Source organism: Molothrus ater, chromosome Z, assembly GCF_012460135.2.
Source record: "Molothrus ater isolate BHLD 08-10-18 breed brown headed cowbird chromosome Z, BPBGC_Mater_1.1, whole genome shotgun sequence".
Taxonomy (NCBI): Eukaryota; Metazoa; Chordata; class Aves; order Passeriformes; family Icteridae; genus Molothrus; species Molothrus ater.
In genome coordinates this window covers 66,088,728-66,220,465 of record NC_050511.2, presented here as the reverse complement: position 1 = coordinate 66,220,465, position 131,738 = coordinate 66,088,728, and the positions used below count along the sequence as shown (strand labels likewise).

General features: G+C 41.8%; 4 protein-coding genes across 6 annotated transcripts in view; 2 read left to right on the top strand and 2 right to left on the bottom strand.

Moving 5' to 3' along the window:
* Positions 1-10,104: 10,104 nt before the first annotated feature.
* Positions 10,105-21,225, top strand: CZH5orf63 (chromosome Z C5orf63 homolog). The gene is made up of 5 exons (XM_036403807.1): positions 10,105-10,162; positions 12,629-12,753; positions 15,454-15,574; positions 18,307-18,363; positions 19,104-21,225. The coding sequence occupies exons 3-5, from the start codon at positions 15,455-15,457 to the stop codon at positions 19,281-19,283; spliced, it is 357 nt and encodes a 118-aa protein (XP_036259700.1). The 5' UTR covers positions 10,105-10,162; positions 12,629-12,753; position 15,454; the 3' UTR covers positions 19,284-21,225.
* A 3,532-nt stretch (positions 21,226-24,757) lies between these two features.
* On the top strand, positions 24,758-87,514 carry MARCHF3 (membrane associated ring-CH-type finger 3). 3 transcript variants are annotated; one of them, XM_036403945.1, is made up of 6 exons: positions 24,758-24,852; positions 26,140-26,289; positions 63,270-63,483; positions 65,591-65,798; positions 78,937-79,146; positions 84,171-87,514. In XM_036403945.1, the coding sequence occupies exons 3-6, from the start codon at positions 63,293-63,295 to the stop codon at positions 84,327-84,329; spliced, it is 768 nt and encodes a 255-aa protein (XP_036259838.1). In that variant the 5' UTR covers positions 24,758-24,852; positions 26,140-26,289; positions 63,270-63,292; the 3' UTR covers positions 84,330-87,514. The 3 variants fall into 3 exon arrangements, with proteins under 3 accessions (XP_036259838.1, XP_054373979.1, XP_036259837.1); XM_054518004.1 differs by having other exon boundaries at positions 63,224-63,483; positions 65,594-65,798; XM_036403944.2 differs by having other exon boundaries at positions 63,224-63,483.
* Positions 87,515-90,860: 3,346 nt separating this feature from the next.
* Positions 90,861-113,478, bottom strand: LMNB1 (lamin B1). The gene is made up of 11 exons (XM_036403830.2): positions 113,022-113,478; positions 104,290-104,446; positions 103,487-103,612; positions 102,318-102,488; positions 100,818-100,943; positions 98,019-98,239; positions 96,277-96,502; positions 94,205-94,309; positions 93,644-93,763; positions 92,835-92,948; positions 90,861-91,650 (listed from the first exon to the last, which is right to left on the bottom strand). Exons 1-11 carry the CDS (start codon positions 113,369-113,371, stop codon positions 91,609-91,611), a joined length of 1,758 nt encoding a protein of 585 aa, XP_036259723.1. The 5' UTR covers positions 113,372-113,478; the 3' UTR covers positions 90,861-91,608.
* Positions 113,479-131,431: 17,953 nt separating this feature from the next.
* Positions 131,432-131,738, bottom strand: part of PHAX (phosphorylated adaptor for RNA export) — a 9,551-nt gene continuing 9,244 nt past the window's right edge. The window contains exon 5 of the mRNA XM_036403589.1: positions 131,432-131,738. This exon is cut by the window's right edge and continues 1,612 nt beyond it. The gene's annotated coding sequence lies outside the window, so the exon portion shown is untranslated.

Here is a 131,738-nt window from a genome sequence, read left to right as displayed (position 1 = left end):
CTATCCTCCCATGCCTTTTACTGAGGTTCTAAAATAGGAATGGAAGCCAGGCCTCAGCACCTCCTCATGGCTTTTTTTTTTATTTTTAAATTTAAAAAAAAATTACATTTCAAGTAACTTTACTATGGGTACAACACTGCCATATTTACTTCCAAAACGTCTGCTAGGAAGAAGTCATGGAGTGCAAGAGAGTGGGATTAGCTGGGCTAAAATATACCAGAACCACCTATGTGGTATTTGGGAGTTAAAACTTGAGGGGTGGCAAACACTAGAATAAGAATTGAAGCATAAACAGATAAAATTACTGTAATTTTGCACTTACTCCTATTTAAATATATAATTATCTTCTTCATGAACTTTTCACCTGTCTGCACAATTAAATATAAATATCATTAAGAAAGATTTTATTTGTTTGTATTTGGTAACATCCAGTATTTCTAGTACAATTACATAAAATTCTGCAAAATTCCCCACCCCTCCAAAACTCATAGGCGAATGTTAGAGCAGTACTACTAAAAATAACGAATGTAGCAATAACAACCCATTATGGATTCTATGGGCACACAATTTCAGCCACTGACAGTAGTCAGAGATGCAAAGACAGTGGGAAAAAAATGTTATTCCACTTAGTTAATTGACCAGTTTTTCAGACAATGCTAATTTAGAACCGAAGAAAATGTCTGCAAGCCTGATGTCATTCTGTACCCATGCTAGAGCACCATGGTTATGATTAAACCTAAGATTCAAGGTACTTAAAACTTCACATGGTCATATGAAAACTCAGCAAATGCAAGGAACATTTGGAGGCTCATTAGACTGAAGATCTGCTAATTAAAATTACATATTACAACTACAGAGTGTGATTCCTTGATGGATTTATGCTGTCTGGCTGAAGAATCCTAGGCACATTTTAAAAGAATTAGACCTGTGCTGGATGTAAACTTTGAATGGTGATTATTGTTCTGCTCTGACAAACCCTAAGTCCTCGAACAGATAATTACACACAATTTTTGAGCCTCACTTTTGCCTCCTGACAAGATTCCACTTAGCTCAAGCCAAAGGGACATCACAGCATCGAAACTGGACTTCCCTGAAATCGAAGGGAAAACTTGTAAAAAGAGACCCCAAACGCTGTATCTCAGCAATGTCAGTTTAATTTTATTCTCCAGTTAAAATAAATAAATTACTGCCAACACTGCACTTTATCATCATCAGCATCAATGCAGATTTATTACCTTATCTGTTATTTTGTTTACAGCAACATTGTATTGATGAAGTGCTTATGCACTTTTCTTAGCACCCAACTCTGAAATTAAAAATCTGTAAAGCAGCATGAACTCTTGACACTGTTTTCCCAAAATACTAGTTTTCTACTAGTTAACAGGGAGACAGTAAGAAATAGGACTGTAGTTCTTCAGCTTTTGCCCAAGAGTGCAGCCTAAGGAATAAGTTTTGCAGCAAGACTGAAGTATTAATAAATCAGCTGAGTCAGGAAAAGAAAATAATTTCTTTACAAGGAAGTCATGATGGGGCTCCTTTTCCATGTAGGCTGACCCACAGAATTCCAGTGAACCCAAAATATGAGTTTTGCATTTCCTTCTAAAACTTCCTGCTTGTATTTCTCAGATAAAAGTTACCTCATCCTTTGCACAGCAGCACTAACCCAGAGTTCAGTGAATATTCTTGCCTACTTAGATACCTTGTTCAGAACAACGGTCTCAGTGTCTTTATCTCACCAAAGAAATAAACCCGTGCATCACACGACGCTGGCATAAAACATTGAAATGTAACTGCAAAAAAGCCTCTGCAGGTGTTGTCAAAATCCATTTTGTTGAGTATCTACTGCATTATTTCAATGCCTGGGCAGCATGCAGTCACATTCCAGATACGCTTCATGAACAAGAACTTCTCTTGAAGCTACAGGCTGCCAGACAGCAGGGTCCTTTTTCTTTTCTTGAATATGAAACAACGGTGGAAGTAGAAGAAAATCACAGAAAATCAGGTGAATATATATATAGTAAACAGTAAAGGTACCAACTGACTACTGTGTTGTGTCCCATTTCAGTTTCTGAATTGCTGAAAATAGCTGTCTCCAACACAAACAGAAAGTAGCAGAAACTCTTTCTAATGAGCTGAAGCATTGCAGACAAGAATCTTAGGTGCATAAGTATATAGTCAACAAATTTATTTGTAAATAAATAAGTGATAAAAAACCATTAAAAATTGTTTAGAAATGTTGTATGACAAGATCTAGGGTAGACCAAAGAAGAAACCAGTGAAAAATGGGGCTGAGTTTGAGGGTTTGCCCAGTTGTCAGCCTGACAAGACAAGCTGTGGTGATATTCCACAATGACAGAATAAAACAAGGTGGCAGTGGAGAACCCAGAGGGAGGCAGATGATGCCTCCTGCTGAACTGGAAACTAAACAAACAGGAGGAAAAAAGAAAAGAAGAAGGAAAAAGGGTACTTAACTAGCTGCATTTTCATTTGGGCAGTAGAGATGCCTAGAATATGGAATTTTCAGCAGCTGAACCTGTGTTTGAGGATTTGCTCACTGGCAGAGGAAGTGCTGAGAAAGAAAAGAGGTGAATATTCTGGAATCCTCCCTCCTTTTAGCTGTTTACAACCCAGTAATCCCCACACCTGCACAAACAGAGAGCTGATCAGGAGATAAAGGAGTCATTAGAAAACAATAAATTCTTTCTGATCTATGCCTACTGAGAGCTACACAGTGTTGTTAAATGTTACTTCTGGATTAAAAATTGACTTTTGGGTAGAAAGGACAAAATGCCTGCACACTGCTTATTTAAATTGTGGGAACTCCAGTGTAACCTCTACAGGAGAGTGTTGAATCTTCAGTGAAGCACTGAATGAAATACCCTGAAATTAAATCAAACAGAAGGAACAGAGAGGCAGTGAGCAGGATGATGTAGCTGCACTGATTAGGAATAAAATGAAGAGTTCATATTTTATAGCACCTGTGCACAAGTTACAACAGGCTTGCTTTAATTGGAAATGCTGCTGCAATAAAGTTGCCATCCTTGCCGGCTGTTTATTTTATGTAGATCTCAGAGCAGTCGATAAAGTATGATGAGAGACTTTATGTCATTGTCTCTTACAGCTTTTCTGCTGTGGGATCATAATTACAGCAGCACCCCAGGCAGGGGTTAGCCCATCATGTCTCTCTGCAGTAAAAACAACATTGTTAGAAACTTAGCTCTGAATAGGGTTTGAGATCAGCCCCACTCTGAGATCCACACAACAGTCCACAATGGATTTTTACTACTGTCAAATGAAGTTCTTGAGATGTTTAGGCAAGGATAATCTATAGCTCAATACTTTTTTTTTTGGTAATTAAAGGTTTTACATAGAAAATCAGAGCTCATCTGTGGAAAAAAAAAAAGTTTTATATAACATCACATTGTGCTCTATCTCATTCTGGGCAGAAAAATAACCCAGGTAAAGGCCTGGCAGCAAGTGAAGATCTTTTTTTCATGACTTTAGGTTGTTGTTTAAGAAAATAACAATAAATCCACAAGGAAGTCATTCCCATGCTTTGGAAAAGTCCTCTTCAGGGAACAGGCTCTGTACGAATTTTGAAGCTGCACCCATTTGCCTTTGTTCATCTTCCATCTCACTGATAAAAAATTTATAATACAAATCACTTGCCACATCCCTAGGCCTGGCAAATCCTCTGCAGCTGAACCACTGTGAGCATGTTTTTTATATCAGAGTCAAATGCGCCTCTCAGTTTTGACTTTTTGAAATAATTTTATAATTGATTTTAAATCAACACAGAACACAACACTGCTGCTGTTATAATTAGCAAAACACAAAACACTTAGCAAAAAATGTCCATGGCATTAAAGGGAATGGGTTATAACAGATTATGCTGCTAGTCAGTCAATTATTTACTTGATAGCAAATGGGGAAGCAGCAGAAAGAAACAGAATATCCCTGAAAAAAAAAAAATTAAAAAGTTCACGTGAACAGAACTTTTGTGCCATGTGCTGATGTTAATCAGATAGCTAAGTTTAAAATAATTGTAATTTCAAATGTAAAGACGCTGCTTTTTTATTCAGGTGGACTTCAAAATACAGGGTTTTAACACTTCTTGTTAGCATTTTAGCAAAGCGGCAGAATATGACTCGTGTTTCTCTGTAAAGTAAACAATTAGGAATAACAGCAAAAATCAACTTTTGCATGATACTTCACATTAATTTTGAAAGAAGTGTTAAGAGTGTAAGGTATTAGAATAAGATCCATTTCCTTTAAAAACTCATATTATGTGAGAGAAAATAAATAATACCCCACATTTTATATTAGTTAGTAGTTCATTACTTAACACCATTGCAAAGCAAATCATTAGCCTGAAAAAGTTCTTCACTAGAAGAAAATAGCAGAGCCTCACACTCAGTCCTTTCCCTCATTTTCTTTCAAACTGTGCATGTTTTTTCAAGTGATGAAACCTGTAGGATATTACACGGAAAAGCTCTTTTTGCCTTGAGAGACAAAGCACAGGAAGATATTTCTAGGAGGAAGTTATGAATATGTAGGAGCAAAATGAAATTTCTGCTGTTCACTTTGTAATGCCAAACAAACGCCGTTTGCTCACGTGTCACTTATGGGCAGCCAAAGGGATAGTGAGCAGGCGATGGGAGAATTTTGGTCAGCAAAGGAACTGCTACAACCCTCACGTAATTTACACGGCCCAAAGTTATACCATTAGTTCACTGTCCTGTTATTCTTCAACTGTATAATCTCAGAGATGAGGGGGGAGTAGGGCGTTGGCTGACACCATCTACCAGAGCAGCCTTGACTTGCTTTAAAATAAGACTTGCTTTATCCCAGATCCCATAAAAACTTCCATCTCCTCCCTCAAATAGTCTCCACTGAGGTGGAATTTATGTACAGTAAATTTCACTATTAAAAAAGCTGCTAAACACAACTCGGTCTTAGCACTCAGAGCAAACATACCACAAATTATTTTCTGTGCTGCATGCAAAAGAATGGCCTGACCTAAGGCTTTTTAAAAGGAAGAGAAAGAACAGCATTGATTTCCAATAGGCTCTGCTTAAGCCTGGAACCCAGTGCTCTCTTGGTGCTCAGTAAATTAATTTTTGGTTACCATGTGTCACCATGGCAATGGTCCAATAGAAAACATAAGATACAAAAATAAACTCAAAATGCTGCTCAAATTGCTGTTACGCAGTGTGTCAATTAAGGTGTTTAGTTTATTTAGTATTTATTCAGTAATTTATAAATTTATTATATATAAATTTAGTAACTTAGTAATTTAGTGTTTAGTTTATTTAGTATTTATTTAGTAATGTTTAGTGCTCAGATGATCCTTGGGCTAGCAGACAGTGAAAAGTTCATGGGCAGGCAGTCCCCTGCCTTCTGCAGGTCATTTAGGCAAATGGAAATGCTCCTCCACTGGCATTCATCATTTAAGGAACACATTATGGGGTTTTTTTAAGCATATTCCTCAAGGTCCTTTTCCTCAGGCTAAGATCACTAAAAGCTGTTCTTTTACAGCAAAAAAAAATTCTCTCATATTAGAATCAAGTTCTCTAATACGTTTTTCTGGTGTTCCTCTGCTCCTTATCGAAGTTACTGAATATGTGATGCTGTGATTATTTTTTTGATTTGTAACCTTTTCCGTGCTCAAGTTATTTGAGCATTAAGAATTTCGCTTTTCACAAAGTGATTCCTTCCCGCAGGCAGCCTCTTCCAATGCTTGATAATCCTTTCAGTGAAGATGTTTTTTTTTAAACTTCATATCCAGAGCTGCCCTGGCCCAGCCTGAGGCCGTTCCCTCTGCTCCTGTCCCTGGTCCCTGGAGCACAGCCCGGCCCCCCCGGCTGTGCCCTCCTGGCAGGAGCCGTGCAGAGCCACAAGGGCCCCCTGAGCCTCCTTTGCTCCAGGCTGAGCCCCTGCCCAGCTCCCTCAGCCTCTCCTGGGGCTCCGTTCCCTTCCCAGCTCCGTTCCCTTCCCTGGCCACGCTCCGGCCCCTCAAGGTCCTCCTTGGAGGGAAGTGCTCAAAGCTGACCCCAGGATTTGAGGTGTGGAATGGCTTTAAGGTGAAAAAGGGTAGATTTAGCCCGGTTATTAGGAACAAATGTTTCCCTGGCAGGGTGGGCAGGCCCTGGCACAGGGTGCCCAGAGCAGCTGGGGCTGCCCCTGCATCCCTGGCACTGCCCAAGGCCAGGCTGGACACTGGGACACTGGGAGGTGTCCCTGCCATGGCAGGGGTGGCACTGGATGGGATTTAAGTTCCCTTCCAACCCAAACCATCCTATGATTCTGTGATTCTAACTCAAAATAACATAGAGAAATAGAATAGAAATCTGGAGGAGAACCAAATTGAATGCAATCCATCAGAGCAGGAGTTCTTTTTAGTTCGGATTGTGAAACCATGTCCACACTTTATTTAAGAGATATAAAGAAAAAATAAAAAGGAAGACTTGTGCATCATAGCATGGTACCTATGCAGCAAACTTAACCATTGAGTCCTAACTGCCCTTGAAATTTAAAGATGTCCTTTGTGCCATAATGAAAAATGGAGTGGAGTTGCACTTCTTTCAGATGTCAGAACACATTTTTAAATACCAAACTTTACAGCAATCCATCTCATTCCTAAGCACAGTGTTAGTGACACATGCTCTAAGTAATAATTCTTTCTGCATCTATCACTATGAAGATTAAGAAGATTCATCTCATAAATACTGGATTAAAACCAAAGCTAATTTTGTGCTGAGATATCTACAGTGGTGTAAAAAAAACCTGCCAAGGCAAAACTGGTTAATTGCAAAGCAGATGTTTGTAGCCTAAGAAAACCTTTTAAAAACAAATAAAATTCTTTTTTCCATCTTTTTTCAACCTTTTTTTTTCTTACTTATCTACTGTATTATAAACAATCTGATCTGAGGGTGAAACCAGTCTATATACCTGAGTGGACAACAATAAAACACATCTGGCAGTGTAAGAAAATTCTGATTTGGCAGAACCAGTCAGTGGTTTGGTTAATTGACCTGTGTTAGGCAACAGAATGACAATCCTGCTGAAACCAGGAAAGGAACACAGCCAGATCACTTCTTGCCTTCAGCAGCAATTTTGTTTAAATAAACTGACCAGTTTGGGCAGCTCTGTCCTCCAGGTTCCTCTGGGAATTTTAGACACATGTCCCACAGAAGGATAGACTTGCTTTGGGAGCAAGAGGGATAAAATTAATCTGAGACCTGAGATGTCAGGAGCATGCTGGTCTCTTTATTTAGACCTGCTGTCCAACCTGCCTCTGCCCTCTCTCTGGGTGTCCTCCCACCCTTTCTTTCTGAGAAAGTAAAATCCAGGTGAGAGCCAGCTCAGCATTTCCCTTGTGTGAGGCTTGTCAGGTCTGTCCTGTAGCAGTGCCAAACACCAAAACCTGACACTGGACTTTATGATGCTGGGAAACAAAAAAAACAAAACAAAACAAAACAAAAAAACCCAAACCAAACCAAACCAAAACCAAACCAAACCAAACCAAACCAAACCAAACCAAAAAAAAAACCAAAAAAAACCCACCAAAAACCAAAAACCAATAACAAAACAAAAGAGCAGCCAGTGTCAGCTTGCCAGCATTCCATCTCCGTTCAGCAGCAGGGATTAAGAGAGGGTCTGGAAAGGAGTCACCAAGATCCCGAGCTGACTCTCCCTCGTGTTAATTTAAATGCTGGTTAATTACACGTGTCACACCAGCAGGGTAGGATTACACCCCTGGAGAGCCTTTCCCCTGAGTGCTGTTGTGCTTCTCAAAGCACAGATGAAGAGGAGAAGCTGACTTGAGCCTCTACCCTAAAGATTTGTCTCCTACTCTAGGCCTAGGGACTGCTAGCTACTGTGAGAGCCTAAGTGAGGGATGCAGGACTCCATGGGGCTCTCCAAAATGCAGTTTGTTCCATCCAAGAGGTTACAGCAGTCCAGGGTGGTGGGTGACAGAGCTGTGCCCACAGCTGTCAGCTCCAGCTGCAGGCAGGCCTGGAGACCCTTTGGTTTTGGTTACAATGCATTATAGACTTTTCTTTGCTGAGCATCTTCATACAGTAGAACCAATCTGTACCTTAACTATTATCTATAGCCTATCATAACTACTGTAATTACCATATTCATGTTACTGTTCTCCAGTCACTAACAGTCAGTACATCACAGTTTAAGCCAGAAGTTGGTTTTCAGTTTTCTTGCAGTGGAAAATTCTGAGACCTTTTTTCTACTTTCTGACTTGTTTGCCTGTGCTCTCTTTCTGCTTGGTAAAAACATCTTCTTGTTTGGGGTGGGTTTATCCTTTGCTCTAAGCCATAAAAACCCCTTCTAACTAACACACCCTTTGCCTCCTTGGTTATGCAGTCAGACTGGCTCAGCAATTCTTTTCTTCCATATCAAAACTTGCTTCCATCTCTATTCCTTTATCAGACTCTACATTTAAAAAACTTTCTGCCAAGCACACACATATCTGTGAGACTTTCTTGTCAAACTTTCATCCTTCCCAACAAGCTACTATGGCAAAACCAAACTCCTGACAGAAATACACTATGTATTTACAGTATGTAAACATGAGCCTGCAGCTTTAGCTGCCCAGCAGTGGATACTTGCTATTTTTTACTTAAAACTTTTTTGGGGAAAGGAAAATGAACACACCTGATGACTGAAACACCTCAAATGGAGAATCAAGGGCATCCTCCTAGCACCTGCCTTGGAGATATTTATATGCACTAATGAGATCCCATCTCAGTCACCTCTAGACTAAACAGGCACAGCTCTTTACCTGTGTTTGGTTGTTGTGACCCTTTGTGCCCCAGTGATACCCTCCAATAATGTGGATTTTTTCCATTATACAGTATACCCACCTGAGTGGGTGCCCAAATTCCATGTTTCAGGTGGATGGAGGAGAAGATTTTGAGGCTGCTGCCCACTTTCTGGTACATAAAGAGTGGAATGAGGGGAATGTGGGAGCTACCAGCCTTCCCTTCCCTTCCCTTCCCTTCCCTTCCCTTCCCTTCCCTTCCCTTCCCTTCCCTTCCCTTCCCTTCCCTTCCCTTCCCTTCCCTTCCCTTCCCTTCCCTTCCCTTCCCTTCCCTTCCCTTCCCTTCCCTTCCCTTCCCTTCCCTTCCCTTTTTGTCCCCTACCTTTCACTCTACCCCTTTTATCCAAACCCAACCTTCATGCACTCACAGCAGTACCTCAGGGACTAACCCACCAATTTTTATGGATGGTCTCCAACTTTTTAACCAAATGTCACAATAGAGTAAATATTACTATTGCTCTTGCTATTTCTATTATTACTATTACATTACTATTATTTCTATTGCATTGCTATTATTGCTTTTGCATTACTGTTGTGAAAAACGCGTATTTTATGATTGGATTTTTCACAAATATTAAAATGAATATTATGTGTGTTATGTTAGAAAGTTATGCTGTGTTAATTTTCTTAAGTAGTGTGTTAAACATAGTTTTAGGTTATAACATAAGGTTAAAATAGAAACTATGTAATGTAAGATACCTTTTTTAAAAAAAAAGAAAGGATTCACACCGAGCTAGCAGGACACCTAAATCTTTCAGAAAAAGAGAATTTATTGCTCTCTTAGCGAGTTCTTCCTGCCTCGCTGAGCGCTGAAGACGCCGTCAGGAATAAGAGGAATAAATTGACACAGACCAGACAGAATCCTGTGTTTGAATGGAATTTATGCATCACGTATGAGGTGTATGAATATGCAACAGGCTGTTTTTAAGGGTTAATCCTCTGTTAACGTGGGTCCTTTTTCGGGTTTATGTTGCCCCGAAAGAGGTACCCGGACGTCCGTAACTCTTTGGGCTTTTTGTCTCGTATTGTCCTAAATCCTAATTATCCAAATTTTAATTACTCTAAACATATTACTATTTTTATAACCATCTTATCACTAATAAGCTTCTAAAATTCTAAAATTAAGCGATTTGCCCCTTCTCCACCCTCCTATCCCCCCATTCCTATTACTCATTCGCATTTTACTTTCTCTTGCGGGCCTCGGCCGCTCCCTTTGTGCCCCGGGAGCGCTTCCCGGGCCGGAGCCGCTTCCTTCCCGTGGCGCGGGCGCGTCACAGCCGGCGCTGCCGCCCCGCCCGCGGCCCGGCCGAGCTCCCGCAGGTGCGTGCGGGACCGCCTTGGCTTCTCGGGCCTTGGCTTCTCGGGCCTTGTTCCCTCGGGATGCGGCTCTTCGGCATGCAGCAGCCCCCGGGATCGGGATGCGGGTGCCCCGGGATGCAGCAGCCCCCGGGATGCGGGTGCCCCGGGATGCGGGTGCCCCGGGATGCGGTGCCCCGGCTCCGTGTCGCCGCGGAGGGTCCGGGCACAGGTTTGCGGGTATCGGCATCAGCGGGCGGGCTGGCTCCTTGCGGGGCAGAGGGAGGAGGGCTCTGGATACACTGTACCCCGTTGGGCTCGCCGGCGGGGCCCGGGGGGACTCGCTCAGAAGTTTCCAAATGGAAATGTTTAAAAGTCTTATTATGTTACATGTCTATAATGAATATAATGCCTACATATACATAATGAATATAATGCCTACATATACATATACATATGCAGATTATATATCACACACACAGAGATATATATGTATGTATATTTGTGTATATATATATGTATATGTATATGTATATATGTGCATGTATATATGTGTATATATATGTGTGTATATATACATATATTTATATGTATATCTACATATATTTATATATATACATATATATTTATATAAATATAAATATACTTATATTTATATATTTTTATATATTTTATATATATACGCATATATATACATATATTTATGTATATGTGTATATATACATATATGTATGTATGCAAATGTATATATGTGTGTATATATATGTGTATATATATACATCTATGTATATGTATATATGTATACATATATGTCTATATATACAAATATGTATCTATGTATATGTAGATATATGTACGTATATGTGTGTATATATACATCTATTTATGTATATGTATGTATATGTATATATGTGTATCTATGTCTATATATACATATATGTATCTATGTATATGTAGATATATATATATATATACATATATATACACATACATATATATGTGTGTATATATATATACCTGCATGTGTATGTAAGCATTATATATATTATAGATATATAACATAATAAAGAGTTTTAAACATTTCTATCTGGAAACTTCGGAGCAAAACCACCCAAACCCTGCCAGATTGTATATATACATACATAAATATACATATACATATATATACACACACATATATATACTTATATATAAATTATAATTTATTTTATAATTTTTATACTTTTTTATATCTATAATATATTTTCTGATTTGTTTTTCACATATACACACACAAAAATATGTATCATATATCTATGTATTGTTATATATATAGGCACACAAATGTGTATCTTATATGTAAACATGATAATATATTTCATATTATTTTTATGTTAATATATGTGTATATTTGTATATACACATACATTAACATAAATCTGTATACATATATATAAATCTGTATACATATATATACTCATGAAAATATTTGTATATTTGTATGAATATATACATATGTATAGGTATATATACGTGTGTATATATATGTATACTTAAATATATATATAATATATATATTTATATTATATATATGTGTATGTGTGTGTATATATGTGTATACTTAAAACACACAAGCTGTACATATAAATAAAATATATACATATCAATATATTGATATGTATCAATATAATATACAGTATCATTATATATATAATTAATATACAATATCATTATATACATATTATATGTAATATACAGTAGCATTAATATAATTATTCATACAATACACCAAAGCAATATTAATTGTGCATTAATGACATATTAATATTACCTTAATATGACCTACATAAATATTGATATGTATTATATCAGCAATATCCTATATTTTAATGTTATTGCTATGTTTGGTAATATGATAACATAATAAGCTGTGTAGCATGTAAGATATTAATATAATTTCATAAGATACATGGTTATATATAAAATATTGTATGCTGTGTTCTATTATATATATGATGCATATCTTATCCTCTATTATGCTATTTTTACTGTTAACTTTTAAGCTCCATTAGAAACTTTACATTATGGTAGTAGTGTGGTTTTTTGTGCAAGTTCTGCACAGTATTCAGAACAGGCCATTACAGCAACCTGTTGGGTGCAATTTAAATTATCTGGGATTTGAAGTGTGGCCCTGGACCAGGTTCTAGGATGCACTCCCATGGCCTCATCCCTCTAATCTGGAGGGGTTGCTGAGCAAAATATGTTGACAAATGTGACACTTCCATCTTTTCTGTGATGGAATGCAGTGTATTTCTGTGGCATTTTCCCCGGGTTACTGTAGGAGAAAATGCATGGAAACATGCACTGATTGATGCATAACATCACCCCACAGACACAGCTGGTATTGCTGATGGTATCTTTGAATTTCGAGCTGCTGCAAGAACCTGGTTCTCCCTGAGGGACTCCTAGAGTTATGAGCACGTGCAGAAAAGATTTTCTTGTGTTTTGCAGGCCTCCTCTGAATGTCTGGTGGGGTAAAAGCTGCGTGGGGATCTCCACAGCTGCAGGGTGTGCTGTCTCCACTCACCTGGGCTCCCTGGTCTGTGTCACCTGTTTTCCTGTTCAGCATCTCCTTGGTAGGTAATCAAATGCAGACTGCCAGGAAATTTAGTTTCCTTGATGGCCATAGCTGGTTTTGAATGAGGGATAACAGGAGATAGGTGTTTAAATTGCCATCAGCATGCATCCTGATATTTGCACCTACTTTATCCCCCCCATTCTCTTTCAGCTGTTACTTAAAAGGTAAATACTTCAAGGAAAATAAATCCATGCTTGTCTTTCCTTGATTGATGCTGAGATTAAGTTTATACAGATGCTTGCCTCATCTAAATAATGGATGGTTTTAGTGTCACAACTTAGTTTTCCTGCAGATGAGGATTTATTGGGTGATGTAAATTCTGTTAATGGGAATTGAGTCCAACTTGGCTTTGCAAAATAGAGCATGGGCCAAGCCCAGACTCAAAAGAATAATTTGTTAAATCTGTAGCTTTGTGGTTTAGGGGAGGGTAAATTCACAAGTTTGCAAGCATCCTTCTTTGCATTTATGTGTTCATTTTTTTCCCTCAAGCAAATCTTTATAATTGGGGGTAGTCTAGAGAGAAATCCAGAATGATGATATGGGAAGTTTTGTGCATTTTAGTGTCTTTGGTATCATTTTGCTTAGGTGAATAAATAGACAGACAGGACTCTGGTTTTTTCAAGTTATTTGTAAAAACAGCCAGTCAGACTCCTGTTAGCCCTGGAAACAGCAGATTCTTCTGGTCAGTGAAGATTTGCTGCTAGATTCTGAAGGTAGAATTTCTTGTAATTACATCAAATTGATGAAGAAGTTAAGGCACTACTGGCTGGTTTTTTTTGGGGGTTTTTTTTGGTTTTTTTTTTTGTGGGGCCTCAAAGTTTAGGTACTGAAACTGTTTTATTCATTCCTCTTCAGCTGATGTTTTGGTAGTTGTTGTTCTCAGGACAGCAGAGTATGGACGGATCAGGAAGGGAACCCTGGACTGAACTGGAGCTGTTTTATGCACATATATGTGTGGAAGGGAAAATGTGATCTATGGAAATCTGTGCTTTTTTCATTCTACTATCCAAAAAAAAAACAATGTGAGAGCATCTTCCTCATTTGGAAGGCTTGCTAGGCTGGGAACAAAAGTGTTCTTAAAAAACTTGTCAGCAAGCAGACCCTTTTTTTTGCCTCCACTTTTTATCTTGCATGTGAACAGGCCAACATGCTGTGAACACTTCATGCCAAAACTGCATCTGTTGTGGTCTTCCATTTGCTGTGGGTTTAAAAATTTTCCATGTCCGACTGAGGCTCTTCCTGCCCTCCAGATCTGCCTTTTTCCAAAAGGTTCCAAGCTTGCCCGCACATCTAACATTCAAAATCCCAGGCAGTTCTGTTTCCACCTTGCTAAGTGAAACAAGTGCAGTAGCTGCCAAGGACTGTGACCTTTGGCAGTGTGTGCTGTGCCAGTCGCTGCTCAGTGACAGGAATTTTACTGCTCTGCCCCTTGCAGCTGACTCTTACTAATAGCTGCTGTCTTTTGGCTGTGCAGGAAGATTGGTGGAGCAGTGCCCTGTCACCCATTTGATTTTTTTTTCTTGTGGTTGTGGCTTAGAAATAGAGCATTTAAAGTTTAGAGTCCGCTGCAGTATTCTTCCTTAGTGGTTATTCTGCATAAACTTTCCTCTTAGAAAAAAGCTTCGGGATATTGGTACTGAGATATCCAGTGAAGCAGAAGAGCACTGGGTTCTGTTTGATTAAACATCCCAAACTGTGCCCAGAAGCTGCAATGAGTTCCTCCTCACTCTTTAGCTGCTAGAAATTGTGACATCACGTTGTGTGTTTAGCTTTAGATAATAGAAGCTACAAGTAAGTCAGGCCTGAAACTGAGCAGAAGCAGTTTGGCTTTGCGTAAAAGGGATTCAGTTTGGTTTTCCCAGTGTAAATTCTGCAATCAGGTGTCATGGCTGCTGATAATGACCATGCAGACTCCCTTTGGCTTCCTTCTTTGTCCCTCAGTCTTGTAGGGGTCACATTAAGACAAAATCTTGGAGGAAGCAGTGTTTTTATCAATGACATTATGAACAGGTGACTTCAAGACTCCAGCATGGTGCCCTTCAATAACACTTAACTTATTCAGATTTTCTCAAAGGAATTACAAACCCATCAATTAATTTGCTGTTGCAGGAAGGACTTGGGGCAGTATGAATGCTTTTAATATTACCAAGTTAAATCATCTTGGCTACAGCTTTTTTTACTCACTGCAGAACGCATTGTATTAATATTCTGATTAGGCACAGATTAGTTTTTTTGATGGAATAATTCGGGTAAGTAGACTATGTCAAACGCTGCAGCAAGATTACAGAGGTTCAAAGCACAGCACTTTGCATTTTTAAATATGTAATTCCAGCTGGCATCTGTGGAGCTGGAACAGCATAGTGCATTTATGTCAGCATTTGTGTTAGGGAATTTAAAAGAGGCATTTCAACAAGGAAACGTAGGTGTTTTGTTGTTCTTTTCTTCTTTTTTTTAAATGGAACTGCTGCTTTTTGAGCTGCACAACGTTTCTGGCCTGCCACATAGTAAACCCACCTCCCTGATGAATGTGTTGATAGTGTGAGGATAAAAACCCTGGGTTGAATGTTTTGGCTGTGTGTGATTTAGAGCCGCCATGGAAGCGTCGCGTTTATCCTGACATTAAATTTCATGAGCTATAACTTGGAACAACTCAGAGGGGTTTTTTTGTTTTTTTGGTTTTTTTTACTGCCTGAAACAGGATGATGGTGCTCTGTTTCCTGAGCAGAGCCCTGCCACGAGCCAGGCATTCACCCAGCCCACTGGGGAGACAACTCTGCTCAGCCAGCACGAATAAACCAACCTTGACTTTATTCACCAAGGTAAGAGCTGTTCACACAATAAAGCTGGGCAAGACTGTGTGTTTGTCAGCTCTGAAACACAGGAATTGCAGGTTAAATGGCTTGTCCTTGCCCTTTATTTTCCCCCATTCAAAGTGGTGTTGGGCGTTTTACTTAGTGGGTTTCTGCACACCAGGCTTTGCTGCACAGTCCCGCTCTCATTGTAAGAATTAGCAATCAACAATTAGCAATCAACAAATATTTCAGGGTAGTTTTGCCTCTGTGACTCTGTGGTTCATTTACCAGCTGAAGATTTGGCCCAGCTGCCAGAGTTTCACCCTGAAAATGGAGAGCAGAGATGAAATGTTACACACAATCTGCCAACCACAAGCATCAGCAGTCAAAGCAGGCTCTTCAAAGTGCTCATGTTTAATTTCAGCACCACCTGTGAGACTGTAAAATGTATCCAATTAGTGCTGGGAGCACGTGAGGGAAAAGTAGATTTTTCTTTTACCCTCTTTTTTGCTTTATTGGCAGCAGAAAAAAATGGGTGTAGAATTCCTAGGCATATTTAGAAAACAGATGAGATGAGCAGGAAGGGTCATTTGTGGACTGTCACATTTCATGAATTGTTTTCAATTATTACCTGCATAATTCTGCACTTTTATAAAGGATGGCACAAGATGGGTTATGCTGAATTTATGTGGTTGTTGCAGCTTTTAAGAGGAGAATAACTACAAATGCAAAGGACTGAGAGTGCTGACATCAGTGTGGTGGTTTTAGATGTGATTAAAATATTTTCCTCCTCCTGCACAGTGTTTTTCATTCCTTCTGTAACCATACAGGAGTGTGGAAACTGTGTGACAATTGAATAGGTTAAAAATAATAGGTCAGCATCCATTTAATAATCAGAACTATACTTTAAAGTTGCAGCTTTCTCTCCCCATGCCCAGTTCAGCCTCAACTAATTCATAATTCAAATGGGGTAAGGTAGGGAATAATGCTCTTACCTTTGGGTTAAAAATTGGAAAAAATTATCTTTTTAAATTTAAAATGTGTCTTAAAACTCCTAACTAGTAAGGCACTGTGTGAAATCAAATTTTCTAGTAGCAGATTTCCAGCACTTCCCTGAAATGGCCTTTTGTTGAAGGTGTTTTTTAACTCTAAATGTTTACTGTTAACTTCAAATGTTCCCTGGCAATTGCAAAGAAAAGTGCAGTCTATTAAAAAAATCTAATCTACACTGTTATCTTATGCTGAATGATCCCTTGTTTGCCTCCTTCTTATTTTTAATAAGGAGAAAAGAGGAGGAGAAAGCAGAAGGGGAGTTATGACTTCTGGATCAAACTGATAGAAACTATCAAATGGGTTTCCCTTTGTAGTCCCCTTTTCTGACCACCCCAGCAACATTTGCTTATATAAATCTACTTCTACAAAAGATTTCACTGTTTGTTAAAATAATTCACTTCTGATTTTAAGCCAGTACCACCTAGTGCTTAAGCTTGCCATGAGAATGAAGCTATATTTTTTCCTAAAAAAAAAAAAAAAAGAAAAATTCAGCCACCTTTACCAAAAGCATTTATGCGCCTGGTATGTTGGGAAGCTCTCCACAGGCCTAGAGGAACCAAGTGTGTCCTGGTTTAACTGCACACACTTGGGGGTTTTTTTGTGGTTTTTGGGGGTTTTTTTGTGTGTTACAAAACTGGTGTGCAGGGTTCTGGGTCAATTCCTTTCAGTCACCAGTATCTGTCAAACCAAAAGCAGCCAGGACTATGAGGAACACAGGACACTTCAGTGTCCTGCGCAGGTTTTCAGAGCACAAGGACTTGTCCATGTGGGAAAGGCAATTTAGGTTGGATCTAAATAAAAGCAGAGTGTTTAATCTGAAGTAATTCACATTACTGGAAAATTCACATTACAGGAAATAAAAAGTAGCTGTTGCAAGTTAACTTCACTTTTAAACAAGCTCAAGGAAGACTTTTCAGAGGGAGAATGAGAAGAAGATCTTTTCCAGCTGCGGGAGGTGTTTTGGGGCAGAGGGACAGAGCAGTCATATTCACCTCCATGTACTTTGCCATGTGAATTTTATGGGCCAAATTCTGCTGTTGCAAACATTGGAGCAGCATGCTTTCATATGAATTAATTCTTCAGTTCCAGCCTTGGTGTCAGCAGAACTCAGATGGGGGAGTTTTCAGAAATGTGAGGGGTTTTTTTGACCTGATCAGGGGTTAAGACACTGAAGGTGTTTGCCAGTTCTCCTTTCTGGAGGATACTTTCCTTCCAGCTCTGCTGTTTGGAGGATCCTGCTTAATTTCTTCCAGTCAAAGCCACCCAGTCTTAAATTGCCTGCTTTTCCCATTTGAGCTGAGCCATGTTTCTTGATCTGAGACAGGCTGGAAGTTACTTGTGGGGCTTTCTCATTCCTGTTTTAGCAGGAGTGGTGCCTGCAGCTGTCTGCATTTGCTGCTGAAAATACTTTCAGATCGTTCCCTTGGATCTGATTTAGAAAACTGTAAAATTTGCCCCATGAGAAATGCAATAGGAAATGTAAAATGATTAAATTCAGTAGCTGGATAGTTTGTTGGGGTTTTGTTTTCATCCATACTGCACTGATAAGTAAAGTTTTAGAAAGCCCCTAAGGCAGGGAGCTTGGTGCAGGGAAGGGAACCTGAATTTACAGTAATGAATGTAATGTCTGTGTGTGTTATTTCACAGTACAAACAACTTCTGTGTTTTACTGCACACTTCAAGGTACTCTGAATGTTTTCATTTAGAAACCATGCCCTCTGTGTGATGAAGCAAAAGAAGTTCTTGAGCCATATAAGAGAAGGGTAATGTATGGAAATTCTGTATATGTTTTCTATATGGAAAGAACAGTTAATCAGGATTCATTCTTTGTAAAAAGAAAATTGCTTGGATTTATTTGCATCTGTTATTCTTTCATGGATGACCTCTTCAAGACAATTTCAGCACTGATTTACATAAAACTCATTATCCAAAAGCATTTTGTGATAATGCTACTCAAATAAGTATTGGCAAACTAAGCCAATATAAACCATATTACAGGAGTTCTTGAAAATACTCCTTTTGCAAATACTGTTGCCTTGTCTGAAGGAAGAGCTTGGAACTTTCATGAGCCAGGATGTAATTTGGGAAAGATGTAACTAAGTGGGGTTTTGAATATTTGAACTATGTGGCTGCAGTTTTCGCCGTTTTTCAACCAGTTTTTGATGTCTCTGTTGAAGGATGAAACTTTTAATGGAAGCATTGAGGCCTGTTGCACTCTGCTGCCTGTTTTGTTCCCGGCTGTGTGTTTGTTGGGGTTGCTGCCCACGGGAGAGTGGAACAGGAATATTCTGGGCTAGGGAGGCAGTCCCTTGTGGGGAGGCAGCCGAGGGTTGTGGCTACATATATTCTGTACTCAAAAAAAAACCAGGCCGCAACACAAAGAATAAACCTGCAAGCTTCAGGAAAACAGCCCTGCACTTGTGAGGAAAGCACTGATCAGAAGACAAGCAGGTTTTGTTTTACAGTGTCCACTGGGAACTGACATATCTCTTCTCTGCCACAGTTCATTCTGCAGGAGGTGGACATCACCCTTCCAGAGAACTCGGCCTGGTACGATAAATACAAGTATGACATACCTGTTTTTCACTTAAATGGGAAGTTCCTGATGAAGCACCGAGTCGACATTCCAAAGTTTGAGGACCGGCTTAGGAAGCTGGAGCTGCAAAATGAGGGAAACCAGTGAAGAAAATGCAGCTGCTCTGAGGCAGGCCTCAAAGGTGAAAAGAACTTTGTGGAAAAAAAACCAAAAAACCAAAACCAACCCATATTCATTCATCTGGTCTTAAATTTCTTAGGACATACGAGTGTGAAAAGCTTGAGTGGCTTGTGTTCTGTTTTGTGCTAATCACTCAGCCCAGCTGCACCAGGAGCCACCTTTTCTGTGCTGTTCATTTGCTGCTCTCCTGGGCTGGTGTTTTTTCTCCGAGAGAATAAAAGCTGCTCCACAGCAGCAGATAAAGTAAACTCTGTCTGTGTGGGGTTGGCATGGCCAGGTTTGGGCAGTGGGGGGTGGCACAGGGGTGTTTTTTCTGAGAAGCTGCTGGAAGCTTCCCCTGTGTCCAGCTGAGCCAGCCAGCTCCAGGATGGATCCTCTGGCCACATCTGAGATCATCAGTGGTGAAGAGGAAGAAGGAGAGAATGCTTAATAAAAAGACCACAAACCCTGTTCTCCATCTCCGTGAACCACTGAGGGGAAGGAGGAAGAGAAAACTGGGAGGGAAGTTAAGCCTTCGTAGAAGGGAAGGGTGGGATAAAGGAGTATTAAAGATTTAGTTTCCTTTGTCTTTATCCTGCTGTGGTTTGATTGGTAATAAACTAATTTCCCTAAGTCTCTTCTCTCTGTGTTCTCATCTCAACCCAGGAACCTTTCATTGTATTTTCCCTCCTCTGCCCAGCTGGTGATGGGGGGGACTTCTGGTGGGTGTGTGGCATCCAGCCAGGATCAGTGTTTAAAAGATGATTAGCACGTGTAGATGGAGATTAGACTGTAGATATGTCAGAGAATTCCTTGAAGAAGTCCAGGAGCCTACCCTAAGTGATAATTCAAAATAGAAAATAGGGCATTCAAGTTAAAAGGGCACTTGATTAAGGACCACACACTCTCGCTGGAATTGTATCTGTAAAATGATCATCACAATTTGATACAGTTATTGCTAACACCTCACACTGAATTGTTTATTTTTCACGTTTCAGTTCTGTCTGCCACGCAGCTGCAAATCCATTTATCCTGTGGCAAGAAAGCCATTTTTTCAAGGATTGCTGCAGTTACATTAGTTACACAGGCAGTGTGGGCCTGTGAAGGAGACAGAATGCCCAAGTTAAACATGTTTTCAGGACGTAGAGAATGACAGATTCAGGAAAAGACAACCATTTTAGGTTAAATAATCTGTAACAGACTGCAGAAAGTTGCTGGTATTTTTGATGTACTTAATAGATTCTTTAACACAGAAACTAATCCCTACCTGCTGCATTTTCGTTCTTATCGTGGTGATATTCAGTCTTTTCTTCTCACTAGGAATTTAAGCAGGTTCACTTGACAGATGTGTCTTCACAGAGGGAAGGATCCAGATGCAATGCCTGGCTGGAACAGCAAATTGAAATACAGCAGGATTCAAGAAAGACTTCAAGAAAAAAAGAAAGAAAGAAAATTCAGAAAGATTCAAGAAAGTTTTGGAGTATGGTTTAATAAGAAGTCAGCTGATCTGCTGTGGTGAAAATGGGCTTTGTGGCCTCTTTCTGCAGTGTCTTTAGCATTTGGCAGATAATTTGCAATCTAGTTTTGATGTATTCCCCAAGGTGAAAAATTTCTGGGGAGGTGGGAGTAAGAAATTAAAACTTTCCTCCAGTTTAGCAGCTTCAGTCCACTCAGGCTGGGGTCTGAAACTATCCAAGGTTTCCCAGGAGGGAGACCGATGCCATTTTTATTGCACAGAACTTGAGGTAAGTTCAGCCAGATCATGGATCCACAGAGTTTTTCATCACCATTAGCAGAAGAACAGGGCTCTAGAGACAAAAAACTTCTATACTTTCTGTAGTTCATGATGCTACAGTCAAAATTCTGACTGTTCCATGGGAAATAAATGATGTTTTCATTTGTTAAATAAAAGATTTGAATTATCTCTGTATCAGCAAGTGCCACTTGCCTTTCTTCTATGACTTGAGATGGTTTCAGAGGGCCCAGGTTTTTTCCTTACTGAGGTTTTTGTGATAAGAGAACTGCATAGAGCACTTGTCAACCATAGCTCAAGTGCTCTTCTAAAATGCAACAGAATTATCTCGAAGATAGGGACAACAGAATTCATGTGGACTCACCCCACTTCCCAAAATACGTAACTGACAGAGACTGGCAGAGCTCTCAGAGATCTTTTTGCCTTTGTTTTATTCTAGTAATTTCTGTTTCGGGAAGGAAAAAAGAAAACAGGAAGTTAAAACCAAACTTCTTAATCATTTTAGAGTTGATGAATCCCTTGTTCCTTTTTCTGTCAGACTGTGGAGAGTTTCCTCTGTAGGCACTGCCAGATACTTTTTCCCCCATTTATTTTGTAAAGTGAATGATAACAGTATTTCCATAATACCTTTTGTCCATTGCATAGCTTTTATGAGTGAGATTGAGCTTTTCCATTAGGGCTGTGCTGCCAAAAACCTTCCAGTGGCTTTACTGCTCTGCACTTTTAAGAGAGTGGGAACCCTCTTTTCATCAGCTTGGACACAGGGATAGGAGGTGGGAATGTGTCAATATGGAGTGTTGGTGGCACAGCCTCACCTTCATTTTCCAAAAGCAAGAAAGGATGCATACTACATAAATTTGAGGGGGGTTTTTTCCCCCTTCTTCTTGAATGTAAAAAAATGGAGCTGTGTCCCAGAACATGCATCTCTCTAATCAAATGTGTTGAAGTATAACACAGGTATTAAAAGGAGAAGGTATTTGCCCCTGCTGAATATATATTTATGGAGCAATGTGCAACTTTGTGAAAACTGGCAATTTACTCTTTTGGCAGGAGTGAGTATTGGCAGGAGTGCAAAACCTTGTAATGCACTATCTCTGTAGTAAAAGGAGAATGAATACAAGATGGATTTATTTTCTATTTCTGGCCAATTAAAAAGCACACAGACAATGTCCCATCTTCTTCCAGTAACTATAAAAAGCCAAACACCCACTGGGCTTACTTTCTTCTATGTTCTGCTTCTCTGACTCTTTCTTTGTGTCTTTAAATTGTACACAAGACATGGAAGAAAATGTCTCATTTTCTTTTAGGCACAGCACTGCAGGCACAGTGTCTTCCTGTCCAAAGTGCCCTGTGGTACATAATCTCATATTCAGCTGTAATCACATGGCCATCTGGGTTAACTACACGTGGAAGTAAACAAAGCCCAGTGTGCAAGTGTTTACAACATCTTTTTTTCTTTTTTCTTTTATTTTCTTTTTTTTTCTTTTTTCTTTTTTTTTTTTCTTTTTTCTTGTTTCTTTTTTCTTTTTTTCTTTTTTTCTTTTTTCTTTTTTTTTTTTCTTCTTTTTTCTTTTTGTTTTTTAATTTCAGTGGCAATATCACTTTCCATGCAGTTTCGCTTTACAGTCTACCAATAACATCCCTCTTCTTTTCCATCGTGCCCTGCTGGCAAGAAGGCTCCATCCCGTTCCTGTGAAACTGCTTTGCCTTGTAGAACCAAACCTGAGTTTTTTTGAAAGTCATGACTGGAACTGTGAGAACAGAACAGTTTCCAGTTAGGAACTCCATCTGAATAATAGCTTGAGCTGCTTTGGCAAAAAAAAAAATCATGGTAAGAACAACAAATTATTTATTTGTTATAAATAAATATATATATTTTTCTCTGTCCTCTATCCTCACCACTTGTAGCATTTGAGATCAAATTCTGGTTCTTGGTCTGGATCTTCCAGAGATAAATGGCATATGAACATCCAAAGGGTAAAATGAGTTCCTGCAGGAGAAAAATCCTCTTTGCTTGTCCATGGAATGAGCTGCAGGGACTGAGGGCACTCCAGACCTTCCTCATTTTCCCTCAGTGCTGCCTTCTGGGGCACATATGGTTGATTACAAGGGTAAAAACTAAACCCCTGCCAGTCATACACAAATCTCACTGAAATGAGACACTCCCTGCATCCACTCCCTTCTGGGGGGAAGGCAAAAGATGTGGATTGTGTGATGTGGATTGCTGGAGCGCCCCTGGACACGAGGTCAGCATGTGCAAAATTCAGGGTCTTGCTGCAGCCCAGGGAGTTTTACCCTGCCACATAAAGAAATGAGACTTAGACCATGTAATCTTCTGTCAGTCTCTTTTTCCCTTCTTTTCTCCCCTTCCTGAGTCCTTCCCGGGAATATTTAACCCAGGGACCGATACAACAAGGTGATACAGCTGGGTTTTTGTCTTGAGGGTTTTGGGTTTTGATGCTGCATTCTTTTGTTCAGTTGGTTTTGGTTTTTTGTGGGTTTTTTGTTTCTTTGTTTGTTAGTTTGGCGGGTTTGTTTGTTTGAGTTTTTTGGTTTTGTTTTGCGGGTTTTTTTTGTTGTTTTTTTAATGCTTGGTTTTGTTGTTTTGGTTTTGGTTTTTGTTTTGTTTTGAATTGGGCTGGGCTGCTTTCTTCAGTATGACATTCCCTGAACATTCCCTGGAGATCAGCTCCCAGAAAGGTGGCACCTTCCTCTCCATCCAGCGTAGAAAAGCACGGTGAATCAAACCGCCAGACCACACGCGGGTCTGATTTGTACACCAGTCACCAATTCAAGCTTCTCCTCCAGCAGGTGAGACATCCATTGCTCCAGGATCTCCGAGGTGCCAGGAGCTGAAGCTGCAGATCCGTTTGCAAGGGTTGGATCCAAGCAACCTCACTGATGTCCCCACTGCACGGAACACCTAAATTTCTACTAAATTTACCTTTCCTGCTAAGATGGGCTGAGTAACTTGGGCATGCCAGTCTCTCCCTTTTTATTTTAACACACACACAAGTATCACCTGTGTGCTGTTTCCATCTCCACCTGGAGGTGTACCTGTGTTGCTGGGGTGGGGCGGGGTGAACATGCAGGTGCAAATATTGGTGGGCATTTTTTTGGGAAAGCCAAGCAAGGGCAGCTCCTCCCTGCCCCTGTGATTTGCCTTCAGGTAAAATTTTAGTGCTGCTTTAACAGCTGCATTCAGGCAGCAATTTCATGAAATACCATCTCAGTCCTTTCATTTCCAAACAAAGCAAGCGTGACAGAGACAGTGGGATGGAGAACTGCGGTTGGGCAAGGAAAAACATTAGCCTGGGGGGTTTATCTTTGGAACTTGGGGCCGCACCGTTTTTGGACGCAGCTCCAACTGAGTCTCAGCAAACTCTCGGAGCTTTCAGCACCGAGGCAGCTCCGGGGAAGCTCCTTCCCTTCTCGGACCGTGGACACGGGGCTCTTGTGAGGTTTTTAACAAAAAAAAAAAAAAAAAAAAAAAAAAAAAAAAAAAGAAAGGAAAAAAAAAAAAAAAAAAGACAAGACAACGATGAAATTCCTTGATTCCTCGCGCTGTTCCAGGCTGGCACGGAGCTGTCGCTACCCGGGCGCTCCTTTGTGTCGCTGCTGCTCCGCGGGTACCGCCAGGGGAGGAGGAGAGGAGGAGGAGGAGGAGGAGGAGAAGGAGGGGTTGATGGAGAGAGGTCCTGTGGCGACAGCCGAGCCGGAGGCTGCTGCTCCTGGCTCTCTCCCGCGGGTCTGGCCGCTCCATCCCTGCTTTTGGAAGGAGAGCTGAGGGTCCGGGAGGAGGAGGTGAGTGTGACGCGGGAAGGAAAATCCGCGGTCCTCGCGTTTTCTGTGCGGCGGTAAATTGCTGCTTTTTTTTTTCCTTCTTCTTGTTGTTGTTGTTCCTCTTCCTAATATTATTGTCATCGTCATCAGCGTTCCCCAGCGGTTCAGCTGGGGTTTGGGGTTTAACTCTTTCATTAATGAAAAGGAGGGAAATCCATGTGGAGAGTGATAATGCCCAGCGTGGAGCTGGAGCTGGCTGGAGGCTCTTTCAGGCAGAATTGCCTTCGGGAACTCCGGGGAGGAAAGAAATGCAGTTTCTGTCTGTTCCAGAGGCTGTGACAAACTGTAGCCATTTCTGGGATTCAGACTAGGAATTATAAATCCTTCTCCCTTTTTATTTTTATTTTTTAAAATTCCTTTTTCCCTTTTAATTGCCGGGTCTCAGAGGGATCTTTGCAGATATAAGGGGTTATGAAACTCCCCAGTAATGTACCTGCCCATGCCAGAGGAGTTTAACTTTCAACGCAATTCAAAGCGAAGTTTAAATTTCAAAGCAATTGTTTGAACTTAAAATTTAACCCTGTGTTGCCCGCTCTGGGTCTGCTGGTGGTGCACGCAGGGTGTTTACCGAGTAGTGTCTCAACTTTGGACTGTGCAGGGCATCCCCGAGCCATCAAACCAGTGAAAGCAGAGCATGTAAATTAATTAATATGTCTATTAGAGATCACTCGTTTTGGCAAGGATGCTTACGGGCCATCCAAGGTCCCTTGGAATAAACAGGAAAACTCGCTGAGGAATGACTCATGTCCGTGGGCTTCGGACCCAGTGCAGGGTGTTGGAAATGTGCTTTGCCGAGTGGAACTCTGTGGGTAACCCTCCCTCAGCCCCCCTGGCTCGTAAAGGGTAGTGGGATGAGGTTTTTAACAAAAAAGGACAAGAATGGCCTTGGTGAGTGGTGTCAGACAAAAAAAAACTTGCGGGCTTGTGGCTTGCTTTAAATACATTTGCTAATTGCACGTGTGTTCCCTGGGGTTTCGCATGCCATTGATCTTTAATTAATTGCTAATGGCTGAGCCTGCTGCTGTTTGTGCGGCTGATGAGGCAAAATGCAGCCTGTCCTTCTGCAGTAATTATTTATTTGTGGTGGCATCTCGGGGCGTGCAGCGTCTGCCCTGAAACTTCCAGGTGTGGCGTGCTCGAGTGTGAGGCACCAGACTCACCTGGGAGCACACAGGGCAGCTGGATGACGGACTTCCCACTCAAAAGGGACTTCTTCTGATACATTTTCTGATCTCTTGCTTGTCACAGGCTGCACAGGATCTCACGGATTAATCCTGCGTCGGGCCCGCGGCTTCTGTGAGGTCTCCACTTGCCCCTATGGACAGGCTCCATCCGCGGCAGGGCTCCGAGCGTGTCTGAGCCGCTGCCTGGGGGCTCGTAGGCTTGAGCTCGGAAAGGGTGAGTGACATCTTCCATTTAAAATGGCTGTAATTGGGCTGAGAGCCGTTTTGATCTGTCAAAATGCGTGGTCTTGCAAGTAATGCCTGTTAAAACACGTCAGGGTAGCTGTGGCTGTTGTGGCACTTGTGTTGGCAGAGCCACTTTCTCCTTGAATTTGTATTTATTATCTTTCTCTGCAGCAGATGCTAAGAGATGCGTGTAGTTTCTGTAGTAGCAGAAACTTCACCCATATTTGAAAACACATCTAGCTAGCATGTTCTTTGCATCCCTGCAGGGTCTCTTGATACAAATTTTAGGGGGGCCTGGCTTCTGAATGATGTTCTGAACGGATTCATCCTCAGACCACCATTGCCCAGATAACAATATTACCCTAAAGATAACTCCAGCTAGTTGGATCAGGCCCAGAAGAACCCCTGTGGGCATCCTTCCCTTAAAATAAAACAGGTTATAGAGCAATGAAAAGTACCTGTGAGCATCACAGAAGTGGTCACGGCAGATTTCTGCTGCCAGGAGGGTGTCCTGCTTTCCTTATGGAACCTGGCAGGAAGAAATTCTGCTGCTGCTGCTGCTTGAAAACCACAGTCTGAAAGGGAGGGAAATTACTTGTGACACGGTGCAGGAAGGCTCGTCACGAAATCAGATTGCTGGAAACCACCAAAGTGATAATGCGGGCACCTGTCAAGGGGCTCCTGCACTGCTCCTGTGCCATCCTGGCTGTGCCAGCCCTCTTGGTGATATGCTGAAGATAATTTTTAGTGTCCTTGCTGTGGTGCACCCCTCCACACAGCAAAGAATCCCATATCTCTCTTTCTGGTGATTACTGAACCTGTTTTCAGAGCAATACAAAGCAACGGGGGGGGGTGGAAAGAGAGTATCTGGCATATCTCTCACTTTGCTCTCATTTAAGCTTCGCGCAAGGCAATGTAGACCAGAATTAATTTACTAATCCTAATTATACTTGTCTTGGAGATATTGATGATATTTTCAATTTCGAATTTATGCATCTGCAGCTTCATATTTTTTTTTCCTCCACTGCAGCAACAAAGCCAGGAAAGCTCTTAAACACATGCCTATTTTAAGCCTGCCAGCAGTCCCTTTGACTTAATTCAGCTGAGTGGCCCAGGGCAATTGTTTGATATAAAATTCTCTCTTTCCTGATGGCAGCTGAAATTGTTGTGCTTTCTTTTCATGGTTTTGAGGGAAGAGGAGAAGGGGGGAGAAGGGAAGAAGTTGTTTATTCCTGAAGCCTTGCACATCTTGGCCAAGATCTTCTGGGTAAACCCTCAAAATGGGGATCCTTGCGTGTTAAAAATTCTGGTGTCTTGGTACTTGCCTTCACCCTGAAAAAAACCTTTGGGTTTTGTGTGACACTCATTCCAGACAGGAATTTAGAAGGCCTTTTTCATTCCCACAACACTTATTAATTATATATTATATATTAATTAATATAATTCTATTAATATAATTAATATAGCGAATCTATTAATATATTATATATTAAAATATATAATATATGAATTATATATTTTATTAATTATAATAAAACTGCTGCTAGATCTACCTCAGACATGTCTGTTTCTAAACTGGAGTGTGTCCATGCCTTGGCACTTTACCATCCTTCCACACTTCCTTGTCTTCACCTTTTTTCTGCATTAAGCTCTTGCACTTTCCCTTTTTTCCCCACAGTTTGCCAGTATTTACCTCACATTTTTTCTTTCCTTGATAGCCTTCCCCTGCTAAAATGCAGCTGGCAGAACCAGTAGATTTGCCAGCATCTTCACTCTGCATTTTATGTTTTCTCTGTTCCCTGTCAGCTTGGACACTCTGAGCAGCTCAGGACAAGGATTTCAGTCAGATTTTGGACGTCAGCGTGGTGATCACAGAGATATTTCTTTGATTATGTCTTGGAGAGGTGTGCCATTGGAAAACTGTTGGGTTTATATGGATTTATATGGGATCAGTTTGGGGGATAACTCATCACCCAGGTCTGGGAGGTACCAGGGGAAAGGAGGATCAGCACCAGGGTTATAAAGGGAATGTAGCAGTGACACTCATGAAATATGACTAATATGGGCTGGATATCACCTCATAAATTCCTCATCTTTGGACCCTCCCTGGCTCTTGAACTGAAAGCTGCACCTTGCCATCCTTATTTTTTTTTAATACATGGATGTTTTAAGGAATTCCCATCCAACAGCAGTGTATTTGTTATGCTCTGGTCTGAGAAATGATGATTACTAGCACACTTCTTTCCTAACAACCAGCTTCCTCTTGGGAGTTGTCACTCAGTTTGATTTTTATGCCACAGATTAGCAATATCAGGCTAATTCCTGCTGGTGAAACCCAGTGCTTGACACCCTGGTATCTGAAAATACACAGAAAGGATGAGGGGGCTATTTATAAAAGAGGCAAAAAGCTTGTAGCCTGTGTGAAGTGATGGAGAAAATGAGGCACTACTTGAAAGAAGTGATAGCAAAAGAGCCTGCAAATTACCTGTCTTTAAATTCAGTATTAAATTGAAGTTATTACAATGTGGTAATATGCATGAATCTGTGTTAATATTTTGTCTCATTTGAAATGCTCTTCTGTTGTTTTTTTTTTTTTTGTAAATTAGCATTTGGTCCCCAGCATTGAAGCTACCTGTGTAAGGTGTCTGTATTAAATTTTAAATATTACCTCCATCAATTTTTACCAGTCTCCACTTATTAAATGTATTACGTATACGGTTTTTAAAATGTCATTTCCTAAGAGTTTCTGAGCCACCTTTAAGCAGGTGTAAAGCTGCTTTCACCTCATTTTGGAGGTTTTGGGCAGCAGTGGCAGGGGAGGTGCAGAGCTGTTACTAATTCACAGAGGATTTCCTTTCTCAGGTCACTTACAGGTCAAAGGTAGCAAAAAACACCAGAGATTTCGAGTGGGCTTTGATAATGATAAATAATAAGTACAACTTAAATATATGTTACATATATATATATAACTTACAAAATATAAGTATTATAAATAATAAGATAAATAATCTGTATAACTCCAGCCAGTCTTCAGACAGGTAATTTTCTTTCAAACAGGTATTTAAAAGGAAGGGAGAGATATTTCTAAATTCTAGTGGCTGTGATTTAAAAGTATTAACACTTAATACAGTATTTTAGTCCTAGTGATTATTCAAAACGAGGTTTTATGTTTTCCTTTTGCTTTCCAGCCTTGCAAGTGACTTTTCCTTGTACTTCTGCCCCTTTTTGGATTGAATTCTGCTGTCTGCACCTCAGTGAGGAAATTTGCTCTCTTGCAGCCACTGCCAATGTAAATTCAAAGGGCAATTTCTTGAGAGTTTTGAACATTATGCCCACAATACTTTTTATCAGAAACACATAAGAACTGCAGTTCTGCTATCTCTGTGAGGATAATATTAGCAGAGTTCTCATCATCTTTGCACTGTCCTTACTGGAGTCTTAGCTTTGTGTTAAGAGCTCTTCTGGAGGCATTCCATAAAATTAAATGGAGATTAAAACTAATTGGTTTCTATGTTTTCTAAGCCACTGTAAAAACTTGAATAATAAGTTGAGGAAATTGTCTTTTTGAAAGGGTTTTTTTTTTTTTTCTGCTGTTGAAAAATTTTATCACCAAGGAGTTATTTTCCTCTCCCATCCTATAAAACTTTTACTAATGGCAAAGAATCATTCATTATATGTCTTAAAAGAAAACTGTAAACAATAAGAGATAAGATTCAATGTGATTTTTGAGCAAAATTTATATCCCCAAAGTCTCAGTGATGCAAAAGCAAATTGCAGGACAACTTCCAGTATCTCGTTTTTTGCATTCTGCTGATGTTAGTCATGGTGAGTTTCTGGCGAGAAAGATGAAAAATGCAGTTTTCATATTTAATACCTGATATTTAAGCTTTGAAAATCCCACCAAAAAATGGAATGAGGAGGTGATTTAGTGGTATAAAATGGGACAGGAAATGTCACAGCCCTTAGAAGCCAAACCAGTGCATTTTGTGACCTTTGCTGCTGTCCTTTGGTGCCCATCTGAAATCCACTATGAATTTCTCTGCTTAGGAAGAACTTTTTCTTCAGTCATTCCCCATTGTCTGCAGAGGGCTCATTTCCATAGTGAGGAAAATTAGGAATGGGCTTTTCTGCTGCTGACCAAATCTTTGCAGCAGGATCTTCACTGGACCTTCTCTGATTTTTGAGTCTCCTCATCTCTGCCTCTGTTTCCTTGTGGAGGGGCTGAGTCTTGGCATTCTCATCTGAAAATACATTTAGGGGGGATTAGCTGAGGCATGGGAGTCAAGACACTTTAGAAATGCATAGCATTATAATCTGAAATAATTCAGTGTCCCTGCTAGGAACAGTTTTTAATTTAATCTACTCATAATGAAAAGGGAGAAATACAGTGTCAAGGGGAAAAACACTTACATATAATCATGTGAAATGTAGGTAGCTACTTTTACTTAAATACCTAGGTTACCTTACATTCTGTTTTACTTAGTTAATCTTGGCTGTTAGGTGTCTGTTGCCCAATCCAAATATTTGGGTCCTGTTTAAATTGAATTTGATTACTTCAAGTAATTTGCCAGTGTTTTGTTTGCTCTCAGTGTTAGTCAGAGAACACACCAGTGGCTATTCAGATCATTTTTTCTCTAAGATTACAATTTTAAACGAATGTTTTATATGAATATTTTAAATGGAAATCATTGCTAAAAGGCATTTGTGTATTTAGTATCAGCAAAGGATTACAAACTGACCTGTGAGCCAGAAGGGGAGAGGCAGAGGTGCTTTCTCAGATCTGTGAGATCCTCAGCATTCTGCAGGAGAACCTTCAAGGCTTTATTGGAAGTGGAAGAAGAAACTGACTCAGTTTATCTTTGAAAATTGCAGCTATTAAAAAAAAAAAAAAAAAGAAAAAGGGGTGGAAAATAAACGTGGTATTAATTTAAACAGAATTTTGAAGCTAAACAGAAATCTTTTCTGCATCCCAGCTGCTTACAGGAATACATTTACTAATGCCAGACTGAGACTGGCTCTGGTTACTGATGGGAACCATCTCCTCATGCTAATTTAGGTGGTTGAATAGATGCCCAGAAGCCTGGGGTTATTTAGCTAAAAGTAGGTTTGTAGTAGAGTTTTGAATGTGAATCTGTTATGAGAGAGACTCATCCTTCGCTTGCTGCAAGTCCTGAGCAGAAATAACCCAAACTCAGGGTACCCCATGCAGGGGACTGCTGCAGAAACCTCTAGAAACTTCTGGGCTCACATTTCCACATAAAATTCTTTGGATTGAGCACTTTCCCACTTCAGGCAATACACTTTAAATCAGCCTCTCAGGCCCTTTTGAAAAGAGCATTCGGGGGGGGGGGGGGGGGGGCATTTTTCTTGTCAGGGGACTTCCAGTGCCGTGGAAGGTTTTAGTGAAGTTTCAGATCCATAAGCTTCACTTTGTTATGGATCTGATCATGAGCTCTGTGGGCACGACCTGGAATTCCCTCCCTTTTCAAGGGAAGGAATGGATTTGGAAGCTATGGGTTTGTGTTCTGAATGTTGGAAGGAGTTTGAGGTCTGACTGTCCAAAATCCTCCTGAGAGGCTGCTGCAAACACATCTGTGGCTGCCCAGCCAGTTTGTGCTGGGTCTGGCTGGGGTGGAGATAATTCCCTTTAGTGGAAGCCCATAAATTGCTGAGATTTTGGGTTTTCCTGGACTGTATTGTCAAGGCTTTTGCTCTCTGTGCATCCCCTGCCCTCTCAGAGAGCAGGTTGTAGGTTTTTGGGGGGTGACCTGTGCTGGCCAAAGGCTTTTCCACAGAATGTGTTGTCATGCCCAGCAATAAAACCTGGGTTAGGGGAAGGTGGATTGGGGGTTCTGCCCCACAGCTGGCTTAAAGCTTTAATTGGCTGTGATATTTATAAACACAAATGAATAAATAAATACTGTTGTGAAGCTGTTACAACCCAGGCAGTCTGAAGCCTTTTAGAATTGATAATTTGTAAAAAGCTAGTATAGACAAAGAGCTGCACCGTATTTCACCCCTGCAATGGGATTTCATCCAACATTTTACTTTTTACCCAGTGATCAGGTTATGGCACCATGCATTTGCTGCCAGTCTCCACTGGGACCATCTCCATCATTCCTTTTGCTCCTCTCTGAAGCCCCTGCTCCAGATTAGCTTCATGTTTCACCTATTAAACTGCTGAGTCCTGTCCACAGAGCTGAGGGTCACCCTGGGAATGTGGGGGCAAAAACAAACCTTTGTTTTTTCTTTGCTGTGAGTGCCACCACTAAAGCTGAAACCTGCTTCTGTTCTGTTGAGTGAGGTAATGGATAACCAGCAGTGAATTTGAACGCTGCCCTACAGGCAATTAACTGCAGATTGCTCCAACCTTGTTTTTCCCACTGGCCACAGCAGTCCTTGACACTGATTTGTCACCTTCTCCCTGGATTCCTCCATGGAACCGAATTAAAATCCTCTCCCAAGTCCCACATAACTCTCTGCCTGCTGGACACCTCTGTTCTGCAGTGTGTTGTGCCCACGTGAATCATCTCTCTGACCACTCAGGCCTGCCTCATTTTGTCCTTTGAGTTCTCTTCTCACCGTCTCTGTGTTTTCATTCGTGCTGCCAAACGTGGGAAGCTGTTCATGGTGCTGTCACCTGAATGTTCTTGCTGGTGGAGTGGAGATGGACAAGGTGGATTCTGGAGGTCCCTTCCAACCAATCAGCCTTTCTGTGATTCCTCTTGGAAGAGCTGTCATCAACCCCTCACCCTGTAGTTTTCAGCATTAGATATATGTATTGGATAGATAGATATGTAATATATTAGCTATTGCATATTAGATATGTATCATTAGAGCTGACAGTCCATTTCAGTTAAGCTCCAGCCCTATCTCATCATTAATTCCTGTAACACTACAAAAGGGGAATTATCTAGATGTGAGCACCATTTGCCTAAATAAGCTGTCACATTTCCCTCTAATTTACACCCTGATGCTTCATTGTGTTTGGATTACAAATGCCCTAGGCTGAGGAATTTACTTATTGTTCCTATTTGGAAAATATTTTGTCTATCAACGCAACCATTAAGAAATTAGCAGAAAATGACTTTTGGGTGCAGTGAAATTATCACTTCATGGCTCTGGCCTTCCACAGGCATGTTGCTGCAAGTCTGCACGTGGTGTCCATCTGTTCATGTGATTCTGGAGAGGCAAAATGAAACTTCAGCCCTAACTGAGGCTGAAGTTCTTCTGCACGTGCACTGCCACCCATCCTGCTGTCACCAAACAAGCTGCCCCAGACCAGGGGGGCATTTTGAGACTCTGCCTTCACCAAGCCCAAGAGGATTTCCAGCGCTGACAAAGGCTGATGTGCACTTTTGCAGGTGGTGGTTTGCTCCTTGCTCTCTGGATATTTGAAAAATTGCTGTGGTAAGGAGGACGTGGTAAATGCGTAAGTCCTACCTTAAAATTTTTGATAGCAAAAGTGGTGTGGTCTCATTTAATCTGAAAAAAAGAGGAATTATTTATCTATCTCAGAACTGCTGATTAGTCCCTCTAGTATTCAAGGTGTTTAAGCAACATAGAACAACAATACAAGCACAACAGTGCTTAGAAATACAGATTTGAAGGCTGTGCTGTTGACCTACCCAGGAGTCTGTGTTCAATAACTCTACTTCAGAAGGGTGGGGATACTTTAAATTTGTTCACCATGAGTCCATGAGGGAATCTACAGACTCATGGTGTCTGTAGGTGATCAGCTGTAATGTGAATATTCTCTATCCTGTGCATATTCTGTAGAATATACAGATTAATCTGTAAATATGTGAACACAACTTTTTTTGGAAATTTATTTTCCTTCCTTTTTGAACTTAACAAGTAAAACAAATTCTGTCTTGGTGCTGCTTGTGACTAAATTAATTTTTTTTAAGGCAATCCTTATGAATAAAATCTTAGTAGTGGTGCTGGGATTTAACACATTTCTCAGTTGCAGGCATAAAGCTAAAGAAAACTTGAATTATTCCTTGGCTCTTGTTCGAACAGTGAATCCCAGACAGCTTCACCTTTGCCAGAGTGCAATCAGTGTTGCCAAGGAGCGTTCAAGGGTTTTCTGGGCATTTGTAAATTGGGCAGAGGAGAGTGATCTTTCATCTCACTTAGGCAGTTTGCAGTGGAGACATATATAAGAATTTCAGGAAAAAAAACCCAACCTTTTCAGCAGCACCCTTGCATCTGTGGAAGGACCAGTTGAAGCCCAGAGTTACAGATAAATTGGATTTATAAACGCAGCAACCACAAACTGCAATGCAAACATACCTCTGTGTCCTACCTCATTAAAGAAAAAAGCAGTTTTTGTCTGTTGTGTGATCCAGTTGGTCTATTAAGCAAAAGCTGAAATTCCTCCCTTTTCATGTTTTTTGGTTTTCTCTGCATCCTGCTGGAGCAGCCAGCAGAGAGTCTAACACCAGAGAAAACGTGGGGGATTAAAGCAGGAGACAAAGTCTTGAATGGAAACAGTCTTTCAGAAAACTGTAAATTATTACAGAAAGAGATCCTGTGAACAAACTGCTGTCTTCTTTAAGGAAAAGTTAAAATTCTGGCTCACTTTGATCATGCCCACGATTTGTTGTGGCTGTATAAATGTTTTCTGGGAATCAGCAGAAGCTTAGTGTTTCTCCAATAACTTGTGGTAAACATAAATATTCTCAACCTCTCTCCCTTCCTCTCTCAGTGGCAAATGAGTTTAACAGGACTGAATATAAATCTTTGCAAATCTCCTCCTTCACAGAGGTGTTTTTCCCTTTCTGTCCCTCCCTCAGCTCTGGAACTGCACCTTCCTTGTAGACGAGAGCTTTGGGTGGTTTCTGATGTTTTCTGGCGTTTCTAATGTCTGAGTGAATCTCTGTGTGGTCACACAGAAAATGAAAACCCCTCAGTTTTCAGGCCAAACCAATAGTTTCATCCCCAAAAAAGGAATCTGAGGGGGCATGCACGGGCAGACAGGAATGGGAACATGGACTGTGCTCAGTGCAAGGTGGAAAACAAGGCTCTGCCTGGAGGTGCTTCGGGTTTGTGTGGCATTTGTTCCACAGCTGACCTTAATGTGCTCGCTTTTGGTTGTGCTGCTCAGAGCACACCTCAGGCTGCGTGGTGCTTTGAGAAAGTGGTGGAAAATTGCCCTACAGAACCCTGCTATTCTGTAAACTCACTGACTTTACACTTCATTTGTAGTGGATACTGCTGCCGTGGCCTCTGGAGAGAGAAAAGGGAAATTTGCCAGCCTATTCCTGCCACTGCAAGTGGGAGAAAGCCAGGCAGTACTTCCTTCCACCTCAGTTTTATTATTTGTAGGATGAATATGACCGCCTGAAAGTGATGGTTTTATATTTTAGTATGGGTCCACTTGGCTTAGAAAGGTTGTAGCAGCCTTGCATGCTACCCATAACTTCAGTAAAATGACAATAGCAGAATTTGTTTATCTGTGATGGTCAAACCCTTCAGGACATCTTCTGAAGCAGCATCAGACATGCTGTCTTCCTTCTGTTTGTAGATTATTACCCCTTTCAGCAGTGCTCATCAATCACTGGGTTTTCCTTAATGGTAGGGAATGAGTGATAGCCAAAGGCAGGAGTGATTTGTCTTTCCTTAGCTTTGCATTTCACTTCCCTGTGCTGAAGAAGTTACATAGTTCATTCTGTTCCAAGGTTGGCTCAGCCTTCTGCATGAAATGATTGTGATCAAAGCTTCACTTCAGAAAGGAGCTTGAAGAGGTCATTTGAAAAGGACAGAATAGCATTTCTTGGCTTTTAAACCTTGCCAGTCCTCAGTTCATTTTTTGTAGCTGCACAGATATATTCCCCCTTCCAGGAAAAGCTTTGAATTTTGTTTATTGGTTGCTTTGGTTTTGTTGTGGTTGGAGTTTTTTGGGTTTTTTTTGCCTGCATTGTGTGTTGTGTTGTGCCATTGATGAGTTACTGCTGGTTGATTACCATTTCCCTGTCTTCATTTTCCCTCTGCCTTGGTTTGTCACCTTTCCCTTCTGCTTCCCCTTATCTCTTTCTTCTCTCCCATCCTTGGTGGCCACCCCATCCACAAACCCTCAGGGCTTCCCAGCAGCAGGAGCCACCAGCACCTCTCCGTTCCAAATCCTGTAATTCCTGTTGTGATTCGTGTTGTGATTTGTGCTGGCAGCGCAATTTCTGGGACAAAAGGCCCTTTGCGCTGCATTTTCCATGCTGACAATGATCTTTTCCAGGTGAACATGGCACTCACCCACAGGGACATTCCAAAGCTGATGACCGAACCTTTTTTGCAGTGTGTGCTAGTGCCTCATCCCACCAGAAACACCAAAATCTATTTCATTAAACACTGGGGGAAATAATTGTCCTCTGCAGATGTCTGCTTCTAATAAACTCCACTTATGGATTTGGGGATCCTTTCCAGATGGATCAGTAGGAAGATAAAGCACATTGTCTACTTCATTTGATGTGGTCCTGGATCCACAAAGAATTCCCTATTCCATGTAAAACTCCAGCCACCTGCAGCTGGTTGGTTCTCTTAAATCCATTACCCAACTGTGAACAGCAAATGGAAATACTGGTTTATTATTTATCGCCTTTTCAAGGGCAGTACTTCCTCACTGCGTTTTGGACACAGATCAATGAAAATATGACTTTTTTAGGCAATGAACCAAGCCCTGGATTTCAACCTTTGTGTGCCCCTTGTCTCGTGCCGCTGTGGTGGAGCTGACTCCAGAACCCTCTGCCCTCACTTTCCTGCCCAAGCGGGTGTGACCAGAAGCCTTTGGGCTCCTACTTTCCTCTGGATTTGTGATTTATGGCCACTCAGCGCAAATTATTGAAGTATTTCGCAGATGACCAAAAGGGGAGGTTAAGAACACTCTTGAATTTCTGCCAGTCATTTGCAGGAGCAAGAATAAAACCCACAAATTCCTGGGCTTTGGGATAACCAGGAGCGTTTATGGGATGGTGGCTGGTTACACCTGATTGTGGATCTCTGGCTGGGAGTTTAATCCTGTTACTTTTGAAAGACATTTTTACACCCCATTAAAGATTTTCAAAGTGTCATGCAACAATATAGGGGTGTTTAAAACCGTGCACAAGCATGTTGTGCTCTTGCCAACAGCGTTTTCCTGGCCAGAATAATTTTTTTTTTCCTTCCCCAGTGTGTCACATTTTATAGCTTGGGTTCACTTTTTAAGGGCTCCTGGCAGGTCCCTAAACTCTGGGCTCCATCCAGGAGAAGCAGCCAAAATTAAGCTGTGCCAAACCACAGCTACTGTGCTGTTGTTTTGTTCATTTTTGCACAAATTACAGTATTTAGCAAGCAGTCATTCCCTGACGTTTGCAGCAGTGGCTGAGTTTCTCAGTGTCTTATTATTAAATAAAAAATAATGAAATTAGTCATAAAAAGTCATGAAAAGCCTGAAGCAGGGTCTTGGGACTTAGTACTACACATAACTTAGATATGATCTGAGCTGGAATCTACTCTGTTAATTTGGGGTTTTTTATGCTTTTTTAAGGGAAAACTTTGGGGTTCTTTTTAATTTTATTTTTTTTAAACTAGTTACCTTTTAACAGCTCATGTTTCTTGTGTTTGTGAAGACTCAGTAGCCCAATTTTCTCCCAGCACTCCAGGATGTCACCACAAACTGTGTGTGTACACATATGGACACACACAACACACAGATATTTATATTTAAGACAGACATTAAAACACTTGAAGCTGATTTACAGGATGTCTTCAGAGTATTGGGGGAAAAAAAAAAAGCCAAACACATAAAAAACCCCACATTTTCAGATTATTGAAAAAGACATTCAGCCTTCTCTGGGGGTTGGGGTGGAGGGTGAGGGAAGCAGCTGGGTGGGAGATAGCAGCAGCTTTTTAGTACATGCTACCAAAAATAAATTAGGATTTTCCTTACACAGAGACACAGTGCTTAAAAGAGAAATAAACCCATGCAATTTTGTGTCTCCTCAAGTTCTCTGCCTGGAAATATTTTGACTAAACCTTTGGGGTGCAGATGTGGTGTTTCAATCTCCTCTTCTGCTTTTTCTTCTTGCTCGAGGGTTCATTGGAATATACATAAATTGGAGTGGGAGTTTGGTCAGGCTCTGCCTGCAAGAAAAGAGCAGAGTCTTTCACAGAGCTCTCTGTGCCCTTTATTTCCTATTAGAAGCCAGTTAGATTTAACAAACCCACACCCAGTGTTTTAAATATTTCATCTCTTACTTGTTTCATCTCTTGCTTTAAAATATTACAGTCAAAATAGAGGTTTTTTTTTTTTTTAGTCTGATGAGGTCTGACAGAGAAGTCAAATCTCTTATATTCCTAAATATTATATCTATTATCTTCCTAAAAGCAGAGAGAAATACTTTCAGGGTGATAAAGCTGTGTCTTTATGTGAAAAGTGAGACTGAGAGCACCAAGACATTTTCCTGTCATTTGTGGATCTTTTTAATGGGCAAAAATCCATATTGGCAGCCTTGTGTGTCAGCCCTAAGCCTGTGTAATTTCAATCTTGCCTGAACTCTGTTTTCCTTGGAAGAATTACCATTTCTCATCACTGTGAAAAGGCACAGAGTCTTTCAGTGCTGTTAAAAAACTTTCTGACTTTCCCAGGCAGCTTCTGAAACAGGAAAGCAGAGGTTGTGTGTGTAATTTAACTTTTCAACACACAAATATTTGCCAGATTATTTGCTTTCTGTGTTTGCAGAGGCTGCTCCTCTTGTGTGATAAGGTCAGGCAGCCTCTGTGCCCAGCTCATTCCTCCCCAGCCCCTCTGTAAGACATTAACTCAGCAACAATGAATGAAGAGGTTTAATTTTTTTTTTTATTTATTTATTTTTTACCCTAGGAAGTGTTTCCTCCTAGCTGGAGGCTCATACGAAAGAGATTTCTGCAGAATAATAATAATAAAAAAAAAAATAATGCATACAGTGAAAATCCAGTGTCCTGCTCTTTTCCCAGAGGGTTGGGAAAGAGACTTAGCTTCACAAACATTTGCAAACCTCTGTTTTCTCATTAGTTTTGTCCTTGGACCTCCCTAATTTTTAGATACCACTAATTGCAGGCCTTCTGTGTACAGCTTGTACAGACGTAGGAGGACAGAGCAGCTGGGTGAAGAGGGGAAAGAGAATTTACCCAGCAAAAAGGAGTTTTAGCACAGGGAAACAAGGCTTAAGGAAGAGAGCACAAAAGGTGTGTACATCTGAAAGAAAAGGATTAAACACAATGAATTCCACTGAGGAAAAGGCACTGCAAACTCAAACAAAATTTAAATTAAAAAAAAAAAAGAGAAAAAAAACCAAAACCAAAAAACCCCAGGAGTCACAGTATAAATTACTTATCTCTTTCTTATTTCGAGGAAGAAGTGATTTGATCTGCATGCTTCCGAAGGAGGTTTTAAACCTGAAATTCTTTCACGGGTTTTTGACTGTTAAATGCAGAGCAGGGCCGGTGCTGATGGGAAGGGCAGCAGGGGCTGCTCCAGCTGAGGTAATTTTACAGCAGGTTGGAACAGGGGTCATGAGCCCACAAGTCATCCACTGGCCCCAGTGCCAGCTAATCCTCAGTGTTTTACTGTTGAGAACAATTTTGGTTGGTTTTAAGTCCTTTCCCCTTACCAGATGCTGGCCTGTCAAAATCAGGGAAGATAAAGCTGTGCCTGCTTAGCATGCTTAAAAATAAAACCACAAACCTTTTTTTACTTCATAGCTGGGATTTTTTCTCCCCTTTTTAAAGAAGGAGAAAGAACAGAGAGACAGAAATGAGGATTATAGCTTGTTTTATGGCATAGCCTTCTCATAAGAAGGTAAAACATCCTGTTCACTTACCTTCTGTACATTTTTTAAAATTAAATAGCCATCTCAGAGAAAGCCATTGCTGGTGAGTAGCTTTTGCAATTCTTGGCAGTGGGTAGGAAATTTATAAGTGTGCTATACCTGCTCTAGTCCTCAAGAGAGACTGTGGCATGTAAAAATTTCTGTCTAAATTACAAATTAAAAATAATATAAAAATTTAAAAACTGCTATTAAGAAAAAGTCTTTGTCCCATACCAGTCACCACTCACTGTTTTGTGTGGTTTTTTTTTTTGTTTGTTTTGTTTTTTTGTTTTTTGTTTTGTTAAGTGACCTGGCAAAGTGACTTTTCTGGTAAAATTGCCATATTTCCCCTCACCATTCACCATATCCTGTGTGTTTGAAAACATAATTCTCTGGATGTTATGCTGCCGTGTGTGTTCAGGTGAACTGCATGCTCCAGGAAGTCTCTCTGTCTGCTGTCATGCATGTTCTGTGGCCTCAGTTAAAAGAATAATAAAATAATTAAAAAATAAAAAAATAATAAAAATAAAATAGAAATAATATTATTGATAATAAGAAGAATAATAAAGGAGCCAAATGGCTTCACATTTCTTTTAATTTCATATCTTGGGCTGACATGCAGCCCTTTGTGCGGCATGCAAATGGCATCAGAGATCCCCTTGCTTGCTGCTTCAGAAACAGAGAGAAGGCAAACATAAACAGGAGGGCATCACAGGTTGTGAGGCTTTGGGGGTGAATTATGGACAGGTAAAAAAACCCAAAACGCTGGGAAACAAAGCAGAGAGGACCAGTTTTAATTTGCTTTTGGACTGTCTAGCATGGCTTGCTCTGTTGGCGTGGTGTGACGCGCGCAGTTCTGGTGTCATATTTTGGGTGTGTGATGACTGTGCAAAACACCCAGTGGTGGAAGGGCGCTTTTTTTTTTTTTTTTGTTGTTGTTTTAATTTTTAATTTATTTTTTTCCTCTTGTTATTCTGTTTCTTGGTAGGAAGGAAACTAACCCATCTCTGCAGAAAGTGCTGTCAGAGATGCACTTAGTCTCTAGGACAGAGAATGCCCCGTTTGCCTTTGGCCTTTTAATAGCACTCCTTCAGGCCATGCAGTTTCCTTAATGGAGCCACGTGCCTGATCCTTTTAGCTGAAAGAAACATTTCAGCATTAATGACTAAGAAAGGGGTTGGAGAGAGGGAGAGAGGACCTCAGGAACACTGTGGGAGGCAGCTGTACATGCAAAGGTGGTTGTGGCTCTGCTGAAAGGATGGGAAGTCTGTAAGGATGGAAAAGGAACACAAGATTTTACAGAATTTAATGAAATGCAATGAGATTGTATTGCATAAAAGGAACTTGTGCTCCTTTTGCCATATGTGTGGGGTCTTATTTGATTTATTTATTTTTAATGCGAGCACAAAGTAGAATAAAGAGGAATGGAAGTGCTCAGCTCTGTCAGTTCTGTCCTTCCATGGTCACCTTTTAAACCATTTTTAACAATTTTTAACCACTTTTAACCATTGAGCTGTTAATGTATCTGTGAGCTAGAAGTGGTAGGAAAAATTTACATAGCAGTCAGCTCTTTCAAAATCTTGAGATTTTTTTTTTGAAGAGTGACGCATTTTACAATTAATTTGTTTTTCTCCAATTGAATACCCCTGTGGAGAAAAGTTTGGATGATGCACATGCAAAATTGGGCATTGTAGAGGTTTCATGGGTGCATTTCCCCAAGTTTTTAAAGGGGTTAATTTACGAAGCATTGTGGAGAAATTTTAAAAATTTTAAAAAAAGTTATCTGTTTGCTTTGGAAGTGCCATCCAAAGGTGCACAGGGAGCTGGAGCACTAGAATTGTCATTCTGGATTTGGAGGAGAGGAAGGAAAATATATCCAGGGAAATGAAGCCTGCTTCTTCAATTTTCTCTGCACACCTTGGTTTTCAGATGTTGATGTTTGTGACTGTGGTTTGGAGAGGAAAGGATTTGTACACAGGGTTTGTATTTTTGTTCTTCTAAAACTTCCCCATATCAAAGAAAATTGCTTTCACACAGTCTGCTAAGATATGTGGGAGAGAACAGGAATATGTTTCTGGGAGTGGAAAATGCTCCTTTTTTAGGCACGCTAAGCTTTGAAATCTTCTTGTGAAGTTTTCCTGCCAGGTGTGACAAAATAACGTGAAAGTAGCTATAGTAGCTTTAAAAGTCAGAAATCACAGTTACTGATAACTGCGCAACATTTCAGATGTGGTTTTGAAACTTGGAGTTGAAGACCAGGTACATAAATCATAGGGGATGGATAACCTGCAGCACATTTGGATATATCATCTAATTATTGTGTTTTGAAGATATTTAATCTAGTTATTGTGTTTTAAAGCTTCCTGAAGCTTTTTTCCCATAAGAAATCGGGAGAAAGGTTAGGAGAAGATGGGTTTGAATTTTGTACAGTGAACAGCTATATGTGTGTTCATGACAGAAATAGAACTCTTTATTTGTCCCCAAAATCTCAAGAAAACAAGACTGGGGGCATGTGGGGCGTCTTCAAAGTTGTAGAAAACTAAATGAAGTGTTTGTGCAGTGCCAGTGTGAATGACTGGCTAAAGATGCAAACTCAGTGGTTCTGAATATGTTTGGGATGGCCATAAAAGTCTCACAAATGCGTTGTACTCGGTTTTGGTAAATAATTAATCGCATGTTGTGGGACTGAAGCACTAAAAGCTCTGTGTGAGTGCTTGGAACTCAACTGGTGGGGGCAGCAGCCCTTGGAAGGCAGCCCCTGTCCACAGGGATTTCTCAAGCAGCTTGGCTATGTTTAGCCAGAAAAATCTCCCTAAACAAATAATCTTTTGATTTTCACTGCCATGAGTTTATAGAGAAGCTGCTTATCGGGGCAAGGAACAATCAAATGGGCTGTGAGCACCTGGTGCTTTCTTTTGCATCAGACACCTGAATGCCCTCCTGCTTCTGCAGAACTGAGTCCTGGTAAAGCAAAACATTCCTAGAGAGGGGCACTGAAAAGCTTAAAGTCATTTCTGCCTTTCTGTGGCTCATTCTGCCCATAGATGCTGATGCTGTTCTGGAGCTGTGTTGTAATTGCCCACCCAGCCTGGATGTAATGGAACTGCATGCCAGCTTTTCTTGTGTGAAAAATGCCAGTCACTTGTTTTTTAAAATTTTAAAAGTTTAATAGTAATAAAATGGTTATAAAAATAGTAATACAATTAGATTAATAATAATTTGGAGAGTTTGGATTAGGACAATATGAGACAATAAAGACAAAGAGTTATGGACGTCCAGGTACCTTTTTCTGGGCAACATAAGCCTGAAAAAGGACCCACGTTAACAGAAGATTAACCCTTAAAAACAACAGCCTGTTGCATGTTCATACACCTCATACATGATGCATAAATTCCATTCAAACACAGGATTCTGTCTGGTCATCATCAATTTCTTCCTCTGAATCCTAAGGTGTCTTCATGGCTGAGTGAGGCAGGAAGAAGTTCGTTTCTTCTGATAAGGGAGCAATAAATTCTCTTTCACTGAAAGATTCAGGTGTCCTGTGGCTGCTGTCTCAGCACGAGCCCTTTCTTTTTTAAAAAAAGTATTTTACATAGCATAGTTTCCATTTTAACATTTTGTTATAACCTGAAACTCTATTTAACACACTACTCCAGAAATTTAACACAGCGTAACTTTCTAACACAACACACATAACATCCATTTTAATATTTGCGAAAAGCCAGTCAGAAAACACGCATTTTTCACATCTTGCATTAAAGCTTTGACAGGAAAAGGGTGTCCAGCTGAGCCAGAGATCTGCCCCCACAGCCTCATGCTGAAGTCACTTTGAGCTTGCCGGGCTGATGCATCTCGTGGAAGCCTCTTTTCCATCTGCTGGTCTGATGGTGCCTGAAGCTACAACAAAAAATTAATTCCCAGAGCCTTGAGATGTTGCCCCTCCTGCCTGGGGCATCGTGAGTGGCTGGGTGAATTTTGGGGCAGCCAGCAGCTGCACGGATTTTACTCACAGCCACTTTTACTTTACCCACAGGCAATTTTGGTCTCAACACACCCCAAATTCCACAGAAGCTCCTTGTACACATTGAAAGCCTCCCAGAATAGGAGGAAGTAAACTCCTTGAAAAGATATAGTACTTCTTAATAAGATGACCACGAAGGTGCAAGTCTTACCACCAGTGGAATAAATCCTATTGCTCCTTATCAGGTATAAAAGGAAAATATGTGATGAGTTATAGCCCAACTGCTTTTTCCGCATTTTTAAGCATGCAGACAGGCATGCAAACCCAAAATGCTTCATGGTTTCATAAAACCTAGCACAAAATAATTCCAGGAAAGTCTTCTAAAATTGAAATCAATTAGAAACTTGGTGAAACAGTCACGTGTCCAACTCTCCAGATTATCCCAATTTTCCCAGAAAAGCCAACCATCTAAAAAAAAAAAATAGCATTAACATAGGCATCACTTCAACGTGACCAAAACTCACAGTTTTGCATCACGTTTTTCCTCACAATTTAACTGTAAGTGCTTTTCAGAAGAACTGAAAGTGAAGCATGACACTCAGTTTGGGAAAACTGGAAAAAAAAAAAAGAAAAATTGAAAAACTGGTTTTCTTGCTCTTCTCCTCATTTAGCTGGAGCACAATGTTAATTTCCACCAAGTGAGGCACAAGGCCCTGGGGGTGGCTGTGTTGTACAGAGAGGTCCAAAAAATCCCCCTGGCCGTGGTGAAGTCCCACCTGCAGCTCATTGCACTCAGCAGCCCTAAAAACGATGGGATAATCAGCTTGGACAGCTTGGACAGTGTGTGCTGGTCCCCAGAAATGAGTAAAAGATTGTGTCAGCTGATGGGCAAATGCTAAATTTCATGGGAGGGACCCAGCCTTTTCCCCCTGTAAATGGTTTTCTCTGTGGTTGCATGGCCAAGGAGCTCCCTGATGATAATGATGAGTGGCTGAGGTGCCCTCTCAGTCTCACTCAGAATAGAGGTTTTTGTTTTTCACAGCAGCATTATCTAAAAAAGCCCCACAATACAGACAATAAGAGGTTTCATGGATCTGGGGTTTATCCTTTGGAGTAATTAACAGCTCGCTGGACTGAGGATTTCATCCTCTGTTCTTTGTGGAAAAATAATAAAATTGGTAATAGTCACCATTCATTTTTATTTAATGGAGTGGTGGGGTTTTTTTTTTTCATTAGCAGAATCAGGAAATTAACAATCTTGTTAATGTGTTCTGCTCTAAGATGCTGGTTGTCTTTGCAACGCTGTTCTGCCAAGGACAAAGGAACGGCAAATAACTTTGGATAATGTAGTCTATAAATTATTTTCACCTGAAGAGTTAGTGTATTCCTGTGCTGAGCAGATCCTGGAAAAATGAATGTTAATTAACGGACTGGTAGACATTTGTTTCAAAGGAAAAAAATTAGGAGTAGGGGAAAAAACGTTATTAAGAGAGAACAGAGATATCATCTTCTTTTAATTATTCAACAGTATTTTGTAGGGATGAATCATTGCTGGCACTGGTAAAGCAGAGACAAAATATTTAGTCTAACACTGTAAAAAAAAAAAAAACCTCTAGAAGCTCAAGAGAGATCTTGGATGCTTTTCCTTTGATTTGTGCAGATCTTTACTGAGTTTTGTTTTGTGGGAATCACACAGAACCACAGAATCAATTAGGATGGAAAAGAGCTCTGAGTCCAACCTGTGAACCAGAGCAGAGCACTGGTGCCAAGTCATTCCTTAAACCCCTGCAGGGACTGAGACTCCACCACCTCCCTTCCAATGACCAATCACCAATCAATTTCCAATCAATTTCACCAATCACCAATCAATTTCCAATCAATTTCACCAGTCATCAACCAACTTCTTCACTTGTGTGAAGAAATTCCTCCTCTAGTCCCACCTCAACCTCCCCTGCTGCAGTTTGGACTAAGAGAAAGTGGAGTGCGATTTTTTTTTTTAACCTCTTTAACTTTTTCTTTTAAATATTGAATGAATCTGGTTCTGCTTGTAACACAAAACTGCTGAATTTTGAGGACGAAATTTCCTTTTCTAACTGTTATGGCTTCACATAGAGAAGCACATTGGCTTGGATACAGCACACTGACTGGGACTCTTTTACTCCCACTCAGTTTTACTGATTTTTTTTTAATGTTGGGTGTTCCGTAGGGGGATGTGGAGACATCTCATGCCCTGGAGGCAGAATCTGCAAGACTGGGGGTTGTTAAAATGAGGGAAAATAGTGAAAGCCATGGAATGAATCTGTGGTTCATGAAGCTTGCCAGAGGACCTTGACAAACTGCTGCTCAAATGTTGGGTGTCTTTTCAGAAGGAATAATTAAAAAAAAGGTAGAAGCCATGCTTTTCTTCCTGGTATAAAGCAGCAGTGGAGATGGCTGCTTGAAATTTAGAGTAAAACCCTGCTAGATAGAGATGTTATTAAATTATTTATTTGTTTATATATTTGTTTATTTATTTATTATATTAGTAAATAAAAATAATATAATAAATATTATACTATATTATATTCTATTCTATTCTATTCTATTCTATTCTATTCTATTCTATTCTATTCTATTATATTATATTATATATATAACAATAATATATATAATTTATTATATATAACATATAATATTATAACAATAATATTATAGATAATTTCTTATACATAATATAAGAAAATTAATAATATTTTATATAATAAATATATTATATATATAATAGATATATATTATATATAGTAATTATATAATAAATTAGTTTTATATATAACAATATATAATAAATACAATAAATAATTTATTTATAATATTATAAAATAAATAACAACAACAACAACAACAAAACAATAATAATAATAATAATAATAATTATTATTATTATTATTATTATTATTATTATTATTATTATTATTATTATTATTATTATTATTATTATTATTAATGTGGCTTTTTATTACTCTGTCACACTTATATTAGGCAGCCTAAACATTACAGCAAGTGTTGTAAGTATATAGTTGTACTAAGCAAGCATTAAAAATTTAACGCAGAAAACTTGCAAAGGCATGTCTGTGCTAAAACACACAGGGAAAAAAAAATAAACCCAAAACAACACTAGCAAAAGAAAACTCACTTTCTGGCTTGATGATGACAGTCATGATGAATAGGCGAATTTGCAGAAGGTTAACCAAAGGATACAGGCAACTGGCATAAAGCTTTTATTGACTGTGATATTTATTGGGATGTGACAGTAAACACAAATTAATAAATACTGTTGTGGAGCTGTTACAACCCAGGCAGTGTGAAGCTTTTTAGAACTGGCGCTTTATAAAAAGCTGGTGTGGAAAGAAATTGGCCATATTTCACCCCCGCAGTGGGATTTCACCCCACGTTTTAACTTTTACCCAATGATCAGGTTGTGGCACAGTGACAGTGGCTGCCTAATTCCATAATTCCCTTTTCCTCTCTCTGAACCCCCTGCTCCAGGTTAGCTTCGTGTTTCCCCTATTGAACTGCTGGGTGAGCAGCTCAGGATCACCCTGGTCACTCCTGGGGGTGAGGCCCAGAGGTTGGTGCTGCTGCAGAGCTGCAGTTGTGCAGCTTTGCTGCATTTCATCATTTTTGTGGGCCTGGGATTCCTGCAGGTTGGTGTGGAATTCAGAGAGGTTTAAGGCTGCGCGCTCAGAATGGTGGCTGCTGCTTTGGGGTGAGGTGCTGACCCCATAACCTGGTGTTTTACTGGTGATTAACCCTTCCATGAAGTCACAAATAGAAGAAGAAATAATCCAAGATGTTTAGATTGCAGGTGAAGTGTAATTTTTTTTGTTTTTTTGGGTTTTTTGGTTTGTTTTTTTTTTTGTTTGTATGTTTGGTTGGTTTTGTTTTGGTTTTTTTTTGGTGTTTTTTTTGGCTTTTTTTGTTTGGTTTGTTTTGGTTTGGGTTTTTTTTGGTTTTTTTGCGGGTTTTTTGTTTATGTTTTTTGTTTTTGTTTTGTTTTTTTTTGTTTGTTTTGGGTTTTTTGGTTGTTGCTTCTGGAGTTTTTTTGTGTGGTTTTATTTTGGTCTGTTTTTTGTTTTTTTTCCTTGCTTGTTTTGTTTTTTTGGGGGTTTTTTTTGTGTGTGTTTTTTTGTTTGTTTGTTTGGTTTGGGTTTTGATTTTGGGGGATTTTTGGGGGGGGTTTTGTGGTGTTTTTGTGTTTATTTTGGGGTTTTTTGTTTTTTTTTTTTGGTTGGTTGGTTGGTATTTTTTGTTTGTTTGTTTGGTGTTTTTTGTTTGTTTTGTTTCTTTTGTTTGGGTTTTTTTTGGGGGGGGCGGGGAGGTTGGGGGTTTTTTGGGGGTTTTTTTGGTCATCAAGTCTGGGCTCTGGTGCCCCAGTTCTCATTGTAATCACTGCTTTACCTCAAAGAGGGAGAGCATGAGAAGCATGAGGCAGGGTCAGGGTCTGCAACCCTTTCTTACCCACCTGTTTTTTCCTACCTCTGTGTGAGCTGGGTGCTTTACAAGCATCACTGGGCCGAGCACTGGGGAGATTATTTTTCTCCAAACTAGCTTATGGTCGAGGTAATTGGTTTTCCGAGGGCTTAAAAAATAAAAATTGTAAATCTGACACGAGGACAGTGTTGGTTCTTTGCTTATCTGCTCTAGGCTGTTTGTGAGAAGCATCAAATGCATTTATCTCTAAAATGCTTGGAAATAAAACCGTGTAGCATTTCATGGCTGTAGCTGGAACATAAAGGCCTTGTTCAAGCCCTTGGTATCTCCACATGAGGACAGGTTTACACCTTCATCTTCTGGGATTTTTTGCCCCCATTTTAGTCCTTAAGGTCTCTATGAAACAGAATGAAATACCTCCTGTGGATGCCACTGGATGCCACTTTATGTTCTGTAACATAAAGTTATGAACTTTATGTTTCAGAAATCCTCAGGCTGCTCCTTCCTGAGGTACCGAACCATGTCTGAGGGGGCTGGTGCAGCAGAGGGAGGAGTGATTAATTCACATGGGAGCATCAATAACACTGTTTAACCTTTGTTTTCAGGGAACAGTCCCTGAAGACCATCAGGAGCAGGAAACTGAATCCCACCTCTCTTTTCTCCTCCTCTCAAATTGCAGCTCCACTTTTTCACAGCTGCTGGAAGTTGTGGTTTCTCTGACTTAGCGCCAGGACCGGCAGGGAGATGAATGTGGGAGCTCTAACCTGCCCATTCCTGCCCTCCTACGTGTGCCAGACCCTTCCAATCCATGCAGCCTAAAAAGGATAGTTTCCCCCTGGGAGCTTATTTTAAATTTAGACATGTTCTGAAGCCCAGGAGATCAAAGTATCCTCACCAGCACGAGAAGAACTCATCCCTGATGGAGCCCTTAAAGCCAGCTCCTTGCCTGTAAGCTGATTTCATTGTGCAGCAGTGGTTGGTGGCTCAGTTTCTGTGACTTCAGGGTTCTGTGACAATCTGGATGTTAAGAACACATCTTGGGCTGGCAGGAATTGGCAGCTGCCAGGCTGGTTTGGGCTCTCAGCTGTGACACACAACTCAGAGTTGATTTCTAGCTGCTGTTGGACTGCCTGCCATCCAGTTTGTGCTGTTTGACACTGCCAGGGGCTTATAAAGGCTGAAAAAACTGCAATGGGGAAGAGCAACTGAGAGTACTTCACTGGACATTGCTGCTGTAATCAGGTTCTGCTGCCACTGAGGTTTAGAAAATAGAGACAAGTCTCTCAGTTTGAAATATTTCATACATGTACAGGTTGCTTGTGCTGGCTGGCTCTCAACCCACTCGAACAGACTCCAGACAGAGTTTGATTTAAAAGCTTCTATCAACTAAATCAAATTAAATAATGAAATGTCAGATGGGAAAATGAAGAAATGAGAGTGACTACAGCTCAGTTTCCCCCGTGCTTTGTATAAATCTGTGTTAAAGCCGCAAGGGCAATTCCATCCCTGCTCACTTGGGCTGTGGCTGCCAGACCTTCACCCTTTGCCTGTTCACACTTTGATTAGGAGCACAACCTGCCCAGGGGTGTGCAAACATGGCTTTTTTGTCTGTCCTCTCTGAAGGCTCAAAAGGCAATGAATCTGTTGCCACCTCCCACTTGGGCACAAAAAACTCCACCCCCAAAATCCAAGAGAAATTTTTTACCACCTGGACTCCATCACCTCCTCCAGTTCTGGCCTGTTGCAATTAATTGCCTTTGTTGATCATGAGGCTTCTGTTGTTTTGCTTTTGACAAAAGACAAGTGTGCTCTGGCCTGGGCCAATGTTGTTGAGTATTTTGGGGCTGAGGCAGTGAATTTCCTGTCTCTGTTTTGCTTATTTCAGTCCTGCTTGTTAGCTGAGAGCTGATGGCTCTGTGAGACAGATAGTCCGAGTTTCTGGAAACACTTGGTCACAAATTCCTATCCATAATTAATTTATCCTCTATCTGTATCAGCAGCCAGGAGTGTAATGTGCTTGAAACAGGTAATGACTGCCAGAAAGGACAGATGTCACAAATATTGGAAGCAAATAAGTGCAGTTATTATATATATGGACTGTTCAGCTTTGGAAATGAGCTGCACTGAGGAGGGGTTTGAACAAGGCTTTGGCTTACTTTAAACTAAATTTTTGTCACTCTTTTAACTCACTGTTCTTCATTAGGGCTACAAATTTGTTGTATGCCTGGAGGATGTTACATAGGCAAGAGTATTAAGATATATTTTATAAAAATATGAGATATCAGGGATTCACTCTGCTCCCACTGTAGCTATGGTAGGAGATAAACCAGGAGTTAGAAAGGAAGAAGAGCCTTTGGAGGATGTCAGCTTCCTCAGAAAAACACTGGGGATTCATTTGATGGAAAAAATGAACAAAATTTAGGACTAGTATGACTAGCTGAGAACAATGCCCAGATGGCATGGGAAATGTAATTAACCTCTGGCAAATGCAGCAGTTCTCAAAATGATGATGCAGAAATTCACTAAGATTCACTAGTTTATTAAGATGTTTGTACATAAAGAGATCAGTTTTTCAACTTCAGCATCCATGTTGTTATGAAATACTTGTGGAGGTATTCTAATAATTTTTAATTAAAGAGCCAGAAACACCCACTTAAAATCTCACTAGTCAATGGCAAGGAAGATAAAAGTGATGGAGATAGCATAACATAAAACAAAAAAATGATTGAATCTTACTTATCCAATTTGCAGGGTGAAAAATTATGTTTCCAGCAATGGGCAAAAGCTGGGAGACATGGTACTTAATGAGGAAATTTGTTTCAGTGTTTTTCTCTAACAAGGTGTAATTTCTTCCTGACCTGACAGGCTGCTAAACCTTGGGATGCCATTAAACTGGTAATGAAGTGCCATGCTAAAAATAGCATTTCTGCTTTCTTTCTGCTTGCCAAAACCAGCAGAATCATCTGTATACTCAATTTACCCCTGTGTGTGAGACATCTCTGCGTGGAGGCCTCCAGGGAGGAGGAGTGTCATCTTTCCTCTGTCACACAGAGCAGAGCTCTGTGCTCATCAGGTGCCAAACAGGCAGGCAGAGTTGGGAGCTGGGCATTTTTGGGTTTGCTCACCAGGCCTGGATTATCCCGAAATGTGCTTTGAAGGTCCTGAGCATCAGCTGAACCAAGGGAAGCGCTCCTCGTGGAAAATGGGGTGTGCGGGGTTATTCTATTAAATAGCAGAAGATCCTCAAACTTTACATTTCATGGGCTGTGTAAATGTAAATTGCCATTGATTAAGAGGTGCAGCTGGAGTACATAGCTAGAGCTGGTTTTTTAGGGCTGGTAAAGTTTCCATTTTTAGGTTCCATTGGTGATTGCTTCCACCTAAATTCTCCTCAATTGCTGTAGCAGCCATTGCACCACAAGTGTCAAGAAGGAAGGTGAGTGAGTAGATTCTAGAAATCTCCACAGCCCTACGGTGAGATAAAGCTGTCTGACCCTAAAAGGTTAAAGTAGTGGAGAGGACAGAGACCCACAAAACCCTGCGGTTTGTAAGGCAGAAATCAATCAAGAGTTTGTGGAAAACCTGCATCCTAAATTTCCAGCAGGGTTTTCCTTTTCACCTGCCTCAGCAGCAGGAAGGCAAGTCTTGGAGGAGAAATCTTTTAGTTGCTTCTTTACTAAGAAAAAAAAAGTTTTTTGGAAGATGAAGTAGGCTGGTAAAACACATTGCTGAAAGCAAATAAGTGTTTCACCAGCCTACTTCAAGTGTTTTATCTTATTAAAACACTTACTAAGTGTTTTATCTTACTTTTTACTTCTGGCTGTTCACAACATCTCCAGGAACCCCAGAATTTTGCAGCCCCAGGGTAAAACTTGGAGATGTTTAATTACTTTGCCCTTTGGCAACAGCTAACTTCACACAGATTCTTCTGCAACAGAGCCAAAGTGCTCAGCCAAGCTTTAGAACTTCCACACTTCTGGATGATTTTTGTGCCATCAGTGATGTCTTAGGATGTGCACGGTGGCACAAAGACGCGCAAACATTTTGATGAGGTACAAGTGAATCTTTAATAAGATTCTGCTTTAAAAAGTGTGGTTGAAGGAAAATCACAACCATCATGTTCTCAGGCCTCGTGGGACTTGGTGCTTGGGGCAGCTCCAGGGATATCAGCCTGGGGAAGGGGAGATTTCAGGGGGAGCCAATTGTGACCATTTTGATGCAGAAGGGAGGCTGCAGGAAAGATGGAGGCTGTTTGTAAGGGTCTGTAAGTGACAGGACAAGGGTTAATGGCTTCAAACTAACAGAGAGTAGGTTTAAATCAGATATTAGGGAGAAATTCTTCCCTGGAAGGGTGGGCAGGCCCTGGAATAGAATTCCCAGAGCAGCTGGGGCTGCCCCTGGATCCCTGGCAGTGCCCAAGGCCAGGTTGGACACTGGGGCTTGGAGCAGCCTGGGACAGTGGGAGGTGACCCTGCCATGGCAGAGCTGGCACTGGATGGGATTTAAGGTCCTTCCCAACCCAAACCATCCCCTGATTCTGATACACAAACTCCACCAAGCAGCATTAATACAGTGCTTCATAGATGTGGTTTCATGTTTCTGGGTTACACACACTCAGCTTCTTAAAAAGGATTAGTAATTCTCTGGTAGTGAAAACAAATAGCAGAGCTTGCTAAATGGCACTATAGAAATCTGTGACATGTCTTGCAGGTCCAATTACACAATAGTATATATTTTTAGCATCAGTCTGACTCACCGCTGCTCTGCAAAGTTCTAATAGTCCTATACCAAGCTTGTCTTGGGTATGCAAACAAAGCTGCATGTCAGGGTTGATTTCAGAAGAAGTCACAATGACACACAGAGCAAAATCCCAGCTGAGATCAGCTCAAACCCACTCCAGGCTTCCACTGACTTTATTTCTCATAGGAATAAGGCTAATACCTACTTCATTTCTAACTCTTGTTATTTCTCTTGTTGATGTTTCTCTCAGATTTGATAAGGACAATAATGTTGTCCAACAAAATTTTACCTCTGCCACTTTGATTTAGTTCTGTCTTGTAGTTTTGATTCACTAGTGCAGCATTTCAGTAATTTGCTTGAAGATTACTGAAGAGAAATTGAATTATATGTGCTTCATTTTGCAGCAATAACTTTTCCTTTCCATGTCTGCATGTCAGATCTGATTTGTTTGACCAGTGCCAACTTCGTGTGACAATGACTAAAAGCATTCTTGGTGTGCTTGTTACTGGAAAGGAAATGGAGCTGTTCAGTCCCCACAGCATATAGTTTTATGTAACACATCACAAACCCATGTAAAACCAGCTACTGTAGGGAATTATCACTGATTTTAATTAACTCACAGTATCCCCATGTGTTTGTCTCATTCTGGACTGCAGTGCAAGTCTCGGAGTTTGATGAGAAACTCTTCCCCTCCCCCCAAACTGAAGTTCAGAGGGAAATCTTTATGTAAATATTGCAGAAACCCATGGAGTCCACACTTTGCTCCTGCTGAGAGAAATGACTGATATGGGAACAGGGAGGGTTTATCTTCCCATGTGAAGGAAAATGCAGCAAGAATATTTTTAGCTGCTTTTGACTGAAGGGTAAAAAGGGAAAAGGGAGAGGAATAGACCTGCGTTTGGAGGCATGTTGCTTTTTAAAGTGTTTTCCTCTTTTTCAAACAAGATGTTTGGAAGACTAATTTCCCCCATTGCTAAACATCAAACACTCAGCTGCCGCTGCCAGCTGAAACACAACAAGATAAAATCATGCTAAGTAAATTCTCTTCAGGGAAGGAAAGTGGCTTGTTGGATGGCACCTCCAGAAACACCTGGGGTGATCCCACAGCCAGAGAACAACTGAAAGCACATATTCCACGTGTAAATATATTAGTTGGGGACATGCTTTGCAAAGCATCACACAGAAGCCAAGTTTCGTGTATTTGCAGACTGCCATCCAGGTGATTCATTGCTGAATAAAACATGAGAATTTAATCCACCCCATGGGGTTTTTCAGTCTTGTTGTAGAAGTGACAGACACAGGGCCTAGGAAAGAAGAAAAATATCTTCTGATTGCACTTGGTGCATGTAGGCTTCAGTGCAGAGCACCAGACAAGTTTTTTAGTAATGCAGGTGCCTTGCAGACAGTGAGACGTTTGGGATGCATCACATGGAAAGCTGAGAAGTCCTCTGTGGAGGAACTAAGTATTAAATTTTTATGCAGGTGAAGACTAAGGAAGAAAAGAAATTAATATGAAGGTACCAGAACAATTTCAGGTTAAATTACAATGCATCCAAACCGAGGTATGCAGGGTATGATTATAATCTTTGCTTCAAAACTGGAGTCTTAAGGACAAGTTGTGCTCATTGAGCTTCTAATGAAGCTTTTCTCAGATGCAAGACCGATGCAGCCAATATTGCCGAACTCTGGAATTAAAACATAAAGCTATTAAAAAGAGAAATGTTTTCAATTTTCTACTTACTTTAATTTGAAAGTGGGTTTAGTATCTTTTCTAAGTTTCATTCACTGAGCTGTTTTGCCATCAATAGTCAGGAGTATAAATGCAATAATTGTAATAGGATCATATTCATGTGCAGTATCGACTGCAGGACCTGGGAGAATGAAATATACTAAAATCAGTCAAATAATTAACTTAGCAATGATGAACAGAAGAATTAGCATTTTTCCTAAGCTGTCTGTAGAATTACCATGACCACATTTCTCCAAGCGTCCCCCGTAAGTAGTTCAAAACATTTTGCTTTTTTGCTGTCTCTTTTTGGCCCGCAGTTATCAAGCTCTTGCCTCCATCACCTGCCGGCACCCTCTGTGCTCTCTGTTGCTCAGACTCTTCTGCAAACAAATTTCTTGGTCACAGCTCCAAAACCTGTGTGGATTTGGCCACTGTGAGCCAGGTAAAACCATAATTTAACCATAATTTAAGAGTTATTTGTCAAAGAGTTAATTTACACAAGATTTACATGAAATGGAGTTTGTCACCAAACCCTCAGGTATTAACTATTTACACCATTTGCAGTTTAAATGAGTAATTTTCAGCTTGGCCTTACCTGGCCAGGACAAATCAGTTGGATTCAGCTGATATTTACCTGTGTGAGCGAAAAAAAAAAAGAAGCCAAATTATGGATTTTTTACATGGGGCAGGGCAATGATCTGTGTGACGCTGGCGGCCCTCCTTTCAGCCTTGCAGTGGAAATGGGGAGAGCTATTTTTAAATGTGAAAACGTGGCCTTGGGAGTACACAAATATTTAACTTTTGAGCTGTTTTCCCCTGAGCTCCATCCCACAACTGTGGGACAGTAGCTCTGAGTCCAGCCTAAATGTGGGGAAGGTCAATAGGGACAGTTCCATCAAGTGCAGCACATTTGGATCAGATCTGACTCCATTTTCCCTCCTAAGACCTTGTATTTAAGAAAGGCTTCAAGACTTTATATTTGACAGAAACACTGGTTCCTCACACTGTCTCCGTTCTCCCCATCTGCTGAAGGAATAGTTGAAAACATCGAGGTGTAATTTCTGTTCAAATTTTTGGTGCTGTGTGAGTCTCAGGGGGTGGGGTGAGCATCCTGCACTCTCAGATTTTGCTCTTTCTGACAAGAAGAACAAGCAGCAGGAATGAAGCACCTGAATGGAGCAGAGGTCAGAGTGCAGAGGCACTGGATGATGAATGTCCATTTAGTGCAGATGTCCTCTGCACCAAAACTGCAAAAAAACAAAAAAAATTGGAAATTGCAAAAGACAGGTTTTCTGATGAAATCCGAGGTGCTTGCAGAGAATTTGGCTGAAAGTTTTGCAGTTCCCATGATGAAGGAAGTGCTTTGTCAGTAAAACACAGTGTGTGCAAAAAAATACTGTCACTCTCCAGGACAAAGTGATTTTTAGAGATGAAGCCTGGCTTTAAGGGCTGACATGGAGTTCTTCGTCCTTTGACAGCTGTTGAGAGCAAATTAAATTCTCATTTTTCATGTTTTAGGCCAAGTAATGCTTGACTCATTTGTATAAGGTGACCTAATTTGGAAGAGGAAAGAGAATCCAGAGCTTTCCGGTGCGAAAAACCCCAAACTTCTGGGCCTTTTAATATGCAATCTTTGAGTATATAAGCAGATACTAATTCTTTCACTGCATTTTGGTGCCTAAGTGTGGAAACAATAGTGGTTTACACCATTTTCTGGGGTATAAGAAGGAATTTTGTGGACAGGAAATAGGGGAATGGGAGTCTGAAGCAGATGTGGCAATGAAAAAAAGGAAATTTAGGAACACATGTAAGTGCCTTTGTAACCTGTGAGGAAAGACATTTCTGCTAGAAAAAAACTAGTACAAGGAAAGAAAGCATACATATTTCCTTATACCTTGGGGAAAAAGAAACCCTATTTCCAGATCAGTTGTAAACTGAATTTGTGTCTTCTGTTTTTTGGGGTTTTTTTCTTATTTATGCAAGGCTAAAATGCCAACACCACAAGTACTTCTAGTATTTATTGTCATCTGAAAACTTTCATTTCAACAACCAACAAAAGGATACAAATCTAAGCAAATAACCCAAGTTAGTGGCTGTGCAGGCATGTAAAGCAATTTATTAAAAAGTTCACATTGCCAAGAAGGGAGTCTATTGCTCTCATGGAAAGTGGTTCAAGGTTCAGTTCCTAACAGAATAACAATGATTCATGGGTGGGCACTGAAGTTTTAAATGCATGGTCAGACTCTTAAGGACTACTTATGCTGAACTGCTTTGTGCTGCTGCCTCAAATGAGCACTCAGTTTTTCTGATGTTCTTGTTTATAAAATTGCGCTTTGAATGCAGCCTACAGTGTGGCAGCTTTTAAAAGCCCCTGCAGCTCTCTGCAGTCAGACCAGATGAATGGGAAATGCTGTTTACAGCTTTGAAAAAATAGTAAAACTCGGGCTGAAACAGAGTAAAATTACCCAACGTCATCTGTGTTTGTGCTGTGCTACTTTCTGTGTGTCGAAACGCCTTGACTTGAAATCTGCCCTCCTCCTCTGGGGAACAATTGCCACATCTTCCTCTTGCACCTTTCAGTGGTCTCTCAGAGCTCCTTTAAAGGGGGTGTGTGATGCAGCAAACTGGATGCTCTTGACCAAAATAAAATTTTCTCCAGCCTTCTTCTCCTGCCAGCGTGTCCCAGCACTGCCATGCCCTCTCTCACTGATGCCTTTAGAGCTCCAAAATGAACAGGTCAGGCAGCATTTTGGTGTTTTTTGGGTTTTTTTTTTGTTTTTTTTTTTTTTTTTTATTTCCTCTCCTTGTGCTGAGTCACATGTCATTATCAAATATAGGAATTGGTCTTCTCAATTTAGAGAGATTAATTTTTTTACTCTGGGGGACTTGGGGTGTGTTGTGGTGCTTCAGCTGGAATTCCCAGTTACTGCACCAACTTTTTCACTCAGTCTTTGTGTGTTTGAAACCAGAAGGGCAGCCTTGAAGCTCTGTGGTGGATCCAAGAAACATTTCAAACTATTCCAGATGTGAGCGTCCAAGAAAGAACATGCATAAAAGTTGATTTTTTTACACTAAAATAGGATTTTCAGGTGTCTCAGGGGTTCTTTCTTTTTAATAAGCGATCTGTGCATTCCACCTTCACAGTACCCTGCCTTGTTTGTTAGCAGGTAAAAATCTAGGAGGTTCCAGAGTGCTCTGGAGTGGAGAATTTTGGTTTTTCTTCTGCATTTTCTTTTGTGGGAAGGGGAAAGAGGGATCACCCAGCAGCTGTGTGTGATCCAGTGAGTGCAGTGCCTGTTTCGGTCTCTGGGCCATCCTGAAGGGTGGCATAAAATTATTGCCTAAACTTCAGTGAGGGAAAGGTGAGTTCCTGTTCCCCTTTTCTAGAAACAAAGGTAACACTTGAGCCGGTGGAGAGCACTGGAACACCTTTTTCACCCAGCCTCTGACAGCTGCATTGCTGACAAAAACATTCTGAGATTTTGAAACGCTTATTTAAAACATTTATTTATTACTTAGAATGCAGCAATTTGCATTCTGAGCAGCCAGCCAGGATTGATAGCAGAAAAGAAGGAGGGAGATTCCCCTCCATGATTTGCACCATTCTTCCAGCTTGCAGTGAGGTGGAAAATTCTATCTGTGCTCCAGATCTTCTGACCTGTCCCAGGTAAAAAACTGTCCCTGGGGCCCAAAAATCTGGAGTGAACTGCACCAAATTATGTGAAATTACATAAATAGTATAAATAAATAAATAAATAAATAAATAAATAAATAAATAAATAATAACAATCAATATATGAATAATATAAATTATAATAGTATTTAATATAATAATATATATTATAGTATAATATTATAATATCATTATAATATTATACTATAATTATATATTTTTATATAATTTTATAGACCCATGTATAATTCTAATATTATAACATAGTATAATATTATAGTAATATTGATATAAATAGAAATAAATAATAAATAAACAAAAACACATCTCTGAAAGCTTCTGAAAACTGGAGGGCAATTTTTTCGTTGCTTGGGATTGTTGTTGTTGGTGGTGGTTTTTTATTTTTTGGGATTTTTAAAAGTTATTTCTCTGTGTGGGTATGTATTTGGGAATTTTCTGCTGGTGTGGGTTTTTTTTGGTTTTTGTTTGGTTTGTTGTTGTTGTTACAATTATTATTAATATTAGCATCAGTATTTTGGCTGTTTTTTAAAAATAACCCAGTATTTCTTGGGAAAATGTCTCCAGATGGGATGCTGGTGGTTTTTCACGCATATTTTTGAGTGTTGAAGCTGATTGATGCAAGCTCATGTCACATTTCTTGAAATTAATAGGGTGAACTCGTGGGAACATGGAATAAGAAAGGTGAAAGGGTTTCCAAGTTTGAAACCATGACTGAGAGGTGGAATAAGAGCTATTCTTAGCAGAGGTGCTGAAAAGAAAAAAATGAAAAAAAAAAGGAAAAGGGAGCAACTCCACGAGTATTTGTTCGACATTTGCAACCCACTGCTTGAAGTGTAAAGATCATTTTGGCTTGTGTCAATCCCAGCCAGTCACAGCTCCAGCAGGAAAGCAGCACTGCCTTAAAAAAAGCTCTGCTGTGATGATTTAACTCGTCACCCTGGTGCTGCTTTGTGGGTCTCAGAACTGGGGTGAGCTCACGCACAGACAGAGAGAGCGCGACAAGGATTCCAGCTGCGTTCCAGGTCTGCAGATGGGTTTGCCTTTAAATTCCATTTCAGGGCAGCAGTTCTGGTTTTTTGCTTCTTATTTGGGTGCAACTCAATTGGAATGGCAGTGCCTTGCTCACTGGCACTTGTTGAGCCTTGTGGGCTCTTTGGTCCAGAAGTTATAAATCTCTTAAATAGGAATAAACCATCCCGTAAGTTATTAAGGGGCAGAGGATGTCTTCTGCACTTGAATCTTCTACCTAGCTTCAACAAGCCCTCAGATACTTTCCTTGAGTTTATTGGTTGGTTTGTCATTGTTTTTACACTTACTGCATAAAGAAAATACCTGCAACACCTTTACTTTTACTCTGATACCCATAAACCCATATACATACATACATACATATATATACATAATAATGTGTGTGTGTATATATATATATTTATATATATAAATATATATATAAAAATTATATATATATATACATACATACATATATATATATATATATATATATATACATATATATATATATATATATAAGTTAAAAACTACAGCTAGTGAAACATAGAAAAGAAAAAACAGAGAGCTACCTACTACCATACATTCATCATGCCAAATTCAGCCACTTTTCTCAGAATTTTCTGGTGTCTGGAATAAATATTGATATTCTGTCTTCCCCAATGTAATATCATTTCTCTTCATAAATACCAGCTAAACACATCTTCCTGGTTTTGTTCTTTATTTTTCTCTTTTATTGAGGCATTTTTGACAGTTTTCCACTTGTTTCAGGTGAAAAACTTCAAGACATAGTACATACATATGGTAAATACTCACTTTGGGGGTTTATGGCTGTAAAAATTTACAGTTCCCTAATGCCAGCTTTAATTTAGGATTTGCTTAGGATCTCTGTGCTTCTCAGGACAACTAATCTCCATTATTTACCATGGGGTTCAGTATTAAAGCACACATCATTTAATTCTATAATTGTATCACTTTTCAGGCACATGCACTGATTTTGTGTGAAAATGGTTCTTCTGAATTCAGAAAAATGGGTTGTAACTTTCAACATCCTTTTAAAAAAAGGAGAAAGTGATTACCTGAACCTTCCTTCTTTTTTTAAAAAAAAAGTAGAAAGGGATTACCTGTATCTGCTCTGCCAAAGTGGGATATCAATGCAGTGCTGTAGGCAGAAATTTGAATTAACATTCCTGAGATACAGCCAGATAATTTCCTGTGTGCTTTAAAGCTTTGCATTTAGTTGCATCTTCTGATGCTCCAAACTCATCAAGTGACTGAGGGATGTGTTTGTAAAGGCCTCGATGGCCGTTATATATGAAATTATAAAACCACTGTTGTACTTAATGGGGTCAGTGAAGCAATCAGGATAAAAATACATAATTCTGCAGCGTGAGTCTGTAAGCATGATACTTCTTAGGCTTTTTAAGTTTAATGAAGCAGCTACTCAGCATCTGAACGTTCTTGTTAAACAGTCTCAGCATGGATTTTAAAACTAAAACTGAACACCATGGTCTCCTTGGAGAGTCTGTGGCTCTTATTCTCTTGAAATGTCTGCATCTTTTATATGTTAATGGTTTTGACATCAGCCATTTGCTTCATTTTCATTGTAAATGAGGCCCAGAGTCCAATTCCCTGCCCCATTCCCTGGACACTCTCTGCCCTGTAAGCTGTCTCATCAGCCTCCAGCTCTTTCCCTGGGGGATGTGTGGTCTGAAAACAGCTGAAGTCATCCTGCAAAAAAAAACCCCTATTTTCCTATTTTAGATGCCTTTCTAAGAATATGAGTCCCTGTGTGAAAACTTGCATGATGCAAGTGGGTCCAGCATCCGCACCAGTCCTCACGTGCCCCAAAACCTTACTGCCAAGGCCATCCCTTCAGGGGGCTTCCAAAGGTTGGTGCTGCTCTTCCTCAAATCCAACAGAGTCAAATCACAGGGTTTCACCTAAATCCTTGGAGAAACACCCCTGTTTGGAGGGTTTTGTTCATGTTTGGTTTTTAAAGATTCTTCTCAGCTGCAGTGCTGACGCTATACAGCTGTGGTGAGTGATGCAGAACACTTTTTTTTGAGGGGGAAACTCCTGATTTTAACATGGGAATATCAGCGTTGTAACCTGCAAGTTTTACACAGGACTGCAGCCAACTGTCCCAGGGTGTGCTAGGGAATCTTCTCACCCTTTTGCAGAGGGATTAACCCACCCTGTGTGTGTGTTTTTGGCGCCTGACCCAAAGGGCAGGGACAAAGCCTGGTGGAGCCCTCCAGGGCAAGCACACCCAGCCAGGAGCATCCATCCCACCAAGGCATCAGGAATTTACACACTCAGGCTTCTTCTGGTTGGGATCCAAAATGCAGGGCACTCTCAGAACTTTAGCCTGTAAGCCAAAGCTTAGAATTAAACACAGGATTTGATCTGAGACCTCGAAAAGGCTCCCAAACTGAGGTGCTAGAAGTGAGAATGTGGATTTATAGTTTAGAGCAGACACCCGTTAAGTGGAAGAAAGTTTAGAGTTTTAGAGTTAAAGATATAAAAATTAAAGTAGTTACAAAGGTAATCAGGAAGTTTAGAATGCAGTGCTGTAGGTTTGTGTGTCATTACATGATTGGCTAAGGAAGCTTACACAGTGACATGGGTCCATAAGATGAAATATTTAAGGATTGGGTCAAAAACATAAATATCCTTGTTGGCAGTGTTTTATTGGTCAGAAACTCCTTAAAAGGTCTTGTAGTTAGGGGTCTTGTAACCTTCTGAACCATGGGGTGAAGATGTGAGCAGAATTCACCCTTCCTACCTATGCAGAAGATAAGAACAATAAATCACATCATCAAAACCAACTCAGAAGTCCTGTCTCAAATTCCTTACACTATTCCCCACAAGTGGATTATCACACTTGTTCCCAGCACAACCCTTCCTTCCCATTTGCCAGGTGTGAAAGCACTGTGCAAAACACTCACAGTGATGTGAGAGACAGCAAAGCAGAGGAGGGAGGCACGGGCAGGCTGTGATTTCTGCCTCACCTTGTGGCATAAATTACTGCTTTGCAGGCTATGATTAAGCAGGTTTGTGTGACTAAAACCCTGTACAGGATTAATTGCCAGGTCTGTGCTCTGCTGTGGGTTGGTGATAGAAGACACTAAGCAGCATGGAAGTGTTTTCAAAGGGGATTTGAAGCCAATCAACCATTTTCACCTCCAGCACATAACTTTCCCCCTTGGCGGACAGTGGCAGCCTTTAAATTTGAAAGTGCACAGACTGTATATACCTTTGAAACCTTTGGAGGGGGAGTGACAAAAGCTTCAGCCTCTCTGTTTATCACTCATGACTTTAGGAGTCTGCAGAGAGAAGAAGACAAGGTTGCTGCCTTGCTGCTTGTGGGATGTGCAGGCTGTTTTTTCTGTGACACCCAATACTGAAAACCCCCTTTCCCTGCTCAGTGGGCTCTGGAAACCTGGGGTGGGCACTGAGGGATGCTCCTTCTCATGCCTGCTGTTGGTCAGACAGGGAGGGATGTGCCCCACAGCACCTCCCTGTCCCCATTCCTGCCTAGATGGGGACCCGCTGCCCAGCGCCATGAGGACCAACCGCTGCAGCCACCTGCCTGGAGTGCCTCCAGATCACCCACACCCTCCAGCCCCTGATGGAAAGAGCCTGCCTGGCAGCAGCGGGGGCCTGGCCACCACCTGTCCCCAGTATGTCATGCAGGTGTCCTCCAAGGATGGGCAGCTGCTCTCGTCTGTGGTGCGGACCCTGGCCGTGCAGAGGTATGTGGGGGGAAGAGGGAGGGACAGGCCCCTTCCCATGTGGTGCGTGGTTAAACCCCCATTCCATCGCCACAAGGATCATGCTGCAGAAGGCATCATGCTTTTTAAATGCTTCACCAGCCCCTGGTGTGCTGAGCAGCCATACAAGCTGTTTCTAGCACCAGTGTTGCAGCTTCTGTCATTGTCCGAGGGATTGACCTTTCTTTTTGCTGCTGGTTTAGAGAGGCGGATTAGAGGTGAAATATATTGTTAATCTATGCCTTTGAAGCGTGCTTCAGGCTGGCTTTGTTCTCATTAGAAGCAAGGAAGGGTATTCTGATGTGCTTGGCCTTATCCAGACTTGATGCTTGGGTCAAAATTAAGTTTGTCTTTGCTGATGGTGAGCTGGAAAGGCTTCATGGATCTTAAAGCAGTGCAGAAGAAATACCCACCTGCAGCCCCACAGCAGGGATGTGTTTGGCACACATCTCTTTGTATCCCTCTTTGACCTGCCTGTGGGCTGCCCCAAAGAGAGGGAAACCCTTTCCAGGGAGAGGAGGTTTTGGCCTTCATGTGCTTTTTTCTGAAGTCATGGCCCTGCCTTTGGGGGCTACAGGGAAAGGTGATGATCTTTCAGCAGTCCTTTACTGTTGGCCAGTGAAAACAACATTTATGTATCAAAAAGGACAACCCCCGTGGCAGGGAGGAATGATGAGGACACTTCCAGCTTATCAGAAGGCTAATTAATTACTTTATTATACTATATTATATTATATTTATTATATTATATTACATTACATCTAAACTGAATCTGCTAAGCACTCAACTCTGCACACAACTGCACTCTAATTCCACAAAATTTCGTGACTGTCACCCGACAGTCCCAACACACAACACACTTGGCCCTGATAGGCCAAGGAAACAAACCACCATCACTTTGGGTAAACAATCTCCATATTGCATTCTACTTTGGCACAAACACAGGCACAGCAAATGAGATAAGAATTGTTTCTCCTTTCTCTGAGCTTCAGAGAATGTGAAACCCAGAAATATCCTTGGGAAGAATTGTGCTCCTCTCTGTGAGGAGAAATGGGACTACATTTATGTCAGAGGATCACCAAGAAGTGCCCAGCTGAGGCAGATTTACAACCTCCCTGATGCACTTTGGGATTCCCTGAGGCGGCTGCACTGCTGCTTTGTGAAGAGCTGGGAAATACAAAATACAGAAGAACCTGGTGTTCTGCCTCTCATCTGCCACTCTGATGTTTTTCACTCTAAACTTTCTCCCCACACCTAATAAAATAGGCATTTTAAGCAAGAAAAGCAAAATGCCTTAAATCATTAGCCCACCAGCTTGGATTGCTAATTAGAGGGCAAAGCAATGCAAATATTTCTAGCTTACGACAGAGAAGCCTCATGTTGGGAGCCACTGGATGTGTTTGTCCTGGTTCAGGGCAAATTTTTGAAAGACCCCCCGAAGGGGCTCCTCTAGGAAAGCAGTTCACAACAGAGAAGCCCCATGTTGGGTGCTACTGGATGTATTTGTCCTGGTTCAGGGCAGATTTTGGAGAGAACTCCTCAAAGAGGCTCCTCTAGGAAAGCAGTTCATGACAGAGAAGTCACTGGATGTATTTTTCCTCATTCAGGGCAAATTTTTGAAAGACCCCCCCCAAGGGGCTCCTCTAGGAAAGCAGTTCACAACAGAGAAGCCCCATGTTGGGTGCTACTGGATGTATTTGTCCTGGTTCAGGGCAAGTTTTGGAAAGAACTCCTCAAAAGGGCTCCTCTAGGAAAGCAGTTCATGACAGAGAAGCCACTGGATGTATTTTTCCTCATTCAGGGCAAATTTTTGAAACACCCCTGAGGGAGCTCCTCTAGGAAAGCAGTTCACAACAGAGAAGCCCCACGTTGGGCGCCACTGGATGTATTTTTCCTTGTTCAGGGCAGATTTCAGAGAGAACCCCCAAAGGGGCTCATCCAGGAAAGCAGTTCATGACAGAGAAGACGCATGTTGGGCGCCACTGGATGTATTTGTCCTGGTTCAGGGCAAATTCAATTGGCCCCTCCCTCCAACCAGTCACCACAACCCTCCAGCCCTGACCAGCATTTTTCTCTCCCTGTCCTGCAGCAGCCCCTTCAATGACCGACCCATCTGCAGGATCTGCCACGAGGGCAGCAGCCACGAGGAGCTGCTGTCCCCCTGTGAGTGCACAGGGACCTTGGGGACCATTCACCGCAGCTGCCTGGAGCGCTGGCTGTCCTCCTCCAACACCAGCTACTGTGAGCTCTGCCACTTCAGGTTTGCAGTGGAGCGCAAGCCCAGGCCACTGGTGGAGGTCAGTGCAACCCTGAAATCTTCATTTTGGCTGGAAAGAAATCCTGCCTGCTTACGTGCAGGCATCACAAAGGCTCTGTGGTTGCAGTGGGATTTGGCAATGTGAGGTGGGAGCTCAGGGAAAAGGTGGGATGGGGCAGAACCCCTGGTTTTGGAGGGAATCAAAACCAAATCTTTAGGATCAGTGGGTTTGCTCACTGCAAACCTGAGTGGTGGGTTTTTTGCAGCAAATTCCTGGGATGCCAGCCAGCTTGGCTGAGAGTGGAAGAGAGGTAAGTTGAAGTTTCTGTGGAATGTGGCGGAAGTCTCTGGACTCAACATATTAAACATAGGTCAGAAATTTATTTATTTCTTCTTGCTTTTGAGAGGTAACAATCTTAGGAGCCTTGGAAACCCAGTTTACCTGTCAAGACCACAAGAAGGAATGGTTCTTGATGAGTATCTGGCGTGTATAGACATTTGTGAGTCACCTTTTGGCCCTTTCTTGCCTATGTGCCAGACTCAAAAATGAATTGGACAAATTGTTTCTCCTTTATCAATGACAATTCAGTTTTTGCCAACTATAGATAGCAGCTTCATTAAGTTTTCCAGGTTTTAGGGTATTTTTGGTTCTCAGGAAAAGAAAAGAAATTAAAACAAGTTCAATCTCTTGACCCTGCTAATGACCTTTTCCTTTCCTTACTTTGTTTTGGGAAAAGGTGAAGCAAAGTTAGGGTTTCTTTAGTAATTAAAAGTGAAATACAAGCAACATTTTGGCAAAATTAATGAGAGGAAGTATTTGGTACCTGTTGGTGACACAGACGCCTATATGCAGAGTTTGGGTTCAGGACAAAATGTCTTTCCTGTGCATCTTAATTGTTCCTTTAAACTGTGTCAGAACTGGTGGAAGGAGGTACAGTATTAAAAATGGGTAGGGGGGAAGCAGCATTTTGTTTTCCTCCTGCTCACAGAGAAGAGGACACAGGACAGAACTCACTGGGAGGTGGGTCAGGGGATGAGCAGTTCAACACTACCAAAATCGCTTTAACTGAGATAGGCATGCACATTTTGTGTCTGAGCCTAGGGATATCTTCCTTCTTCCTCAGGATCCCCCCACAAAAGGAATGTGACATGGCATTTAGCACAAGTCCTGCACCCAGAGCAGGTCCTGGCCAGCTGGGTTTGGCTCCCTCTGGGTTGCTTCTGGATCCCCTCTCAATCTTTGATGCAAGAATATAAATGATATAAAAATGATGCCATTCTGAATCCACCCCCTGAGAAGAAAGATAAGTGATGCTGAGGCATCACAGTTTGATTTTACATCCCAGCTTCTGGAGGTTGTTCCCTTTGTGATGGCTCCTGGTGAGGCTTGTGCTGCACAAAGTGGATGTGGTGCTGGCCAGAGCCGCTGATGATGGAAGGAGCTGAAAGCAAAGCTGACCCTGCCCAGGATGGGGCACTGTGGTTGCTTGGTTGTTCCCTGATGAAATTAGGCTTCTTTTTGGCAAAAGCACTAATAAGTAGTAGAAGCAGCAGCGATGATATTTAGAGTAATAATGGTAAACCTGCCAGTTGTTTCTATTTGCTGAGGACAAATGAAAACCCTGAGCAAGAACATTTTTGAAACATAGTGAAGTTTTTTTATCTTTATTCATTATTTTCTGACTTCTCAGCTTAGACCCACAGTATTTTAGTGCAGAAATCAACAACTGGGTGCAGTTGCAGGAAAGGTCATAAAAACCCCCAGTCCTTTGTGATCTTATAAAGGGAATATGTTTTCAGTTTAGAAGGAAAATGAAGATGTACTTTCAAAGCTGAGAGCAGAAGAGAAAAAGAGTAACTAAAATGAGCTGTATGCCAGGAGGAAAATTAGGCAGAAAGATAATCAAACTCCTTGATTTCTGTCAGTGTAATTTAAGTTTATCCTGGACATTTCTACTTATTTAATACACAGCACTTTGAAACGCAGAGACCTCCCCATGCAAATAATAAATAAATAAAAATAAATTGCAGCAAAAATCTGAAACTTCCTAAAGCAGGACTAAAGCAGATGCAAGTTGCCAGATTCCCTCATCTTCTGTGTCCTAAAAGCATCTTCCTGCCTGTCTCTCTGTTACCCAGAGCGTGAGGACATGGCAGGACGTTTACCAGGTGCAGTAGAACGTTTCCTCACAAAACCCCCGCTGTAAAATTTGGGTGAATGACAATCCAAAGTGGCCACCTGCTTTTAACACCACAGGGAGTGTAAGTTTTGGGGTGGGATGTCAAAGTTCTCTTCATTTAGCAGTGAGGTGATTAGTTCTCCAAAGATTCCCCTGACCTAGATAATGGGAAGAGTAAATGGTCCTCCTCGCACTGGAGGTGAGTGATGAGTTTTACCGATGCACTTCAGTAGGTCAAGAGGGGCCATTGTGCTCATAAAGTGATTTATAGGGCACAGACTTTAAAAACCTACCCAGTAGCTCCTCAACAGGCCCTGTCTCACAGAGTGAATGCATCCCATTCAGGGGTCAGTGACAGGTAGTGAAGAGGTGCTCAAAGCAATCAGTCACCATATCGATCTTTTCTGCAAGAGGTCTTCCACCAAGAGGGGGGGAAAAAATGTATTTCTGACTATTCCAAAATGTATTATACTCTTTTTCAAAGGGCCAAAAAAAGGACACAAAAAAACCCCCCAAAACCCCCCAAAACCTCAAAAAAAAACAACAAAAAAAAACCACCCCAAAAAACAAAAACCAAACCCCCCTGAAAAACCCCCAAAAAACCTCCCAAAAACAACAAAAAAAAAACCACCAAAAAACCCCAAAAAAAACCCCAAAAAGCCCCCCAAGACACAAAACCAACAAAACACAAAACCAAACTAAAACAAAACAAAACCAAACAGACACCAGAAACTCCACCAAAAAAGCCCCCCCAAAAAAACAACAAAACAACCCCAATAAAACAAAAAAAAAATAACCATGCTATTATGTTTTCTCCTCATCCCTTCACTAGATTGATCACTGTCTCCTGGTGGCTTAGGCACGGGTGTGGAAGAAATCTGTTTCAGAGGGAAACAAATTGAGGCACTTTCCTAGTTTTATCTAGAAATGTCCTATGTGAATTTAGGAGAGGCTGCAGCAGCAGTGAGATTGAAATGGAACAAGTGGTGTGGCTGGTGGCTCAGCCAAATTCCTTCCTCCCTCTGTCCATCCTTATGGAAGCAGCAGAGGAGTTGACCAGACACAGCTCTGTGCTTCTGCTTTGTCTCTGCCACAGGATGTGTATTTTTGTCTGAGGGAGAATCTTCTCCCTGGAAATGCACAATTTGATGCCCAAAACCCAGCCAGAGCAGCAGGCAATGGTGGTGCAGCCTGTCAGGCAGATCCAGCCCCTCAACAATGAATTTGTGATGCTTCTTGGTTCATTTCTTTTTCTGAACTCACATTATTCTCCCCCTCCCAAAAAAAATTGTGTTTCCACACTGGGAATGTGAATCAGGCACTATGGTGGTGATTAAAACCCTACTTCAGCATTCACAATGGTGCAGAATTCAGTGAAAGGAGTCAAGGTCTGAACCCACCCCTTCCACGCCCTGACAGGAAAGAGAAGGAAAGGAAAGAGAAATCCATAATATGGTGGCTGATATGCACAGAGCTGATATTCCTTGTGACAAGCCAGCCAAGCACCTCAAAACCAGCGCAGTGAAATCTCAAACTGCAGTAATTCGATTTCTGACTTTTATGGACCTTCCAGTTCTATATAAGCTGCCTTTTTAATGCAGCCAATCCACAGGAAAAAAAAATCTGCATTAGGAATGTGTGGTATTATTCATGTGGCAGCTTTTGCTGTGTTTCAGCATAAAGATTAGTCAAGCTTTATGTAAGTATTATGTATCATCTTCATTTTCAATTTCCACATTGCATCTGTGTTGCTTCCACTTGGCTCAGTGCAGAAGCAGGCGCGAAATGCAGCAGTACAAACATATTTATGTGCAATAATAAAATGTTAGGGAACAGCCAGCTACAAAATAAAAATGGTATAAGAGTATTATGTGACCATATAAGTCAGGCTTGTATTGCTAGTAAGTTACTTACATGTTTTAAACCAGCCAGGATTTGGTATCTGTTGGTTCACTTTTTTTTTTTCTTCTGCAAACAAACAGAAAGCACTTAATTAACAATACAAAGCTCATAAGCAAAACAGCATGACTAGGAGAAAAAATAAAGTCACGATAATTACAGCAATATTGGGCAGAAATTAACTTCAGTTTTTCCCTGCTGTGTTGCTGGCTTTAGAGCCTACACGAGTAAGGTAAAATAAATTAAAAAAACCTCTTAAATGTACACCTATGCATGAAGTATTTTAGATGAGCTTACATTATAAATTAAAACCTCACGAAGCCTTACACTGAAATATGAATTCATTTCCTGTGCAAGACTTTGAGTCACGACATTTTTATCTGTTGGGATTATTTTTACTTATTTTTCCTCTCCACTGTTCAGTGAAGCAAGTCATTAGCATTAAATTACTGTAATGAACAGACACCAGATTTGCAGCAGGTAGTTTATAAAAGGATCACACCTCAAGCCAGAAGGAAAATAAATGGTTCCTCAGCATAGTCACCTACCAGGAAAACTTTCATAAATCAAAGTTTGGAGGAACTGCAGCTGTCCATAAGCATATTAGGGCTGGGAGCAGATAATTAAGGTGTGTCTGTCCTCCTTCCTTTTTTGACCCAAAAAGGGCAGATTAAAAGGGCAAGGTGATAGAGACATTTTTGTACCTAGTTATCTTTGGCTGTGAAAATAATCCCCCTAAGACCAACTCACACAGGGATTTTTGGAAGCAGACATGTAGATTTTCAGTAGAAGTATGTCTGAGTTAAAGCTGGTATTAAAAAAAAAAAAAGTAATAAACTCCCCAGCATGGATTTAAAACCATAAACTCTCCAAGATCCCTTTTTTTAATCTATTTATTCCTAATGGAGTGAAATTCAGAGACCAAACCAGAATGCTCTTTCTCCTTTAAAGAGAAATTAGGTACCTGTTTTATGTTCCCTGCAGCAAGGATTTGCTACAGTGCACAAATCTTTCTTATAGTACTGGCAGCAAGAGTGCAAACAACAGCAACCTACTCCCCGTAAAAAAAAAAAAAAAAAAAAATTAAATTACTTGTCAGTGAACAGACTAGTTCAAACCATCACATCTGTAACTGCTCATCCCTAACTTTATAACAATCAAGGGCAAAAAATACTGGAGGAAATTTCCTGGGAGAAAGTAACTGAACAATCAGATTTGCTTCAATAATGAGCAAGATGGGGGAAAGATGCTGGAGTTTCCAAAGGCACAGCTTCTTCTGTTTCAGATAATGGGTTTGGTGACATTTCTTTGGACATCATGGCCCTGTAATATAGTCCTGAACTGCCCAGTTGTCATCTATCTCTGTCCTTCCTGCTGGCAGCATTTCCCAGCCCTGACAGGAGCCAGTCAAAGTTTACATTTTCTAGGAAAATAGAAGTGGTAAGATTTATTGCATCTGTCTTTATTTGTGGACCTATCGAGAATTTATTATCTATCATGTCTTTGCTTCCCATATATTTGAGTTTGTCGATCAGGACATGTACAATGTCTTGAAATAAGTTTTGCCAGTAGCAAATCTGCTTTGCTTTTATTTTAAAATGTGAAATGTGATTTTTGTTGATTTTCTTGAATGCATATATATTTGTCTGCCTAACTGGGAATACAGTCACTCAAAACAGAATGAGAGCATTGCAAATACAGGTAGAAAGACACACAGCTTTTCCCATAGTTCCACAAAATCTTTTTTTTCTTGACACATCCTGAAATCTTTTAACTGATACAACCATCTCCAGAACTATTAATTAAAAGTAGCTAGTAGGAAAACAGAACAGCAGTGAGCCAGACTAATGTTAAAAAATTATACTATTATGTAATTGGACCTGCAAGACATGTCACAGATTTCTATAGTGCCATTTAGCAAGCTCTGCTATTTGTTTTCACTGCCAGAGAATTACTAATCCTTTTTTAGAAGCTCAGTGTGTGTAACCCAGAAACATGAAACCACATCTATGAAGCACTGTATTAATGCTGCTTGTGTATCAGAATCACTGAATGGTTTGGGCTGGAGAGGACCTTAAAGCCCATCCAGAGCCACGCCTGCCATGGCAGGGTCACCTCCCACTGTCCCAGGCTGCTCCAAGCCCCATCCAACCTGGCCTGGAACATTTCCAGCAGTCCATGATCAAGTCCATCTCTCCCCAGTTTGGAAAGAAGGCTGTTCTGGGAGACTCTTTCTGCAGAAATCCAGGTAAATTATATCTGTAGCCCTTCCCTTGTCCACTGGTGTGGTCATCTCATCAAGAGAAGGCCATTGGGCTGGTCAGGCAGGGCTTGCCCCTAGTGAGGGATTTGGCTGCCCCAAATCCCCTCCCTGAGCTCCAGGAGCCTCAGCAGAGCTTCCAGAGGCTCTGTCCCATCACCTGCCCAGGCACAGAGGGGAATTCAGCTGGGTGTTCCCAAGCTCTTCCTTCACACCCTTTTTGAAGACAGGTGCAATATTTCCCCCTTTTCAGCCACCTGGGGTCTCACCTGACTGCCAGGACATTCCCAGGGTCATGGACAGTGCTTGGCAGCTCCTCCAGCCAATTCCCTGGGGACCCTGGGCTCCATCCCATCAGGTGCCACAGAGCTGAGCATTTCCAGGCTCCTCAGCTGGCCCTGAGCAGGATCTTTCCTCCCAGGGCAGAGCCTGTGCTCCCCAGGGCCCATCCTGCTCTCCATCCACCTGGAGGGCTGGGAGGAGAGGCTCCCTTTGGAGGCTGGGGCAGGAAAGCTGTTGGGTACCTCAGGCTGCTCCCCATCCCTGTCACCTGTCTGCCAGTGCTGTTTGGAGTGGGGGAAACACCCCCTGTGACCTTCCTGTTGTGTTTAATGAGGCTCTAGAATGTCCTGGTATTCTTCCTGTTTCCAGGTTCAGTGCCAGCTTCACCTTGGCCCTCCTGAGCCCAACCCTCCACAACCTCTTAGAGGATTTAATCTCTGGACTCTTCCCAGGTCACCTGTCCTTGCTTTCACTGCCTTGTGCATTTATTTGCTTCTTTCCTTTGTCCAGCAAGTCCTCACTCTCCTATGCTGGTCTCTTGCCTTCCCTACAAGACACCAGCATAGGACCTGCCTTCCCAATTTCTTGCTCCCGTTTTTCAGCTGGCAAATGACCCAAGGTCTAAATTGAAAACTGAGTTGTGGTGTGACAGCAACCACAGCCTGTGGTGATCTCCTCACACTGAGGAACCAACTCTAGCTGTCTGTGTAGCTGTCTGTTCTGTGATTTACCCTTTCTAGAAAACAAAACAAAACAAAAATTAAAGTTTTATCATACACCATCCTTACAGTGGAAAATGTAATCCTTCCCCTTTCAGAAGCACGCAGAATAATGCAAAATTTATTTGCTGTTTCAAAAAGAAGCCTTGGCTCATTGAGACATCCACATTTAAAATATTTTCTGCACTTTGAGTCAAAATAGGGATCAAACTTAAATAAGAGCAGACTCATTTGCAAAGAGGCCATGATATTGGCACAATAACATTACAGAGATCAAATAATTTTTATTCCAACTCTCAAATACACTCTTTGGGACCAAAGAAACATCTCTGTGAGCTGTCACCATGGCCTTTCTAAAGGCACCTACTAAAGACAATATGACTGTGCTAGTAACAGAATGTTTGATATAAGGGGGAGACCAAAAAACTGGAGCATAAATATTTTTTTCTGCCAAAAAAGTAACTGTCAAATGTTTGTTTTCCTTGGCAAAATATTAACCTAGGAAAGTTTCAAGTCACCCAAAATCTTTCATGACACTGAAAACAAGCATATATATCATTCTAGTCTGGGATATTTTATTTTTTAGTTACATGTAGTTAAGCCAGTTTTCAAAACATTTCACTGAAAAATGTTAAAATGGATATTTCAAGTAAAAATAGTGTCAGAAAAAAAAAATTGCTCAGATGCAGTATTTGGGGATGGGCAATGAATGGGAGGAGGAGAAGCAATAAATGGTCTTCCTGATCTTTAAAAACGTTCTTCATTCCAGAGAACTATTCTTTGAAAGAAAGAGAGAATGTCAGCCTTTCTCTGCTTAAAGCCCTAGGCAAAATGCTCCCATTGGTGGCAGAAACCAGAAAACACAGTAATTTCCATCACTTCAGCTTGTGTACAGCCTGCTTCCACCAGGACTCACTGCTGAGCCATCAGCGTGAAAACGACAAAATGAACTGATGAGTTCTGATGTGCAACGAGCTATTTTTGGCTCAAAGGACAATGCATTTAGGGGAGATAATTCCTTCCTCTACGCCCAGCTTCGTGGTGTGACTCCAGAAATGTTTGAAATCACTTCTCCAAGGAAAACGAACTGAACCAGAAGGGGCTCTCCAGCAGAAACAGATGGTAGCCTTAGGACCTGATCAGGAAAAACACTGCGCACACACTTTGCTTTTACATTTGTGAGTCATCTAATTGAAGTTAGACCTGCAGAAATGAGTACTTCCAGGGCCTGGCCTTTGGCAGTGGTGAGGCAGCTCAGAATGGTGGAGGTGTTTTACAGCAGCGCTCTGCTGGCAGCTCATTTTGGTTAGGGTAGATAAATTCAGGGAGCCTGAGCCTCTCCAGCTGTTCTGGTCCAATTTCAGCCCTGCTTCGTGAAGTGACTGCAGCAAATCTTTCTGTGCGTGGGGTGGAAGAGCCCCAGGTGTGTTCACAGTGTTTTGTCAAGTCGAATGCAGTACATCAAAAATCTCTTTCAGTATGCAAGCAAGCTCCTTCTCAGAACTTTGTCAGCTTTTAGTCTAAGCTGCTCTTCTTGGGAGGCTGCTCCAGAGTAGGATCCTCTAAAGGATGGGGATTTTTTTTTTTCTGATTCTTATGCTAAATTTATTTGGGGGCAACAATTATCCATCTATTCTTAAGCCAACCTTGTCCCTCACCTTAAGCAGCACTTTAACTTCACTGATGGCACCCTTCAGCTCTCCCTTCTGGCTTTCCCCAAGATGCCTTTAGAGAGTGACTTTGTTGAGATAAGTGTTAACTCCCATCTCTCTGAGGTGCTGGATTATCAAAGGGTTTCTTGGCTTGTCTCAGTCACGGGCCAAGATTGGGTTTTGCATCAGGTGCTGTGCTTAAAGCTCTTGAAATAATTTTTGCTGCCATAGCTGAAGTCATTTCATGTCTTGTTACTCCAGCTCCAGTTACCTGTGGATCAGGAACAGGGAACACTGATCACTTTAAGATTTCACTTCACAAAAATCCAGGCAGGCCAGCATTTTACTTCAAACATGACCCTTTTTCTACCTCCTTTTTTTTTTTTTTTTTTAATCCTTCCCCTGCTCCCCTAAATGGAAATTATCACTCTGAGAGTCTGGATTTATTGCAGAAATAATTGGGCACACTGACACATTTTAATAGGACAGATTTCAGGGTGTCACAGTGCAGATCTGACAGCTTCATCTGGCCTTACATCTCGTTCTTGGCCAGCAGGGTAGTCCATACCATACTGCCACAGTAATTAATCAGCTCAGGGCTTTGTTAGGATCCCTGTGTGGGTATGAGTTGCACAAAAGGATCTGCTGACTTGGCTTTTTAGCTATAAAGTAACTTGACAGTGCCCATTCCATTCCCAAAACAAATGACTGAAACCTAGAAACAGAAGCAGATTTAGAAGCAGGTGTGCACTGCTTCAGGAGAAATATAAGTGCTGTGACTGAAATCTGTACAACCACTGAAATCGCTTAATCTTTGCTTCTGACTTATACTTCAGAGCTAGCTAATGAAATCCTTCCGGCTTTTTGAGGTTAGACTGTAGAATTGTGATGTCTTTATTTATTATTAAATACTACTCTTGCCTGTCACAGCCTCATCTAATATTTGAATTGCTTGGGTTTGACTCTTTGTTCGTGTGCCACAGGGCATCAGGAGCAGGCAGCCATCAGCCTGTGAAGCAGCTCCACACCTTTTTAATCTGCTCAAACTTTCAATCAGGTTTGATGGCACAGTGAGAAATGCTGTCTAAATTCATGTGCACTGCACTGTGTGCAGTGACAGTCACAGGGCGGGGATAACAGCACATGCCTTGACATTTGTGCTCTCTCCCTGCATTCCTGATGTTCTTCCTCCTTCCTCTGAACTGGGAACTACTTTTTGCACTACCTGAGTGGCACGGCTGCCAAAATTTTGAAGTCTGTCCTGGGAAAGTGGTGAACCCCTGCAATTACTGTTGAAGTCAAGGAGAAGTGTAAAAATACCCAGCATTTCTCTTCCAGGTCGCCTTTCAAACAAGTGCTTTTCACAAAACCTTTTTTTGGTTTTTTTGCAGTCTTTAAAACCTTTAAAAGCACAATCTCTGCTATCAGGTCCTTTCAGTTCCTCTTGTTTTCTTGGTGGTTTCAGGGACTCCTGGAAATTGCAGGGACTCCTGGAAATGGAAAACAAGGGGAAGGCTGCAATCAGTCTTTTCAGAAGCAGCCAGATATAACCTGGAGCTGTTGTGCATAAACCCTTGGTGCTCTTTTTAAGTAAATGGATACAAAGCTCCAAGGAAAGTAGTGTGACACTTTTACTCGCTCTTTAGCTTTCCCTTTAAAGCTACAGTAAAAGAAAAAGGTGTTCAAATGTAAATGTGTGTCCACTTATTTTGCACAAGCTCTGCTGAAGAAAACTCTGCTTGCAGCTTTTTGCTGTTCTCCCCCTCATACTGATGGGATGGAGAGGTGAGGAAACGTCTGTGTTGGGCCTTAGCTGCTTCCTGGGGTAAACCACACCTGGTTACTATCTGTCCTGATCAAGGAGAGGAAAAAAACCAGTTTTGAGCCTCCCTCTTGAGCATCTTCCCTTACAACTTCTTGCCCACAGCAATACACAGCTGGTTTAAAGTGCTTTGCACTTCCTTAGCATTTCAGAAGTGTTCAAGCAAGTTAAAAGCCTACATCCTAAAAAAAAAAAAAAAAAAAAAAAAAAATTATGAATGTATTTTTTGTATTGTAAATTCCCGAGTTGTACATGAGTCAGGACTTCTACTGTAAATGTGTAACACACTTGCAGAAATAAGAGGACCAATGTGTTTAGGGATGCATGAGCCTCATCTGGTTCTACTGACCCCAAAAACCCAAAAAAGGATGCTGCAGAACAGGTTTGCCCAAACCCCACGGCTCACATTGGCAAAAAGTACAGGGCTGGGTAGTTTTCCTGTTCAAATATTGACTCATGTGATGAGGTTTCTCTTGGTTTACTTTATTTTCTTTTTAATTAAAAGACCTCAACGTACTGTTGTAGGAACTTCTTTCACCTCTGCTATCTCAAATCCTGTTTGTAGAAATGTGGGCGTGTGGGCTTGATAGCTGTTCAACCCTAACCTTTGCTTCATCAGCTGACTTTCAGGCACTCTGTTTCTCAAGATTAATACCCTCTTAATAAAAATAACCTTGTGTGCATTGAACTCTGCTTAAATGTGGGGGTATCTGAAAACAAGTCGAAAACGGCTTTGCAAATGTTATGAGCAGAATGTTAAAAAAAGCCCCCTAAAATAGCATGGGAAATGTTAAAATATTTTCTGCACGTTTACATATTAAGAAGGGAGCTTTTCAAAGAAGCCAGTGGGCAAAAAGTAGGGGCTGCACTACATAAAACATTTCTCGAGGCAGCCTTTACCACAGCTGAATGAATGACATGGTAGGTACAGATAAAGGTGGACACCAGCAGGAGGCAAGGGGGAGAAATTCAGATCTCTAGTGTTGCCTAAAATACAAAGGAAAACAATATCAAGACTGGTAAGGTAAAAAGCAGTTCTTTAATGAAAGCTTTCAGGTGCACGGAGTGTAGGTATGAAAGTGAGTGATACAGGATTTCTACAATTTAAAAAATTAATTAGTATTAATTATAATAAGCTCAATTAATTTGTACATTTAGCAGGTATATGCAATGTTGTTGCCCTGGGGTCTGTTCCTTGGAGTTGGTCCAGGGGATTGTTTGCCCTACATTTTGTTATGTCTCTCAAATTCTGGTGAAAAACAAGGTTTCCTGGTTAAAAGTTCTCTTCTTGAGAGTGAGACTAAACAGAATTCCAAGAACCTGCTAGAAAGGGTTGGCTTCTTATTCTGAAATGTGAGAGAGGGCAGGAAAAGTGTCAGAGATGGATAGAAACAGGGAAGACTGATTTGGTGATCAGAACCTGATTTATTGTGGGATACAAATGCTTATATACTATTTTAGGGAGGCTAATAATGTTTCACTATAATGATTGGGTTAAAGATCACATAAAAAACTTATGCATTTTAAACATCTCTTGCTTGCTGAGAGGGTGTAATTTTCTTTTTCCAGTAAACCCATCTGATTGAATCTTCTTGCAATCCTCAATGTACTCTTTACTTTTGCCAAGGCATGATGTTAACAAATCTCTTATGTTAACCAGGTCCAAAGTCCATCATCTGTCCATCATCCCCCAACATTCCAACATTTCTCCATTTCCTTTCAACCAAAACCACTCCTTTAATTGCCTTATTAATTAATCTATGCGCAGATTGAAAGGTATCATGATTAATACAATAACCACATACATACCTTTCCTAAAAAGAATCTTTTAGTTAAAAACTCCAGCCACTAAAAGGCTCAGGCTTGATCTTTTTAAACTAAAAACATCCCTGATGGCAGCTGCATTACTGGATTTTGAAAGGCAGCCAGAAGTGTAATTGTACCAAAAGGTTTGATTCTTTTACATGGGGTGATAGGGAGAAAGTTTTAAAAAGTTAAAAAGTTTTAGACTGATTTCTTCCCGTGCGTTTAAAATTAACATCAAAATCTAATTCCAGAGAACGCAGGAACTCTAATTCTTGGGGTTCCAAGGGTGTTTCAGAAGGGCAAGGGATCAAATTTGATGCGATTAGGTTTGCTTTCAAAATTTTTAGTGTAAATATTAGTAAAGTTCTGGAGGAGCTATAGAAAAGTACTATAGAGCTATACATTAAAAACCCACAGATCCATGAGAGGCATCCCGGGGGGACGCCGAAAGCCATGTCCGCATTCAGTCCTCTAAGGGGTGGGTTTGTGCTTTGGGCTGGGGGTAAAAAAAATCCTCCTTGGGCTGACATCCGCCTTGGCTGTGTTGTGCCTGTGCAGTGGCTGAGGAACCCGGGCCCCCAGCACGAAAAGAGGACCCTCTTTGGGGACATGGTGTGCTTCTTGTTCATCACCCCGCTGGCCACCGTCTCTGGCTGGCTGTGCCTGCGAGGAGCCGTGGACCACCTGCACTTTAGCAGTAGGCTGGAAGCTGTTGGCCTCATTGCACTCACTGTGGCACTCTTCACTATTTACCTCTTTTGGACCCTGGTAAGTGTCAGGGGTTTTGTTTAAATCACAGGGGGAAAGGGAAAGGGCAAAAACGGGAAAAAGAATGGCACAGAGCGCTCTAGGTGATGGCACGGAGCTTTGCTTCTATTTTGCCTCCTGTGCTGGTGAGGGCAGACTGCACCTGCAAGAAACCTCTTTTTTTCCACACCATTCAAGCTCCCTGGGACACCAGAAAGACAGTTTGCTTCGGGTAAGGATTCCCAAATGCCAAACAGCAGGAGGGAGGCAGGGAAGCAGCATGGGGGAGTTCAAGGCAGATGCTGCAGTGTTGGGACCCTGGATGCTGAGAATTTTGGACTTTCTGTGCTGACAGGCACTGACCCCCAAGAGAACACTGCATTTCACTTGAAGCCATGGAGAAGCTTCCAAAATGGAATGATAGAACTGGGATTATGAGTGTGTAATATGAATAAAAGTGTGTAATGTCTCACAGCAGAAAACTTAAAGTTTGAGAATATAGTAATATATATTGAACCAGATAGAGATTTTAGGGTGAAGACTTGTCCTTCTCCTTCACCTTCTTCTTCATGAGTTTAGGTAGTATTGTGTAATTAGATAAAAAAGTCCACATTGTGGGCCACAAGTAGTTAGTTATTAAGTTAAAAGTAAAAACAATATAAACGTCATTTCTTAATTAGACAGTTTATCCTTAAAAAGGCTTATAAAGAGAGAGCTACAGCTCCTTTTTTAGTTTGGTAAAGTGAAGTACTATAGAACTCTCAGTTTGTGGGATTGTAATATAGATAAAAACTAATAAACATCTGAGTCTGAACAAAAAATACCATCTCACACATTTAATGCCAACCTTAACAAAAAAACCTTAAAGAATCCACAATACAGGAGGGAGTTTCAGCAAATGTGATGTGCAAAGGGTGAAGACAGAGCACATACATGCAAAAAAAAAAGATTAAAGGTGAACAACTTGGCTGCCACAGAGGATTCAGATTTTATTCTAATGCAACTTACAATTCAAAAGTATTGGATGTGGGGGAAATCAGAACACACACGTGCCCAGGTCTGTGAAAACAGAGCTGCTTTTCCAGTGCAGGTTAAATTGCATTCTGTGTCCCAGCACGAGTCACTCTCATGCCAATCCATCCTGAGAGCGACTTGTTCTGTCAAGTTGTTGAATTGAGATAATTTACTGGCCCCAGTGCACTGACAGGCAGCAGAAGTGAGAGGAACACAGGGGACAGCTGCCAAAATGGGTGTTTGTCAAGCCATGGTGTAGCAGCTCACTGAGAAGCCGAGGTTAATAATGGTTTGACATTTCACACCTTTTTGTGCAGCGGGAAGAGCGGGGTGGGTGCAGTGGGGGAGCACACACAGCAGTGCACTCAGATGGTGCCAGGCTGTGCTGCTGGGGCAGGAAAAGCCCAACCTGTCCGTATGTGTGTCCTGGTTGAGGGCAAATTTGGGAGAGAACCCCCAGAGGGGCTCCTCTAGGAAAGCAGATTCAACCGGCCCCGGCGCCCAATCAATCTGGGAGAAAATACCTCCTGGGAGAAAAGTGGAAAAAACCTGTTTATTAAGCAATAAAACCTAAACAATATTAAACAATGAAACCTCTTGCTGCTCCAAAAGAGAGACAAACTCACAAAGTCTCCTCCGTGGGCTGTGGCTCAGCTCACTCAGTCTCTTATCAGTCCTGTGGTGCTGGAAATGCTGCTACCCAGGCCCAGCCCGGTGGGTCACAGGTGTGAGCTGCCAGTGCTCTTCTGTTATTCAGTCTGGAGAAGGTCTAAACAGGTCCAAAGAAAAGAGGAAAAACCTCCCCACAGTCTAGGGAACTTCTTTGTCTCAGCTAGCTAAAACAAACTAAAAGCAAAGGAGAGCTCTGTCTTGCCTTCTGTCTATCCGCAGACATCACAGTCCAGGAGCAGGAATGTGGAGGAGTGAGTGCAGTTTCTGCAAAGAAACTCCGTGCTTCTTCTCTCCCCCCTTCACTCTTGGAACAAGTCTTAAAGGTGCAAAACTTATTATTCAGCAGAAACAGAATGAGACAACTGGGGATAAAAGCATCATATAGTCAACCTAGGACACTGTGGCATGGCCACATCCCACAGGGCCAGCACACAGCTCTGCCCCCTCTCTGGTTATGGCCATACTCTATCCCAGACTCCTTTCAGCAGATTTGGACCCGTGTAAGCTGCTGAGGAGGTGCCACTTTTAGAAAAACTGCATTGGTGGAGCAAGAAACCCCCCCTGTGCTGAGCCCTGAGGAAAAGGGGGTGTGCGGGGAGCACAAAAACCCCCACACCTCCTCATGAGTATCTCCAAGAAACCTGTGAAAGGGAAATCTCATTTGCACATTTGTGAACCCTGTCTCACCCACGGAGCAATGCAGGCAGGAGGGAAAGCTCAGAGCTTTGCCTCAGCCTCGTGCAATTAATCTTTTTTTGCTGTTTTCTGCTTTTCTGTGAGGCAGCAGCACTCTCCTGAGACAGGCCATGTACTCCAGCAGTGAGGCCACACTTGTTTTTTCCTGCAGTGCTGGGTGTAGATGTGCCTGGCAGGTATGCAAGCAAATATTGTTCAAATTTGCTTTGTGTGTGGCTGTTTTGGAAACCAAAATTCTGAACAATTTACCTAGCACAGTTAATTCACCATCACCAAATTGCTGGAAGTGGTAAAAGGCATTTTTTCAGGTGGATTTAATTAGCCATGACACAATCTTGCTTATTAAGACTACTGCAGCATCCCAACTTTGGTCCCTATCCCTGGGTGTTGCATTTGCAGCGTTAGAGGCAAAAATCCCTTATATTAACTTTATAAATTTTACCCCTTCTAAAGCACACAGGAAAATGTGCTATTGGATCTCGGAGAACATGCTAGTGGTACTGAGCCTTATATAAAGGCATACCTTGGTTGATTTAATCAAAATTCAGTATCTTTGATGCTCGCTCAGTGGTGGACAGCTGTAATTCCGTTTTAAATTGTTATTTGGGGCAACAGGAGATGGATGGGCTAGGGGAGCACTGTGTTCACTTGAGAAGGGCAAGGCAGGAAGGCCTTTAGGGGGGTGAATCACCAAATGATTGAAGCTTGGAGTCAAAATAAGCCTCCTTTCAGTGAGGTAGGAAAGCCCCAGCCTGGGTTTGCCTCGGGGAGGGCTCCAGGCTCCCCTTGTGCGCAGGAAGGAATGGTCCCACACACAGAAGTGTTAATTTCATCGAATTCTTCAGCAGCACATGCCCTGTCACTTTCAGGAGTGGGAGAATCCTGTTACATAGCTATGGCTGTGCAGGGAATAGGTTCAGAGCTGCAGGGTAAATTACACACAAGATGACACAATATTCCTCTAGGTCCTGGGGAAATGAAGGGAACTAAAACTTTGTTTTACTTCCAGTAAATCAGCCTTCTTTCTCCGGAGGCAAAAGCTGGCATACAGATTATTTACACACCACAGTTGTCCCAGTGAGCAGTGAGCAGCAGGGATGTTATTTTTAGCATCCCAGAAGCTGTTTTATCCCTCCCTCTAAACCAGACAAGTTATCCATAAAACACTGTTGCTTTTTCCTCTGTATTTTTAACACACACACACACACACACACACACACACACACACACACACATGCACACCAAAAAAGGCACCTAGTCCTCCCAAGAAGAAAGCTCCAGGCACCAAAAGGGGGTTCTTACATAAACTAAGAATTTAAATTTAAATTTTAATTTAAAAAGTAATTTAATTTAAATTTTAATTTTAAAACTCTGCTTTCTCTTGTATAACATACATACCTAGTTTAACACTGCAGCTATTACTCAAAGAACCTCATGTTGTGCTGCTTGAAAACCTAACCTGAACTCCAGCTCACTGTCCTGTCACTGCATTTTACAGGGCATCCCTTTGCAGGTGTTGGGGTGTTTTCACCCTCCTCACTACTCCAAGTGATTTCTGCTCCTCCTGCAGTGCCTTTTAGGAAGAGATTTCTCATATTCCTTCATACACACTGCTCCACAGAAACAGAGGATGCAGGATGCTTTCCTTCAGGGGGAGGAGAGGAGTTAGGAAGGTGGGGGGATCAGTCTGAAGAGCTGCCTTTGCCAAACTGCTTAGTCAACCAAAGCTTTATAGGTTTCCCTCAGACAGCTGTGAAAAGGTCTAATTAAAAAAAGAAAAAGAAAAGCATTTTTTAGCCCTTGTAGGACATTGTTGAAAGGTACATTTCTTTAGTTCTTTAGCTCTTTTTTGCAGTATGGAAAGGATACAGTGCATGGGTCAGCCCCTGCCCACAGCTCAAGGAGAAAACAATCATCACTTGGCACATTTCTCTCAAAATTTACAGTTTGTTGTTAGGGGTTTTTTTTTGTTTGTTTGGTTTGGTTTGGTTTTTGTTTGTTTGTTTTTTGTTTTGTTTGTTTGTTTTGTTTTTTGTTTTTTGTAAGCTGCACATACACATTCTCTTACACAGCTACAACTCCCACAATGCTTGGCTGCCACTAAAACAAGTTGTAATCTATTTTTTAAAAACATGAGGCCAAGCTATCTTGCATCTCCACAGCAGTCACATTTCCACATAAAGGTTGAAATTACCTGATGACAACAACAACAAAAAATAATTTTCAGAGACAATCTAAATTGAGACACACACATTGTCAGCTCATTGCCTCTGTGCAAGCCCCACTTTGATGCATTCAGCAGTAAAATATTACAAGGTAGAACACATCTCTGTTCATCGGCCTGCAAACAATTACATTCTTTGTCAATTTAGCAACCTGAAGCAGGAGAGGATGTCCCAAATTCTCATTCCACGTGTGCCAACAGCTCTTGGGAAAGGCAGAGGCGGGATGTCTGATTTTTCAGGCTGTGAAAAAAAGAGGAATGAGAGGTAAAATAGTTCACAGGCTGTTTTTCTCCTGTGCTCTGGTAGCTTGGGGCATGGTGGGTCTCTCTTTTCACCAACTCTCACCCATTTTGCCCCACTGGGAGGCATTTGGAGCCCCGGCTGGGTCCTTGCAGGGTGTCAGTGACTGAAGGCAGCTCGTGTCCCTCCTGTCCCCAGGTGTCCTTCAGGTACCACTGCCGGCTGTACCACGAGTGGCGTCGGAACAATCAGCGGGTGATGCTCCTCATCCCAAAATCTGCCAACGTCCCCTCCACCCAGCAGTCCCTGCTGGGCCTGCAGCCCCTCAAAAGGAGCTCCAAGGAGACAATCGTGTGATTTGGGGTGCAGCTGCGCACTAAAGGAGGTTTGTTTTTCCTCAGACACATCGGGGTCGGGCACCCAGAACCCAGGAATGTGCAATTTGGATTTACAGACTGAGTGCAGAGGGATAAATCACAGTCAGAATTCAATCCATCAGCCGTGGATGCTGCAGTCATCTGTGGCATTTGCTGAGCTGCCAAAGGTGTTTAGTGAGCAGGGACCCTATGGATTCTGCAAATATGTTAATTGTTGCGTCATCGAGAGATGCAAACTTTTTTTATTGTTTAAAGTATTAAACTATGGTAATTAACAATGCAAAACAGGTTTAAAAAGTGCTTTGTTTTTATGATTTCTTGTTCCTACAGTAATGTTTCTTTAGGCAGCTGGACAGTAACCAATATTTATTTCTGCTTCCTAAAGCGCAGCAATGGCATTTCCTCATTTGATTTTATCTGCAGGTCCATTATACCAATGTTTTGATTATTAAAATCTGTGTGCAATGAGCTCTACAAATTGGCACATTATTTAAATGCTGCAAAATGATTGGAAAATTGTATTACCCATTTCCTATTTGGCAGGGAAGGTCTGACAGGAAGATTCTTCAGTTATGACTCTAGCATGTGCAAGAGAAAAATTACACAAATTGCAATAATCTTCCTGTCAAAAGTATTATAGTGCATAGCACTCAGGAAAAAAAAAGATATTCTGCTTTTCCACGAAGAAGCACCACCACATTCTTCAGTGAAGTGCACATTCTGCTGGTGTGAATTCAAACTTAGCCAACATATCCTGCATTTATACCATGCTGAATTTAACTCTACAGCTTACTTTTGTGTAGGGAAAGCTCTGCATACATAATGAATGAGATCATCAGATAAGTTTTAGGAAGCAGGGACTCATCTTGCATGAAGAACAGCATTATTTTAAAGCAGCAGAAACTCCAGCTTGACAGGTAGGATTTGGCAGAGTGTGTGCAAACCCTGACCTCTCATGGTAGCACTGAGACAAAAAAAAAAATTTAAAAAGATTTAATAATACAGTCTTCTATGGTGACCAATTGAATTTGGAGTGTAAAATCAAGACCTTATTCCTGGGTGACTTTATCTGCTTCCCCTCTGTTTTATGCCTAATTCATTCAGCAATCCTTCACTCCCAGAAGAGACACACTTATTTTAAATAACTACACAAAATCTCATTTTCAAAAGCTGCTAGAATTAGAAATTGATACAGAGCCCCTCTGAACAAATGAATTTCTTAAAACTGTGCATGGATGGCAGTACCACCATGTGCTTTGTTTTCCAAAAACTGCAGGAACTGAAAATCAAAAGGAAAACATAGCAGAAAGGCTAATAATTTGTTATTCATAAAGTTCAAGGTATTATGGGTATTTACCATCAGACAAGAAGTTATTTGATGCTTTGTGTGTGCTCTGTGGGGGTGAAAAACCTTAGTACACAAAGCCAAATCTGTTAAATTTCTTTATTCTGTCTGTGGACCAGTCTAGCTGTGAGCATGTTATTTAAGAATGTTCTTTGTGACTGTCAGTCATGGGGATAGGAGAATCATGGGGATATAAAGCAATAACAGCCTCATTCCAACAGAAAGGCACTTACACAATGAACCAAGGTGTGTAGGAAGGCCATGAACCTGCAGATCTGTACTCATCTGTCTGACAAGGCTGGGGTTGCTCCTGTTTGGCTGTGAATAACTGCTTCTCTTCCTGAGAAAACTAAACAAGGCTCTGGAAATAAGGATATCACAATCCCTGTGATAGCCAAGACCTGTAGTCCTTTTTTTTTTTTATACCTCTTCCCAATGGTAAATAATTGTTTGGAATGAAGACTGAACACTCATTTATGCAGAATTCCAGATTTAAAATAAATATCTGCTGGCCAGGGGTAAAGAAATAAAGCAAATCTAGCTGGGTCAGGATGCTGTCAGTGTTTTAATGCCTACAACACACACTTTTGGTAAGCTTTCTTCAGAACTTTACTACTGCTCTTGAATTCTTTGAAAGAATTGTTATTCTTAGTGAGTGCTATTGTTGGCTTTGCCTCATGAAACCAAAAATCAGGGTGATAGGGAATTAAGTGGCAAAACATTCAGGAAAACATTTATTCAAGTGAAGCTGCAAGGTCTGTGCACAGGGATCGGCACAGTGGCTTGGCCCAGCTCATGTGTGTTATTTCAATTTTACCTTTTTTAATTTGTTTTTTGGTTTTGTTTTTTTGTTTGGTTTTGTTTTTTTTTTTTCCTTGGTGTAAAGACATCTTTACTGACCTGAAGAAGGCATATTCTTCAGGTAGAGAGATGCAGACAGAGAGGAAAAACTAACCCAGTTTCTGTGCTTGATGCAGCAGCACGGCAGAACTGTCTGATGAAGTCACAATAGTGTCCCATGGATTTTCGTGAGGAAAAATCCAGTCAGACACTTAACATTGCACTAAACCCATGGGAAAAAGCACTCTTCCTTGTTTTTCCTAAAACATAAGAACTGGGAGGTGAGAGATACTACTTCTTAATCCCACTCCTGCTCTGAAGATTTACAGACAGAAGAATCTCCCAGATGGGAGCTGATTTTTCTTCCATGAGTTGATGCTGTAGATGGCACACCAAGCCCAAATTTCCATTAAAAACTGGATTATTACAGCAGATTATTAAAAAGAGATTATTACAGAATATTTTCTACAACAGCAGCAACACCCATTTCTGTCTGAATAGAAATGAAAGACAAAATTAACCACAGCAGAAGCTGCAGCCTGCAAACCTCCTGGTAGTACAATGACACCTTTGTTATGCTCTCCTTAAGAAACAAAATTAATTAAAGAACATAATTAATGACAGGATGAGTGACCACCTTTGTATCTTTTAAAAATGTCAACTTCTCTCTCAACAACTTTATGCTTTGTTGTCATGCAGCTGATCTTGTCATTTACATTCCTTTTCCAGATAAGAAGGTACATGGAAGGAACAGTATTCAACAGTATTTGAGCCAGTGTTTTCAGTTGCAAATGAAAAAAGCAGCCTGTTCTGATTCAGTGTGATGAGTGTAATGCAAAATGAGGAAGTTTTACTTTTTTTATATAGTCTTTCCTCTGCAGGACTTGCCTATCACATTACATAAAGATTGAGAAACACCCCAGCTTTCTGTTCAGCCAGAAGGAAGTCACAACAGAAGCAATTAAAGATACTTCAGTTTTTGGTGTTGTCTGGGGTTTTCTTTTTCATTACTCAATTGAACAGTTCTGCCAGACTGAGACCTCAAAATGTCATTTACATTTCATTTATTTAAACCAGCTTTGCACCAGTACAAAGTCACACATGGCAGAGTGACAACTCTGCAAAAAGGAACCTGGAGCCAATAAATGCAACTGGCCTTTGATGCAATGGGTACAACCAGAAAGAGGTTTGAGAACAGATACTGGGACAGACTCAGGCACTAAGAGGGCTAAAGAAGCTCTCCCTTTGAAACAAACAAAAAAACCCCTGTTAATAATTAAACATCTTTACTTGTTACTTTTAGTGAGACGGCGCTTCCTTTAACACAGAACTGGGTAATTAAAGAAGTATTTTCCTTGTAAGCAGAACTGAGCCCTGCCTCTTTACTGCCAATTATTGGGAATTCAAAAGCATCTTTAAAACTACGAGGGAAGCTCATAGAATCACACAATTTTTAAGGTTAGGAAAAGATGATGCATTGAGTCCAGCACCACCTCGTTGACCACAAACCATGTCCCCAGGTTCCACCTCCACAGGTTTTGTTGAAACACTCACAGGGATGATAATACCCATCACCTCCCCAGGCAGCCCATTCCACACCTTCAGTGAAGAAACTGAAGTGAAGAAACTTTTCCTAATGTCCAGTTTAATATCCCTGCCTGGAGCTCCATGGGGTTGTTGCGAGCCAAGGGCAGGACCCAGCACTTCCCCTGGCTGTCCCTCAGCCCATGGGATCCAGCCTGGCCAGAGCCCTCTGCAGAGCCCTCCTGCCCTCCAGCAGATCCAATTCAGTGTTATCCAGAACTCCAATTTATCTCCAAATTTACTGAGGGAACACTCCAGATCAAAAAAGATAAATAATAACCAGAGCTTGTCCCAACACTGGTGGTGACACCTCACTGACCCACTGTGTTATTCCACATTTCAAACTTAAGTTTCATGTACATTTCCAAATGAGACAGCTTTTTTTCAAATCAAGGGTTACATCTTAAAGCAGGTGACATCCCTTAACCTGCTTTCAGGGATTTAATCTTCTGCTGAGAGCCTCTCCTCACCCTCTTGTGGCAAGGCTACAAAGCACTTGTCCTCCCTTTGGTGTTGAGAGGTTATTACAAAACCAAAAGGAAATTTCTTTATTCTAAGTGTACCAAATACTTTCCCAAAAAAACTTGTCAAAATAGAGAACAAATGTTGATATCCTGTGTACAGAATGCCCTTAGTAGCAACAACAAAAGACACCAAACTCAAAAACAAGATGCTGCAGTTGCAGGGGAAATCATTGTCACAGTTTAATTCCATAGCTTCTATTGTTATGCAGAAAGTAAGACTTGCTTGCCGAAAATAATATTTTTTGTTCTGAAAGTGCAGAACAGCTATGAAAACTCACATCCAAGAGTGAATTTTTAATTGTAGGAAAATTCTATCAGTCAATCATCTTAAGCTGTAATGTGCCTTCCTTTACTGATGCCCCAAATGCAGCTTTTCTTTGGGGCTAATCACAGTGTTTTTATCACACAGGAATCCTGTATTTATGCAAACCTCCTAAAAAGAAACCAGGAGATCAGCAAAAGGCTCTGAGCAATAAATGCACACCAAGCAAAACCTGAGATAAAATAGCAAACTTCTGCCATAATCCTGTGATGGAGCTAGTTGAGTATTATAAATAATTAAGTGTCCCAGCCTTTCCTCGATGTCCAGGAAAGGCTAAATAAGCATTCACATCCATCACACTCAGCCTCCACTCCCTTTCTAAAAACCACTGGCTATTATCACTTGTCCTCTCGGGACAGAGGCTTTAAGAGCTTTTATTCTCCATCAACTACTTGATTTCTTTGACTGGAGAAAAATCCTTCATAGTTATAACGTGGCCATTTCTGTAAAAGCAGCAGCATTCAACTTGAAGTACAGATACAGCTTACAGTGCAATATGAATATGAAATGCAGTGTTTCACAGATAAAAAACATCCCTTTCAATCCAGAAACCCCTAAATTAGTATCAAAATGATACACTGATAAGATAAATTTTCATGTGAAAAAATTAAACTAAGACTAGCATTTAAAATTGCATAATTTATAGAAGGAAATTAATAATTAGCATCTGTTGAGCAGAATTTACTGATTAATTTCTCTGTCCATATTTTGCTTCTGCTTGGACCAATGTGATGGAAAATCATGAACAAGGAAATACAAAGCAAAAACCAATTTTTAGCACAAAACTGCTGTCAACAGCACCATAAACTAATTTGCACCAGTTTTGACTACACTGGGGTTTTTATAATGAACGCTGAAAAAAAAATAACGCAGTTCACAGGTTTGCTGCACAGGTCAAACCACTTGTTTCCTAAATTCCTCATCTGTTTCTTACAGGAGTGAGTGTATTTGAGCAGAAACATTTCTGGTAAAATGTTCATCCAGCTGCAAGCAGTAAATTGCTAAAGAGTTTTCAGCTGCAGGAGGATGCAGTTTGTATCTAATGCCAGAACCAACGATGATCAAGTTATGGAAGTTGCAGGGAAGTGCAGGAAGTGTTGCTGTACCAGTATTAAAAAAGAACAAGCAAAACAAGACCTCCACCTTGTGGCAGCATGTTTCACAGTTGTGTTTCCCCACACTCCCTTCTTCTAATTTACAGTAACTCCTGCCACAGCAATGAAAAAAAGGAAGAATTATTCTAAGATCTGCATTTCTCCCACAGTCATCGAAGAACAGGCTCTACAAAAGCTTTAACCAAGAATTTGATCATGCAGGAAGGTTCCTACCATAACTTCAGATTTGTACGTCAGCTTCTCCCTTTCTACCTTCTGCTGGCACATGGTTGAAATTCCACCAGAAAAGGGCTTATCCAAGGTGAAAGACATGTTTAAAAAACCTTAATTTTGCCATGAAAAAAAAAAAGTCCAGTCAATTAAAAAAAAAATTCTAATCGATTTCCAAAATTCTGTCTGGGCATTTAAAACAATAAATTCAAGCTATGTCAAAGATAACTATTTTACAGCACTTCTAAATTTCTCTTTATGTTACTGTGCTTGCTCATATTTGCTTAGGCTGGTACTTGCAGGATGCAGTCAAAGCCAGTCCAGTAAGAACAGAACCATGAGCCAAGATAAGCACAAATGCAACAGAGTGTGAATAAAGCTCTGAAGAACTGATTTTATAAATGTGAAGCAGTATCAGTCATTATTCAGAAGAAATCTTTGCACACCTCAAATGCTACTGTTCCATTTAATGGATGTTTCTTCAGCTTCAAAGCCCATCAAATTTCAAGGATTCAACACTCATTCAACTTTTAGCTCAGTTCTAGGAAGAAACAAATTCCAAAAACTGTACTCGGCAGCACAGACATACTTTATTAAAATGTTTTTCAGACATTGGAATAATGTGAAAAGGACAGAAAAACTTTCAACATTGGCAAAATTACAACTGTTTCCCATACAAATGTGGACTAGACCTCTAGAGACTTTGTTTTGTTACTAAAAATTGTAAACAAGTAAGGCAATCCATATTAAAACAGCTTTCTAATTTGTTAGAAAAAAACCACATAAGAAAATTTAAGCTGGTAACACTATCTTAACAACACAGCTACAAGGTGTAACATGAATCCTCTTCCAGAATTAGGAACTCTAAACCAATCCCCAACAGCACCTAAAATACAAAGAGGTTGTAGCAACTAGTCTAGAGTGGTATAATCTAAAAAAATCGATCCCCAAAACACACTGGAATATTCCTACTCCAGCAAGGTTTCAATGAAGAGAGACTGGTGTATGAATCTGAGAGAGAGAGAGAGAGAGGAGCATCAGCTGGATTCTCCTTGTCAGGAGCTAATAGCTCACATCCTGCAAGGAAGTCGAGATGCTTGTGACAAACCTTCCTTTTTCCTTTGTTTTTCTTTTATTTATTTATTTATTTATTTATTATTTTTTTTTATTTTTTTTTCTCAGTGGCAGAGGAAGTTTAAGGCCATCAGACTCGTAGCTTTAAAAATTCACAGACAGGAAAATAACGTTGTGCTTCTCAGAAGGCTCTGTTCTGCAGGCAGGGGTTACCACGGCTGGAGGAGCCTGGAGTGGCAGGAATTTCACATGACCACACAGCTTCTGTTGGATGCCCTTTGCTCTGCCTATTGAGAACAGGGAGAACCATTTTAAACAAAAAAAACCAAACAAACAAACAAAAAAAAAACCCAGGAAAAAAAAACCCAAAAAACCAACAAACTACCCAGCAGCAAAATGCTAAAAAATGCTTTTCTACTCAAAAGAATCTACTGTGCTTTTTAATATATACTTTTAAATAAGGAAATATTAATTTTATAGGAATTATATATTAATTATAATACACAGTATATATTGATTACGTATTAATTATATTCATTCTACATTAATTATCTATATTCTATATTAATTATTATTAATTATTATACCAAACATAATTAATGATATATTTATATATAATAAATTATATATTTAAATATTTAATTATACTTAAATTATATATTATTATATTTAATATATAATTAAATTTATATATACGTATATGTATATACATACGTATATATACACACATATATATACACATATACATATATATACACACACACACTTTTTAATATATGAAATTATTGGCCTGGCATGGTACAAACAAGAGTCAGCAAAGCTGTACAACTTATTTTACCCTGGAATTAAAACAATGTTACATGTCCTTTCCTGTTGAGGAGTAATAGAGGTCAGGCACCAGAAAAATACAAATAATTGCCATATTTGAATTAGGGAACATAAAGAAGAACCTTGTGAGGTTGTATATAATAAATATAACATTGTCCTCCTTTTTTTTTTTTTTGGTCTTAGAAACTTCATTTTTTCAGCATGCCAGGCACATTTTCTCTCAAAGAGTTTTCAAATCTCAAATTATCTCTATCAGAGAAAATACGTGAATATAAGACACTAACATGACTTTCTCAATCAGAGATAAAGAGAGATTTAAATTCTGAAAACTTTAAGTAAATTTAGCTGCTTAAGCCAAGCTTTACTATAAATTGGCATGGGGGGAATCTTAAGAGGAACAGAGTTTAAGGGGAAAAAAAAATCCCCATATCTTAAACTTTAAAAAAAATGTACTTGTCTGCAAGAGGCTATGTTAGGCAATATTTTGAAAAAGACAGCCCCATGCTTTCCTTAATTAGTGATTAAAAAATAAATAAAATAAAAGAACATCCACACTGGATATTTTATTTTTTTTAAGAATTCATTACTTATATCTCAATTTTTTTTCAACATAAATAATCTTGTTAGCCCTAAAAGAAAATACCTGCTGATGGTAAATGTCTTCCTCGTTCAGAGCTTCAGCTACTTCTTCCTCAACTTCCTCATCTTCCCCTTTACGTGCTGTTGTTTTGAACACAGTGCTTCTCTGAGCAACCTCCTGCAAGACAGTTTTAAGACTTGAACTCTTCAAAACAACAACAAGAACAACAAAAATTTCCTGTTTCTCACCTGCTCAAGACTTTTGAGAAATGAAAGCTCCAGCTGCTGGGAAAACTACTTGTACTCATTTTGTTTCTGCACTTCTCAAGTATTGGTCATAAGCAGCTTAGTTTTAAATATCTTAAAGATTAAAATGACTGTTTCTGACAACACAGTCATCAGGTTCTTCCAAAATCTGATTTTTTTCATATATATTTAAATATTTTCTTTCATTTGCAGCATGTCTCAGTAATTATCCCACCCCAAGTTTTACTAACTCCTCATTGCTTCATGTGGATTTCACTGTGGGATCCCCCACTCCTCATAAGCACACAGGCTTAAGAAAAACTGATTTAGAAGACAAATCACTCAAGAATTTACCAAAACTTTCTTTTCAAGGCACTGCCCAGCTCCTGCCATGAGGAAGGTGCCTGAACATGTAGTTTTTTCACTATTTAGACTCAATACAGAGTGAAAAAAAAAAATCACACGCTTCAGTAGAGGCATTTCTAAACTGCAGCTAGTTCTCCAAAAGGAGAAAACTTTACCTAAAAACAGCTGCAGTGCATTCCTGCATGGAGCCCTCATCTGAATCCTTGTAGGTGATGCCACCTACAGAGAAAAAAAATCCCACAGAGATCTGAGGTTCTTTACCTCTCCCTGAGAATTTTTCAGCACAACTTTCACATCTTCGCCAGTGCCCCAGGAATTCTGGTTCTTCCAGATGAGGTCAGTGGGAGGGCTCGCAGTTACTCCAGCATTTGCAGCCCAGATCTGACAACAGAAGTCACACAGGAACATTTTTTTGCCAGTCTTACCACATTTCCAAATTCAATTAGCGGATTTAATTTAGCAGTATTTCAATGTATTTCGTTTCACAGTGATGCTGTGAATCCCTTCCAGTGAGGAAAGCCAAGCATCTCCCAAAGTTTTGCACAATAAAACACATGTGTTTTTAATGCAGGGACTTTAGAATATGCAATATATGTAAAATTTTCACCTGCACATGGTGAAAATTAGTGCTTCACTCAGAAAATTCTGAAAAACACCTCTGTGTTAGTTATCCCAGTAATAAACACAACGAATGCCCAACACAAACACAGGTGATAACTTCCTGAGAACATACAGAAGAAGAACGGAACTAAAAATCCTTTTGTCTTTTTCACCCACAGAAGTTGGCCTCAAGTCCATTTCAAGTGAAACTTGACCACTTACTGTAACAGTCTGGCCTGCCTTTAGTACATATCTTGAGGTATATCTGTAACTTGCAGAAGTGTCTCCTATTTTTCGGATCATCTCCCAGCCTCCCATAGGTTGATCCTAAAAAAACGGAGAGGAAAAAGAAAAAAATTTAGTATTTCCATCAGCATTCATTTTTCTGCTATGCATGTAGTGTGTTTTATCTTTAAGGCTGTGACACACAGACAACTGTCAGTGAAGGGGTTTATTATCACTTGATCTTCAGCATGGAATTAGAATAATTTTAGGTTAATTTATCTTACCTCTTATTTGAAGTTAAAGCTTAATACACTCTGCTTTTGAGTTCTGATGTTAACTTAACTAATGTTTATGATTTGCATCAGTTTTGTTATCACTTGGTCCAGAGAAATACATATTAGTAATAGGTATTAAATATTAAAATCCCCTTACAAATATTTATTGTTTTTTGAAGCACAGAATGGCAAGCAGGCTTCCTAGAAAACAAAATATTGCTGTTAGTACTCCTGAAATATTTTTACATATGCACACTTGCCACCACATACACCCTATATTATTTTTTTTCCTATCAGCTACTTGAAAAGTGTAAACAAATCATATACAGGTCATCTTTAAAGAATGACTGCTTCAAAACAAGAGTAGGTATTTTTTAAATTCAAAGCAAGTGTTTTTTCAACTCTCCCACAAACACAGGTTCTGATCATTCAACAGTTCCCACTGTCAGTTAAAATTATCTAAAATAAACAATCGTATAATTCAATGGATGCTGACATTCGGTTTGTCATTGCACCACAACATACCATACTTAGAGAGGATTTTATAAATTTTTTAAATTTATTTATCTATATAAACTGTCAAAACGCTCATGAATATTCCCCAAGTACAGTTTATTACACTGCACTACAGGGAGTTGCTCAAATATCCAGACCCCCTAGAAAAGTACTAAAAACATGAACCACCCATGGTTACTGGGAACAAAACTGATGCTTCTCCTTCCTTATGAAACAAGGGATGTGCAGGGAAATTAAATAAAAGTTGGGGGGGCGGCAAAAATCTATGTGTTAAACGAGTATTTGTGTGTGGGGAAGCTCAAAAAAAACCCTCAAAAAAGCAAAAAAAAAAAAGAGGCAGGTTCTGACTCACCAGAAACAGTTTTTGACCTGGCTGAATTGAGTCATCTACAGACTGAAGTGTCTAGACCAAGAGAAATGTCAAGGTTTCTTGAATTCACTAAACGAAACCATCGCTCCCCAGGTGTGGTAATTACAGGTAATTAAAACCCACATTATCACTGTCTGGAGGAGCCTGTCCATATCCTCACTGATTAGAGGGGAATGGGACACTTGGAACCAGGCCAGCTCATCGCAACAAGATGCCTTTTAGTGAAGATAAAGGAGGGAAATGTGCTGTATGTAACAGCATCATTTTGAGGGCAAAATAAGGAAGTGATTATTATTTATCAAAGGGTTCTTCATTTGTGTAGATATGTGTACCCTTCCAATACAAATTCTAACCTATTCACAGAATCATATCATCTCAGTGGTCACTGTAACAGTAGCTTTGGCATGGGAACTGAGAGCTCATGAAATTGTGGGTGCAGCCAAGGAAGAAGAAAAACCATGATTTAGGAAAGCTCTATAGAGATACAAAGGACATTAGCAGTTAATTTTATCTAGACCTTTATTCTGCATCTCTGTTTATTTATTTTGAGCCTTTTTAAGGCAGAGAAAGTGCTGAAAAGGCTTCTAAAGCAGCCTGTGTGTCTGCTTGCAGCATTTCTGATCAGGAACAATGTCATCTGTAAAGTTTTACAGGTGCATTACTCGCAAGGCAGATCGCAGAAGTGCGAGGTAACGATTTGGTGGACAGGCCACCTTGCAGTAAAACAAAAGCACCAGAAATCCTTGGGGAGAAGTCACCATCAATCCAGATCAGTGTGTGAAAGCTTTCTTTGGGAAACACCAGTTCCTTAATGCCACAAGCTCTGGGGTCAAAGTGAATGAAGCCTGGGAGCTGCGAGGGCACCAAGGACGCCCTCAACTCGGGGACGCGTGTGGTCGCTTCCAAACCTGCTCAGAGGTGTTCTTCAAGCGGATGAACTTCCCATCCACGTCTATCTCCTCGATGGACACGTTCCCCGTGGCAGAGGCAGAGTGGGAAATGGTCACGCTGCTGCTGGCTTCGGACTCCTCCACGTCAATCCTCTTCCTCTTGCCGCCGGCCGTGCGGACGCTGCGGCTGGACGAGGCGCGCGAGACGGTCACCCGCGAGGAGGGGCTGGGGGAGAGCTTCAGCCTGGTGTGGGAAAGGGAGAAAACACACACACACACATCACATCAGGGAAGAGGAGGCTCAGGGAGGGACCTCCCCGCTCTCCACAAGTCACTGGCAGGAGGGTGAAGTGAGGTGAGGGTCGGGGTGCTCTCATGGGGAATGCGGGACAGAGTGAGAGGGAACAGCTGGAGCTGGGACACATGGGATGGTGTGCACTGGGTATCAGGAGGAATTTCTTCACTGAAAAGGCAGTCAGGCTTTGCCCAGGGATGTGGTGGAATCATCATCCAAACATCCAACATCCATGCGCTGGAAACATGTGGATGTGGCATTTGGGGACATTGGGGCACTTGGGTTTAGTGCTGACCACGGCAGTGCCATGTCAACAGATGGATTTAAATCTTTCACTTTTTCCACCTTTTTTTTTAAATAAACTTCCTTCCATCTCCTCTTCTTCCCATAGATTGATACAGCAGCATAGTAAACAAAGTATGTTACATGAAGAAGTGAAGGCTGAAGTACTGAAGAGGTGAATAAAATGTTGTCAAACAGCTGATTAATGTTCCTGGAGCACAGAATACTGATGGATTACTACATTAAGAGCATAAAAGCATTTCTGTGCATTTGTTGAAGACTACAAAGAAACAAAAACCCTAGGGAGACTTAAGCCACTGTGTGAAATTAATGCAAAAATCCCCACAGTTGAGAAGAATCAGCAGAGAGTAGCTCAGAACACAGTGAAGAACAAAACCGCTTTAAATGACAGTTGTGACAGAGGTGAAAATTCTCAGTACTAGAAGAACTCTGAGGCCAGATGTGGAAAATGCAGCTGGCTGATGAGCTGGGCAACAATGGCTATGAGTTTATTAAAATTATTCTATACTTAGAGGAATTTGGGTAGCAATTATATAACCCTGCAATTAATTTTGCAGAAGAATATTAAGCACAGCGCCAAGCAGGCATACAAATGACAATTCCTTACTTCTTCTCTGCTGGACCTGAAGGGGGAAAAGGAAGGGGAAAAAGGAAGGAGAAAAAGGAAGGGGAAAAAGGAAGGGGAAAAAGGAAGGGGAAAAAGGAAGGGGAAAAAGGAAGGGGAAAAAGGAAGGGGAAAAAGGAAGGGGAAAAAGGAAGGGGAAAAAGGAAGGGGAAAAAGGAAGGGGAAAAAGGAAGGGGAAAAAGGAAGGGGAAAAAGGAAGGGGAAAAAGGAAGGGGAAAAAGGAAGGGGAAAAAGGAAGGGGAAAAAGGAAAAAAATTAAAAAATATTAAAAAGAAAAGATAGATAAAAAAAGATTAAAAAAAGAGAAAAAAATTTGAAAAAGAAAAAGGGTAAAGGGTGTTTGCTGCCTTGAGAGCTGGTCTGATAATCAGTGTGCTTGGTCTCTTGGTGACTTAGAACTGTGTGAGATAGGAGGGGGCAAAAACAGTGCCTTGGAAAGCAGTCAAGCACCACTAAAAACTGCTTTTTACCAGAGAAAGAGACAAGAAAAGCACAGGGATAACAGAGACACCACCTCCTTGCCATGTCCTTCCCTACCTCTCCTCTTCACCCTCCAGCAATTTCCGGTATGCATTGATCTCCATGTCAAGTGCCAGTTTAACATCCAGGAGTTGCTCGTAGTCAGTCAGCTGCTCCTGCATCTGATTTCTTATCTCTGCAATTTCCTTCTCCTTCTCTGCCAGGGTTTTGCGGCAGTTTTCCTGCTCCTGGGCCAAGCTGCTCTCCAGCTCCTGGGCTCGGTCCTGCCACGCTCTGGACTAGAGGAAAAGCATTGAAAACATCAGTGGTGGTACAGAGGAAAGCCCATGCAAGCCTCCACGTGCTCCTCCTCTGCAGTTCAGGCAACACCAAATTCAAAATAATAGAAGTTATGTCCTCCCCTGAGTTCAAACTCACCCGTGTGTTCAACTTCCTCCTTTCCAACCCACCTACTACAAATGTAAACACCTCAAATTCCAGTGAAACTTGCAACATCCTTGGGAAAACAACTACTTTGCAACGTTTTTCTGAGGTCTGACAATATGCTACTGCACTTGGATTTACTCAGGAAAGAAAAACTGAGCTCAAGAGTTTAAGTTTTTAACATGTGCCAGACAGGAAAAAGAGCACGGTCCTAAGCTGCACCAAGGGAAGGTTTAGTCTGGACATTAGGACAGATTTCTTCACCAAAAGGGTGGTTAGATATTGGAATGGGCTGCCCAGGGAGGCAGGCAGAGGAATCACCACCCCTGGAGGTGTTTCAGTGCTCTGTATTTTCCAGATGTCTGCTCTGTGCTTTGGCTTGGTGCTGCCAATCCTGAATTCTGGGAGGCAGCTCCCCTCAAGGAACAGGGGTTGTTGTCAGTGCAAACCTGCCTGCCTACCCCTAAAGCCTCCAAGGCTTGCTCAGAGTGTGGTGATAAGCACTCCTTGAAGAAATCTGATTTGTCTCCTGCTTCAAAAATTCCATCAGGCCGGCAGATCTTAAAAGTGTACACCCAGAATGGAATGCTTATCAAAGAAAGCCCAAAATGATGGCAAGCTTTGGGGTTTCCATAAGCATGCTTTCTTCTGTTTCACAGCCCCTTGAGATTCAATTTTTTTTTTAAAATTAAGGAGCAGACAGACGAACCAATGCCCCATAATCACAGTGTTTGTTATGCATGCATCCAAATTTAGGAAGTCACCACATATTCCAGAGACAGAGAGGAGAGGGAGTCTCCATGTCTGAAACAAGGGACCAGTATAACTGGTTGTCAATGCTGAGAGCCAGATAAGGAATTTAATAAATGGAGTTTTGTGTCACATGGAAGATCACAGTGGAGTCTATTACAGAGCTCAGTGCTGGCAACTCAAACCAGACCAGCACCAGGATAAGAGATTTCCAAGAAAATAAAATTAACTTAATGCTACTGAAGTGGAAAAAGAAAGTGTCCTGGCTGATTACACTAATGCTACCATAAAAAAAAAAAAAAACCACCCCAAAACCATAGCAAAAAGGTTTCTTTGGTAGCAAATCACAGTCAAAATGACAGAAGTTGATTTTCCCTGAAATTAGCAACAAACACTTGTGCAGTTCAGAAGAAGCAAGTCCTCTGAAGCAAGCTGTCACTCCTGAAGTCACAGAACAGAGGCAAATAACTTAAAAAAACTGTTGACTGAAGCCCCAAAAGATGAAAGTAATCTAAAGGCAGAAATAAGATCTAAGTGGCCAAAATTTTCCATCCAACTCCTGTGGAACCTCATGCACATTCATTACGTCACCTGATCTTTTCCAAAGACTAACCTGTCTAGATAAAAGGAAAACTAGGAAGACTCTTACTAGTATCTGCCAGTTTATTTGGAAAATAAGGAAATAATATCCCCCACATTTGTATTTTTCACTAGAAATACACAGAGTTTTGATGTCCTATTAGAGTCTACTGTACGGGAGGAATAAAATTCAAAATGTATCACAGAAAGGATTGAACAGTACTAGTATTTTATATTAATAAAATTATAATTATAATTTTTATTATAATTATATTTTATTTTAATTTTTATTTTAGAATTATTTTTTAATTATAATTTATATTAATAAAAATGTTTAAATGTTTAGTTGCATTTTCAATTGAGTTATAAAAGGTTACTGCAGAACCTCCCTCCTAACTCTTCTGATTTTCATTCTGGATTTCCCACTGCAGTGCACACAATGTTACAAACAGGCCAGTACTGAACATATCACTTGTCATACATTATGTCATACTTCTCTGGGTGTGATGTATGCCCTCTGTGATCTAGGAATAACCAATTTCTGCTCGAGGGCCTGCCCTACAGATGGCTTAAGCACAGTTATTTAATGTTTTGACTCAGTCTCACATTCCTAATCTGGGCAAGATCTTGTCGTTAGTTTTGGTTTTTTTAGATGTCTGGATCTAGGATGAAAAAAGCCTCCAAATTCCAGTTCTGGCTTTGAATGTTGCTTTGTAGAATTCTACATTAGGCTGGTCCAGTCAGTATTAAGTTGCTCAGAGCGTCAAGAACATTTAATAAACATTTGTCTAAAATTGCCTCATCTCTCCACAAAAAATTTCACAAAAGCCAGTTAACAGTACCCCATTTCAAACACTGGCTCTACAGCAGAATACTACACACAGAAAAAGAAAATAAAGTTTGTCAAAAGGAGACAAATCCTTAAAGAATTCAAAAAAGCACAGAGCAGGAGGAAAGAAGATGAACTCCGGTCATGACACTGAACAAACTTAGGGGAAAACACACCTTTAATACAAAAAACAACAAATGTAACAGGAAGAAAAGCCCTTTAATCCAAAACCCAACACGTGTAAATAGCAGGAGCGAGGAGGCAGAGCTGGATACCTCTTTCTGGAGGCTGGTGATGTGGGAGGACAGGTTGTCGATGCGCATGCGGCTCTCGTTCAGCTGCTCCCTGATGGTGTTGGCTGCAGAGCTGCTCATCTCCGAGGACAGCCTGGCACTCTCCAGCTGCAGGGCACCAAAGTGAAGACATCAGTTTCGGAGTAACTTTCACCAGAAGAAGGAATGAATCACCAAAAACCCACAGGCCACGCTAAGCCACCCGAGTTCCTCTCTGCAGCTCCGACGCACTGAAACGTTTCTTTCTTTAGGGCTAAAATGCGGTTACCATGTTGGATTGCCCTGCCTGGAATTCCAATTCTCTGAATATTTACTTTAGGATTAAAACTGTCCCTTGTAGACATTACTGAAACTGAGCTACTGAGCTCCATTTTCATGCTGGCTAAAGTTTATTTAATACACTTAAATGTTTATTTAATATGCTTTAGCTTCTTCTTAGTGAAGAAGCTAAACTGAAATGACCAGGTCTCTAAAAAGAGGCAAACTTGTTAACTTTCAGGCAATATAAGCAAACTGGTACCAGTACTACAGTCCTAAACCACTATTGTTTCATTCTATCACTTCAAACTTGAACAGTTTTACTTTTACAAAGTAACTAAATCGTTCCTGCTTAACATTACCACACTCACTTGAGCTACACCACACATTTATTGAACTTGATGACGATGATGTAAAGCAACCTCACTTATTTTTTTAACTAAGTTTCCAAAAATACAGAGAATTATACCTGATGATAAAGGCCAAGGAAGCAATGAGAGGTTACATTTTTGGCGAGACTGTATTTTAAATCATCTTTTCCAAGCCAGATTGAAGGCCTGGAGATAAGCACGCTGAAAAGATCAAAACCAATGCTAATAACTTCAGTTTATATGAACTTTTCTGATGTAAAATCCATCTCACTTTGCTTTTAAAAATACTAACTGCAACAAGCACAGCCACAGAAACCAGGTTCAGTTGAGACATCAGGGTGCCTCCTGACATAAATGCTGAGTAACAGCAGAGGAAGGAAATGATGATGTCTAACTGATTTCAGATTTCTGCCCAGATGAGTGAAAAACAGAAGTTACAGAGCATTGTAAAACTTCCCCATGTTTTGTACAGGCTCAGAGGACTCTATCTTCTGTCTTCTCAGCAAGCCCCATTATTAATTTTTATACAAACCATGGGACACCTTATTAATCATTGCTCAGTATCATGCTTAACAATTCAAACATTTTCCCTGAATTCACAGCAATCCCAGCATTAATCACTTTTCCCCCCAGACCACCTTCACACAGTGCTTCCTTCCCTTCTGCTGCTGTACCTGATGAGGATTAAACCTGCTCCCAAGGCGAGATGTGAAAATGCAAATCCACACCCAAACCCATGCTAATTCCAAACCCAGCTCCCTAACAAACACCTCCGAGCCGCCAGCAATTACGCTATTAAGCCAAACAAAAACAAAGTAACATCAAACAGCTGTGTGAAAAACATTGTTCTCACTTTGGAATGGTAAGTCTCTTCCAGCTCTTCCTTGTAGAGCTTCACTTGCGCATCGTGCTGCTCTCTGATCTCGTGGAGGGCCTGGGCCAGTTTGTGCTCATACTCAATCTGGCGCCCAGAATCAACCTCCACCAGGCGAGTTTCATGCTTCTTTCTTGTCTCATTGATTTCCTGTGAGAGCCAGAGAAACATGCTAACACTCGGGAAATACGGGACAAAAAAGTTCCAGGAGGCTATCCTGTTGAGTGGGGAGTAATGTTCTAGTTAGGTTCCAGTATCAGATTATTCTGGCATGAAGCTTTTGGTAGAAATGGTTCCCCCCAGTCTTATTTTGCAATAGCTAGTCATTAAAATAAGAGCCAGGATACCAACAAGATTTTTTTCTGAGAGTTCTCTGAACTTTCAACAAATGCACCTCAGCATCATCAGATTTTGGAAATATATCCCTCCTTTCTTGAGGTATCTCGTGTGCTTCAACAAAATCAAATTACTGTGAAATAACAGTCACCCCACTTTCCCCATTTACTTGTGTGCTTGCCTGTGCTTTCTCTGGAAAGAAAGGGATTCCAACAATATGAAACAAAGCTGAAAATACTTCTAGCAAGAAAAAGCACACGTGGAACAAAAGACAGTATGGTTAAGTACATTTGTTACTGCCCTAGGGTTCCTCCTGGAAAGACTCAAATGCCACAGGTGAAAGGGAGGGTGGCAAGACAAAGTTCTAAGAGACAACTATTCCTCCTCTTTTCTTTCCATGATTCAAAAGCATCCTATTAGAAAGGTTTGAAAATAAAAACATTGCAGGTCCAGAGCACCTGTTTGAGTCTCCCTCTACTTTATTTCTTATAATGGGATTATGCGGGAAATTACTAACCTTTCTCATTAATAAAAGAAGATATGTGCATTGCATACCATGATCAGAATTTACGATGAAACAACATGATACATGAAGTTATTTTACCACAAGGATTCAGAGCTAAAATCATTTTTCCTAGAAAAAAGGAAATTAGAAATCTTCATGCCAGAACAGAGGTGAACCCTACTCTGAGTAGGAGTTCAGACAACTTGCAGAGGTACCTCCCAACCTATATTATTTTTCCTATTCTAGAATTTCCCACACCAGTTGCCTTGTTCTCTTTAAAAATGTCAATTCTTGAGGTTAAATTTACCTCCTCATACATATTTTTACGGAATTCCAGGTCCTCAATGAGGCTCTGACAACGGTTCTCAAGGTCCACTTTCTGCAAGGTTTCGTTTATAAGCTGGTCCTTGGCAGCAGCTAAAGAAGCTTCAAGCTTTAAGAAATAAAAAATCAACACAAAAATTATGCAGCAGAACTCACAAAATGGCCAAAGCCTCACAGAATTACAGCTAACTACACATTAAGCTTTAACTTCACAATCAAATACCAGTATTTATCCCAGTAATATTATATATCACCCTTACACACTCTTGCAGTTGCTTATACAAGTGAGTTCGATATTTTTCACATTCGTAACTGGCATTAAAATTGCTACCTAATAATTTTCCTTACAAATCAATTTTTAGTACATGGAAAACACCAGTTTCCTTGTCTCCACAACTCATCTTCTTGAGGTGGTGATGCTCAAGATTACAAATCTAAAGGCTAACAAAACTAGGACAAGAGGTTTTTCTCCTCATTGTTCCAGCAGAACATCCAGAACCAGAGGCAGGAACAAAAGGGGGACAGAGAGAAATTGTTATTTGTCACTTATTATCTGTTCTTGTGAAGTCAATCTGCCCCCCAAAACACTTCTGGAAAGTGTCAAGTGTACTTTGAGTCTTGATCTGCTTTCTTCCCCCTAAGTAACATCCCTCATATTTTCAGCATCTTCAATTTTAAGAGCTCTCTCAGCTCTTAAGTTATATTTCATCAGAATGGCAGCTCATAATACAGAAAAGCACCTCACTCGCTAAGAGAACCTGATGGTTAGATATCTTTTCTTCTCACCTCTCTAATTTGATCTTTCAAGTCTTCAACTTCTCCCTCCAGGCTTTTCTTGTCACCAAGGGCTGTGGCCAGTGCAGCTTCTTTAGAATTCAGGGCTGCTTCAAACTCACGAAGTTTGACCTGGGCTCCATTGAGGTCAGATTCCTTTTTTGCATAGCTGGAACAAACCAGAGAAAGATAAGTCGCAAGAAAACCTAGAAATGCCTGGAAAAAGGTTGCAAGAAAATCTAGAAATGCCCCCAAAATAGACTGCTGGCTAATAAAGCAATCTGAATCTTGAACTTGAGAAACACCTGTCAAAAACATTTTGTGTTAGCTAAATTTACTGGGCTTGTGCAGCAACCTTCAAAAATGGCAAAGTTCCACAGACCCAAATCCTTCTATACAATATAGATCCTGTCTATATCTGCCATCATAGAAATTACACTGGTGCAGAGGTGATTTCTTTATGAAGGCAAGCACAGAAGATTTTCAAATTACCTTCAAATTAGTTTTTGTGTCTTGACAGGCAGTCAAGCATTTTCTAGACGTTTATCTCCTAAACCAGAATATTCAAACAGAGAAATCAAACAGGGGGGAAAAGTAATGTCACATAAATACAAGTTTATTATCCACAAATAACACAGCAACAGGCTACTATCAAACACAGGAGAAAGGAAACCTATATTCAAGAATCAAAGTGTTTCTTGTCCTTAGATGGCACAAGCAGCCATTAAATGTGTAACAAGTTCTTCAACCTTGGAGTTCATTATTTTTCTGCCTGGGATATCCACATTTGTCTATCAAGGGCAGTAGCAAGCAGAAGTCCTAGATGGTTTTAATAGAACTATGAATGTTTAAATGAATGGATAGATTGAGGCTCAATAATACGAGAACTGGCATATCCTTCTTCAGTTCTTATGCTTTTCTTCCCAGACATTAAAAAAAAAACAAAAAAAACCAAAAACAACACAACAAAAAAACCCCAGAATTAACAAGATGATGTGCAGAAAATTGGATAAATTGAAATTAAATTAAAATTGGATAGATTCAGAATACATCCACTACTCTTTTTAGTCACTGTAAGGTTTATAAGACACAACAGCAACGCATCTCGACAAAATGAGACCTAACGCAAAATCAACACAATTTTAAAAGGAGACACCCCTCAGCTTTAAAAAAATTCCTTTTTTTCCCCCCAAGATTACCTGCACTCATCATGCTCAGGAGAGGTGCATGCACATAGAGGGATGCAGGAATGGAATGCCTGTCTGGAGGGTTCAGCACCACAGCCACACCACATGGCAGGGGCTTTACGCAACAGACTTAGCGCTCCTTAATCCCGATCCCGTGGGATTAGCACCTGCTCCCCCCACGGCATCCAAGGGCCAGGCTGGGAGCCCCTGAGACACACAAAAACACTCTCCTCTGCACTCAGCTGCTTCCTCCTGCTCAGCACTCCCCACTGCCTTAGTGGGATTTCACTCCTCAGACCCACAGCCGGATCCAGCGCTCGGACAAAAACACAGGATTTAGGGTTTGGGCACTCCTGTTTCCAGCTCTCTGCATTATTCCCTAGAGGTTCTGACCTGTCCTTCCTCTTTCACCCAGGCCTGTTGGGACTTCAGTGTGCAAGGAAAGTGTGCAGCACAAGAGGTAAAAGAAGGAAGGGAAGGTGTGTTGCACATCTGTACAAAAACACATCTGTAAAAAACCCCAATCCCTCCATCCTCCTATTAGGAAGTATGAGGGTCCACAGCAGACATTTCTTGCTTGATGACTTCTGGGATAAAAGCTTTTATCAAAACAGGAAGAAGCTGCTTCTCCCATGCTGAAACCAAGCCTACTAAGTCAGACCCTGAAATGAGAAATTTGCAGAGCTACAGAGAGTGTGCTGCTCCCCAAATTATCCTGGACTCTGAAGCAGAGAGATTCCCCAAAATGTGCCACTATCCAAAGTGTGTGGATACCTTAAAACTTCTTGGATCTTAAATTATTTTAATGCAAGTACCTTTTTAATGCATTTACAGACTGAAAGGCAGCTGAGAAGAGCATTCTTGCCATGCATCAGCAGAGAAAAAAGGGTATTATAATAAAATACACTAACAACAACAACAACATGACTAAAACCCAGTGTAGTACCTGTACCACAAAGAGTATTACCAGTTAGATCAGCCCTTCCTGGCTTGTTTGCAACAAGACTGTCTGTGAAGCCACACTATAATTTAATGCAACAAAAGCCACAGCAGGGGGGGTGGTGGGTGGGTGGGGAATTAAAATTAAGCACTATTAGTTGTTAGTGACATGAGCTGTCTAACTATGAGACAGCTCATCTGAACACATTCTCAGAGAGAAAACAGAAACCAGAGCTCAACACTTCAAACGCTGGAAGCCAGATGAAATCTCAGCAACTCAACAGTGTCATCCCAGCCCTGAAGGGAATTCAGGAAAGGAGGAAAAGATCAGAAAAGCCTCTGTGATTTATAAAAACAAACACCAATGTATACAACACATACTTCACCCTTACATCCATTAATTTTGAGCAGGAAAAACTCAAGCCTCTTGACAATAGCTGGCTTCTTCCTCCCCAGAGAGCCAAAGCTACATCTGAATACAGCAAATGAAAAAACCTCAAACACCTTCCTGTTGCAGTGTTCAGAAATTACCTAGAACTGTGCTCCTTTTCAAGTAGTTTGACTCATGAAAGGAAAATAAGAGCAAACAAGTAATTGCTGACTTGCATCTTTTTCAAAGAAGCAGTTTGGTTTTCTCTCTTTTGACTTCAAAGTGCGTGGATCTCCTTATCCATGGAATTTGTTTACAGCAACCTAGAATTTCCCGTCATCTCCTTAAACATCTTGCTAAGTTAATAGAAAAGCCATACAAAAAACCCTCATCTAAACAAAAACCCCACAGAAATAATTTTCTAGCTGAACTGACCATCTGGAGCCAGACAAACCACACACCTAAATGCAAGGCAAGCAGTCAGCAGCCAGACCTTGGGAGGTGTAATTCAAAATTTCGTTTGAAAGTGACCAAGTGCAGGATGCCACCAGCCTACAGCAGATTCTTCTCACCTCCCACACCCCACCCACTCTTTTCTGCAGCTACTTAAGAGCCTGATCACCAAGCTAAGCATTACCAACATTAACCAAACCCTCCTCGAAAAGCATGGGCTTTCAGCCAAGTCGTGACATAGATACACACGTGTTGCCATTCCTGATAATGCAACCTATATTTAGACCCCTATAAAATTACATTTACTGCACAGTGGGTTGGTTTTCTGCTCCACTTGTAGATAAATATGAAAATTAAAATAAAAACACCCAACTACAGTAATGAATTTTTGATGTTTTATTTAGCTAGCAGTCAGTTTCCCACATTTTTCTCCCATGGCAGACAAAATGCTAAGGCTGTATTTTGCAAGAAAGTGACTTAAATAACACAAGAAGCACCTAAGAGCATTCAAATTTTCAATTAGAGACCGACATAAAAGTAAGAGAAACTGGACAAGTTTGGTTTTCCTGTAAATAAATATATGTAATGTTGTTTCAACCTTGTGTCTCATGTTACCCATTTTATTTAAATGTTTGCAACCAACAACAACACATCATCTCTGGTCACATACTGTTCAGCTGTGACCCTGCTTGAAGTCACAAATCCAACCTGAAGCTCACGGTCATCTGTGTGAACCCCATTTTAAGCAGAAACTACACACACGAGCCACTGCCCACTACCCTGTCCTCATCACATGTCCACGTATTTGAGACCAAATAATTATGTCCCACACTGCACAGAAGACATGCTGACTTCAGAATATAAATTCTTACATTTCACTGGCTCAGATTATTTTGCAACAAGTCAACCACCCCACTCCTTTCCCCGCTGGGTGCTCTATGGTAGACATCCAAACAGCAACAGATTTCAGATTAAAGCTCTGAATGAAGTTCCAATCTTTGCCTCCCTTTTCAAGATCACCTACAACAACAAAAACAGGCCTAAAAAAAAAAAAATTCAAGACAGCTTCCTTTCCAGCTCCTCACAGCACATATGTGCCCTGGAGAAGCCTGGAACAGGTGTCACATCTTTGCCTGCACCAACACCACACGGTTCTGTGTAGCTGCTCAGGGTACCAGCTGCAGAGTGCCACACACTTGCACAGTAATTCAAGCCACGGGCTGATGGGAAGCTGTTCCTGATATTTATTTTACTGCCTAATCTCAGTGCAAAAATGTACTTCGGAGTGTGGATGGAAAGGAAGGCCAACTGGAGATGCAAAGCCAGCCAGATAAATTATCTCTTTGATGTTTAAAATTAAAGTTGAACTCCTTGCCATAATTTCATTTGCTATTAATGCTTGCACTCAACAAAACACCTGAAGACAATAAAGGAAGATTAAGTCCTTTACCAACACCTTCAATAAAACACAGAATTTCCTTCGAAGTTACTTTAATCACATTGTCTCTCCTCTTCCAGGAGAGCAGATGTCCCTCAACACTGGCAAAGTGCCACAGTGAAACCCCAGCCTGCCAAAGACAAATGCAAACAATGGGTTTCCTAAATTAACTGGAGTTAACACCAGCTTACACCTCCTAAAGAACACAATTTCCTCACAGGACCAACATGGGCAAGTCCAGCCGGGGATTTTTGACCTGCTGTACATTGAATTAAGTCCCCATTGCAAGCATTCTTAGAAGCAAATTTTCTTTATCTTGGAAACCACTTCCACCAGTGGAAAACTGTGCTGAAACCTGACCCATCAGCAGAGCCACACAACGCAGCAGCCAGCCCTGGCTTTCTGAACGGCCCTTGTTCAGCAGGACTTGGTGACACAGCTGTGCCAAAATTCACAATGTGCACCCTTGTTAAGTTAATTGCTTCCAGGGACACACGAGACCTTTCTGCCCCCACCATCGTGGCCCAGCAGTTCTCCCTGGTGTGCACTTGTGGCAAAGGATGAGCCCATGACACGTTTCCCCTCAAAAAGCAGAAGCTGTTTTGTCCACTCTTGTAGGATGTGATGGAGCATTTGGGACCTGCTGCTTAAATGGTGGCATTATGACATGCCCAAGGATGACATCCTTCACTGATTTGTATGCCTTGTCTATTTAATCTTTTTCTTGAGAGATATGGAACTTGCAGCAATCTGAACTCCCAGCCAAGGCAACGCTGCTCTGCTGTAGGAAGTGAACTCTTACCTAAAAATAACGGGAGTTGTTACCCCAAAATAATTTGTTGTTAATTGTATCATCACATATTTTGAGACTTCATGGTCCTGCTACCTACAGGCAACCTTTCAGCTTTATTGCCCACGAGCAAGTCCAGCAGCTGGAAATCAATATGCACAGACATTTTTTTCTGTGGAGCTACTGCTGGTGTCTGCCACAGCCCTTGACTGGCAAAAGTGTAGCAGTCACAATTAATTACACAGTTTATTTAAAGGACAGAAGTAGAGGCATGTGTCTACAACAGCCAACACCAATGGCAAAGCATACAGTACAGTCTTGTCTAACCACTAATGAGAAAATAAATTGGAAATACTGTGAAATTTGTACTGTTTCTCAATTCTTTCTCAAACTATGAAAGAGAGACCTTCCTCTCCTCCACCTCCCAAGAGCTCTCCAAGAATTCTATACACCCAAACTCAAATTACAGGGTTTCTTCCCCCAAGTCTTAAGACACAGAGATTTATTTTCCTTTATCTCCATTCTCCCCATCACAAGCTTCCTACCTACAAAACTATGAGTATCACTTTCCCATCCCCTCTCCAAAACAAAAATAGGGAAGCTCTTTTTTTCTTAATCTCACTTTTTTTCACCCCTAGTTCTTTTAGAGATTACCAACTTTGAAGTATCAAGTTAATAGAAAAGCCATACAAAAAGTATGTATGAAGTATCAAGGGAAACCTTCATATTTTTGCTAGAGCAGAACCCATGGCTGCATGGCAAGCACTCTAGGAGAGCATTCAACAAATCTGCTATATATAGGAGTGTAAACAAATGCAATTTTCTTGAGGGATTTGAAGTATGAGCAGAGCAAGCTTTTTGGTGCATCACACCATATAGATGGCACTGAATTCAGCAAATCCAACAAATAGGTGACTGGAGCTTTAATTTTTATAAAGAAAGAATAAGTGAAGTCCTACAGCACTTCAAGAGTAACCAGAAGCTTGAGATTGGGGGACCAAGAGTGACTGAAAGATGACTGGAATAAAATGGATCAAGCAATTAAGAAGGATGCTGTGCTAAACAGAGGAAATAGAGTTAAACAAGAGTAACACCTGCAAAAATATTCAAGTAACACAAGAAGACCAGCTAGACCATGAATGGTATTGCCCAGCCTCAGATAATCAAGTGGCAAATCATCTTTGCTCCCTCCAGAGACCCAGAACACCTGAAGGGCCATTTCTCCTCCACTAGCTCTGTAAGGAAACAAAGCCATCTCTAATTTGAATTTTATGGCTACCAGAATGCCTAAACCACACAAACCAAATGTGCCAGGTAACTTTTCTTTTTTTTTTTTTTCCCCCTTTTTTCTGTCAGATCCAAACTACAACATACTCACATTTTAACTAAAGCCAGTGCATGCAGCCACTGCAGTTCAGCTTTCAGAGAGGGCAAGGAAAATCCTGCTGAGAACACACATCCTTATCTTACCTTGCAAACCTTTACACTGCTCCTAAGCACACTTGTGCAAAGTGCTTTTAAGAGCATTTTTTTTGTCAGGTTACAATGTGATTTAACAGCTTTAAGAAGCCATGAAGGATCGTGCCCCAGTTCAAGTGAAAAACCCCTCTGCTCCTTTTTAAGGCTTTGCAAATAGAATTACAGATAAGCTTAGATATCCCCAAGATATCCATCTTAGCACTCAAAGAGGACTAAGAAACTGCACGCCCACCGTGAGGTCTGGCAGCACCAAACACCACCAAAGAGCCACAAACAAGTGGAACCCAGGAGCCCCAAACAGCACTAAGTGTTTGTTTTACTAAACCCTCCAGGAGCTCTTGGCAATCAGCACCCTGCCCCCAACAAAACAGGTTTTTGCCAAGCATCACAGGCAAATGCAAGACAGAATATGCAGATGGCCATGCCCACGTTATTAAAGCCTTGGTTCCAGCCACAAAAAGGGAAGCCACCACAGACTGCATCTAGATCCCAGTCCCACGCACGGAGTCCTGTGAGAAGCTGACACAAGAGTGCGTCTTCCTCAATAAAATCCCTAAGAGATGGAAATTCCTGTCTTGACCCCGGAGTCAAGTAATGCTGGTGCCTGTCAGCAGCTACACCTGGCGTTCCCCTATCACTGTCAATGACTACTTTGATTTAAGACTTTCATAAGGCATCAAGAGAGAACAGTCGCAGTCTCACTAATTAGAAGCTCACGGTTTTGGTTTTTTTAAATAACAGGGTCCAAAAGATATCAGAGCTGTCTGCAGACGCGGGAGAACATCAATATGCTGGTTACACATGAAGTATCTTCCTCATCATGAAAAATCAGGGCTGAGAGGGCATTTAAGACACAGTAGCAGAGGAAGAATAACAACCCTGGAGGGTTTTTCCCCCCCCATCCCAATAATGTCACACCTTGTGATTCCAAGGCGAAGGCGCGAATGCCTAAAACTGCAGCAGTCATAAAAATCAAATTGAAGGTAAACACAAACAAGGAACCAAATAACAACTGAATGGAGCCGAGTGTTTATGAAGCAAAATCTAGTGTCTCAAAATCAGTTTGCTACAAGAGCGGGGATCTTGGCACTGTGCCCTAAAGCCGTCAGTCTGGGGGATGCGTGGATACAAATTCTACCTTTTGTAACATCTGAACATCCAAGAGGGCACACAGAAATTACAGTTCCCTTTGGTTTTAAGCATGATCCATGTATTACCTAGTCAGGTAATACAATATTTTCACATTATGAAGCTAATCTGTTTGCGAAAGGTTCAATTTTTCATCCCGAAGCAGCCTGAGCCTTAAAGACAGCCCCTCTGTCCGTGCAGGGGGAGGTGAATAGTCATGGAATCACAGTGCTAAGGGACTGGAATGGACTCTAAAGCTCTTCCAGTCCCATGTTCCCAAACTAAAGCAGACCATCCCGAGCTCCATCAAGCCTGGCCTGGAACACTTCCAGGGATGGGAGCATCCACAACCTCCCTAGGCAACCTGTGCCAGGACGTCGCCTCCCTCACAGCCAAGATTTCTCCCCGCTATCCCATCTAAACCTGCCCTTCCTCAGTTTAAAGCCGTTCCCACTTTGTCCTATCACCCCGTGCCCTTGTCAAAAATCTCTCCGCAGCCTCCTTTAGTTACAGGGAGGTGCTCTAAGGTCTCCTTTACTCCGGGTAGCAACCAGAGCACTTCACCTCATTTCTTACGCGCCAGCCTCCCCGTACAACCTGTTCCAGCCCACAGTAAGGAACTCCTGCTTAATATCTAACCTGTCTAACAAAACTTCCCCCCTTTTTCCGTCCGCACCGGAGCATCCCGCGGATGCTGCGGGGGCCGGGGCACTCGCACCCGGCAGGGGCGGCGCTCGGGGCCGGCTCTTCCCGCCGGGGCGGAGCGGCGGCAGCGCTGCCTGTGCCTCCTCATTCATTCCCCCATTCATTGCCGGCCGCGCACCCCCGGCCGAGCGCCGGCGGGACGGGCGGGCGGGCGGCGCGGGGCGCGCCCCGCCGGTGCCTCCTCCGCCGCTCCGCCCGCAGCCCCATCTCCATCCCGCCGTGCCACCGATGCTTCCCGGCCCTTTTCTCCCGCACCTGACCAGCAGCTGCTCGTGCTCGGCGCGCAGCTTGCCCAGCTCGATCTGCAGCTTGGCGCGCTCCCGCGCCGTGTCGTCCAGCGCCCGCCGCGCGTCCGCCAGCTCCGCCTCGTAGATCGCCTTGAGCCCGGTGACCTCGCGGCCCCGCACCTCCTCCCGCTGGGTCACCTGCAGCTGCAGCGTGCTGTTCTCCGTCTCCAGGCTCCGCACCTTGTCGATGTACACGGCCAGGCGGTCGTTCAGCTGCCGCAGCTCCTCCTTCTCCTGCAGGCGGGAGATGCGCGTCGGGCTCTGCGGCATCGCGGCGACGGCTGGGCCGCGGGTCCGCGGCAGCGTGGGCTCGGCCATGGAGCGCCGGCTGGGGGTGAGGACACCAGCAGGGCGGGAAACGGGCGGGGAGCGACGGACAGGCGGACGCGCGGACGGACGAACCGACCGCCGTCGCCTCCTCCTCCACCGGCTCCGCACCGATCCAATATGGCCGCGCGCCCGCCCCGCCGGACCGCGCTCGCGGCCCTCCCGCCCACGTGACCGCGGGCCAGCCAATCGCGAGCCGCTTTCTGCCGCGGGCTAAATTCAAAACCCGCCAACGGCCGGCGGGCGCGCCACTGAGGCCACGCCCCGCCGGGCCACGCCCACGCCCCGCGCGCGTTCCCACCCCTCATTCCCGCCCCCCGTTCCCGCCCATGGCTTCGGACAAAGGGACCCGGAGCCCGCGTCCCCTCCCGCCGCCCCGCCCGGCGGTCCCCGCACGGGCCGCCCGCAGCGCTCCTCGGCTGGCCGAACGCTCCCGGGGAGAGGCAGTGATTTGGCGGCGTGGCTGTAAATTACAGAATGGCGGGATAAATCAGGCGGGGGTGATGGAGCGCAGCGCACGGCCGGACACCACCCTGTCAACAAGAGCATGGCACTGAGCGCCGTGCAGGCTTTCCGTCAGCACCTCCGGCAAGAGTGAATCCAGTACGTCCCTGGGCAGCCCATTCCAGTGCCTGGACACCCGTTCTAGGAAGAAATTCCTCCTGATGTCCATCCTAACTCCCCCCAGCACAGATTCAGGCCATTTACTCTTGCCCTTGTTCGCTGGGAGCACAGCCCGACCTCCCCGGCTGTGCCCTCCTGGCAGGAGCTGTGCAGAGCCACAAGGGCCCCCTGAGCCTCCTTTGCTCCAGGCTGAGCCCCTGCCCAGCTCCCTCAGCCTCTCCTGGGGCTCCGTTCCCTTCCCAGCTCCGTTCCCTTCCCTGGCCACGCTGCAGCCCCTCCATTGCCTGCGTGAGGGCCCAGAGGTGCCCCAGCCCTCGAGGTGTGGCCTCAGCAGGGCCGGCACAGGGACGGGCCCTGCCCCGCTCCTGCCGCCACCCCAGGGCTGGCACAGCCCAGGGGCCATCGGCCTCTCGGCCCCCTGGGCACCCCTGGGCTGTGTCCGGCTGCAGCTGTAAACCCCTCATAAATAAGGAATTTTGCTGTGCCAGATGTTTCCTACCCAGAATTTACGTATCCCTCACCCACAGGCTGCTCGCTGTGGTTTAAAACACAGCGTTGGCTCCTGCTGCTTCCTGAGCACCCAGTGCGGGGCTGCTTGGAAGGAATTCGGTATCCAGGGATCTCCCAGCTACAGGATGAGAGGGCAGAAGGGGCTGTCCAGGGAGGTGCTGGAGTCACTGTCCCTGGAGGTGTTTAAGGAAAGGCTGGAAGTGGCGCTCAGTGCCATGGTCTAGGTGACAAGGTGGTGTTCAGTCACAGGCTGGACTTGATGACCTCAGAGCTCATTTCCCACCCAACTGATTCCATGATTCTGCAAGTTTCAGGACTCGGAGTGCAATTCCTGAGGTGGAGTCAGCCCAGCTTTGGAATCTGCATTTTCATATTCCTTGGCTGATGTCAGTGTGGCTCCTGAAGTTTTGCTGCCAGCGAGACGCACTCACTTTCAGGTTGAACATTAATTTCTTCAGGAAAAACGGGAGTCCTTTTGCAAATTTTCACTGCTAGGTGACAGCCCTTCAAACTGCAAAAAGAATACATTCCAATCACAGGGGTGTACATAACTAAAGTAATTAAGTCATAGCTGGGAGCTCCTGCTTTTCCCACATGGTGCCTTTGCTGACACAAACCATTATCTCTGTTTTTTCCTTCCCTGCCATTTACTAGAATTTCCTCCTTTTCCACTGGAAAAACAGAAAAACTGGGTTACAAGAGTGATAGCAGCTGGTAAAAAATTCTACAGCACCTGCTGGAACATAAAATTGTCAGTACAGTAGGATTATAACCCTGGGTAATTTTACACTGCAGCTGGCACTGCTGTGAAAGGATCTGTGTTCACAGGCAGTACAAGAGATAAAGTTTGGGAGGTTTTATTGTTGGACAAACTGAGCCCTCTGCAGGTGTTTAGTGCTGGCTTTGGTTCTGTCTGCTTCCAGAATTTAGTTTGGTGCTTGGTTTTAAATCAAGGAGTTTTTATTTTGTCATTAAAAAAAATCGTGGTATCATCCCTTCCCCACCCCACTACATTTGTCTGCCTGAAGCAAAGCACTTTTCTCTCCCTACAGAGGTATGGGTGTGATGTGTTCTATTTCACCGCCCAAATCAAAAGGATGTATTAAAAATCCAAACTATTTGTAAGGAGGCCTTCCTTTCCCCTTCAGAAGCCTCAAGATTCATATTTTTGTTGTTGAAGCCACTGCATTTTTTAGCTTCTGGTCTACCACATGAGATTAAAATAAATGGTGCTTATTTAGCAGACAAGATTGGCTAATACTATAAAAAAGTATTAATGGAAACAAATATTGTAGTGGAAGCAGCTGGCAAGATCAGTCTTCTTGTTGTAATTACCCAGTGGAAAAACTAAATGTTGATCTTGCCTATTCCATGCTTATTTTTCACCAGTCTGGGTTTTCAGGTTGCTGCTTCCACCTAGTAAAAAAGAAAGATGTGGCATTTCCTATGCACATAAAATTATAATAGTTGAATCTATTAATATCTCATTATTAAAAAAAAATAAATAAACTTGTGTTGGTATCAACAGCAAGACTAGCTTCCATAAAGAAATAAGTAGTCATTGCTGCTGTCAGATTTCCCTGCAATTTTCTTTATATCTGAGATTTCTTTCTGGTGCTTGTGTGATTGAATTTTTCCTGCTGGATTAGTCTGAAAAGGGAAGTGAGTAAATGATGGGTCTTCAAACTGTGTCTGGGCTGATGAAACTGAGTATCAGCACTGTTCGTCTTTACTCAGGGCAGCTCCAAAAAAACAAAAAAAAAATAAAGGGAATGTGGTGTTTACCCGTGTGACTCAGCCCTGCCTCTAACACACCTCTAAAATACATCACAAGTATTTTTTTTCCACACGGGTTCAAAATGCCACTGCAGCTGCAATTTATTAATTCTAATTTATTAATTTTTTTGCAGTCAGCATAAATTGTGTATATGGGGCTTGTACACAACTTACAGACCCAACAGAGTGCACCTAGTAAATGAGCCATTTTTGCTGTTGCCAACTTTGTATTGCTAAAACAGATTTTATATGTGTATATAATAATTTGTATTTATAGCATATTTACTTTTAAAGTAGACACAGTGAATAAATTCTGCATATGTGTCCATAGTCTGAGGGTTACCTCAGTGATTCAGATACTGTTCTCCTAAAGAAGAACAATATACAAATATTTAATTTTATATCACCTAACCTGAGTACATATGAGAAAACACCATTTGTTTGTTTCCACCTGTGGAATGTCTGCTAAAGAAGAGCCAAAAAGAGAATTTGCTTCAGTCTGGGCTTTCAAGAAACCAAGCAAAACAACAAAAAATGAATACAAATGTTTGGTTTTTTTTTCTGTAACAGCCATGGTAGAAGGAGAGAGCACAGGGGTGTCTGCATCTGTTTAGAAAGAGAACAAAATCTGGAGACTCCTCACATGAGCAGATGGGATAATAGTAATACTCCTCCCTGGTTTTTGGCTTCAGTGATGTGAAAATGATCACTGTGACTGCTGCATGGTCCCTGTGCAAATTCTAACTGTTGCTCTGTATAGCAATAACTTAAGTTTGACTACACTGCACTTTGTAGGTTCCCTCATGCAGAACTTGAAGCCTTTCCCAGAAAAAATACTTTAAAAATATTAATTTAGCCAGGATTGCCAGGATTCAAAGAGAGCTATCAATATTGTTTGAGATAAATGAGTATATGAAATGAAAACAAACAAATGACATTAAAAATCTGCATTTTGTTTTTTTAAACTGCTGTTTCAGGTAGAATGGAAAGCCTGTTTTTCATTTCTGCTGATTCTTTCGCACTGAAAACTTTTCTAAGTTTGTTTAGTGTTCTGCGGGGTCTCTTTCTCCAGGAAAAGCCAAAATAAGATGAATAAACACATTTGGGATGTGGACACACAACGTTTGCCTCTGACAGTCTGATCAAGGAATGCTGGGGCAGGGGAAGCAGAGCAGGAGAAACAGAAGCAGAAAGAACCCATCACAAGAACTGCCCTGCTCTGCTTTTCATCATCTAAATCATCATCTAAACCAGCACCCTCCAGCTCGCCCTGCCTCGGCAGAGGCTGAGCCACGCAGGGATATGCGTTTGAAGAGATAAACACACGGGGAGGGCGTTTGGAGAACGGCCCAGGGAGTTTTCTACCCGCACTGCAGAGCTGCCCACAGGGGAGAAGCAGTGATATGGCTGTTAGTTGTGGCTGGAATCACTCCCCGCAGTGATTGCAAAACACTGAGAAAGAGAGAGAGAGAGAGGGGTGGGGGGAGAAGCTGTGGAAGGTGAAGGAGAAGCAGAAACTCGTAATTACACAGTGCCACATGAAGGTCAGGTTAGGCTCACTTTAAAAAAGACCATGCAAAACTGGAAAAGTTGCATTTCTCCAGAACAGGCTAGTGTAAATAGAGAATCTCCTTGCTGAAGAGCCCAGTTGTTCGCACAGATGGCTTATGCTTATAGAGAAGTACTAGTTTTTGGTAAAAAAAGGTTTTTGCCATGAAGTTACAGAGGCATTAACCCTACTAGTACATGAGAGTGCATTGCTGTGGCTGGTCCCGTGACAGGACAACTTTAATTCACATTGTAAGTGCATGGTTAGGGAATACATCAATTATTGCCATGTTCTGAGACTTTGTAATTAGTTTTATGAAACTGTCAGCTTTGTTTTCAAAGGCTAGTTATATGAACTGTGTCAGATTAATCACAACTCAAAGTCTTAGCAAGATCCTTGACCCCTTAGAGGCAGGGGAGAAAAGCAAACCTGTTGTGTGAGTCACTGCAAAATTAAATATCTTAAAGAAAATTAAACACTTGCCCTAAGTCTAATCTGGCATGTGACAGGTAACAGCAGGCATGGTGAGTTTCCCAGATTCTCTGAGTTAAGGTGAGTGCTTGTGAAGGTGATGTGCTCCACATCTCTGGACAAGTATAGCACACAGAATTTCAGAAAAAAACAGAGTTTAGCAGCCTGCTTGTCTTTCACAAATACTGCTCTCCTGCCAGTCAGGGAGCCTCTCTTCTGTTTTTACAGAGATCTAGAGAGTTTGGGGCTCTGGAGGGTTTTAACTTCCAGAACTGCTCATCTAGAAAATAATATATTGCTCTTTCTGGAGTGAAAATGTCTCATTTCCACTCACCCACATCTGGAACATTGTCATTATCAGCTCTTAAATAATTACTAAGCACAACTATGTTTATTATGTTTGCACACCCAAAAATAGTAGCAGGGATGGAAAGCCAACCTTCTCCAGCAGGTCTTGGAGAAGGGATGGCTATGGGGTGGGCCCAGAGGGTTTAGGGAACCCTGAAATTTTACACACACATCTCTCCCCACCCTGCTGCCTTCATGAGGTCACTGGACACAGGGCTGGCCTTGTCCCTGTCTCACCTGTGTCACCCCCACGGAGGGCTCCCACCCACCACAGTGTAAAGAGGGCAGTGCTGTCCCTGGAGGGTTCCTGTTGTCCCTGAGCAGGGGACACTCTGGTGTCCCAGCACAGCTCCAGTTGTGCCCACCAGCGAGCCCTGGGTGTCTGTAGGGCCCGTGAGCCCAGCCTGTCTCCCAAGCCCAGGTACACCTGAAACCACCTTTCAGCATCAGAGAGGGATGGGAAGGGCAGCTGAGGACAAGGCTGCGCTCCAGAGGCTGCACCACCCTCACCTGTGGCCCTTCCAGGTCCCAAAAATTGTGGACAGCAGCCAAGAAAACCTGGAGCACACCGACGCAGTGTCAGCTGGGGAGGGCCTGGTTGCCCTGCCTGTAATGCTGGCCCACAGCATGTTGACCTTTGAGGCAGAAAATGAGAGCTATCAGCCCCAACAGCCACAAGATCTTGTTCCCTGTGGGCAGAGGGATCCTGAGGCTCTCTGGCTGCCAGACCCGAGGAATGGTGCAGGACATTCCCTAGCAGGGACAGCTTCAGACTATGGGAGTGGATGTTCTTCACACCTCAGACTCTGGAGAAGGTCCTGCACATCCAACTCGGGCACAAAGGGCTCTTCCACACTAAGGAGGAGGACACCTCATCAACTTGGCTGTGAGTCAGTAGGAGAAGCCCCAGTGAAGCCAAAGCTGGTGCTGGGAACCAGGAGCTGCACAGTGCGGGCAGCCTCGCTCTGCCGGGATCTCACTGCTGGGGTCCTGTCAGCTGCTCAGCTCCCACCATGAGAAAGAGAAATCCACTCTGCAGTACAAAGCCTTGAAGCTCCTGACATGCCCAAGCAGTGGTCTGCTCTTCCTGCTGCTCAGGGGCCTCACGATGCTGTCCAAGATGATGAGTGAGGGAGCTGGCTTGGCCTGAGCTGGAGTCAGGAGGCGGTGCTGGTCTGGGAAGCTGTGCTGACTTGGAGCTTCTCACAGAATGGAAGATGCCTTTCATACATGCAAGAAGGATGCATGGGGGCATGGGGAATGGGGTCAGGAGAGGGGACTGACACCTCCCAGCGGTCCCAGGTGTTGGGGCAAGGGCTGCTGGCAGCGTTCTCCCAGCCCAGCCCGAGGGAAGGGTCCCTGCAGATCGAGCCGGGGCAGAGAAGCCGGCACGGCCATTTCCAGCACCTGCCCTGCCTGCTCCAGCAGGGCCTGGCAGCAGCCCCCGGCCGCAGAGGCTGAACGCCGGTGTCTCCGAGGCTTCCCAGCGGTCCCCACCGGTGTGGGAGGTCACGGCTTTGACCCTCAGTCCCTGTCCCCAAGAGTGCCCCAGACACTTGGGTGGGAGCACATCCCAGCCGGGATCCGTAAGGGCGGGATCGCCCCAGAGCAAAGCCCCGAGCTCTCCTTCCCTGGGCTCTGTTGCCGCCTCCCACCTTCTGCTGTGCCGCAGGTCTCCGGGGAAGCGCTCCCGGCTGCTGCAGAGCTCCTCAGGTGGAAGGAGCCGGAGCTCCTGGAGCAGCCGCGGGGGATCGGCGGGGATGAGCCCCAGGGCCAGGCTGGGCCGGGGCTGCCCCTTCCCTCCGGCTCTGCTGTAGCCGCAGAGCCGCGCCCTCGGTCCTGCCCTCGACAGCACAACCCCCGAGGGCTCCGGAGCCCCTCTGCCCTGTCCGGAGCCCCTCTGCCCTGTCCCGCCGAGCCGGGGGAGGCCTCTGGCCAGCGGGGGCAAGGGAGCTCCGGCCGCAGGGCCTGCTCTGGCCGGCTGCGGGCTCTGGGACGGGCCCGTGCCCCTGAGCTCTCTGGGCTGCCGAGGGACGGGAGCCGGGCTGAACAGAGCCTCGGGTACCTGCAGGATCCCCGGGCCCGTGCGTGAGGCTCGGGTTCGCTGGTGAGGCCGTTCCCGGGGTCCCTCTTGGGCAGCCGGGCTCCGTCCCCCAAGCCCAGGGGACGCCCCGGGCAGGGCCTCGGGCCCCCCCTGCTCTTTCTGCCCTCACAGCCGGGCTCGGCGGGCACCTCGGCCAGCGCCGCGCCCGGGCTAACGCTGCTGCTGCTGCTGCGGGCAGGACTGGGGCAGCTGCGGGCAGGACTGGGGCGGCTGCGGGCAGAGCTGGCGGAGCTGCTGGCGGAGCTGCGGGAGCTGACGGAGCTCCGTGCCTGGGGATGGCCGCACCGAACCGAGGGGCCGGGCTGAGGAGAAGCCGGCTCCGATCTGCAGCTGAGTGCGGAGCGAGGGCTGCGGGCAGCTCTGCAGACACGAGGGCTGATGTGGGCTCTGTTTCTTTGGGTCACAGCCCTCCAGCCCCTGGAGGTGGCCCTCGATCCCACCGTGCCCGGATCCTGAGGAGCCCAAGGAAGCAGCACGGACCAGGACGCTCCCTTGGGTGCTGTGCTGCTGCCAACTGTGCCAGCAGCAGCGTAGGTGGGAACCTCAGACAAGGTTTCACAGAAAGCCCAGAATTCTGAGTTGGAAGGGACGCAGAAGCATTGTCAGAGTCTGGCTTTTAAGTGAATGGCGCATAGAGGGATCCAAGCCACAACCTTGGCATTATCAGACACCCACCTGTGTCACTGTAGGACACGAGATAACACGAGCGCACACACCACTGCTCTCAAGGTGAAGAAAAAGGGGAGTTTATTTTCTCACTCCAATATTTAGAGTTTTCTCAAAGAGGTAGTGGATTGGAGGGTGAAAGTGTCACCTCTCCAATGACACTGAACAAACCAACAGTCCATCAAACTTTTCCTCCTCCATAAAAGAATGCAAAACAATAAGTTATTTACAGAAAGCGCGTGAGAAAGTTTGCTGCAAGAATGTGAGCATCAGAAGGCTTAGAAAATCTTAAAAAATTCAGGGCGACACACCTGCAATGTCATGAGTGGCAAAAATGACCTCCAGAATTTGTGAAGTCCTTCTCAGAGAGGAGAAGGTCCAACCCCAGCCCCAGGGCTGGTCAGCAGTTTATGTCTAAAGGACCACACAGGTGTTATTGAGCCTCACAGGACTCAGGCTGGCAAACCAACTCTATTTATGGAGGTAACACAAATTATTTATTTGGCAGCCCAAAAAGCCAGACGTGCCTTGGGCTGATCCCCCACTGTGGGCAGCGGGGCAGGGGGGATTCTGCCCCTTTTCCCTGCTCAGGTGAGACCCCACCTGCAGAGCTGCTCTCAGCACTGTTGGAATGAGTTGGAGTAGGCTAGGCTGCTTTTTGAGACTATGAAAACACTAAAATCTTAGAATGTGGACAGCCTGTCTGCTCCTACAGGAGTTGCTGTGGGTGGCAGCGCAAATAAAATACAATAAACATGCAGCAGATTTCTGGTCCAGGCATGCCCTTATATTTAGTTTTATTCCAATAGCCTCCTCTACATGGCTGCAAAGATAAGGAGTGTCAGAGTTTGTTCTAGGGGTGTTGCAGGCATTGGAAATACCAGTTTTCATACTTTGGGGACACAGGGGCGTACAAAAGCCTTGTGGTTTTGTTAAATGAGTTAGCAACGTACTAATTATGTTTTGAAAGTTTGGCATCTTGGCTGTAGAGTTATTCTTTAAGAGTCACATTCGTGAAGGAGCCTTGTGAATATTGTTTCAGAGTTAGGAACTTTGATGACTTCAACCTGTCAAGGGATTTCTGATAGAGAGGACTGACATAAGGAAAATATTGTAAGCCGCAAAACAATTTCAATGCAATTAAGGCGGGTCTTCCTCCTAAGCCCAGAAGAAAACTTCATTTCTTAGATATGTAAGACTGCATTACGGTATCTCTCCAGTGGAAATTCAGTATGTGTTTTTTATGAGTTCTCTGAAGATTCAGAATAAAGGAGACTTGCTCAGCCTGCTGAAGTTGATAGTTGAAAACTCTTCATTTTAAGTGTTGCTTTAGCTGTGTCTGTCAAACTGTCCAAAATCTCGTTTGGCAGAGGAAAAATATTGCAATTTCAAAACTGTCACAGCAGTGTCTTTTCACAGCCCAGCTATTTGTGGCCCTAAGTTAGGTGGGACTGTGGATCCCCAGAAAACTATACAAGCACTCAAGAAGTCATTCAGAGAAAAAAAAAATCGTTTGAGAACAAATGTAAAGATTTGCCAAAACTTGAGAAGGCAGTTTCAGTGTGTAATTGGTTATAAGTTTCTAGTTCTGGGCTTTATGAACCACAAGTATTGGAGAATTTCTGTTCTGAAAATTTAAAGAAATTTTATTTTTTAAATGATTTTATTTTTTATTGCTTTTTAACTATGGCTCTATTTAATTTTGCCATGCTGCTTCTTCCTTCTGGAGGGAAAGGCACATTACTGGCAGGTTCTTAGCTTTTAAACTACCAGTAACATGATTGTAAGCATTTTTCAGTGCACAGGTATGTGCAGGATTAATTATTCATAATTAATTATTCAGAAAGAAAGATCTATACCAGGGTGCAGAGCTTTATTGTTCAGATCCTGGCTACTTCAGCAAAACTGATCTCACCCTATAATTTTCATTAATAACTGCCTTTCACAGAATAAATTTGCTTATAGAACAACACTTCTTGAAGTTCTCTTACATCTGTTAGAAATGGTGCAAGAGCACCCTGGAATTAACTACAGGAAATTAAAAGTTTTTTATTTCCACTTGCCTTCAGTGGCTAAAGTAATGTGTTGTGTTTGCCTCTAACATTCAGCTAGCAAGTTCTCTGAAAAATCAGCTCACTGCCCCAGCATGAATTAAGGAACTAAGGTGAGATAAGCCAAGGTCCAACAACACAAAATCTGATCTCTCAGCTTGAGGATCACAATTCCTGCGGTGGGGATGGGAGGGGAAAAGTTTAGCAGTCCCCTCAGCTACTAAATTAACAAAGCACGGACTAAAGATAGGATTATTTTTTCTATAACGAGGATAATTTTGTTATTTTATTATTTTTTTACCTGCAACTATTTTCAGCTCTATATGTATACTTGTAAATTCATGCTCCTGTATTTTATTTATTTTTCTGCCAGATAAGGCTCAAAATATAAGACTTTCCATGATCTATGAGCGTCTCATTGCAAATTTTGGCCTTAGCTGTCACCAGATGGACACAGTTTGCAGCAGTTTCCCCAAATCAGCTTCATTTTTGCACTGAGTGCATTGAGGCCACATGTGCTTCTTGGTCACTACAGTGTTTCTTGCTTAAACTACAAGAAACTACATTTAAAATCATATTACCTTTTGAAATTTCTCTAAGGGGGGATGAGAAGAGAATCAATATTGTTAAGTCACACCTTTGTATGTTTCAGATCTTCTGTTAATTTTCTACAGGGCCATATTTTTAAAATTGCATGATCGTAAAACTATTTTACAATAATACATAAAAATTATTTTACGCTGATAATTGGCTGCCTTGCACATGAAGAATTTTTGGAATCCTGAAGCTTAGTTCTTCATGGTTTAAGAGATTTAGGTATTAATTCCAAATGGCATCTCACAAAGGGCCAAATTCCACCCAGGGATAAATGACTGCTCATCCATGCCAACTTTAATGTGATCTGCTCTGCTCAGCAGAGGACAGGATTTCACAGAAGGCTCTTATTTGATTCTGTACCCATTTGCAAAAGTGAATACTTTATGCTTCTCTTGGGCACTGTTGAAATGGCAAATGACGTTAAATGCTGCCAAGGGCACCAAAAAGAACTTGAGCTAATATTCTTACTGATAAAAAAAAACCAAAAACATTTTGGAATTAGCAGACAGAAACCTTATCTCATGAATGAAAGGTGCTCTGCCTTGTAGTAGCCTGTGAGTGGGAAAAACAACCTTTGACAACAGAGGATAATGCACTTCCTATTTGTTCTTACAAGGAAAGTAGTGTAATGCAAACAAGGTGATAGCTAAGATACTGATGTGCTGGCTACAAAAGAAAACCCCTGTGCTTTCTGGAACTCTGAGAATCTGTTCATCATCTCCCAAACTTCTCGAAGGCTCAAACAGTACTCTGCTGCTTCCAAAAGTTTGAAGATATCTGAATAATTATTTCGGGCCTTGTGCCAGAGATTGCTTGAACATCTTGCAGAGATGACTTAGTTCTGAAAATATGTGTGCAGATAGGCAATAGTGGACTTGCAAGTTATCATCTCCAAAGTTCTGGGATAAAAACTTAAAGCTACAAAATCTGTTTATTTCTCCCCTGCCTCTCCTTTCAGGATGTAGCTAATTTTTTCTTGCCTGTGATTTCCCCTAAATGTGCCCTGGCAAAATACCACTTCCTCTTGTGTGTACCAATATGGAAGGATATTTTGCTGGAGAAATATAGGGTATAGAAACAACCAAGAAAGAATAAGGAAGTAATTTATTTTTTATCCAGCCTGCATGATAAACTTCATGCCTCACTCTGAATCAACTGCCAAGTCCAAGTAGAAAAGGACTATCCTGCTCACAGATACCTGAAAAATCTAATGAATATAGTTACCTTTGTTAATCAGTTGATTTATTTACTATAAACCTTTTCACTTGCAAGTAGTGTTTGTATGCTGTAGGATAGAAAATTCATTATTCATTCCTCCTCCCCTGGTAACTCTTTGTAATTACCCGACTGAGCTATAAAGGTGACAACTGTAGCTCTACAGACAAACATCATAAAACTACCTTCAAAGAAGTGGCTTGGAAACAGAAAGCAGTGGTAATGTGTTATCTTTTTTATTATCATTATTCTAAAGAGTAACTACTGTTGGTCTCTGATGAGCACAGTCAAGCAGCCAAACAACCCCACAGCTTTTTGACAAAAAGCTATTTTAGTGCCTGTCCTCCTCTAGGGAATGCTTGGGCAGGAGCGACACTTAGAGGAAGGCAGAGAGGACACACTTTGTCAGAATTTTTTAAAATTAGTTTTTGATATAACTAAATACATACAAATAAAATTATTTTTCTGGCCCATGCTGAGGCAGGGATATGGTGGGTGCCTCCTTTTGGATTTTAGGACTTTAGATGATGTGGCTTGCTGAGTTTGGCTCCAGATCCTGCTGATAACACCTCCTTAACTTCTCAAACTGCTATTTCCTTCATTTACTCTTCCTCTGGGGGAGCCTGTCCTCCCAGCACACACCAGATCCAGATTTCCTCCCCTCACATTCCTGATTCACAGACATTATCCAGCACCTGCACAGGATTTCCTTCAGGGATGCAACTGCTCAGTTTGGTGCCATTCCCACATCTTCAGCTTGAACCACCAGTCACTGAACATAACTCCTTCCTATTTGTCTTTCAGTTTAAGAAAAACCAGCCGATTTCTCTCAGGTCTCCTGAACTATCTCTGAAAAATTTCCAGTACTCTTAGCCCGTAGACCCTTAATGTTTTTCCTTTTTTCCAGTTAAGGGGAGGAAGCTCACTCCCAGGTGAGGCTGAGTTCCACCTCCTGGAAGGTCTAACTCCCTTTCTCCAAAATACTGTACAATAAACAGGGTAGAAACCATTGCCCTGATAGCCTTGAAACGTTTAGGATAGCCCAGGGGTCTGCATGCTGCTGGTGAAGTCTGATCATCCTTGGAGAGAACTGAGGCAAATGCTCTGCTGTGCTTGTGTGGGGAAGAGGAATTATGGACAATCACAGAGCTAAATTCACAGAGCTAAATTGGAATATTTTGGAGGGAATTGTGGGCATGCAGAAATTCCCATGTAAGGAGCAGGGAAACTGCAGGTGACACTTTCTCACGTGTTGCTCTTAAAGCCTTCTTCCCGTGCCCTGAGTAGGGGTGAAATATCTCAAGTGAAATTACTCCTCCCACCAAGAATCACTGGGTTATGTTTCAATGGAAATGTTTTTCCTCTATTTTCTACCCTGTGCAAATCAGGCTTGCAAGGAAATGGAAGCTGCAGCAAAAGAAAGCTGCAGCACAGCCTTGTTTCCTGCAGTACAACCAACTCTGGACTGCAGTCCGTAGATAATTTTTAGGCCTTTGAAAGAGGCTCATTAAATCCTACTGTGTGGTGTTCTCCATTTAGAGGCTAAAGGTTTTACAAATTGAGCTGTTAACATCTACCTACTTCACCTTGAAGTATCAAGGCACTTGTATCTACTTTATGTCTTTTTTAGGAATTTCTGAACTACAATGAAAGTGCGCTGGTTTGCAAATTGCAAGTAATTACATCTTTAGAGAAGAAAATTCTGCTTTTCCCACTTAAACGCATTCCCTCATAAAAATAAAATAATCCTAATTATTTTATTGCTTTATTACTGAAATCAAGTAATTTCACAGAGGTGGTTTAGCATTGTTATCAATTCCTGTTCACTGCTGGGAGGCTTAAATTTCCCTACATAAAACTGGCAGCTCTTAAACACTCCCATAAGTCCAAAGGAGCATTGTGGGGTTTTCTGTGTGTAGTGTTGGGCACAGTTTAAGCAGAATATTAAGGTGCTGGAAAGCATCCAGAGTCCCATGTCCCATGAAGAGCAGCTGAGGAGTTTGGGTTTGTCCTGTTTGGAGGGATGACCTTGTGGTTCTCCACAGCTTCCTGAGGAGGGGATGTGGAGGGGGAGTACAGAACTCCCAGGGATCCAGTGACAGGATGGATGGGAGTGGCTCAAAGCTGTTTCAGAGGAGGTTCAGGAACAGAGCTCCTATAGAGGTGATGGATACCCCATGCCTGACCCCTGCCTTAAAACAAATTATTTGGACAATAGCCTTAATAAAGGGTTTTAAATTTTCTCAGCTCTGGAATAGTCAGGCAGTTGAACTAGATGACTTTCATAGGAATATTTCTATTACTATCTATTTCTAATTTCTATTTCTATTTCTATTTCTATTTCTATTTCTATTTCTATTTCTATTTCTATTTCTATTTCTATTTCTATTTCTATTTCTATTTCTATTTCATTTGTATTATTTCTATTTATATTCTAATTCCCCATTTTTTAAGGGTTTGATGGAGGAACCTGTTGATTTCCCTCTTAGCTATCACTTGGGCAGGGACTTTGGTTTTGCAGATAGCAGCAGAGTGATGTGTTAATTACATGAACATCCTCTTTCACGCCTGCTTTAATCTCATCTGTTAAATTCCTCATATAACTGCTGAGATGACTCTAAGAATTACCTTATGGCTTATGTGACATGCACACACCCCTCCCTTCTCTGCAGGGGTTGCTGTGCAGAAAAAATTGCAGCAGGTTTTTGTCTCGCTCCCTCTTTTCATTTGTGAAGAGAGCAAACAAACCTGCAGCTGGGAGGAAGGAAGGGAGAGAGGAGAGGAAGTGGTGTCCCGAGGGGCCAGGCCCCTTGGCATGGAGCTTACCCCATAAATGCTTTTGGACCTATCTACAGGAAACTCCTGGAGAAGGTCACTGCCAGAGCTGGCTGCTGAGCAGGGTGTTCCTGAGAGCCCAGGCAGTCAGGCAGAACCCAGGAAAATAAATCTTCAAGGTGAGGAATCCTGAAGACCAGACCTGCTTGGTCCCTGATCTTTTCATTCCATCATTCTTCAATCTGCAGATTATTGCACTTTGCAGCTGTGGGGCTCAGGAATTCATCTGCTCTACACTCTTTTGGCTTAATTGGGGCATCCAAGCCTGCAAAAAGCTCCAGTCTTTTGAGAGGTACTGGGGATGTTCTGGCACAGAAACTCATCTTCAGTGCCTTTCACTGGGGAGTATCTGGGTAAGGTAAGAAATCGGGCAGTTTGCAGATAACAGCTCAGAGGAATAACATTAAAAATAAAAACCAAATAATGCTGATATGTTAAATAGGCTCACCAGAAGGTGTTACCTCTTCTTAAAGCATGGAAATAGTATTATAAGTAACTTCTGTAGAAAAAGAAGGTTGTGTCAACCATAGATCTCTATCTACCATGACAGAAGTTCTTAATGGAGCAGCAACAAGGTGCAAGATAAATTTTATATATTTTCCTAAATAAATATAAATGCAATTTGTTTTTTAGATTTGACACTACTTAGGAAAAAACAAGATTGGGCTGCTACATAACTCCTGTACATCTACACAGATATTCTGATGTTCCACCAAAACCCTGAGTCCTAAATATTTTAGGTTGTCATATTCTTTAACAAGGAAAGCGTGTCAGCATAACAACAAATTGGTGGGGTTTTAAAATTATTTTTCTTTGTCTAGAAAGTACTCCACACAACAGTTTGGTGCAGTTTTGTATGCCTTTTAAATATTGCATACTATTCTGTCCCAGTTTGTTTTCTAAGAGGATAAAGCAGCTCATGAGTCTTCCAAATGGAAAAGCAATCACAGTTGCCCAACATCTGGAAATGGGAATGTGTGAGGATATCAATTAAAATTTCTCAAAGCTTTTTTTTTTTTGGAGGTATTTCTTTCATCCTTGTGGTAAGGTCTCTCCTGGTGCTCCAAGACAGAATGGTCTTCCAGGATCTATTTCCCCCAGTTCTGTTCATTGAATAAAGATATTTTAGTGGCTGAAATGGTATCAGTACAAAACTCGTCAGTGGTAACTAAACATCAAATGTAAAATAATGACTGTAAATAGCTGTACTGTCCATTGGGGGAGAAAACCAAAACCCAAACACCATTAATCAGCGATGGAACAAATGAAAAATCCAGACTGAAAACTAAAAAAGTGAAACTTCCACAGAAAAATGAGAATACCTTTCAAAGGGATTATGTCTTAAACAACAATGCTGATATATATTGAGTCACTAGTAAGTTTTCAATTAATAAAGCGTTCTATTTGGGGAAAAGTTTTCAAGATAGTATTTTTTTTCTGTATGCATTTAATGATACAAAATTGTTGTTTTGATAGGATGGTCTGAGTTAAGGGGATAAATAGTGAGCATTGTCATACTAAAGTTTTATGACTCATAAAAACTCAGAATTTAAAAAAAACCCTCAAGAATTGTCTTTATTACTCAGTCTATGACTTCACCTTTTCTCTGAAAAAATACAACGAATTTAAAATGTCATGATTAATACAATCATCTCCTTTTCCCATCACCTTTATACCTTGAACTGTGTCATTTCATGCTTGGTTGAGAATTTTGGTTTGGAACAGCAGTTAATAAGCCCAGAGAGCATAAGAACACCTTAATGAGATCACCTACTTGGAAGGGGAAGGAGAATCTGTAAAATTGCAATTATACTTCAAATGATGCCTTCAAGATCCACAGTTAAACTGAATCATTAATAAGCTATTTTTTCCAGTTGTACCAAAAATCACTGGAATTTTGGATGCAAGGTAGCAAAAGGTCTTTGGTTATAAACAAGCTTTGTGTTCCCAGACCAAAGCACATTTCCCTCATTTTTCATCATCTTCTTTGGGTATAACAGAGATGGCTCATTATGCTGGTATAGTTTATGGGATGGAGGGTGATGTTTGTACCAGCAGTAGAGAGTCTTTATTTCCAGAAAAAATAATGCCTCAACTTCTGCTCATCAGAGAAACCTGAAGAGCTCAAACCCCGACCTGTTTTGCTTGCATTTTTTTGTCTGCAGAACATCAGCTACCAAAACTGACACAGATCTGCTCCCAGACAAAAAAACAAGATCCCTGTGCAGGGATCAGCCCAGGAAAACTGAAGGTGATTAATTAGGAGCTGAGAGATAAATTCTGTCTCAACTGCAGCACCACACAGAAAGTGGTGCTGCTTAATGCAGCCTGTTTGATACCAAACACAAGATTGCTGGTGGACCAAGCCTGAAGACTTGGCTACTCATCACCTTGAACTGGCTTGGCTTCTGGAAGGGCTCCACTGAAAGCCAGGGAAAATAGACAACAACCATGAGGTAAGAAAAGGTCTCTTGGACACTGTGAGGAAACTGAACCGTGGAATGATTCCAACAGTCATGGGAAAGAGTGGGAATCAGGTATGGAAAAGTGCCATGGATCTGAGGAATACACCATGGCTGGGCTGGAGGCTCTCTCCTCCTGAGAAATGGCTGCAGTACAGTTTTATCTGATCACACCACTTGGATGTGTCTCTTGGACATATCTTTATAAGCATAAAGCTAGAAGATTAAATAAAGGTTGTTATCAAAGTATCTGTTTTTTTCTTGGGAGGCACATGGACAACACCTCCTGCTCTCTATTCGTCCTGTAACCTGATGTTTTTCAAAGTAGCTCTTAGTGACAAAAATATAGCATTCTCTTATTAACAAAAATATAGCATTCTCATGAAAATAAACTGCAGATGTAGTAGTGGTAACAGTAACTGAACCATGGAATCTGCTGAGTTGGAAGGGACCATCCAGTCCAGCTCCTGGCCCCAACAATCCCACCCTGTGCCCGTGTCCAAACACTCCCTGAACTCTGTCAGGTTTGGTGTTGTTACCACTGCCCTGGGAAACCTGTTCCAGTGCCCAACCACCCTCTGGGGGAAAAACCTTTTCCTGATACCCAAACTAAACCTGAAAACCCCGACCCAGCTCCAGGTTTCAGGTCCTGTCACTGCTCAGCAGAATGAAGAGATCAGTGCCTGCCCCTCATCTTGCCCTCCTGAGGATTTTAAAGACTCCCCAGTGAGTCTCCCCTCAGCCCCTCGGCCCCCTCTCCTGACCCCTCCCCACCCTCACTGCCCTCTCCAATTGCTTAAAGCCCATATCACCCTTTTGTTATAGACAACACTTTACACACCATTTCAGTACCCCTTGCCTGGGAAATCAACGTTAGAAATATTAACATTAAAAAAATACACAGTGCAAATTACATAACGATAAAAAAGTTGCTTAAACCAACGTTACAATTTGCTGATTCTATCCAGAAAAGAGTTAAGACATATCCCCAAGCAGTTCCCAAAACCAGGATGAAATGGTACAGTCCCAAAGCAATTAAACAGCACAAAATTCTGTTTCCCATACAGGAGTTACCAGTTTACTCTGACCATCACTGGTTAGGAAAATGAATGAAAAAATAAGAATTTTTGTTATTTCAGCACGAGCAACT

Coding starts and splice junctions, on each gene's coding strand:
- MARCHF3 (XM_036403944.2), top strand. CDS start 63,230: ATGTGCCCCACAGCACCTCCCTGTCCCCATTCCTGCCTAGATGGGGAC. Junction 63,484..65,590: donor CGGACCCTGGCCGTGCAGAG/GTATGTGGGGGG, acceptor CCTGTCCTGCAG/CAGCCCCTTCAATGACCGAC. Junction 79,147..84,170: donor TTTACCTCTTTTGGACCCTG/GTAAGTGTCAGG, acceptor TCCTGTCCCCAG/GTGTCCTTCAGGTACCACTG.
- LMNB1 (XM_036403830.2), bottom strand. CDS start 113,371: ATGGCCGAGCCCACGCTGCCGCGGACCCGCGGCCCAGCCGTCGCCGCG. Junction 102,489..103,486: donor GTAAAAATATGTATGAGGAG/GTAAATTTAACC, acceptor TGGCTCTCACAG/GAAATCAATGAGACAAGAAA. Junction 98,240..100,817: donor TCACCAGCCTCCAGAAAGAG/GTATCCAGCTCT, acceptor CTTTTCCTCTAG/TCCAGAGCGTGGCAGGACCG.
- CZH5orf63 (XM_036403807.1), top strand. CDS start 15,455: ATGATGGTGCTCTGTTTCCTGAGCAGAGCCCTGCCACGAGCCAGGCAT. Junction 15,575..18,306: donor CCTTGACTTTATTCACCAAG/GTAAGAGCTGTT, acceptor GTTTTCATTTAG/AAACCATGCCCTCTGTGTGA. Junction 18,364..19,103: donor TTGAGCCATATAAGAGAAGG/GTAATGTATGGA, acceptor TCTCTGCCACAG/TTCATTCTGCAGGAGGTGGA.